The following is a 137396-nucleotide window of genomic DNA, read 5'->3' as shown; positions in this document are numbered from 1 at the left end:
CGACAAGACATGGCCAGAGTTCGAGCGTAAGTCTCGGGAGGACGTTCAACCTTACCTCGGCAGGGAGACCAAGCTTCCTAAGCCTAGTAGGAGTCAGGCGAGGGGACTTGGCCGGACTTCGAGTCTAAGGCTCGGGAGGACGTTTGACCTAACCTTGGCAGGGAGACCAAGCATCGTAAGCCTAGTAGAAGAGTTAGGCGAGGGGACTTGGCCAGAGTTCGAGTGTAACGCTCGGTAGGACGTTCGACCTTACCTCGGCACGGAGACCAAGCTTCCTAAGCCTAGTAGGAGAGTTAGGCAAGGGGACTTGGCCGAAGTTCGAGTGTAAGGCTCGGTAGGACGTTCGACCTTACCTCGGCAGGGAGACCAAGCTTCCTAAGCCTAGTAGGAGTGTTAGGCGAGTGGACTTGGCCGGAGTTCGAGTGTAAGGCTCGGCAGGATGTTCGACCTTACCTCGGCAGGGAGACCAAGCTTCCTAAACCTAGTAGGAGAGTTAGGCGAGGGGACTTGGCCGGAGTTCGAGTGTAAGGCTCGGCAGGACTTCTGACCTTACCTCGGCAGGAAGACCAGGCTTCCTAAGCCTAGTAGGAGAGTTAGGCGAGGGGACTGGGCCGGAGTTCGAGTGTAAGGCTCGGCAGGACGTTCGACCTCACATCGGCAGGGAGACCAAGCTCCCTAAACGTAGTAGGAGAGTTAGGCAAAAGGACTTGGCCGGAGTTCGAGTGTAAGGCTCGGCAGGACGTTCGACCTTACCTCGGCAGGGAGACCAAGCTTCCTAAGCCTTGTAGGAGAGTTAGGCGAGGGGACATGGCCAGAGTTAGAGCGTAAGGCTCGGGAGGACGTTTGACCTAACCTTGGCAGGGAGACCAAGCTTCCTAAACCTAGTAGGAGAGTTAGGCGAGGGGACTTGGCCGGAGTTCAAGTGTAAGGCTCGGCAGGACGTTCGACCTTACCTCGGCAGGGAGGCCAAACACCCTAAGCCTAGTAGGAGAGTTAGGCGAGGGGACTTGGCCGGAGTTCAAGTGTAAGGCTCGGCAGGACGTTCGACCTTACATGGGCAGGGAGACCAAGCTCCCTAAGCCTAGTAGAAGAGTTAGGCGAGGGGACTTGGCTGGAGTTCGAGTGTAAGGCTCGGCAGGATGTTCGACCTTACCTCGGCAGCGAGACCAAGCTTCCTAAGTCTAGTAGGAGAGTTAGGCAAGGGGACTTGGCCGAAGTTCGAGTGTAAGGCTCGGTAGGACGTTCGACCTTACCTCGGCAGGGAGACGAAGCTTCCTAAGCCTAGTAGGAGAGTTAGGCGAGGGGACTTGGCCGGAGTTCGAATGTAAGGCTCGGCAGGACGTTCGACCTTACCTCGGCAGGGAGGCCAAACACCCTAAGCCTAGTAGGAGAGTTAGGCGAGGGGACTTGGCCGGAGTTCAAGTGTAAGGCTCGGCAGGACGTTCGACCTTACATGGGCAGGGAGACCAAGCTCCCTAAGCGTAGTAGGAGAGTTAGGCGAGGGGACTTGGCCGGAGTTCAAGTGTAAGGCTCGGCAGGACGTTCGACCTTACCTCGGCAGGGAGGCCAAACACCCTAAGCCTAGTAGGAGAGTTAGGCGAGGGGACTTGGCCGGAGTTCGAGTGTAAGGCTCGGCAGGACACTCGACCTTACATGGGCAGGGAGACCAAGCTCCCTAAGCGTAGTAGGAGAGTTAGGCGAGGGGACTTGGCTGGAGTTCGAGTGTAAGGCTCGGCAGGATGTTCGACCGTACCTCGGCAGGGAGACCAAGCTTCCTAAGCCTAGTAGGAGAGTTAGGCGAGGGGACTTGGCCACAGTTCGAGTGTAAGGCTCGGCAGGATGTTCGACCTTACATTGGAAGGGAGACCAAGCTCCCTAAGCGTAGTAGGAGAGTTAGGCGAAGGGACTTGGCCGGAGTTCGAGTGTACGGCTCGGCAGGACGTTCGACCTTACCTCGTCAAGGAGACCAAGCTTCCTAAGCCTAGTAGGAGATTTAGGCGAGGGGACTTGTCCGGAGTATGAGTGTAGAGCTCGGCAGGACATTCGACCTAACCTTGGCAGGGAGACCAAGCTTCCTAAGCATAGTAAAAGAGTTAGGAGAGGGGACTTGGCCGGAGTTCGAGTGTACGGCTCGGCAGGACGTTCGACCTTACCTCGGCAGGGAGACCAAGCTCCCTAAGCCTAGTAGGAGATTTAGGCATGAGGACGTGGCCGGAGTTCGAGTGTAAGGCTCGGCAGGACGTTCGACCTTACTTCGACAGGGAGACCAAGCTTCCTAAGCCTTGTAGGAGAGTTAGGCGAGGGGACATGGCCAGAGTTCGAGCGTAAGGCTCGGTAGGACGTTCGACCTTACCTCGGCAGGGAGACCAAGCTTCCTAAGCCTAGTAGGAGTCAGGCGAGGGGACTTGGCCGGACTTCGAGTCTAAGGCTCGGCAGGACGTTTGACCTAACCTTGGCAGGGAGACCAAGCTCCCTAAGCCTAGTAGAAGAGTTAGGCGAGGGGACTTGGCTGGAGTTCGAGTGTTAGACTCGGCAGGATGTTCGACCTTACCTCGGCAGGGAGACCAAGCTTCCTAAGTCTAGTAGGAGAGTTAGGCAAGGGGACTTGGCCGAAGTTCGAGTGTAAGGCTCGGTAGGACGTTCGACCTTACCTCGGCAGGGAGACGAATCTTCCTAAGCCTAGTAGGAGAGTTAGGCGAGGGGACTTGGCCGGAGTTCGAATGTAAGGCTCGGCAGGACGTTTGACCTTACCTCGGCAGGGAGGCCAAACACCCTAAGCCTAGTAGGAGAGTTAGGCGAGGGGACTTGGCCGGAGTTCAAGTGTAAGGCTCGGCAGGACGTTCGACCTTACATGGGCAGGGAGACCAAGCTCCCTAAGCGTAGTAGGAGAGTTAGGCGAGGGGACTTGGCCACAGTTCGAGTGTAAGGCTCGGCAGGATGTTCGACCTTACATTGGAAGGGAGACCAAGCTCCCTAAGCGTAGTAGGAGAGTTAGGCGAAGGGACTTGGCCGGAGTTCGAGTGTAAGGCTCGGCAGGACGTTCGACCTTACCTCGGCAGGGAGACCAAGCTTCCTAAGCCTAGTAGGAGAGTTAGACGAGGGGACTTGGCAGGAGTTAGAGTGTAAGGCTCGGCAGTGCGTTCGACCTTACCTCGTCAAGGAGACCAAGCTTCCTAAGCCTAGTAGGAGATTTAGGAGAGGGGACTTGTCCGGAGTATGAGTGTAGAGCTCGGCAGGACATTCGACCTAACCTTGGCAGGGAGACCAAGCTTCCTAAGCCTAGTAAAAGAGTTAGGAGAGGGGACTTGGCCGGAGTTCGAGTGTACGGCTCGGCAGGACGTTCGACCTTACCTCGGCAGGGAGACCAAGCTTCCTAAACCTAGTAGGAGCGTTAGGCAAGGGGACTTGGCCGGAGTTCGAGTGTAAGGCTCGGCAGGACGTTCGACCTTACCTCGGCAGGGAGACCAAGCTTCCTAAGCCTTGTAGGAGAGTTAGGCGACAAGACATGGCCAGAGTTCGAGCGTAAGTCTCGGGAGGACGTTCAACCTTACCTCGGCAGGGAGACCAAGCTTCCTAAGCCTAGTAGGAGTCAGGCGAGGGGACTTGGCCGGACTTCGAGTCTAAGGCTCGGGAGGACGTTTGACCTAACCTTGGCAGGGAGACCAAGCATCGTAAGCCTAGTAGAAGAGTTAGGCGAGGGGACTTGGCCAGAGTTCGAGTGTAACGCTCGGTAGGACGTTCGACCTTACCTCGGCACGGAGACCAAGCTTCCTAAGCCTAGTAGGAGAGTTAGGCAAGGGGACTTGGCCGAAGTTCCAGTGTAAGGCTCGGTAGGACGTTCGACCTTACCTCGGCAGGGAGACCAAGCTTCCTAAGCCTAGTAGGAGTGTTAGGCGAGTGGACTTGGCCGGAGTTCGAGTGTAAGGCTCGGCAGGATGTTCGACCTTACCTCGGCAGGGAGACCAAGCTTCCTAAACCTAGTAGGAGAGTTAGGCGAGGGGACTTGGCCGGAGTTCGAGTGTAAGGCTCGGCAGGACTTCTGACCTTACCTCGGCAGGAAGACCAGGCTTCCTAAGCCTAGTAGGAGAGTTAGGCGAGGGGACTGGGCCGGAGTTCGAGTGTAAGGCTCGGCAGGACGTTCGACCTCACATCGGCAGGGAGACCAAGCTCCCTAAACGTAGTAGGAGAGTTAGGCAAAAGGACTTGGCCGGAGTTCGAGTGTAAGGCTCGGCAGGACGTTCGACCTTACCTCGGCAGGGAGACCAAGCTTCCTAAGCCTTGTAGGAGAGTTAGGCGAGGGGACATGGCCAGAGTTCGAGCGTAAGGCTCGGGAGGACGTTTGACCTAACCTTGGCAGGGAGACCAAGCTTCCTAAACCTAGTAGGAGAGTTAGGCGAGGGGACTTGGCCGGAGTTCAAGTGTAAGGCTCGGCAGGACGTTCGACCTTACCTCGGCAGGGAGGCCAAACACCCTAAGCCTAGTAGGAGAGTTAGGCGAGGGGACTTGGCCGGAGTTCAAGTGTAAGGCTCGGCAGGACGTTCGACCTTACATGGGCAGGGAGACCAAGCTCCCTAAGCCTAGTAGAAGAGTTAGGCGAGGGGACTTGGCTGGAGTTCGAGTGTAAGGCTCGGCAGGATGTTCGACCTTACCTCGGCAGCGAGACCAAGCTTCCTAAGTCTAGTAGGAGAGTTAGGCAAGGGGACTTGGCCGAAGTTCGAGTGTAAGGCTCGGTAGGACGTTCGACCTTACCTCGGCAGGGAGACGAAGCTTCCTAAGCCTAGTAGGAGAGTTAGGCGAGGGGACTTGGCCGGAGTTCGAATGTAAGGCTCGGCAGGACGTTCGACCTTACCTCGGCAGGGAGGCCAAACACCCTAAGCCTAGTAGGAGAGTTAGGCGAGGGGACTTGGCCGGAGTTCAAGTGTAAGGCTCGGCAGGACGTTCGACCTTACATGGGCAGGGAGACCAAGCTCCCTAAGCGTAGTAGGAGAGTTAGGCGAGGGGACTTGGCCGGAGTTCAAGTGTAAGGCTCGGCAGGACGTTCGACCTTACCTCGGCAGGGAGGCCAAACACCCTAAGCCTAGTAGGAGAGTTAGGCGAGGGGACTTGGCCGGAGTTCGAGTGTAAGGCTCGGCAGGACACTCGACCTTACATGGGCAGGGAGACCAAGCTCCCTAAGCGTAGTAGGAGAGTTAGGCGAGGGGACTTGGCTGGAGTTCGAGTGTAAGGCTCGGCAGGATGTTCGACCGTACCTCGGCAGGGAGACCAAGCTTCCTAAGCCTAGTAGGAGAGTTAGGCGAGGGGACTTGGCCACAGTTCGAGTGTAAGGCTCGGCAGGATGTTCGACCTTACATTGGAAGGGAGACCAAGCTCCCTAAGCGTAGTAGGAGAGTTAGGCGAAGGGACTTGGCCGGAGTTCGAGTGTACGGCTCGGCAGGACGTTCGACCTTACCTCGTCAAGGAGACCAAGCTTCCTAAGCCTAGTAGGAGATTTAGGCGAGGGGACTTGTCCGGAGTATGAGTGTAGAGCTCGGCAGGACATTCGACCTAACCTTGGCAGGGAGACCAAGCTTCCTAAGCATAGTAAAAGAGTTAGGAGAGGGGACTTGGCCGGAGTTCGAGTGTACGGCTCGGCAGGACGTTCGACCTTACCTCGGCAGGGAGACCAAGCTCCCTAAGCCTAGTAGGAGATTTAGGCATGAGGACGTGGCCGGAGTTCGAGTGTAAGGCTCGGCAGGACGTTCGACCTTACTTCGACAGGGAGACCAAGCTTCCTAAGCCTTGTAGGAGAGTTAGGCGAGGGGACATGGCCAGAGTTCGAGCGTAAGGCTCGGTAGGACGTTCGACCTTACCTCGGCAGGGAGACCAAGCTTCCTAAGCCTAGTAGGAGTCAGGCGAGGGGACTTGGCCGGACTTCGAGTCTAAGGCTCGGCAGGACGTTTGACCTAACCTTGGCAGGGAGACCAAGCTCCCTAAGCCTAGTAGAAGAGTTAGGCGAGGGGACTTGGCTGGAGTTCGAGTGTTAGACTCGGCAGGATGTTCGACCTTACCTCGGCAGCGAGACCAAGCTTCCTAAGTCTAGTAGGAGAGTTTGGCAAGGGGACTTGGCCGAAGTTCGAGTGTAAGGCTCGGTAGGACGTTCGACCTTACCTCGGCAGGGAGACGAAGCTTCCTAAGCCTAGTAGGAGAGTTAGGCGAGGGGACTTGGCCGGACGTCGAATGTAAGGCTCGGCAGGACGTTCGACCTTACCTCGGCAGGGAGGCCAAACACCCTAAGCCTAGTAGGAGAGTTAGGCGAGGGGACTTGGCCGGAGTTCAAGTGTAAGGCTCGGCAGGACGTTCGACCTTACATGGGCAGGGAGACCAAGCTCCCTAAGCGTAGTAGGAGAGTTAGGCGAGGGGACTTGGCCGGAGTTCGAATGTAAGGCTCGGCAGGACGTTCGACCTTACCTCGGCAGGGAGGCCAAACACCCTAAGCCTAGTAGGAGAGTTAGGCGAGGGGACTTGGCCGGAGTTCAAGTGTAAGGCTCGGCAGGACGTTCGACCTTACATGGGCAGGGAGACCAAGCTCCCTAAGCGTAGTAGGAGAGTTAGGCGAGGGGACTTGGCTGGAGTTCGAGTGTAAGGCTCGGCAGGATGTTCGACCGTACCTCGGCAGGGAGACCAAGCTTCCTAAGCCTAGTAGGAGAGTTAGGCGAGGGGACTTGGCCACAGTTCGAGTGTAAGGCTCGGCAGGATGTTCGACCTTACGTTGGAAGGGAGACCAAGCTCCCTAAGCGTAGTAGGAGAGTTAGGCGAAGGGACTTGGCCGGAGTTCGAGTGTACGGCTCGGCAGGACGTTCGACCTTACCTCGTCAAGGAGACCAAGCTTCCTAAGCCTAGTAGGAGATTTAGGCGAGGGGACTTGTCCGGAGTATGAGTGTAGAGCTCGGCAGGACATTCGACCTAACCTTGGCAGGGAGACCAAGCTTCCTAAGCATAGTAAAAGAGTTAGGAGAGGGGACTTGGCCGGAGTTCGAGTGTACGGCTCGGCAGGACGTTCGACCTTACCTCGGCAGGGAGACCAAGCTTCCTAAACCTAGTAGGAGCGTTAGGCAAGGGGACTTGGCCGGAGTTCGAGTCTAAGGCTCGGGAGAACGTTTGACCTAACCTTGGCAGGGAGACCAAGCTTCGTAAGCCTAGTAGAAGAGTTAGGCGAGGGGACTTGGCCAGAGTTCGAGTGTAACGCTCGGTAGGACGTTCGACCTTACCTCGTCAAGGAGACCAAGCTTCCTAAGCCTAGTAGGAGATTTAGGAGAGGGGACTTGTCCGGAGTATGAGTGTAGAGCTCGGCAGGACATTCGACCTAACCTTGGCAGGGAGACCAAGCTTCCTAAGCCTAGTAAAAGAGTTAGGAGAGGGGACTTGGCCGGAGTTCGAGTGTACGGCTCGGCAGGACGTTCGACCTTACCTCGGCAGGGAGACCAAGCTTCCTAAACCTAGTAGGAGCGTTAGGCAAGGGGACTTGGCCGGAGTTCGAGTGTAAGGCTCGGCAGGACGTTCGACCTTACCTCGGCAGGGAGACCAAGCTTCCTAAGCCTTGTAGGAGAGTTAGGCGACAAGACATGGCCAGAGTTCGAGCGTAAGTCTCGGGAGGACGTTCAACCTTACCTCGGCAGGGAGACCAAGCTTCCTAAGCCTAGTAGGAGTCAGGCGAGGGGACTTGGCCGGACTTCGAGTCTAAGGCTCGGGAGGACGTTTGACCTAACCTTGGCAGGGAGACCAAGCATCGTAAGCCTAGTAGAAGAGTTAGGCGAGGGGACTTGGCCAGAGTTCGAGTGTAACGCTCGGTAGGACGTTCGACCTTACCTCGGCAGGGAGGCCAAACACCCTAAGCCTAGTAGGAGAGTTAGGCGAGGGGACTTGGCCGGAGTTCAAGTGTAAGGCTCGGCAGGACGTTCGACCTTACATGGGCAGGGAGACCAAGCTCCCTAAGCGTAGTAGGAGAGTTAGGCGAGGGGACTTGGCCGGAGTTCAAGTGTAAGGCTCGGCAGGACGTTCGACCTTACCTCGGCAGGGAGGCCAAACACCCTAAGCCTAGTAGGAGAGTTAGGCGAGGGGACTTGGCTGGAGTTCGAGTGTAAGGCTCGGCAGGATGTTCGACCGTACCTCGGCAGGGAGACCAAGCTTCCTAAGCCTAGTAGGAGAGTTAGGCGAGGGGACTTGGCCACAGTTCGAGTGTAAGGCTCGGCAGGATGTTCGACCTTACATTGGAAGGGAGACCAAGCTCCCTAAGCGTAGTAGGAGAGTTAGGCGAAGGGACTTGGCCGGAGTTCGAGTGTACGGCTCGGCAGGACGTTCGACCTTACCTCGTCAAGGAGACCAAGCTTCCTAAGCCTAGTAGGAGATTTAGGCGAGGGGACTTGTCCGGAGTATGAGTGTAGAGCTCCGCAGGACATTCGACCTAACCTTGGCAGGGAGACCAAGCTTCCTAAGCATAGTAAAAGAGTTAGGAGAGGGGACTTGGCCGGAGTTCGAGTGTACGGCTCGGCAGGACGTTCGACCTTACCTCGGCAGGGAGACCAAGCTCCCTAAGCCTAGTAGGAGATTTAGGCATGAGGACGTGGCCGGAGTTCGAGTGTAAGGCTCGGCAGGACGTTCGACCTTACTTCGACAGGGAGACCAAGCTTCCTAAGCCTTGTAGGAGAGTTAGGCGAGGGGACATGGCCAGAGTTCGAGCGTAAGGCTCGGTAGGACGTTCGACCTTACCTCGGCAGGGAGACCAAGCTTCCTAAGCCTAGTAGGAGTCAGGCGAGGGGACTTGGCCGGACTTCGAGTCTAAGGCTCGGCAGGACGTTTGACCTAACCTTGGCAGGGAGACCAAGCTCCCTAAGCCTAGTAGAAGAGTTAGGCGAGGGGACTTGGCTGGAGTTCGAGTGTTAGACTCGGCAGGATGTTCGACCTTACCTCGGCAGCGAGACCAAGCTTCCTAAGTCTAGTAGGAGAGTTAGGCAAGGGGACTTGGCCGAAGTTCGAGTGTAAGGCTCGGTAGGACGTTCGACCTTACCTCGGCAGGGAGACGAAGCTTCCTAAGCCTAGTAGGAGAGTTAGGCGAGGGGACTTGGCCGGACGTCGAATGTAAGGCTCGGCAGGACGTTCGACCTTACCTCGGCAGGGAGGCCAAACACCCTAAGCCTAGTAGGAGAGTTAGGCGAGGGGACTTGGCCGGAGTTCAAGTGTAAGGCTCGGCAGGACGTTCGACCTTACATGGGCAGGGAGACCAAGCTCCCTAAGCGTAGTAGGAGAGTTAGGCGAGGGGACTTGGCCGGAGTTCGAATGTAAGGCTCGGCAGGACGTTCGACCTTACCTCGGCAGGGAGGCCAAACACCCTAAGCCTAGTAGGAGAGTTAGGCGAGGGGACTTGGCCGGAGTTCAAGTGTAAGGCTCGGCAGGACGTTCGACCTTACATGGGCAGGGAGACCAAGCTCCCTAAGCGTAGTAGGAGAGTTAGGCGAGGGGACTTGGCTGGAGTTCGAGTGTAAGGCTCGGCAGGATGTTCGACCGTACCTCGGCAGGGAGACCAAGCTTCCTAAGCCTAGTAGGAGAGTTAGGCGAGGGGACTTGGCTGGAGTTCGAGTGTAAGGCTCGGCAGGATGTTCGACCTTACGTTGGAAGGGAGACCAAGCTCCCTAAGCGTAGTAGGAGAGTTAGGCGAAGGGACTTGGCCGGAGTTCGAGTGTACGGCTCGGCAGGACGTTCGACCTTACCTCGTCAAGGAGACCAAGCTTCCTAAGCCTAGTAGGAGATTTAGGCGAGGGGACTTGTCCGGAGTATGAGTGTAGAGCTCGGCAGGACATTCGACCTAACCTTGGCAGGGAGACCAAGCTTCCTAAGCATAGTAAAAGAGTTAGGAGAGGGGACTTGGCCGGAGTTCGAGTGTACGGCTCGGCAGGACGTTCGACCTTACCTCGGCAGGGAGACCAAGCTTCCTAAACCTAGTAGGAGCGTTAGGCAAGGGGACTTGGCCGGAGTTCGAGTCTAAGGCTCGGGAGAACGTTTGACCTAACCTTGGCAGGGAGACCAAGCTTCGTAAGCCTAGTAGAAGAGTTAGGCGAGGGGACTTGGCCAGAGTTCGAGTGTAACGCTCGGTAGGACGTTCGACCTTACCTCGTCAAGGAGACCAAGCTTCCTAAGCCTAGTAGGAGATTTAGGAGAGGGGACTTGTCCGGAGTATGAGTGTAGAGCTCGGCAGGACATTCGACCTAACCTTGGCAGGGAGACCAAGCTTCCTAAGCCTAGTAAAAGAGTTAGGAGAGGGGACTTGGCCGGAGTTCGAGTGTACGGCTCGGCAGGACGTTCGACCTTACCTCGGCAGGGAGACCAAGCTTCCTAAACCTAGTAGGAGCGTTAGGCAAGGGGACTTGGCCGGAGTTCGAGTGTAAGGCTCGGCAGGACGTTCGACCTTACCTCGGCAGGGAGACCAAGCTTCCTAAGCCTTGTAGGAGAGTTAGGCGACAAGACATGGCCAGAGTTCGAGCGTAAGTCTCGGGAGGACGTTCAACCTTACCTCGGCAGGGAGACCAAGCTTCCTAAGCCTAGTAGGAGTCAGGCGAGGGGACTTGGCCGGACTTCGAGTCTAAGGCTCGGGAGGACGTTTGACCTAACCTTGGCAGGGAGACCAAGCATCGTAAGCCTAGTAGAAGAGTTAGGCGAGGGGACTTGGCCAGAGTTCGAGTGTAACGCTCGGTAGGACGTTCGACCTTACCTCGGCACGGAGACCAAGCTTCCTAAGCCTAGTAGGAGAGTTAGGCAAGGGGACTTGGCCGAAGTTCGAGTGTAAGGCTCGGTAGGACGTTCGACCTTACCTCGGCAGGGAGACCAAGCTTCCTAAGCCTAGTAGGAGTGTTAGGCGAGTGGACTTGGCCGGAGTTCGAGTGTAAGGCTCGGCAGGATGTTCGACCTTACCTCGGCAGGGAGACCAAGCTTCCTAAACCTAGTAGGAGAGTTAGGCGAGGGGACTTGGCCGGAGTTCGAGTGTAAGGCTCGGCAGGACTTCTGACCTTACCTCGGCAGGAAGACCAGGCTTCCTAAGCCTAGTAGGAGAGTTAGGCGAGGGGACTGGGCCGGAGTTCGAGTGTAAGGCTCGGCAGGACGTTCGACCTCACATCGGCAGGGAGACCAAGCTCCCTAAACGTAGTAGGAGAGTTAGGCAAAAGGACTTGGCCGGAGTTCGAGTGTAAGGCTCGGCAGGACGTTCGACCTTACCTCGGCAGGGAGACCAAGCTTCCTAAGCCTTGTAGGAGAGTTAGGCGAGGGGACATGGCCAGAGTTCGAGCGTAAGGCTCGGGAGGACGTTTGACCTAACCTTGGCAGGGAGACCAAGCTTCCTAAACCTAGTAGGAGAGTTAGGCGAGGGGACTTGGCCGGAGTTCAAGTGTAAGGCTCGGCAGGACGTTCGACCTTACCTCGGCAGGGAGGCCAAACACCCTAAGCCTAGTAGGAGAGTTAGGCGAGGGGACTTGGCCGGAGTTCAAGTGTAAGGCTCGGCAGGACGTTCGACCTTACATGGGCAGGGAGACCAAGCTCCCTAAGCCTAGTAGAAGAGTTAGGCGAGGGGACTTGGCTGGAGTTCGAGTGTAAGGCTCGGCAGGATGTTCGACCTTACCTCGGCAGCGAGACCAAGCTTCCTAAGTCTAGTAGGAGAGTTAGGCAAGGGGACTTGGCCGAAGTTCGAGTGTAAGGCTCGGTAGGACGTTCGACCTTACCTCGGCAGGGAGACGAAGCTTCCTAAGCCTAGTAGGAGAGTTAGGCGAGGGGACTTGGCCGGAGTTCGAATGTAAGGCTCGGCAGGACGTTCGACCTTACCTCGGCAGGGAGGCCAAACACCCTAAGCCTAGTAGGAGAGTTAGGCGAGGGGACTTGGCCGGAGTTCAAGTGTAAGGCTCGGCAGGACGTTCGACCTTACATGGGCAGGGAGACCAAGCTCCCTAAGCGTAGTAGGAGAGTTAGGCGAGGGGACTTGGCCGGAGTTCAAGTGTAAGGCTCGGCAGGACGTTCGACCTTACCTCGGCAGGGAGGCCAAACACCCTAAGCCTAGTAGGAGAGTTAGGCGAGGGGACTTGGCCGGAGTTCGAGTGTAAGGCTCGGCAGGACGTTCGACCTTACATGGGCAGGGAGACCAAGCTCCCTAAGCGTAGTAGGAGAGTTAGGCGAGGGGACTTGGCTGGAGTTCGAGTGTAAGGCTCGGCAGGATGTTCGACCGTACCTCGGCAGGGAGACCAAGCTTCCTAAGCCTAGTAGGAGAGTTAGGCGAGGGGACTTGGCCACAGTTCGAGTGTAAGGCTCGGCAGGATGTTCGACCTAACATTGGAAGGGAGACCAAGCTCCCTAAGCGTAGTAGGAGAGTTAGGCGAAGGGACTTGGCCGGAGTTCGAGTGTACGGCTCGGCAGGACGTTCGACCTTACCTCGTCAAGGAGACCAAGCTTCCTAAGCCTAGTAGGAGATTTAGGCGAGGGGACTTGTCCGGAGTATGAGTGTAGAGCTCGGCAGGACATTCGACCTAACCTTGGCAGGGAGACCAAGCTTCCTAAGCATAGTAAAAGAGTTAGGAGAGGGGACTTGGCCGGAGTTCGAGTGTACGGCTCGGCAGGACGTTCGACCTTACCTCGGCAGGGAGACCAAGCTCCCTAAGCCTAGTAGGAGATTTAGGCATGAGGACGTGGCCGGAGTTCGAGTGTAAGGCTCGGCAGGACGTTCGACCTTACTTCGACAGGGAGACCAAGCTTCCTAAGCCTTGTAGGAGAGTTAGGCGAGGGGACATGGCCAGAGTTCGAGCGTAAGGCTCGGTAGGACGTTCGACCTTACCTCGGCAGGGAGACCAAGCTTCCTAAGCCTAGTAGGAGTCAGGCGAGGGGACTTGGCCGGACTTCGAGTCTAAGGCTCGGCAGGACGTTTGACCTAACCTTGGCAGGGAGACCAAGCTCCCTAAGCCTAGTAGAAAAGTTAGGCGAGGGGACTTGGCCGGAGTTCGAGTCTAAGGCTCGGGAGAACGTTTGACCTAACCTTGGCAGGGAGACCAAGCTTCGTAAGCCTAGTAGAAGAGTTAGGCGAGGGGACTTGGCCAGAGTTCGAGTGTAACGCTCGGTAGGACGTTCGACCTTACCTCGGCACGGAGACCAAGCTTCCTAAGCCTAGTAGGAGAGTTAGGCGAGGGGACTTGGCCGAAGTTCGAGTGTAAGGCTCGGTAGGACGTTCGACCTTACCTCGGCAGGGAGACCAAGCTTCCTAAGCCTAGTAGGAGTGTTAGGCGAGTGGACTTGGCCGGAGTTTGAGTGTAAGGCTCGGCAGGATGTTCGACCTTACCTCGGCAGGGAGACCAAGCTTCCTAAGTCTAGTAGGAGAGTCAGGCGAGGGGACTTGGCCGGACTTCGAGTGTAAGGCTCGGTAGGACGTTCGACCTTACCTCGGCAGAGAGGCCAAGCACCCTAAGCCTAGTAGGAGAGTTAGGCGAGGGGACTTGGCCGGAGTTCGAGTGTAAGGCTCGGCAGGACATTCGACCTTACATGGGCAGGGAGACCAAGCTCCCTAAGCGTAGTAGAAGAGTTAGGCGACAGGACTTGGCTGCAGTTCGAGTGTAAGGCTCGGCAGGACGTTCGACCTTACATGGGCAGGGAGACCAAGCTCCCTAAGCGTAGTAGGAGAGTTAGGCGAGGGGACTTGGCCAAAGTTCGAGTGTACGGCTCAGCAGGACGTTCGACCTTACTTCGGCAGGGAGACCAAGCTTCCTAAGCCTAGTAGGAGAGTTAGGCGAGGGGTCTTGGCAGGAGTTCGAGTGTAAGGCTCGGCAGGATGTTCGACCTTTCATTGGAAGGGAGACCAAGCTCCCTAAGCGTAGTAGGAGAGTTAGGCGAAGGGACTTGGCCGGAGTTCGAGTGTACGGCTCGGCAGGACGTTCGACCTTACCTCGGCAGGGAGACCAAGCTTCCTAAGCCTAGTAGGAGAGTTAGGCGAGGGGTCTTGGCAGGAGTTCGAGTGTAAGGCTCGGCAGGACGTTAGACCTTACCTCGGCAAGGAGACCAAGCTTCCTAAGCCTAGTAAAAGAGTTAGGGGAGGGGACTTGGCCGGAGTTCGAGTGTAAGGCTCGGCAGGACTTTTGACCTTACCTCGGCAGGAAGACCAAGCTTCCTAAGCCTAGTAGGAGAGTTTGGCGAGGGGACTGGGCCGGAGTTCGAGTGTAAGGCTCGGCAGGACGTTCGACCTCACATTGGCAGGGAGACCAAGCTCCCTAAACGTAGTAGGAGAGTTAGGCAAAAGGACTTGGCCGGAGTTCGAGTGTAAGGCTCGGCAGGACGTTCGACCTTACCTCGGCAGGGAGACCAAGCTTCCTAAGCCTTCTAGGAGAGTTAGGCGAGGGGACATGGCGAGAGTTCGAGCGTAAGGCTCGGGAGGACGTTCGACCTTACCTCGGCAGGGAGACCAAGCTTCCTAAGCCTAGTAGGAGTCAGGCGAGGGGACTTGGCCGGACTTCGAGTCTAAGGCTCGGCAGGACGTTTGACCTAACCTTGGCAGGGAGACCAAGCTTCCTAAACCTAGTAGGAGAGTTAGGCGTGGGGACTTGGCCGGAGTTCGAGTGTAAGGCTCGGCAGGACTTTTGACCTTACCTCGGCAGGAAGACCAAGCTTCCTAAGCCTAGTAGGAGAGTTCGGCGAGGGGACTTGGCCGGAGTTCGAGTGTAAGGCTCGGCAGGACGTTCGACCTTACCTCGGCAGGGAGGCCAAGCTTCCTAAGCCTAGTAGGAGAGTTAGGCGAGTGGACTTGGCCGGAGTTCAAGTGTAAGGCTCGGCAGGACGTTCGACCTTACATGGGCAGGGAGACCAAGCTCCCTAAGCGTAGTAGGAGAGTTAGGCGAGGGGACTTGGCTGGAGTTCGAGTGTAAGGCTCGGCAGGATGTTCGACCTTACCTCGGCAGGGAGACCAAGTTTCCCAAGCCTAGTAGGAGAGTTAGGAGAGGGGACTTGGCCAAAGTTCGAGTGTAAAGCTCGGCAGAATGTTCGACCTTACATTGGAAGGGAGACCAAGCTCCCTAAGCGTTGTAGGAGAGTTACGCGAAGGGACTTGGCCGGAGTTCGAGTGTACGGCTCGGTAGGACGTTCGACTACCTTGGCAGGGAGACCAAGCTTCCTAAGCCTAGTAGGAGAGTTGGGCGAGGGGTCTTGGCAGGAGTTCGAGTGTAAGGCTCGGCAGGACGTTCGACCTTACCTCGGCAGGAAAACCAAGCTTCCTAAGCCTAGTAGGAGGTTTAGGCGAGGGGACTTGTCCGGAGTACGAGTGTTGAGCTCGGCAAAACATTCGACCTAACCTTGGCAGGGTGACCAAGCTTCCTAAGCCTAGAAAAAGAGTTAGGCGAGGGGACATGGCCGGAGTTCAAGTGTAAGGCACGGCAGGACGTTCGACCTTACCTCGGCAGGGAGACCAAGCTTTCTAAACCTAGTAGGAGAGTTAGGCGAGGGGACTTGGCCGGAGTTCGAGTGTAAGGCTCGGCAGGACTTTTGACCGTACCTCGGCAGGAAGACCAAGCTTCCTAAACCTATTAGGAGAGTTAAGCGAGGGGACATGGCCGGAGTTCGAGTGTAAGGCTCGGCAGGACTTTTGACCGTACCTCGGCAGGAAGACCAAGCTTCCTAAACCTATTAGGAGAGTTAAGCGAGGGGACATGGCCGGAGTTCAAGTGTAAGGCTCGGCAGGACGTTCGACCTCACATTGGCATGGAGACTAAGCTCCCTAAGCCTAGTAGGAGATTTAGGCAAGAGGACGTGGCCGGAGTTCGAGTGTAAGGCTCGGCAGGACGTTCGACCTTACCTCGGCAGGGAGACCAAGCTTCCTAAGCCTTGTAGGAGAGTTAGGCGAGGGGACATGGCCAGAGTTCGAGCGTAAGGCTCGGTAGGACGTTCGACCTAACCTCGGCAGGGAGACCAAGCTTCCTAAGCCTAGTAGGAGTCAGGCGAGGGGACTTGGCCGGACTTCGAGTCTAAGGCTCGGCAGGACGTTTGACCTAACCTTGGCAGGGAGACCAAGCTCCCTAAGCCTAGTAGAAGAGTTAGGCGAGGGGACTAGGCTGGAGTTCGAGTGTAAGGCTCGGCAGGATGTTCGACCTTACCTCGGCAGGGAGACCAAGCTTCCTAAGCCTAGTAGGAGAGTTAGGCGAGGGGACTTGGCCGGAGTTCGAATGTAAGGCTCGGCAGGACGTTCGACCTTACATGGGCAGGGAGACCAAGCTCCCTAAGCGTAGTAGGAGAGTTAGGCGAGGGGACTTGGCTGGAGTTCGAGTGTAACGCTCGGCAGGATGTTCGACCGTACCTCGGCAGGGAGACCAAGCTTACTAAGCCTAGTAGGAGAGTTAGGCGAGGGGACTTGGCCACAGTTCGCGTGTAAGGCTCGGCAGGATGTTCGACCTTACATTGGAAGGGAGGCCAAGCTCCCTAAGCGTAGTAGGAGAGTTAGGCGAAGGGACTTGGCCGGAGTTCGAGTGTACGGCTCGGCAGGACGTTCGACCTTACCTCGTCAAGGAGACCAAGCTTCCTAAGCCTAGTAGGAGATTTAGGCGAGGGGACTTGTCTGGAGTATGAGTGTAGAGCTCGGCAGGACATTCGACCTAACCTTGGCAGGGAGACCAAGCTTCCTAAGCCTAGTAAAAGAGTTAGGCGAGGGGACTTGGCCGGAGTTCGAGTGTACGGCTCGGCAGGACGTTCGACCTTACCTCGGCAGGGAGACCAAGCTTCCTAAACCTAGTAGGAGTGTTAGGCAAGGGGACTTGGCCGGAGTTCGAGTGTAAGGCTCGGCAGGACGTTCGACCTTACCTCGGCAGGGAGACCAAGCTTCCTAAGCCTTGTAGGAGAGTTAGGCGACAAGACATGGCCAGAGTTCGAGCGTAAGTCTGAGGACGTTCAACCTTACCTCGGCAGGGAGACCAAGCTTCCTAAGCCTAGTAGGAGTCAGGCGAGGGGACTTGGCCGGACTTCGAGTCTAAGGCTCGGGAGGACGTTTGACCTAACCTTGGCAGGGAGACCAAGCTTCCTAAGCCTAGTAGGAGAGTTGGGCGAGGGGTCTTGGCAGGAGTTCGAGTGTAAGGCTCGGCAGGACGTTCGACCTTACCTCGGCAGGAAAACCAAGCTTCCTAAGCCTAGTAGGAGATTTAGGCGAGGGGACTTGTCCGGAGTACGAGTGTTGAGCTCGGCAAAACATTCGACCTAACCTTGGCAGGGTGACCAAGCTTCCTAAGCCTAGAAAAAGAGTTAGGCGAGGGGACATGGCCGGAGTTCAAGTGTAAGGCTCGGCAGGACGTTCGACCTTACCTCGGCAGGGAGACCAAGCTTACTAAACCTAGTAGGAGAGTTAGGCGAGGGGACTTGGCCGGAGTTCGAGTGTAAGGCTCGGCAGGACTTTTGACCGTACCTCGGCAGGAAGACCAAGCTTCCTAAACCTATTAGGAGAGTTAAGCGAGGGGACATGGCCGGAGTTCGAGTGTAAGGCTCGGCAGGACTTTTGACCGTACCTCGGCAGGAAGACCAAGCTTCCTAAACCTATTAGGAGAGTTAAGCGAGGGGACATGGCCGGAGTTCAAGTGTAAGGCTCGGCAGGACGTTCGACCTCACATTGGCATGGAGACTAAGCTCCCTAAGCCTAGTAGGAGATTTAGGCAAGAGGACGTGGCCGGAGTTCGAGTGTAAGGCTCGGCAGGACGTTCGACCTTACCTCGGCAGGGAGACCAAGCTTCCTAAGCCTTGTAGGAGAGTTAGGCGAGGGGACATGGCCAGAGTTCGAGCGTAAGGCTCGGTAGGACGTTCGACCTTACCTCGGCAGGGAGACCAAGCTTCCTAAGCCTAGTAGGAGTCAGGCGAGGGGACTTGGCCGGACTTCGAGTCTAAGGCTCGGCAGGACGTTTGACCTAACCTTGGCAGGGAGACCAAGCTCCCTAAGCCTAGTAGAAGAGTTAGGCGAGGGGACTAGGCTGGAGTTCGAGTGTAAGGCTCGGCAGGATGTTCGACCTTACCTCGGCAGGGAGACCAAGCTTCCTAAGCCTAGTAGGAGAGTTAGGCGAGGGGACTTGGCCACAGTTCGAGTGTAAGGCTCGGCAGGATGTTCGACCTTACATTGGAAGGGAGACCAAGCTCCCTAAGCGTAGTAGGAGAGTTAGGCGAAGGGACTTGGCCGGAGTTCGAGTGTACGGCTCGGCAGGACGTTCGACCTTACCTCGTCAAGGAGACCAAGCTTCCTAAGCCTAGTAGGAGATTTAGGCGAGGGGACTTGTCCGGAGTATGAGTGTAGAGCTCGGCAGGACATTCGACCTAACCTTGGCAGGGAGACCAAGCTTCCTAAGCATAGTAAAAGAGTTAGGAGAGGGGACTTGGCCGGAGTTCGAGTGTACGGCTCGGCAGGACGTTCGACCTTACCTCGGCAGGGAGACCAAGCTCCCTAAGCCTAGTAGGAGATTTAGGCATGAGGACGTGGCCGGAGTTCGAGTGTAAGGCTCGGCAGGACGTTCGACCTTACTTCGACAGGGAGACCAAGCTTCCTAAGCCTTGTAGGAGAGTTAGGCGAGGGGACATGGCCAGAGTTCGAGCGTAAGGCTCGGTAGGACGTTCGACCTTACCTCGGCAGGGAGACCAAGCTTCCTAAGCCTAGTAGGAGTCAGGCGAGGGGACTTGGCCGGACTTCGAGTCTAAGGCTCGGCAGGACGTTTGACCTAACCTTGGCAGGGAGACCAAGCTCCCTAAGCCTAGTAGAAGAGTTAGGCGAGGGGACTTGGCTGGAGTTCGAGTGTTAGACTCGGCAGGATGTTCGACCTTACCTCGGCAGCGAGACCAAGCTTCCTAAGTCTAGTAGGAGAGTTAGGCAAGGGGACTTGGCCGAAGTTCGAGTGTAAGGCTCGGTAGGACGTTCGACCTTACCTCGGCAGGGAGACGAAGCTTCCTAAGCCTAGTAGGAGAGTTAGGCGAGGGGACTTGGCCGGACGTCGAATGTAAGGCTCGGCAGGACGTTCGACCTTACATTGGAAGGGAGGCCAAGCTCCCTAAGCGTAGTAGGAGAGTTAGGCGAAGGGACTTGGCCGGAGTTCGAGTGTACGGCTCGGCAGGACGTTCGACCTTACCTCGTCAAGGAGACCAAGCTTCCTAAGCCTAGTAGGAGATTTAGGCGAGGGGACTTGTCTGGAGTATGAGTGTAGAGCTCGGCAGGACATTCGACCTAACCTTGGCAGGGAGACCAAGCTTCCTAAGCCTAGTAAAAGAGTTAGGCGAGGGGACTTGGCCGGAGTTCGAGTGTACGGCTCGGCAGGACGTTCGACCTTACCTCGGCAGGGAGACCAAGCTTCCTAAACCTAGTAGGAGTGTTAGGCAAGGGGACTTGGCCGGAGTTCGAGTGTAAGGCTCGGCAGGACGTTCGACCTTACCTCGGCAGGGAGACCAAGCTTCCTAAGCCTTGTAGGAGAGTTAGGCGACAAGACATGGCCAGAGTTCGAGCGTAAGTCTGAGGACGTTCAACCTTACCTCGGCAGGGAGACCAAGCTTCCTAAGCCTAGTAGGAGTCAGGCGAGGGGACTTGGCCGGACTTCGAGTCTAAGGCTCGGGAGGACGTTTGACCTAACCTTGGCAGGGAGACCAAGCTTCCTAAGCCTAGTAGGAGAGTTGGGCGAGGGGTCTTGGCAGGAGTTCGAGTGTAAGGCTCGGCAGGACGTTCGACCTTACCTCGGCAGGAAAACCAAGCTTCCTAAGCCTAGTAGGAGATTTAGGCGAGGGGACTTGTCCGGAGTACGAGTGTTGAGCTCGGCAAAACATTCGACCTAACCTTGGCAGGGTGACCAAGCTTCCTAAGCCTAGAAAAAGAGTTAGGCGAGGGGACATGGCCGGAGTTCAAGTGTAAGGCTCGGCAGGACGTTCGACCTTACCTCGGCAGGGAGACCAAGCTTACTAAACCTAGTAGGAGAGTTAGGCGAGGGGACTTGGCCGGAGTTCGAGTGTAAGGCTCGGCAGGACTTTTGACCGTACCTCGGCAGGAAGACCAAGCTTCCTAAACCTATTAGGAGAGTTAAGCGAGGGGACATGGCCGGAGTTCAAGTGTAAGGCTCGGCAGGACGTTCGACCTCACATTGGCATGGAGACTAAGCTCCCTAAGCCTAGTAGGAGATTTAGGCAAGAGGACGTGGCCGGAGTTCGAGTGTAAGGCTCGGCAGGACGTTCGACCTTACCTCGGCAGGGAGACCAAGCTTCCTAAGCCTTGTAGGAGAGTTAGGCGAGGGGACATGGCCAGAGTTCGAGCGTAAGGCTCGGTAGGACGTTCGACCTTACCTCGGCAGGGAGACCAAGCTTCCTAAGCCTAGTAGGAGTCAGGCGAGGGGACTTGGCCGGACTTCGAGTCTAAGGCTCGGCAGGACGTTTGACCTAACCTTGGCAGGGAGACCAAGCTCCCTAAGCCTAGTAGAAGTGTTAGGCGAGGGGACTAGGCTGGAGTTCGAGTGTAAGGCTCGGCAGGATGTTCGACCTTACCTCGGCAGGGAGACCAAGCTTCCTAAGCCTAGTAGGAGAGTTAGGCGAGGGGACTTGGCCACAGTTCGAGTGTAAGGCTCGGCAGGATGTTCGACCTTACATTGGAAGGGAGACCAAGCTCCCTAAGCGTAGTAGGAGAGTTAGGCGAAGGGACTTGGCCGGAGTTCGAGTGTACGGCTCGGCAGGACGTTCGACCTTACCTCGTCAAGGAGACCAAGCTTCCTAAGCCTAGTAGGAGATTTAGGCGAGGGGACTTGTCCGGAGTATGAGTGTAGAGCTCGGCAGGACATTCGACCTAACCTTGGCAGGGAGACCAAGCTTCCTAAGCATAGTAAAAGAGTTAGGAGAGGGGACTTGGCCGGAGTTCGAGTGTACGGCTCGGCAGGACGTTCGACCTTACCTCGGCAGGGAGACCAAGCTCCCTAAGCCTAGTAGGAGATTTAGGCATGAGGACGTGGCCGGAGTTCGAGTGTAAGGCTCGGCAGGACGTTCGACCTTACTTCGACAGGGAGACCAAGCTTCCTAAGCCTTGTAGGAGAGTTAGGCGAGGGGACATGGCCAGAGTTCGAGCGTAAGGCTCGGTAGGACGTTCGACCTTACCTCGGCAGGGAGACCAAGCTTCCTAAGCCTAGTAGGAGTCAGGCGAGGGGACTTGGCCGGACTTCGAGTCTAAGGCTCGGCAGGACGTTTGACCTAACCTTGGCAGGGAGACCAAGCTCCCTAAGCCTAGTAGAAGAGTTAGGCGAGGGGACTTGGCTGGAGTTCGAGTGTTAGACTCGGCAGGATGTTCGACCTTACCTCGGCAGCGAGACCAAGCTTCCTAAGTCTAGTAGGAGAGTTAGGCAAGGGGACTTGGCCGAAGTTCGAGTGTAAGGCTCGGTAGGACGTTCGACCTTACCTCGGCAGGGAGACGAAGCTTCCTAAGCCTAGTAGGAGAGTTAGGCGAGGGGACTTGGCCGGACGTCGAATGTAAGGCTCGGCAGGACGTTCGACCTTACCTCGTCAAGGAGACCAAGCTTCCTAAGCCTAGTAGGAGATTTAGGCGAGGGGACTTGTCCGGAGTATGAGTGTAGAGCTCGGCAGGACATTCGACCTAACCTTGGCAGGGAGACCAAGCTTCCTAAGCATAGTAAAAGAGTTAGGAGAGGGGACTTGGCCGGAGTTCGAGTGTACGGCTCGGCAGGACGTTCGACCTTACCTCGGCAGGGAGACCAAGCTTCCTAAACCTAGTAGGAGCGTTAGGCAAGGGGACTTGGCCGGAGTTCGAGTCTAAGGCTCGGGAGAACGTTTGACCTAACCTTGGCAGGGAGACCAAGCTTCGTAAGCCTAGTAGAAGAGTTAGGCGAGGGGACTTGGCCAGAGTTCGAGTGTAACGCTCGGTAGGACGTTCGACCTTACCTCGGCACGGAGACCAAGCTTCCTAAGCCTAGTAGGAGAGTTAGGCGAGGGGACTTGGCCGAAGTTCGAGTGTAAGGCTCGGTAGGACGTTCGACCTTACCTCGGCAGGGAGACCAAGCTTCCTAAGCCTAGTAGGAGTGTTAGGCGAGTGGACTTGGCCGGAGTTCGAGTGTAAGGCTCGGCAGGATGTTCGACCTTACCTCGGCAGGGAGACCAAGCTTCCTAAGTCTAGTAGGAGAGTCAGGCGAGGGGACTTGGCCGGACTTCGAGTGTAAGGCTCGGTAGGACGTTCGACCTTACCTCGGCAGAGAGGCCAAGCACCCTAAGCCTAGTAGGAGAGTTAGGCGAGGGGACTTGGCCGGAGTTCGAGTGTAAGGCTCGGCAGGACATTCGACCTTACATGGGCAGGGAGACCAAGCTCCCTAAGCGTAGTAGAAGAGTTAGGCGACAGGACTTGGCTGCAGTTCGAGTGTAAGGCTCGGCAGGACGTTCGACCTTACATGGGCAGGGAGACCAAGCTCCCTAAGCGTAGTAGGAGAGTTAGGCGAGGGGACTTGGCCAAAGTTCGAGTGTACGGCTCAGCAGGACGTTCGACCTTACTTCGGCAGGGAGACCAAGCTTCCTAAGCCTAGTAGGAGAGTTAGGCGAGGGGTCTTGGCAGGAGTTCGAGTGTAAGGCTCGGCAGGATGTTCGACCTTTCATTGGAAGGGAGACCAAGCTCCCTAAGCGTAGTAGGAGAGTTAGGCGAAGGGACTTGGCCGGAGTTCGAGTGTACGGCTCGGCAGGACGTTCGACCTTACCTCGGCAGGGAGACCAAGCTTCCTAAGCCTAGTAGGAGAGTTAGGCGAGGGGTCTTGGCAGGAGTTCGAGTGTAAGGCTCGGCAGGACGTTAGACCTTACCTCGGCAAGGAGACCAAGCTTCCTAAGCCTAGTAAAAGAGTTAGGGGAGGGGACTTGGCCGGAGTTCGAGTGTAAGGCTCGGCAGGACTTTTGACCTTACCTCGGCAGGAAGACCAAGCTTCCTAAGCCTAGTAGGAGAGTTTGGCGAGGGGACTGGGCCGGAGTTCGAGTGTAAGGCTCGGCAGGACGTTCGACCTCACATTGGCAGGGAGACCAAGCTCCCTAAACGTAGTAGGAGAGTTAGGCAAAAGGACTTGGCCGGAGTTCGAGTGTAAGGCTCGGCAGGACGTTCGACCTTACCTCGGCAGGGAGACCAAGCTTCCTAAGCCTTCTAGGAGAGTTAGGCGAGGGGACATGGCCAGAGTTCGAGCGTAAGGCTCGGGAGGACGTTCGACCTTACCTCGGCAGGGAGACCAAGCTTCCTAAGCCTAGTAGGAGTCAGGCGAGGGGACTTGGCCGGACTTCGAGTGTAAGGCTCGGCAGGACGTTTGACCTAACCTTGGCAGGGAGACCAAGCTTCCTAAACCTAGTAGGAGAGTTAGGCGTGGGGACTTGGCCGGAGTTCGAGTGTAAGGCTCGGCAGGACTTTTGACCTTACCTCGGCAGGAAGACCAAGCTTCCTAAGCCTAGTAGGAGAGTTCGGCGAGGGGACTTGGCCGGAGTTCGAGTGTAAGGCTCGGCAGGACGTTCGACCTTACCTCGGCAGGGAGGCCAAGCTTCCTAAGCCTAGTAGGAGAGTTAGGCGAGTGGACTTGGCCGGAGTTCAAGTGTAAGGCTCGGCAGGACGTTCGACCTTACCTCGGCAGGGAGACCAAGCTTCCTAAGCGTAGTAGGAGAGTTAGGCGAGGGGACTTGGCTGGAGTTCGAGTGTAAGGCTCGGCAGGATGTTCGACCTTACCTCGGCAGGGAGACCAAGTTTCCCAAGCCTAGTAGGAGAGTTAGGAGAGGGGACTTGGCCAAAGTTCGAGTGTAAAGCTCGGCAGAATGTTCGACCTTACATTGGAAGGGAGACCAAGCTCCCTAAGCGTTGTAGGAGAGTTACGCGAAGGGACTTGGCCGGAGTTCGAGTGTACGGCTCGGTAGGACGTTCGACTACCTTGGCAGGGAGACCAAGCTTCCTAAGCCTAGTAGGAGAGTTGGGCGAGGGGTCTTGGCAGGAGTTCGAGTGTAAGGCTCGGCAGGACGTTCGACCTTACCTCGGCAGGAAAACCAAGCTTCCTAAGCCTAGTAGGAGGTTTAGGCGAGGGGACTTGTCCGGAGTACGAGTGTTGAGCTCGGCAAAACATTCGACCTAACCTTGGCAGGGTGACCAAGCTTCCTAAGCCTAGAAAAAGAGTTAGGCGAGGGGACATGGCCGGAGTTCAAGTGTAAGGCACGGCAGGACGTTCGACCTTACCTCGGCAGGGAGACCAAGCTTTCTAAACCTAGTAGGAGAGTTAGGCGAGGGGACTTGGCCGGAGTTCGAGTGTAAGGCTCGGCAGGACTTTTGACCGTACCTCGGCAGGAAGACCAAGCTTCCTAAACCTATTAGGAGAGTTAAGCGAGGGGACATGGCCGGAGTTCGAGTGTAAGGCTCGGCAGGACTTTTGACCGTACCTCGGCAGGAAGACCAAGCTTCCTAAACCTATTAGGAGAGTTAAGCGAGGGGACATGGCCGGAGTTCAAGTGTAAGGCTCGGCAGGACGTTCGACCTCACATTGGCATGGAGACTAAGCTCCCTAAGCCTAGTAGGAGATTTAGGCAAGAGGACGTGGCCGGAGTTCGAGTGTAAGGCTCGGCAGGACGTTCGACCTTACCTCGGCAGGGAGACCAAGCTTCCTAAGCCTTGTAGGAGAGTTAGGCGAGGGGACATGGCCAGAGTTCGAGCGTAAGGCTCGGTAGGACGTTCGACCTTACCTCGGCAGGGAGACCAAGCTTCCTAAGCCTAGTAGGAGTCAGGCGAGGGGACTTGGCCGGACTTCGAGTCTAAGGCTCGGCAGGACGTTTGACCTAACCTTGGCAGGGAGACCAAGCTCCCTAAGCCTAGTAGGAGTCAGGCGAGGGGACTTGGCCGGACTTCGAGTCTAAGGCTCGGCAGGACGTTTGACCTAACCTTGGCAGGGAGACCAAGCTCCCTAAGCCTAGTAGAAGAGTTAGGCGAGGGGACTAGGCTGGAGTTCGAGTGTAAGGCTCGGCAGGATGTTCGACCTTACCTCGGCAGGGAGACCAAGCTTCCTAAGCCTAGTAGGAGAGTTAGGCGAGGGGACTTGGCCGGAGTTCGAATGTAAGGCTCGGCAGGACGTTCGACCTTACATGGGCAGGGAGACCAAGCTCCCTAAGCGTAGTAGGAGAGTTAGGCGAGGGGACTTGGCTGGAGTTCGAGTGTAACGCTCGGCAGGATGTTCGACCGTACCTCGGCAGGGAGACCAAGCTTACTAAGCCTAGTAGGAGAGTTAGGCGAGGGGACTTGGCCACAGTTCGCGTGTAAGGCTCGGCAGGATGTTCGACCTTACATTGGAAGGGAGGCCAAGCTCCCTAAGCGTAGTAGGAGAGTTAGGCGAAGGGACTTGGCCGGAGTTCGAGTGTACGGCTCGGCAGGACGTTCGACCTTACCTCGTCAAGGAGACCAAGCTTCCTAAGCCTAGTAGGAGATTTAGGCAAGGGGACTTGTCTGGAGTATGAGTGTAGAGCTCGGCAGGACATTCGACCTAACCTTGGCAGGGAGACCAAGCTTCCTAAGCCTAGTAAAAGAGTTAGGCGAGGGGACTTGGCCGGAGTTCGAGTGTACGGCTCGGCAGGACGTTCGACCTTACCTCGGCAGGGAGACCAAGCTTCCTAAACCTAGTAGGAGTGTTAGGCAAGGGGACTTGGCCGGAGTTCGAGTGTAAGGCTCGGCAGGACGTTCGACCTTACCTCGGCAGGGAGACCAAGCTTCCTAAGCCTTGTAGGAGAGTTAGGCGACAAGACATGGCCAGAGTTCGAGCGTAAGTCTGAGGACGTTCAACCTTACCTCGGCAGGGAGACCAAGCTTCCTAAGCCTAGTAGGAGTCAGGCGAGGGGACTTGGCCGGACTTCGAGTCTAAGGCTCGGGAGGACGTTTGACCTAACCTTGGCAGGGAGACCAAGCTTCCTAAGCCTAGTAGGAGAGTTGGGCGAGGGGTCTTGGCAGGAGTTCGAGTGTAAGGCTCGGCAGGACATTCGACCTTACCTCGGCAGGAAAACCAAGCTTCCTAAGCCTAGTAGGAGATTTAGGCGAGGGGACTTGTCCGGAGTACGAGTGTTGAGCTCGGCAAAACATTCGACCTAACCTTGGCAGGGTGACCAAGCTTCCTAAGCCTAGAAAAAGAGTTAGGCGAGGGGACATGGCCGGAGTTCAAGTGTAAGGCTCGGCAGGACGTTCGACCTTACCTCGGCAGGGAGACCAAGCTTACTAAACCTAGTAGGAGAGTTAGGCGAGGGGACTTGGCCGGAGTTCGAGTGTAAGGCTCGGCAGGACTTTTGACCGTACCTCGGCAGGAAGACCAAGCTTCCTAAACCTATTAGGAGAGTTAAGCGAGGGGACATGGCCGGAGTTCGAGTGTAAGGCTCGGCAGGACTTTTGACCGTACCTCGGCAGGAAGACCAAGCTTCCTAAACCTATTAGGAGAGTTAAGCGAGGGGACATGGCCGGAGTTCAAGTGTAAGGCTCGGCAGGACGTTCGACCTCACATTGGCATGGAGACTAAGCTCCCTAAGCCTAGTAGGAGATTTAGGCAAGAGGACGTGGCCGGAGTTCGAGTGTAAGGCTCGGCAGGACGTTCGACCTTACCTCGGCAGGGAGACCAAGCTTCCTAAGCCTTGTAGGAGAGTTAGGCGAGGGGACATGGCCAGAGTTCGAGCGTAAGGCTCGGTAGGACGTTCGACCTTACCTCGGCAGGGAGACCAAGCTTCCTAAGCCTAGTAGGAGTCAGGCGAGGGGACTTGGCCGGACTTCGAGTCTAAGGCTCGGCAGGACGTTTGACCTAACCTTGGCAGGGAGACCAAGCTCCCTAAGCCTAGTAGAAGAGTTAGGCGAGGGGACTAGGCTGGAGTTCGAGTGTAAGGCTCGGCAGGATGTTCGACCTTACCTCGGCAGGGAGACCAAGCTTCCTAAGTCTAGTAGGAGAGTTAGGCGAGGGGACTTGGCCGAAGTTCGAGTGTAAGGCTCGGTAGGACGTTCGACCTTACCTCGGCAGGGAGACCAAGCTTCCTAAGCCTAGTAGGAGAGTTAGGCGAGGGGACTTGGCCGGAGTTCGAATGTAAGGCTCGGCAGGACGTTCGACCTTACATGGGCAGGGAGACCAAGCTCCCTAAGCGTAGTAGGAGAGTTAGGCGAGGGGACTTGGCTGGAGTTCGAGTGTAACGCTCGGCAGGATGTTCGACCGTACCTCGACAGGGAGACCAAGCTTCCTAAGCCTAGTAGGAGAGTTAGGCGAGGGGACTTGGCCACAGTTCGAGTGTAAGGCTCGGCAGGATGTTCGACCTTACATTGGAAGGGAGGCCAAGCTCCCTAAGCGTAGTAGGAGAGTTAGGCGAAGGGACTTGGCCGGAGTTCGAGTGTACGGCTCGGCAGGACGTTCGACCTTACCTCGTCAAGGAGACCAAGCTTCCTAAGCCTAGTAGGAGATTTAGGCGAGGGGACTTGTCTGGAGTATGAGTGTAGAGCTCGGCAGGACAGTCGACCTAACCTTGGCAGGGAGACCAAGCTTCCTAAGCCTAGTAAAAGAGTTAGGCGAGGGGACTTGGCCGGAGTTCGAGTGTACGGCTCGGCAGGACGTTCGACCTTACCTCGGCAGGGAGACCAAGCTTCCTAAACCTAGTAGGAGTGTTAGGCAAGGGGACTTGGCCGGAGTTCGAGTGTAAGGCTCGGCAGGACGTTCGACCTTACCTCGGCAGGGAGACCAAGCTTCCTAGGCCTTGTAGGAGAGTTAGGCGACAAGACATGGCCAGAGTTCGAGCGTAAGTCTGAGGACGTTCAACCTTACCTCGGCAGGGAGACCAAGCTTCCTAAGCCTAGTAGGAGTCAGGCGAGGGGACTTGGCCGGACTTCGAGTCTAAGGCTCGGGAGGACGTTTGACCTAACCTTGGCAGGGAGACCAAGCTTCGTAAGCCTAGTAGAAGAGTTAGGCGAGGGGACTTGGCCAGAGTTCGAGTGTAACGCTCGGTAGGACGTTCGACCTTACCTCGGCACGGAGACCAAGCTTCCTAAGCCTAGTAGGAGAGTTAGGCGAGGGGACTTGGCCGAAGTTCGAGTGTAAGGCTCGGTAGGACGTTCGACCTTACCTCGGCAGGGAGACCAAGCTTCCTAAGCCTAGTAGGAGAGTCAGGCGAGTGGACTTGGCCGGAGTTCGAGTGTAAGGCTCGGCAGGACTTTCGACCTTACCTCGGCAGGGAGGCCAAGCACCCTAAGCCTAGTAGGAGAGTTAGGCGAGGGGACTTGGCCGGAGTTCAAGTGTAAGGCTCGGCAGGACGTTCGACCTTACATGGGCAGGGAGACCAAGCTCCCTAAGCGTAGTAGGAGAGTTAGGTGAGGGGACTTGGCTGGAGTTCGAGTGTAAGGCTCGGCAGGATGTTCGACCTTACCTCGGCAGGGAGACCAAGCTTCCTAAGCCTAGTAGGAAAGTTAGGCGAGGGGACATGGCCAGAGGTGGAGTGCAAGACTCGGTAGGACGTTCGACCTAACCTTGGCAGGGAGACCAAGCTTCCTAAGGCTAGTAGGGGAGTTCGGCGAGGGGACTTGGCCGGAGTTCGAGTGTAAGGCTCGGCAGTACGTTCGACCTTACTTCGGCAGGGAGACCAAGCTTCCTAAGTCTAGTAGGAGAGTTAGGCGAGGGGACTTGGCCGGAGTTCGAGTGTACGGCTCGGCAGGACGTTCGACCTTACCTCGGCAGGGAGACCAAGCTTCCTAAGCCTAGTAGGAGAGTTAGGCAAGGGGACTTGGCCGGAGTTCGAGTGTAAGGGTCGGCAGGACTTTCGACCTTACCTAGGAAGGGAGACCAAGCTTCCTAAGCCTAGTAGGAGGCAGGGGAGGGGACTTGGCCGGACTTCGAGTGTTAGGCTCGGCAGGACGTTTGACCTTACCTCGGCAAGGAGACCAAGCTCCCTAAACCTAGTAGGAGAGTTAGGCGAAAGGACTTGGCCGGAGTTCGAGTGTAAGTCTCGGCAGGACGTTCGACCTTACCTTGGCAGGGAGACCAAGCTTCCTAGGCATAGTAGGAGTCAGGCGAAGGGACTTGGCCGGAGTTCGAGTGTAAGGCTCAGCAGGATTTTTGACCTTACCTTGGCAGGGAGACCAAGCTTCTTAAGCCTAGTAGGAGAGTTAGGTGAGGGGAATTGCCCGGACTTCGAGTGTAAGGCTCGGCAGAACGTTCAACCTTACCTTGGCAGGGAGACCAAGCTCCCTAAGCGTAGTAGGAGAGTAGGGCGAGGGGACTTGGCCGGAGTTCGAGTGTAAGGCTCGGTAGGACGTTCGACCTTACCTCAGCAGGGAGACCAAGCTTCCTAAGCCTAGTAGGAGAGTTAGGCGAGGGGACTTGGCAAAAGTTCGAGTGTAAGGCTCGGCAGGATGTTCGACCTTACATTGGAAGGGAGACCAAGCTCCCTAAGCGTAGTAGGAGAGTTAGGCGAAGGGACTTGGCCGGAGTTCGAGTGTACGGCTCGGCAGGACGTTCGACCTTACCTCGGCAGGGAGACCAAGCTTCCTAAACCTAGTAGGAGACTTAGGCGAGGGGACTTGGCCAGAGTTCGAGTGTAAGGCTCGGCAGGATGTTCGACCTTACATTGGAAGTGAGACCAAGCTTCCTAAGCCTTGTAGGAGAGTTAGGCTACGGGACATGGCCAGAGTTCGAGCGTAAGGCTCGGGAGGACGTTCGACCTTACCTCGGCAGGGAGAACAAACTTCCTAAGCCTAGTAGGAGTCAGGCGAGGGGACTTGGCTGGACTTCGAGTCTAAGGCTCGGGAGGACGTTTGACCTAACCTTGGCAGGGAGACCAAGCTTCGTAAGCCTAGTAGAAGAGTTAGGCGAGGGGACTTGGCCAGAGTTCGAGTGTAACGCTCGGTAGGACGTTCGACCTTACCTCGGCACGGAGACCAAGCTTCCTAAGCCTAGTAGGAGAGTTAGGCGAGGGGACTTGGCCGGAGTTCGAGTGTAAGGCTCGGCAGGATGTTCGACCGTACCTCGGCAGGGAGACCAAGCTTCCTAAGCCTAGTAGGAGAGTTAGGCGAGGGGACTTGGCCAAAGTTCGAGTGTAAGGCTCGGCAGGATGTTCGACCTTACATTGGAAGTGAGACCAAACTCCCTAAGCGTAGTAGGAGAGTTAGGCGAAGGGACTTGGCCGGAGTTCGAGTGTACGGCTCGGCAGGACGTTCGACCTTACCTCGGCAGTGAGACCAAGCTTCCTAAGCCTAGTAGGCGAGTTAGGCGAGGGGACTTGGCCAGAGTTCGAGTGTAAGGCTCGGCAAGACGTTCGACCTTACCTCGGCAAGGAGACCAAGCTTCCTAAGCCTAGTAGGAGATTTAGGTGTGGGGACTTATCAGGAGTACGAGTGTAGAGCTCGGCAGGACATTCGACCTAACCTTGGCAGGGAGACCAAGCTTCCTAAGCCTAGTAAAAGAGTTAGGCGAGGGGACTTGGCCGGAGTTCGAGTGTACGGCTCGGAAGGACGTTCGACCTTACCTCGGCAGGGAGACCAAGCTTCCTAAACCTAGTAGGAGAGTTAGGAGAGGGGACTTGGCCGGAGTTCGAGTGTAAGGCTCGGCAGGACTTTTGACCTCACATTGGCAGGGAGACCAAGCTCCCAAAGCCTAGTAGGAGGCAGGGGAGGGGACTTGGCCGGACTTCGAGTGTTAGGCTCGGCAGGACGTTTGACCTTACCTCGGCAAGGAGACCAAGCTCCCTAAACCTAGTAGGAGAGTTAGGCGAAAGGACTTGGCCGGAGTTCGAGTGTAAGTCTCGGCAGGACGTTCGACCTTACCTTGGCAGGGAGACCAAGCTTCCTAGGCATAGTAGGAGTCAGGCGAAGGGACTTGGCCGGAGTTCGAGTGTAAGGCTCAGCAGGATTTTTGACCTTACCTTGGCAGGGAGACCAAGCTTCTTAAGCCTAGTAGGAGAGTTAGGTGAGGGGAATTGCCCGGACTTCGAGTGTAAGGCTCGGCAGAACGTTCAACCTTACCTTGGCAGGGAGACCAAGCTCCCTAAGCGTAGTAGGAGAGTAGGGCGAGGGGACTTGGCCGGAGTTCGAGTGTAAGGCTCGGTAGGACGTTCGACCTTACCTCAGCAGGGAGACCAAGCTTCCTAAGCCTAGTAGGAGAGTTAGGCGAGGGGACTTGGCAAAAGTTCGAGTGTAAGGCTCGGCAGGATGTTCGACCTTACATTGGAAGGGAGACCAAGCTCCCTAAGCGTAGTAGGAGAGTTAGGCGAAGGGACTTGGCCGGAGTTCGAGTGTACGGCTCGGCAGGACGTTCGACCTTACCTCGGCAGGGAGACCAAGCTTCCTAAACCTAGTAGGAGACTTAGGCGAGGGGACTTGGCCAGAGTTCGAGTGTAAGGCTCGGCAGGATGTTCGACCTTACATTGGAAGTGAGACCAAGCTTCCTAAGCCTTGTAGGAGAGTTAGGCTACGGGACATGGCCAGAGTTCGAGCGTAAGGCTCGGGAGGACGTTCGACCTTACCTCGGCAGGGAGAACAAACTTCCTAAGCCTAGTAGGAGTCAGGCGAGGGGACTTGGCTGGACTTCGAGTCTAAGGCTCGGGAGGACGTTTGACCTAACCTTGGCAGGGAGACCAAGCTTCGTAAGCCTAGTAGAAGAGTTAGGCGAGGGGACTTGGCCGGAGTTCGAGTGTAAGGCTCGGCAGGATGTTCGACCTTACCTCGGCACGGAGACCAAGCTTCCTAAGCCTAATAGGACAGTTAGGCGAGGGGACTTGGCCGGAGTTCGAGTGTACGGCTCGGAAGGACGTTCGACCTTACCTCGGCAGGGAGACCAAGCTTCCTAAACCTAGTAGGAGAGTTAGGAGAGGGGACTTGGCCGGAGTTCGAGCGTAAGGCTCGGTAAGACGTTCGACCTTACCTCGGCAGGGAGACCAAGCTTCCTAAGCCTAGTAGGTGAGTTAGGCGAGGGGTCTTGGCCGGAGTTCGAGTGTAAGGCTCGGCAGGACATTCGACCTTACCTCGGCAAGGAGACCAAGCTTCCTAAGGCTAGTAGGAGATTTAGGCGAGGGGACTTGTCCGGAGTACGAGTGTAGAGCTCGGCAGGACATTCGACCTAACCTTGGCAGGGAGACCAAGCTTCCTAAGCCTAGTAAAAGAGTTAGGCGAGGGGACTTGGCCGGAGTTCAAGTGTAAGGCTCGGCAGGACGTTCGACCTTATTTCGGCAGGGAGACCAAGCTTCCTAAACCTAGTAGGAGAGTTAGGCGAGGGGACTTGGCCGGAGTTCGAGTGTAAGGCTCGGCAGGACTTTTGACCTTACCTCGGCAGGAAGACCAAGCTTCCTAAGCCTAGTAGGAGAGTTAGGCGAGGGGACTTGGCCGGAGTTCGAGTGTAAGGCTCGGCAGGATGTTCGACCTTACATTGGAAGGGATACCAAGCTCCCTAAGCGTAGTAGGAGAGTTAGGCGAAGGGACTTGGCCGGAGTTCGAGTGTACGGCTCGGCAGGACGTTCGACCTTACCTCGGCAGGGAGACTAAGCTTCCTAAGCCTAGTAGGAGAGTTAGGCGAGGGGACTTGGCAGTATTTCGAGTGTAAGGCTCGGCAGGACGTTCGACCTTACCTCGGCAAGGAGACCAAGCTTCCTAAGCCTAGTAGGAGATTTAGGTAAGGGGACTTGTCCGGAGTACGAGTGTAGAGCTCGGCAGGACATTCGACCTAACCTTGGCAGGGAGACCAAGCTTCCTAAGCCTAGTAAAAGAGTTAGGCGAGGGGACTTGGCCGGAGTTCGAGTGTAAGGCTCGGCAGTACGTTCGACCTTACTTCGGCAGGGAGACCAAGCTTCCTAAGTCTAGTAGGAGAGTTAGGCGAGGGGACTTGGCCGGAGTTCGAGTGTAAGGCTCGGTAGGACGTTCGACCTTACCTCAGCAGGGAGACCAAGCTTCCTAAGCCTAGTAGGAGAGTTAGGCGAGGGGACTTGGCAAAAGTTCGAGTGTAAGGCTCGGCAGGATGTTCGACCTTACATTGGAAGGGAGACCAAGCTCCCTAAGCGTAGTAGGAGAGTTAGGCGAAGGGACTTGGCCGGAGTTCGAGTGTACGGCTCGGCAGGACGTTCGACCTTACCTCGGCAGGGAGACCAAGCTTCCTAAACCTAGTAGGAGACTTAGGCGAGGGGACTTGGCCAGAGTTCGAGTGTAAGGCTCGGCAGGATGTTCGACCTTACATTGGAAGTGAGACCAAGCTTCCTAAGCCTTGTAGGAGAGTTAGGCTACGGGACATGGCCAGAGTTCGAGCGTAAGGCTCGGGAGGACGTTCGACCTTACCTCGGCAGGGAGAACAAACTTCCTAAGCCTAGTAGGAGTCAGGCGAGGGGACTTGGCTGGACTTCGAGTCTAAGGCTCGGGAGGACGTTTGACCTAACCTTGGCAGGGAGACCAAGCTTCGTAAGCCTAGTAGAAGAGTTAGGCGAGGGGACTTGGCCGGAGTTCGAGTGTAAGGCTCGGCAGGACGTTCGACCTTACCTCGGCAGGGAGACCAAGCTTCCTAGGCCTTGTAGGAGAGTTAGGCGACAAGACATGGCCAGAGTTCGAGCGTAAGTCTGAGGACGTTCAACCTTACCTCGGCAGGGAGACCAAGCTTCCTAAGCCTAGTAGGAGTCAGGCGAGGGGACTTGGCCGGACTTCGAGTCTAAGGCTCGGGAGGACGTTTGACCTAACCTTGGCAGGGAGACCAAGCTTCGTAAGCCTAGTAGAAGAGTTAGGCGAGGGGACTTGGCCAGAGTTCGAGTGTAACGCTCGGTAGGACGTTCGACCTTACCTCGGCACGGAGACCAAGCTTCCTAAGCCTAGTAGGAGAGTTAGGCGAGGGGACTTGGCCGAAGTTCGAGTGTAAGGCTCGGTAGGACGTTCGACCTTACCTCGGCAGGGAGACCAAGCTTCCTAAGCCTAGTAGGAGAGTCAGGCGAGTGGACTTGGCCGGAGTTCGAGTGTAAGGCTCGGCAGGACTTTCGACCTTACCTCGGCAGGGAGGCCAAGCACCCTAAGCCTAGTAGGAGAGTTAGGCGAGGGGACTTGGCCGGAGTTCAAGTGTAAGGCTCGGCAGGACGTTCGACCTTACATGGGCAGGGAGACCAAGCTCCCTAAGCGTAGTAGGAGAGTTAGGTGAGGGGACTTGGCTGGAGTTCGAGTGTAAGGCTCGGCAGGATGTTCGACCTTACCTCGGCAGGGAGACCAAGCTTCCTAAGCCTAGTAGGAAAGTTAGGCGAGGGGACATGGCCAGAGGTGGAGTGCAAGACTCGGTAGGACGTTCGACCTAACCTTGGCAGGGAGACCAAGCTTCCTAAGGCTAGTAGGGGAGTTCGGCGAGGGGACTTGGCCGGAGTTCGAGTGTAAGGCTCGGCAGTACGTTCGACCTTACTTCGGCAGGGAGACCAAGCTTCCTAAGTCTAGTAGGAGAGTTAGGCGAGGGGACTTGGCCGGAGTTCGAGTGTACGGCTCGGCAGGACGTTCGACCTTACCTCGGCAGGGAGACCAAGCTTCCTAAGCCTAGTAGGAGAGTTAGGCAAGGGGACTTGGCCGGAGTTCGAGTGTAAGGGTCGGCAGGACTTTCGACCTTACCTAGGAAGGGAGACCAAGCTTCCTAAGCCTAGTAGGAGGCAGGGGAGGGGACTTGGCCGGACTTCGAGTGTTAGGCTCGGCAGGACGTTTGACCTTACCTCGGCAAGGAGACCAAGCTCCCTAAACCTAGTAGGAGAGTTAGGCGAAAGGACTTGGCCGGAGTTCGAGTGTAAGTCTCGGCAGGACGTTCGACCTTACCTTGGCAGGGAGACCAAGCTTCCTAGGCATAGTAGGAGTCAGGCGAAGGGACTTGGCCGGAGTTCGAGTGTAAGGCTCAGCAGGATTTTTGACCTTACCTTGGCAGGGAGACCAAGCTTCTTAAGCCTAGTAGGAGAGTTAGGTGAGGGGAATTGCCCGGACTTCGAGTGTAAGGCTCGGCAGAACGTTCAACCTTACCTTGGCAGGGAGACCAAGCTCCCTAAGCGTAGTAGGAGAGTAGGGCGAGGGGACTTGGCCGGAGTTCGAGTGTAAGGCTCGGTAGGACGTTCGACCTTACCTCAGCAGGGAGACCAAGCTTCCTAAGCCTAGTAGGAGAGTTAGGCGAGGGGACTTGGCAAAAGTTCGAGTGTAAGGCTCGGCAGGATGTTCGACCTTACATTGGAAGGGAGACCAAGCTCCCTAAGCGTAGTAGGAGAGTTAGGCGAAGGGACTTGGCCGGAGTTCGAGTGTACGGCTCGGCAGGACGTTCGACCTTACCTCGGCAGGGAGACCAAGCTTCCTAAACCTAGTAGGAGACTTAGGCGAGGGGACTTGGCCAGAGTTCGAGTGTAAGGCTCGGCAGGATGTTCGACCTTACATTGGAAGTGAGACCAAGCTTCCTAAGCCTTGTAGGAGAGTTAGGCTACGGGACATGGCCAGAGTTCGAGCGTAAGGCTCGGGAGGACGTTCGACCTTACCTCGGCAGGGAGAACAAACTTCCTAAGCCTAGTAGGAGTCAGGCGAGGGGACTTGGCTGGACTTCGAGTCTAAGGCTCGGGAGGACGTTTGACCTAACCTTGGCAGGGAGACCAAGCTTCGTAAGCCTAGTAGAAGAGTTAGGCGAGGGGACTTGGCCAGAGTTCGAGTGTAACGCTCGGTAGGACGTTCGACCTTACCTCGGCACGGAGACCAAGCTTCCTAAGCCTAGTAGGAGAGTTAGGCGAGGGGACTTGGCCGGAGTTCGAGTGTAAGGCTCGGCAGGATGTTCGACCGTACCTCGGCAGGGAGACCAAGCTTCCTAAGCCTAGTAGGAGAGTTAGGCGAGGGGACTTGGCCAAAGTTCGAGTGTAAGGCTCGGCAGGATGTTCGACCTTACATTGGAAGTGAGACCAAACTCCCTAAGCGTAGTAGGAGAGTTAGGCGAAGGGACTTGGCCGGAGTTCGAGTGTACGGCTCGGCAGGACGTTCGACCTTACCTCGGCAGTGAGACCAAGCTTCCTAAGCCTAGTAGGCGAGTTAGGCGAGGGGACTTGGCCAGAGTTCGAGTGTAAGGCTCGGCAAGACGTTCGACCTTACCTCGGCAAGGAGACCAAGCTTCCTAAGCCTAGTAGGAGATTTAGGTGTGGGGACTTATCAGGAGTACGAGTGTAGAGCTCGGCAGGACATTCGACCTAACCTTGGCAGGGAGACCAAGCTTCCTAAGCCTAGTAAAAGAGTTAGGCGAGGGGACTTGGCCGGAGTTCGAGTGTACGGCTCGGAAGGACGTTCGACCTTACCTCGGCAGGGAGACCAAGCTTCCTAAACCTAGTAGGAGAGTTAGGAGAGGGGACTTGGCCGGAGTTCGAGTGTAAGGCTCGGCAGGACTTTTGACCTCACATTGGCAGGGAGACCAAGCTCCCAAAGCCTAGTAGGAGGCAGGGGAGGGGACTTGGCCGGACTTCGAGTGTTAGGCTCGGCAGGACGTTTGACCTTACCTCGGCAAGGAGACCAAGCTCCCTAAACCTAGTAGGAGAGTTAGGCGAAAGGACTTGGCCGGAGTTCGAGTGTAAGTCTCGGCAGGACGTTCGACCTTACCTTGGCAGGGAGACCAAGCTTCCTAGGCATAGTAGGAGTCAGGCGAAGGGACTTGGCCGGAGTTCGAGTGTAAGGCTCAGCAGGATTTTTGACCTTACCTTGGCAGGGAGACCAAGCTTCTTAAGCCTAGTAGGAGAGTTAGGTGAGGGGAATTGCCCGGACTTCGAGTGTAAGGCTCGGCAGAACGTTCAACCTTACCTTGGCAGGGAGACCAAGCTCCCTAAGCGTAGTAGGAGAGTAGGGCGAGGGGACTTGGCCGGAGTTCGAGTGTAAGGCTCGGTAGGACGTTCGACCTTACCTCAGCAGGGAGACCAAGCTTCCTAAGCCTAGTAGGAGAGTTAGGCGAGGGGACTTGGCAAAAGTTCGAGTGTAAGGCTCGGCAGGATGTTCGACCTTACATTGGAAGGGAGACCAAGCTCCCTAAGCGTAGTAGGAGAGTTAGGCGAAGGGACTTGGCCGGAGTTCGAGTGTACGGCTCGGCAGGACGTTCGACCTTACCTCGGCAGGGAGACCAAGCTTCCTAAACCTAGTAGGAGACTTAGGCGAGGGGACTTGGCCAGAGTTCGAGTGTAAGGCTCGGCAGGATGTTCGACCTTACATTGGAAGTGAGACCAAGCTTCCTAAGCCTTGTAGGAGAGTTAGGCTACGGGACATGGCCAGAGTTCGAGCGTAAGGCTCGGGAGGACGTTCGACCTTACCTCGGCAGGGAGAACAAACTTCCTAAGCCTAGTAGGAGTCAGGCGAGGGGACTTGGCTGGACTTCGAGTCTAAGGCTCGGGAGGACGTTTGACCTAACCTTGGCAGGGAGACCAAGCTTCGTAAGCCTAGTAGAAGAGTTAGGCGAGGGGACTTGGCCGGAGTTCGAGTGTAAGGCTCGGCAGGATGTTCGACCTTACCTCGGCACGGAGACCAAGCTTCCTAAGCCTAATAGGACAGTTAGGCGAGGGGACTTGGCCGGAGTTCGAGTGTACGGCTCGGAAGGACGTTCGACCTTACCTCGGCAGGGAGACCAAGCTTCCTAAACCTAGTAGGAGAGTTAGGAGAGGGGACTTGGCCGGAGTTCGAGCGTAAGGCTCGGTAAGACGTTCGACCTTACCTCGGCAGGGAGACCAAGCTTCCTAAGCCTAGTAGGTGAGTTAGGCGAGGGGTCTTGGCCGGAGTTCGAGTGTAAGGCTCGGCAGGACATTCGACCTTACCTCGGCAAGGAGACCAAGCTTCCTAAGGCTAGTAGGAGATTTAGGCGAGGGGACTTGTCCGGAGTACGAGTGTAGAGCTCGGCAGGACATTCGACCTAACCTTGGCAGGGAGACCAAGCTTCCTAAGCCTAGTAAAAGAGTTAGGCGAGGGGACTTGGCCGGAGTTCAAGTGTAAGGCTCGGCAGGACGTTCGACCTTATTTCGGCAGGGAGACCAAGCTTCCTAAACCTAGTAGGAGAGTTAGGCGAGGGGACTTGGCCGGAGTTCGAGTGTAAGGCTCGGCAGGACTTTTGACCTTACCTCGGCAGGAAGACCAAGCTTCCTAAGCCTAGTAGGAGAGTTAGGCGAGGGGACTTGGCCGGAGTTCGAGTGTAAGGCTCGGCAGGATGTTCGACCTTACATTGGAAGGGATACCAAGCTCCCTAAGCGTAGTAGGAGAGTTAGGCGAAGGGACTTGGCCGGAGTTCGAGTGTACGGCTCGGCAGGACGTTCGACCTTACCTCGGCAGGGAGACTAAGCTTCCTAAGCCTAGTAGGAGAGTTAGGCGAGGGGACTTGGCAGTATTTCGAGTGTAAGGCTCGGCAGGACGTTCGACCTTACCTCGGCAAGGAGACCAAGCTTCCTAAGCCTAGTAGGAGATTTAGGTAAGGGGACTTGTCCGGAGTACGAGTGTAGAGCTCGGCAGGACATTCGACCTAACCTTGGCAGGGAGACCAAGCTTCCTAAGCCTAGTAAAAGAGTTAGGCGAGGGGACTTGGCCGGAGTTCGAGTGTAAGGCTCGGCAGTACGTTCGACCTTACTTCGGCAGGGAGACCAAGCTTCCTAAGTCTAGTAGGAGAGTTAGGCGAGGGGACTTGGCCGGAGTTCGAGTGTAAGGCTCGGTAGGACGTTCGACCTTACCTCAGCAGGGAGACCAAGCTTCCTAAGCCTAGTAGGAGAGTTAGGCGAGGGGACTTGGCAAAAGTTCGAGTGTAAGGCTCGGCAGGATGTTCGACCTTACATTGGAAGGGAGACCAAGCTCCCTAAGCGTAGTAGGAGAGTTAGGCGAAGGGACTTGGCCGGAGTTCGAGTGTACGGCTCGGCAGGACGTTCGACCTTACCTCGGCAGGGAGACCAAGCTTCCTAAACCTAGTAGGAGACTTAGGCGAGGGGACTTGGCCAGAGTTCGAGTGTAAGGCTCGGCAGGATGTTCGACCTTACATTGGAAGTGAGACCAAGCTTCCTAAGCCTTGTAGGAGAGTTAGGCTACGGGACATGGCCAGAGTTCGAGCGTAAGGCTCGGGAGGACGTTCGACCTTACCTCGGCAGGGAGAACAAACTTCCTAAGCCTAGTAGGAGTCAGGCGAGGGGACTTGGCTGGACTTCGAGTCTAAGGCTCGGGAGGACGTTTGACCTAACCTTGGCAGGGAGACCAAGCTTCGTAAGCCTAGTAGAAGAGTTAGGCGAGGGGACTTGGCCGGAGTTCGAGTGTAAGGCTCGGCAGGATGTTCGACCTTACCTCAGCACGGAGACCAAGCTTCCTAAGCCTAATAGGACAGTTAGGCGAGGGGACTTGGCCGGAGTTCGAGTGTACGGCTCGGAAGGACGTTCGACCTTACCTCGGCAGGGAGACCAAGCTTCCTAAACCTAGTAGGAGAGTTAGGAGAGGGGACTTGGCCGGAGTTCGAGCGTAAGGCTCGGTAAGACGTTCGACCTTACCTCGGCAGGGAGACCAAGCTTCCTAAGCCTAGTAGGTGAGTTAGGCGAGGGGTCTTGGCCGGAGTTCGAGTGTAAGGCTCGGCAGGACATTCGACCTTACCTCGGCAAGGAGACCAAGCTTCCTAAGGCTAGTAGGAGATTTAGGCGAGGGGACTTGTCCGGAGTACGAGTGTAGAGCTCGGCAGGACATTCGACCTAACCTTGGCAGGGAGACCAAGCTTCCTAAGCCTAGTAAAAGAGTTAGGCGAGGGGACTTGGCCGGAGTTCAAGTGTAAGGCTCGGCAGGACGTTCGACCTTATTTCGGCAGGGAGACCAAGCTTCCTAAACCTAGTAGGAGAGTTAGGCGAGGGGACTTGGCCGGAGTTCGAGTGTAAGGCTCGGCAGGACTTTTGACCTTACCTCGGCAGGAAGACCAAGCTTCCTAAGCCTAGTAGGAGAGTTAGGCGAGGGGACTTGGCCGGAGTTCGAGTGTAAGGCTCGGCAGGATGTTCGACCTTACATTGGAAGGGATACCAAGCTCCCTAAGCGTAGTAGGAGAGTTAGGCGAAGGGACTTGGCCGGAGTTCGAGTGTACGGCTCGGCAGGACGTTCGACCTTACCTCGGCAGGGAGACTAAGCTTCCTAAGCCTAGTAGGAGAGTTAGGCGAGGGGACTTGGCAGTATTTCGAGTGTAAGGCTCGGCAGGACGTTCGACCTTACCTCGGCAAGGAGACCAAGCTTCCTAAGCCTAGTAGGAGATTTAGGTAAGGGGACTTGTCCGGAGTACGAGTGTAGAGCTCGGCAGGACATTCGACCTAACCTTGGCAGGGAGACCAAGCTTCCTAAGCCTAGTAAAAGAGTTAGGCGAGGGGACTTGGCCGGAGTTCGAGTGTAAGGCTCGGCAGTACGTTCGACCTTACTTCGGCAGGGAGACCAAGCTTCCTAAGTCTAGTAGGAGAGTTAGGCGAGGGGACTTGGCCGGAGTTCGAGTGTACGGCTCGGCAGGACGTTCGACCTTACCTCGGCAGGGAGACCAAGCTTCCTAAGCCTAGTAGGAGAGTTAGGCGAGGGGACTTGGCCGGAGTTCGAGTGTAAGGGTCGGCAGGACTTTCGACCTTACCTAGGAAGGGAGACCAAGCTTCCTAAGCCTAGTAGGAGGCAGGGGAGGGGACTTGGCCGGACTTCGAGTGTTAGGCTCGGCAGGACGTTTGACCTTACCTCGGCAAGGAGACCAAGCTCCCTAAACCTAGTAGGAGAGTTAGGCGAAAGGACTTGGCCGGAGTTCGAGTGTAAGTCTCGGCAGGACGTTCGACCTTACCTTGGCAGGGAGACCAAGCTTCCTAGGCATAGTAGGAGTCAGGCGAAGGGACTTGGCCGGAGTTCGAGTGTAAGGCTCAGCAGGATTTTTGACCTTACCTTGGCAGGGAGACCAAGCTTCTTAAGCCTAGTAGGAGAGTTAGGTGAGGGGAATTGCCCGGACTTCGAGTGTAAGGCTCGGCAGAACGTTCAACCTTACCTTGGCAGGGAGACCAAGCTCCCTAAGCGTAGTAGGAGAGTAGGGCGAGGGGACTTGGCCGGAGTTCGAGTGTAAGGCTCGGTAGGACGTTCGACCTTACCTCAGCAGGGAGACCAAGCTTCCTAAGCCTAGTAGGAGAGTTAGGCGAGGGGACTTGGCAAAAGTTCGAGTGTAAGGCTCGGCAGGATGTTCGACCTTACATTGGAAGGGAGACCAAGCTCCCTAAGCGTAGTAGGAGAGTTAGGCGAAGGGACTTGGCCGGAGTTCGAGTGTACGGCTCGGCAGGACGTTCGACCTTACCTCGGCAGGGAGACCAAGCTTCCTAAACCTAGTAGGAGACTTAGGCGAGGGGACTTGGCCAGAGTTCGAGTGTAAGGCTCGGCAGGATGTTCGACCTTACATTGGAAGTGAGACCAAGCTTCCTAAGCCTTGTAGGAGAGTTAGGCTACGGGACATGGCCAGAGTTCGAGCGTAAGGCTCGGGAGGACGTTCGACCTTACCTCGGCAGGGAGAACAAACTTCCTAAGCCTAGTAGGAGTCAGGCGAGGGGACTTGGCTGGACTTCGAGTCTAAGGCTCGGGAGGACGTTTGACCTAACCTTGGCAGGGAGACCAAGCTTCGTAAGCCTAGTAGAAGAGTTAGGCGAGGGGACTTGGCCAGAGTTCGAGTGTAACGCTCGGTAGGACGTTCGACCTTACCTCGGCACGGAGACCAAGCTTCCTAAGCCTAGTAGGAGAGTTAGGCGAGGGGACTTGGCCGGAGTTCGAGTGTAAGGCTCGGCAGGATGTTCGACCGTACCTCGGCAGGGAGACCAAGCTTCCTAAGCCTAGTAGGAGAGTTAGGCGAGGGGACTTGGCCAAAGTTCGAGTGTAAGGCTCGGCAGGATGTTCGACCTTACATTGGAAGTGAGACCAAACTCCCTAAGCGTAGTAGGAGAGTTAGGCGAAGGGACTTGGCCGGAGTTCGAGTGTACGGCTCGGCAGGACGTTCGACCTTACCTCGGCAGTGAGACCAAGCTTCCTAAGCCTAGTAGGCGAGTTAGGCGAGGGGACTTGGCCAGAGTTCGAGTGTAAGGCTCGGCAAGACGTTCGACCTTACCTCGGCAAGGAGACCAAGCTTCCTAAGCCTAGTAGGAGATTTAGGTGTGGGGACTTATCAGGAGTACGAGTGTAGAGCTCGGCAGGACATTCGACCTAACCTTGGCAGGGAGACCAAGCTTCCTAAGCCTAGTAAAAGAGTTAGGCGAGGGGACTTGGCCGGAGTTCGAGTGTACGGCTCGGAAGGACGTTCGACCTTACCTCGGCAGGGAGACCAAGCTTCCTAAACCTAGTAGGAGAGTTAGGAGAGGGGACTTGGCCGGAGTTCGAGTGTAAGGCTCGGCAGGACTTTTGACCTCACATTGGCAGGGAGACCAAGCTCCCAAAGCCTAGTAGGAGGCAGGGGAGGGGACTTGGCCGGACTTCGAGTGTTAGGCTCGGCAGGACGTTTGACCTTACCTCGGCAAGGAGACCAAGCTCCCTAAACCTAGTAGGAGAGTTAGGCGAAAGGACTTGGCCGGAGTTCGAGTGTAAGTCTCGGCAGGACGTTCGACCTTACCTTGGCAGGGAGACCAAGCTTCCTAGGCATAGTAGGAGTCAGGCGAAGGGACTTGGCCGGAGTTCGAGTGTAAGGCTCAGCAGGATTTTTGACCTTACCTTGGCAGGGAGACCAAGCTTCTTAAGCCTAGTAGGAGAGTTAGGTGAGGGGAATTGCCCGGACTTCGAGTGTAAGGCTCGGCAGAACGTTCAACCTTACCTTGGCAGGGAGACCAAGCTCCCTAAGCGTAGTAGGAGAGTAGGGCGAGGGGACTTGGCCGGAGTTCGAGTGTAAGGCTCGGTAGGACGTTCGACCTTACCTCAGCAGGGAGACCAAGCTTCCTAAGCCTAGTAGGAGAGTTAGGCGAGGGGACTTGGCAAAAGTTCGAGTGTAAGGCTCGGCAGGATGTTCGACCTTACATTGGAAGGGAGACCAAGCTCCCTAAGCGTAGTAGGAGAGTTAGGCGAAGGGACTTGGCCGGAGTTCGAGTGTACGGCTCGGCAGGACGTTCGACCTTACCTCGGCAGGGAGACCAAGCTTCCTAAACCTAGTAGGAGACTTAGGCGAGGGGACTTGGCCAGAGTTCGAGTGTAAGGCTCGGCAGGATGTTCGACCTTACATTGGAAGTGAGACCAAGCTTCCTAAGCCTTGTAGGAGAGTTAGGCTACGGGACATGGCCAGAGTTCGAGCGTAAGGCTCGGGAGGACGTTCGACCTTACCTCGGCAGGGAGAACAAACTTCCTAAGCCTAGTAGGAGTCAGGCGAGGGGACTTGGCTGGACTTCGAGTCTAAGGCTCGGGAGGACGTTTGACCTAACCTTGGCAGGGAGACCAAGCTTCGTAAGCCTAGTAGAAGAGTTAGGCGAGGGGACTTGGCCGGAGTTCGAGTGTAAGGCTCGGCAGGATGTTCGACCTTACCTCGGCACGGAGACCAAGCTTCCTAAGCCTAATAGGAGAGTTAGGCGAGGGGACTTGGCCGGAGTTCGAGTGTACGGCTCGGAAGGACGTTCGTCCTTACCTCGGCAGGGAGACCAAGCTTCCTAAACCTAGTAGGAGAGTTAGGAGAGGGGACTTGGCCGGAGTTCGAGCGTAAGGCTCGGTAAGACGTTCGACCTTACCTCGGCAGGGAGACCAAGCTTCCTAAGCCTAGTAGGTGAGTTAGGCGAGGGGTCTTGGCCGGAGTTCGAGTGTAAGGCTCGGCAGGACATTCGACCTTACCTCGGCAAGGAGACCAAGCTTCCTAAGGCTAGTAGGAGATTTAGGCGAGGGGACTTGTCCGGAGTACGAGTGTAGAGCTCGGCAGGACATTCGACCTAACCTTGGCAGGGAGACCAAGCTTCCTAAGCCTAGTAAAAGAGTTAGGCGAGGGGACTTGGCCGGAGTTCAAGTGTAAGGCTCGGCAGGACGTTCGACCTTATTTCGGCAGGGAGACCAAGCTTCCTAAACCTAGTAGGAGAGTTAGGCGAGGGGACTTGGCCGGAGTTCGAGTGTAAGGCTCGGCAGGACTTTTGACCTTACCTCGGCAGGAAGACCAAGCTTCCTAAGCCTAGTAGGAGAGTTAGGCGAGGGGACTTGGCCGGAGTTCGAGTGTAAGGCTCGGCAGGATGTTCGACCTTACATTGGAAGGGATACCAAGCTCCCTAAGCGTAGTAGGAGAGTTAGGCGAAGGGACTTGGCCGGAGTTCGAGTGTACGGCTCGGCAGGACGTTCGACCTTACCTCGGCAGGGAGACTAAGCTTCCTAAGCCTAGTAGGAGAGTTAGGCGAGGGGACTTGGCAGTATTTCGAGTGTAAGGCTCGGCAGGACGTTCGACCTTACCTCGGCAAGGAGACCAAGCTTCCTAAGCCTAGTAGGAGATTTAGGTAAGGGGACTTGTCCGGAGTACGAGTGTAGAGCTCGGCAGGACATTCGACCTAACCTTGGCAGGGAGACCAAGCTTCCTAAGCCTAGTAAAAGAGTTAGGCGAGGGGACTTGGCCGGAGTTCGAGTGTACGGCTCGGCAGGACGTTCGACCTTACCTCGGCAGGGAGACCAAGCTTCCTAAACCTAGTAGGAGAGTTAGGCAAAGGGGACTTGGCCAGAGTTCGAGTGTAAGGCTCGGCAGGATGTTCGACCTTACATTGGAAGTGAGACCAAGCTTCCTAATCCTTGTAGGAGAGTTAGGCTACGGGACATGGCCAGAGTTCGAGCGTAAGGCTCGGGAGGACGTTCGACCTTACCTCGGCAGGGAGAACAAACTTCCTAAGCCTTGTAGGAGTCAGGCGAGGGGACTTGGCTGGACTTCGAGTCTAAGGCTCGGCAGGACGTTTGACCCAACCTTGGCAGGGAGAACAAGCTTCGTAAGCCTAGTTGAAGAGTTAGGCGAGGGGACTTGGCCGGAGTTCGAGTGTAACGCTCGGTAGGACGTTCGACCTTACCTCGGCACGGAGACCAAGCTTCCTAAGCCTAGTAGGAGAGTTAGGCGAGGGGACTTGGCCAGAGTTCGAGTGTAAGGCTCGGCAGGATGTTCGACCGTACCTCGGCAGGGAGACCAAGCTTCCTAAGCCTAGTAGGAGAGTTAGGCGAGGGGACTTGGCCAAAGTTCGAGTGTAAGGCCCGGCAGGATGTTCGACCTTACATTGGAAGTGAGACCAAGCTCCCTAAGCGTAGTAGGAGAGTTAGGCGAAGGGACTTGGCCGGAGTTCGAGTATACGGCTCGGCAGGACGTTCGACCTTACCTCGGCAGGGAGACCAAGCTTCCTAAGCCTAGTAGGAGATTTAGGTGTGGGGACTTATCAGGAGTACGAGTGTAGAGCTCGGCAGGACATTCGACCTAACCTTGGCAGGGAGACCAAGCTTCCTAAGCCTAGTAAAAGAGTTAGGCGAGGGGACTTGGCCGGAGTTCGAGTGTACGGCTCGGAAGGACGTTCGACCTTACCTCGGCAGGGAGACCAAGCTTCCTAAACCTAGTAGGAGAGTTAGGAGAGGGGACTTGGCCGGAGTTCGAGTGTAAGGCTCGGCAGGACTTTTGACCTCACATTGGCAGGGAGACCAAGCTCCCAAAGCCTAGTAGGAGAGTTAGGCAAGAGGACTTGGCCGGAGTTCGAGTGTAAGGCTCGGCAAGACGTTCGACCTTACCTCGGCAGGGAGACCAAGCTTCCTAAGCCTTGTAGGAGAGTTAGGCGAGGGGACATGGCCGGAGTTCGAGCGTAAGGCTCGGTAGGACGTTCGACCTTACCTCGGCAGGGAGACCAAGCTTCCTAAGCCTAGTAGGTGAGTTAGGCGAGGGGTCTTGGACGGAGTTCGAGTGTAAGGCTCGGCAGGACGTTCGACCTTACCTCGGCAAGGAGACCAAGCTTCCTAAGGCTAGTAGGAGATTTAGGCGAGGGGACTTGTCCGGAGTACGAGTGTAGAGCTCGGCAGGACATTCGACCTAACCTTGGCAGGGAGACCAAGCTTCCTAAGCCTAGTAAAAGAGTTAGGCGAGGGGACTTGGCCGGAGTTCAAGTGTAAGGCTCGGCAGGACGTTCGACCTTATTTCGGCAGGGAGACCAAGCTTCCTAAACCTAGTAGGAGAGTTAGGCGAGGGGACTTGGCCGGAGTTCGAGTGTAAGGCTCGGCAGGACTTTTGACCTTACCTCGGCAGGAAGACCAAGCTTCCTAAGCCTAGTAGGAGAGTTAGGCGAGGGGACTTGGCCGGAGTTCGAGTGTAAGGCTCGGCAGGACTTTTGGCCTTACCTCGGCAGGAAGACCAAGCTTCCTAAGCCTAGTAGGAGAGTTAGGCGAGGGGACTTGGCCGGAGTTCGAGTGTAAGGCTCGGCAGGACGTTCGACCTTACCTCGGCAAGGAGACCAAGCTTCCTAAGCCTAGTAGGAGATTTAGGTGAGGGGACTTGTCCGGAGTACGAGTGTAGAGCTCGGCAGGACATTCGACCTAACCTTGGCAGGGAGACCAAGCTTCCTAAGCCTAGTAAAAGAGTTAGGCGAGGGGACTTGGCCGGAGTTCGAGTGTACGGCTCGGCAGGACGTTCGACCTTACCTCGGCAGGGAGACCAAGCTTCCTAAACCTAGTAGGAGAGTTAGGCAAAGGGGACTTGGCCAGAGTTCGAGTGTAAGGCTCGGCAGGATGTTCGACCTTACATTGGAAGTGAGACCAAGCTTCCTAATCCTTGTAGGAGTGTTAGGCTACAGGACATGGCCAGAGTTCGAGTGTACGGCTCGGAAGGACGTTCGACCTTACCTCGGCAGGGAGACCAAGCTTCCTAAACCTAGTAGGAGAGTTAGGAGAGGGGACTTGGCCGGAGTTCGAGTGTAAGGCTCGGCAGGACTTTTGACCTCACATTGGCAGGGAGACCAAGCTCCCAAAGCCTAGTAGGAGAGTTAGGCAAGAGGACTTGGCCGGAGTTCGAGTGTAAGGCTCGGCAAGACGTTCGACCTTACCTCGGCAGGGAGACCAAGCTTCCTAAGCCTTGTAGGAGAGTTAGGCGAGGGGACATGGCCGGAGTTCGAGCGTAAGGCTCGGTAGGACGTTCGACCTTACCTCGGCAGGGAGACCAAGCTTCCTAAGCCTAGTAGGTGAGTTAGGCGAGGGGTCTTGGACGGAGTTCGAGTGTAAGGCTCGGCAGGACGTTCGACCTTACCTCGGCAAGGAGACCAAGCTTCCTAAGGCTAGTAGGAGATTTAGGCGAGGGGACTTGTCCGGAGTACGAGTGTAGAGCTCGGCAGGACATTCGACCTAACCTTGGCAGGGAGACCAAGCTTCCTAAGCCTAGTAAAAGAGTTAGGCGAGGGGACTTGGCCGGAGTTCAAGTGTAAGGCTCGGCAGGACGTTCGACCTTATTTCGGCAGGGAGACCAAGCTTCCTAAACCTAGTAGGAGAGTTAGGCGAGGGGACTTGGCCGGAGTTCGAGTGTAAGGCTCGGCAGGACTTTTGACCTTACCTCGGCAGGAAGACCAAGCTTCCTAAGCCTAGTAGGAGAGTTAGGCGAGGGGACTTGGCCGGAGTTCGAGTGTAAGGCTCGGCAGGACTTTTGGCCTTACCTCGGCAGGAAGACCAAGCTTCCTAAGCCTAGTAGGAGAGTTAGGCGAGGGGACTTGGCCGGAGTTCGAGTGTAAGGCTCGGCAGGACGTTCGACCTTACCTCGGCAAGGAGACCAAGCTTCCTAAGCCTAGTAGGAGATTTAGGTGAGGGGACTTGTCCGGAGTACGAGTGTAGAGCTCGGCAGGACATTCGACCTAACCTTGGCAGGGAGACCAAGCTTCCTAAGCCTAGTAAAAGAGTTAGGCGAGGGGACTTGGCCGGAGTTCGAGTGTACGGCTCGGCAGGACGTTCGACCTTACCTCGGCAGGGAGACCAAGCTTCCTAAACCTAGTAGGAGAGTTAGGCAAAGGGGACTTGGCCAGAGTTCGAGTGTAAGGCTCGGCAGGATGTTCGACCTTACATTGGAAGTGAGACCAAGCTTCCTAATCCTTGTAGGAGTGTTAGGCTACAGGACATGGCCAGAGTTCGAGCGTAAGGCTCGGGAGGACGTTCGACCTTACCTCGGCAGGGAGAACAAACTTCCTAAGCCTTGTAGGAGTCAGGCGAGGGGACTTGGCTGGACTTCGAGTCTAAGGCTCGGCAGGACGTTTGACCTAACCTTGGCAGGGAGACCAAGCTTCGTAAGCCTAGTTGAAGAGTTAGGCGAGGGGACTTGGCCGGAGTTCGAGTGTAACGCTCGGTAGGACGTTCGACCTTACCTCGGCACGGAGACCAAGCTTCCTAAGCCTAGTAGGAGAGTTAGGCGAGGGGACTTGGCCAGAGTTCGAGTGTAAGGCTCGGCAGGATGTTCAACCGTACCTCGGCAGGGAGACCAAGCTTCCTAAGCCTAGTAGGAGAGTTGGGCGAGGGGTCTTGGCCGGAGTTCGAGTGTAAGGCTCGGCAGGACGTTCGACCTTACCTCGGCAGGGAGACCAAGCTTCCTAAGCCTAGTAGGAGAGTTAGGTGAGGGGACTTGGTAGGAGTTCGAGTGTAAGGCTCGGCAGGACGTTCGACCTTACCTCGGCAAGGAGACCAAGCTTCCTAAGCCTAGTAGGAGATTTAGGTGAGGGGACTTGTCAGGAGTACGAGTGTAGAGCTCGGCAGGACATTCGACCTAACCTTGGCAGGGAGACCAAGCTTCCTAAGCCTAGTAAAAGAGTTAGGCGAGGGGACTTCGCCAGAGTTCGAGTGTACGGCTCGGAAGGACGTTCGACCTTACCTCGGCAGGGAGACCAAGCTTCCTAAACCAAGTAGGAGAGTTAGGCGAGAGGCCTTGGCCTAAGTTCGAGTGTAAGGCTCGGCAGGACGTTCGACCTTACATGGGCAGGGAGACCAAGCTCCCTAAGCGTAGTAGGAAAGTTAGGCGAGGGGACATGTCCAGAGTTCGAGTTCAAGACTCGGCAGGACGTTCGACCTAACCTTGGCAGGGAGACCAAGCTTCCTAAGCCTAGTAGGAGATTTAGGCGAGGGGACTTGCCCGGAGTACAAGTGTAGAGCTCGGCAGGACCTTCGACCTAACCTTGGCAGGGAGACCAAGCTTCGTAAGCCTAGTAAAAGAGTTAGGTGAGGGGACTTGGCCGGAGTTCAAGTGTAAGGCTCGGCAGGACGTTCGACCTTACCTCGGCAAGGAGACCAAGCTTCCTAAACCTAGTAGGAGAGTTAGGAGAGGGGACTTGGCCGGAGTTCGAGTGTAAGGCTCGGCAGGACATTTGACCTCACATTGGCAGGGAGACCAAGCTCCCAAAGCCTAGTAGGAGAGTTAGGCAAGAGGACTTGGCCGGAGTTCGAGTGTAAGGCTCGGCAAGACGTTCGACCTTACCTCGGCAGGGAGACCAAGCTTCCTAAGCCTTGTAGGAGAGTTAGGCGAGGGGACATGGCCGGAGTTCGAGCGTAAGGCTCGGCAGGACGTTCGACCTTACCTCGGCAGGGAGACCAAGCTTCCTAAGCCTAGTAGGAGAGTTAGGCGAGGGGTCTTGGCCGGAGTTCGAGTGTAAGGCTCGGCAGGACGTTCGACCTTACCTCGGCAAGGAGACCAAGCTTCCTAAGGCTAGTGGGAGATTTAGGCGAGGGGACTTGTCCGGAGTACGAGTGTAGAGCTCGGCAGGACATTCGACCTAACCTTGGCAGGGAGACCAAGCTTCCTAAGCCTAGTAAAAGAGTTAGGCGAGGGGACTTGGCCGGAGTTCAAGTGTAAGGCTCGGCAGGACGTTCGACCTTATTTCGGCAGGGAGACCAAGCTTCCTAAACCTAGTAGGAGAGTTAGGCGAGGGGACTTGGCCGGAGTTCGAGTGTAAGGCTCGGCAGGACTTTTGACCTTACCTCGGCAGGAAGACCAAGCTTCCTAAGCCTAGTAGGAGAGTTAGGCGAGGGGACTTGGCCGGAGTTCGAGTGTACGGCTCGGCAGGACGTTCGACCTTACCTCGGCTAGGAGACCAAGCTTCCTAAACCTAGTAGGAGAGTTAGGCAAAGGGGACTTGGCCAGAGTTCGAGTGTAAGGCTCGGCAGGATGTTCGACCTTACATTGGAAGTGAGACCAAGCTTCCTAAGCCTTGTAGGAGAGTTAGGCTACGGGACATGGCCAGAGTTCGAGCGTAAGGCTCGGGAGGACGATCGACCTTACCTCGGCAGGGAGAACAAACTTCCTAAGCCTAGTAGGAGTCAGGCGAGGGGACTTGGCTGGACTTCGAGTCTAAGGCTCGGCAGGACGTTTGACCTAACCTTGGCAGGGAGACCAAGCTTCGTAAGCCTAGTTGAAGAGTTAGGCGAGGGGACTTGGCCGGAGTTCGAGTGTAACGCTCGGTAGGACGTTCGACCTTACCTCGGCACGGAGACCAAGCTTCCTAAGCCTAGTAGGAGAGTTAGGCGAGGGGACTTGGCCAAAGTTCCAGTGTAAGGCTCGGCAGGATGTTCGACCTTACATTGGAAGTGAGACCAAGCTCCCTAAGCGTAGTAGGAGAGTTAGGCGAAGGGACTTGGCCGGAGTTCGAGTGTACGGCTCGGCAGGACGTTCGACCTTACCTCGGCAGGGAGACCAAGCTTCCTAAGCCTAGTAGGAGAGTTAGGCGAGGGGACTTGGTAGGAGTTCGAGTGTAAGGCTCGGCAGGACGTTCGACCTTACCTAGGCAAGGAGACCAAGCTTCCTAAGCCTAGTAGGAGATTTAGGTGAGGGGACTTGTCAGGAGTACGAGTGTAGAGCTCGGCAGGACATTCGACCTAACCTTGGGAGGGAGACCAAGCTTCCTAAGCCTAGTAAAAGAGTTAGGCTAGGGGACTTCACCAGAGTTCGAGTGTACGGCTCGGCAGGACATTCGACCTTACCTCGGCAGGGAGACCAAGCTTCCTAAACCTAGTAGGAGAGTTAGGCGAGAGGACTTGGCCGGAGTTCGAGTGTAAGGCTCGGCAGGACTTTTGATCTTACCTCGGCAGGGAGACCAAGCTTCCTAAGCCTAGTAGGAGAGTTAGGCGAGGGGACTTGGCCGAAGTTCAAGTGTAAGGCTCGGCAGGACGTTCGATCTCACATCGGCAGGGAGACCAAGCTCCCTAAGCGTAGTAGGAGAGTTAGGCAAGAGGACTTGGCAGGAGTTCGAGTGTAAGGCTCGGCAGGACGTTCGACCTTACCTCGGCAGGGAGACCAAGCTTCCTAAGCCTTGTAGGAGACTTAGGCGACGGGACATGGCCAGAGTTCGAGCGTAAGGCTCGGGAGGACGTTCGACCTTACCTCGGCAGGGAGACCAAGCTTCCTAAGCCTAGTAGGAGTCAGGCGAGGGGACTTGGCTAGACTTCGAGTCTAAGGCTCGGGAGGACGTTTGACCTAACCTTGGCAGGGAGACCAAGCTTCGTAAGCCTAGTAGAAGATTTAGGCGAGGGGACTTGGCCAGAGTTCGAGTGTAACGCTCGGTACGACGTTCGACCTTACCTCGGCACGGAGACCAAGCTTCCTAAGCCTAGTAAGAGAGTTAGGCGAGGGGACTTGGCCGAAGTTCAAGTGTAAGTCTCGGCAGGACTTTTGACCTTACCTCGGCAGGGAGACCAAGCTTCCTAAGCCTAGTAGGAGAGTTAGGCGAGGGGACTTTCCCGGACTTCGAGTGTAAGGCTCGGCAGGACGTTCGACCTTACCTCGGCAGGGAGGCCAAGCTTCCTAAGCCTAGTAGGAGAGTTAGGCGAGGGGTCTTGGCCGGAGTTCGAGTGTAAGGCTCGGCAGGACGTTCGACCTTACCTCGGCAATGAGACCAAGCTTCCTAAGGCTAGTAGGAGATTTAGGCGAGGGGACTTGTCCGGAGTACGAGTGTAGAGCTCGGCAGGACATTCGACCTAACCTTGGCAGGGAGACCAAGCTTCCTAAGCCTAGTAAAAGAGTTAGGCGAGAGGACTTGGCCGGAGTTCAAGTGTAAGGCTCGGCAGGACGTTCGACCTTATTTCGGCAGGGAGACCAAGCTTCCTAAACCTAGTAGGAGAGTTAGGCGAGGGGACTTATCCGGAGTTCGAGTGTAAGGCTCGGCAGGACTTTTGACCTTACCTCGGCAGGAAGACCAAGCTTCCTAAGCCTAGTAGGAGAGTTAGGCGAGGGGACTTGGCCGGAGTTCAAGTGTAAGGCTCGGCAGGACGTTCGACCTCACATTGGCAGGGAGACCAAGCTCCCTAAGCCTAGTAGGAGAGTTAGGCAAGAGGACTTGGCCGGACTTCGAGTGTAAGGCTCGGCAAGACGTTCGACCTTACCTCGGCAGGGAGACAAAGCTTCCTAAGCCTTGTAGGAGAGTTAGGCGAGGGGACATGGCCAGAGTTCGAGCGTAAGGCTCGGCAGGATGTTCGACCTTACCTCGGCAGGGAGACCAAGCATCCTAAGCCTAGTAGGAGTCAGGCGAGGGGACTTGGCCGGACTTCGAGTGTAACGCTCGGTAGGACGTTCGACCTTACCTCGGCAGGGAGACCAAGCTTCCTAAGCCTAGTAGGAGAGTTAGGCGAGGGGACTTGGCCGGAGTTCAAGTGTAAGGCTCGGCAGGACGTTCGACCTTACATGGGCAGGGAGACCAAGCTCCCTAAGCGTAGTAGGAGAGTTAGGCGAGGGGACTTGGCTGGAGTTCGAGTGTAAGGCTCGGCAGGATGTTCGACCTTACCTCGGAAGGGAGACCAAGCTTCCTAAGTCTAGTAGGAAAGTTAGGCGAGGGGACATGGCCAGAGTTCGAGTGCAAGACTCGGTAGGACGTTCGACCTAACCTTGGCAGGGAGACCAAGCTTCCTAAGCCTAGTAGGGGAGTTCGGCGAGAGGACTTGGCCGGAGTTCGAGTGTAAGGCTCGGCAGGATGTTCCACCTTACATTGGCAGGGAGACCAAGCTCACTAAGCCTAGTAAGAGAGTTAGGCGAGGGGACTTGGCCGGAGTTCGAGTGTAAGGCTCGGCAGGACGTTCGACCTTACATTGGCAGGGAGACCAAGCTCCCTAAGCGTAGAAGGAGAGTTAGGAAAGGGGACTTGGCCGGAGTTCGAGTGTAAGGCTCGGCAGTACGTTCGACCTTACTTCGGCAGAGAGACCAAGCTTCCTAAGTCTAGTAGGAGAGTTAGGCGAGGGGACTTGGCCGGAGTTCGAGTGTAAGGCTCGGCAGTACGTTCGACCTTACTTCGGCAGGGAGACTAAGCTCCCTAAGCCTAGTAGGAGTCAGGCGAAGGGACTTGGCCGGAGTTCGAGTGTAAGGCTCAGCAGGACTTTTGACCTTACCTCGGCAGGGAGACCAAGCTTCCTAAGCATAGTAGGAGAGTTAGGCGAGGGGAATTGCCCGGACTTCGAGTGTAAGGCTCGGCAGGAGGTTCAACCTACCTTGGCAGGGAGACCAAGCTCCCTAAGCGTAGTAGGAGAGTTAGGCGAGGGGACTTGGCCGGAGTTCGAGTGTAAGGCTCGGCAGGATGTTTGACCTTACTTCGGCAGGGAGAACAAGATTCCTAAGCCTAGTAGGAGAGTAGGGCGAGGGGACTTGGCCACAGTTCGAGTGTAAGGCTCGGCAGGATGTTCGACCTTACATTGGAAGGGAGACCAAGCTCCCTAAGCGTAGTAGGAGAGTTAGGCGAAGGGACTTGGCCGGAGTTCGAGTGTACGGCTCGGCAGGACGTTCGACCTTACCTCGGCAGGGAGACCAAGCTTCCTAAGCCTAGTAGGAGAGTTAGGCGAGGGGTCTTGGCCGGAGTTCGAGTGTAAGGCTCGGCAGGACGTTCGACCTTACTTCGGCAAGGAGACCAAGCTTCCTAAGCCTAGTAGGAGATTTAGGCGAGGGGACTTGCCCGGACTTAGAGTGTAAGGCTCGGCAGGACATTCAACCTAACCTTGGCAGGGAGACCAAGCTTCCTAAGCCTAGTAAAAGAGTTAGGCGAGGGGACTTGGCCGGAGTTCAAGTGTAAGGCTCGGCAGGACGTTCGACCTTACCTCGGCAGGGAGACCAAGCTTCCTAAACCTAGTAGGAGAGTTAGGCGAGGGGACTTGGCCGGAGTTCGAGTGTAAGGCTCGGCAGGACTTTTGACCTCACATTGGCAGGGAGACCAAGCTCCCTAAGCCTAGTAGGAGAGTTAGGCAAGAGGACTTGGCCGGAGTTCGAGTGTAAGGCTCGGCAAGACGTTCGACCTCTCCTCGGCAGGGAGACCAAGCTTCCTAAGCCTTGTAGGAGAGTTAGGCGAGGGGACATGGCCAGAGTTCGAGCGTAAGGCTCGGTAGGACGTTCGACCTTACCTCGGCAGGGAGACCAAGCTTCCTAAGCCTAGTAGGAGAGTTAGGCGAGGGGTCTTGGCCGGAGTTCGAGTGTAAGGCTCGGCAGGACGTTAGACCTTACCTCGGCAAGGAGACCAAGCTTCCTAAGGCTAGTAGGAGATTTAGGCGAGGGGACTTGTCCGGAGTACGAGTGTAGAGCTCGGCAGGACATTCGACCTAACCTTGGCAGGGAGACCAAGCTTCCTAAGCCTAGTAAAAGAGTTAGGCGAGGGGACTTGGCCGGAGTTCAAGTGTAAGGCTCGGCAGGACGTTCGACCTTATTTCGGCAGGGAGACCAAGCTTGCTAAACCTAGTAGGAGAGTTAGGCGAGGGGACTTGGCCGGACTTCGAGTGTAACGCTCGGTAGGACGTTCGACCTTACCTCGGCAGGGAGACCAAGCTTCCTAAACCTAGTAGGAGAGTTAGGCGAGGGGACTTGGCCGGAGTTCGAGTGTAAGGCTCGGCTGGATGTTCGACCATACCTCGGCAGGGAGACCACGCTTCCTAAGTCTAGTGGGAAAGTTAGGCAAGGGGACATGGCCAGAGTTCGAGTGCAAGACTCGGTAGGACGTTCGACCTAACCTTGGCAGGGAGACCAAGCTTCCTAAGCCTAGTAGGGGAGTTCGTTGAGGGGACTTGGCCGGAGTTCGAGTGTAAGGCTCGGCAGGACGTTCGACCTTACATTGGCAGGGAGACCAAGCTCCCTAAGTGTAGAAAGAGAGTTAGGAAAGGGGACTTGGCCGGAGTTCGAGTGTAAGGCTCGGCAGTACGTTCGACCTTACTTCGGCAGGGAGACCAAGCTTCCTAAGTCTAGTAGGAGAGTTAGGCGAGGGGACTTGGCCGGAGTTCGAGTGTAAGGCTCGGCAGGACGTTCGACCTTACCTCGGCAGGGAGACCAGGCTTCCTAAGCCTAGTAGGAGGCAGGCGAGGGGACTTGGCCGGAGTTCGAGTGTAAGGCTCAGCAGGACGTTCGACCTTACCTCGGCAGGGAGGCCAAGCTCCCGAAGCCTAGAAGGAGAGTTAGGCGAGGGGACTTTCCCGGACTTCGAGTGTAAGGCTCGGCAGGACGTTCGACCTTACCTCGGCAGGGAGGCCAAGCACCCTAAGCCTAGTAGGAGAGTTAGGCGAGGGGACTTGGCCGGAGTTCAAGTGTAAGGCTTGGCAGGACGTTCGACCTTACATGGGCAGGGAGACCAAGCTCCCTAAGCGTAGTAGGAGAGTTAGGCGAGGGGACTTGGCTGGAGTTCGAGTGTAAGGCTCGGCAGGGTGTTATACCTTACCTCGGCAGGGAGACCAAGCTTCCTAATCCTAGTAGGAAAGTTAGGCGAGGGGACATGTCCAGAGTTCGAGTGCAAGACTCAGTAGGACGTTCGACCTAACCTTGGCAGGGAGACCAAGCTTCCTAAGCCTAGTAGGAGATTTAGGCGAGGGGACTTGCCCGGAGTACGAGTGTAGAGCTCGGCAGGACCTTCGACCTAACCTTGGCAGGGAGACCAAGCTTCCTAAGCCTAGTAAAAGAGTTAGGCGAGGGGACTTGGCCGGAGTTCAAGTGTAAGGCTCGGCAGGACGTTCGACCTTACATGGGCAGGGAGACCAACTTCCTAAACCTAGTAGGAGAGTTAGGAGAGGGGACTTGGCCGGAGTTCGAGTGTAAGGCTCGGCAGGACTTTTGACCTCACATTGGCAGGGAGACCAAGCTTCCTAAGCCTAGTAGGAGAGTTAGGCGGGGGTCTTGGCCGGAGTTCGAGTGTAAGGCTCGGCAGGACGTTCGACCTTACCTCGGCAACGAGACCAAGCTTCCTAAGGCTAGTAGGAGATTTAGGCGAGGGGACTTGTCCGGAGTACGAGTGTAGAGCTCGGCAGGACATTCGACCTAACCTTGGCAGGGAGACCAAGCTTCCTAAGCCTAGTAAAAGAGTTAGGCGAGGGGACTTGGCCGGAGTTCAAGTGTAAGGCTCGGCAGGACGTTCGACCTTATTTCGGCAGGGAGACCAAGCTTCCTAAGTCTAGTAGGAGAGTTAGGCGAGGGGACTTGGCCGGAGTTCGAGTGTAAGGCTCGGCAGTGTGTTCGACCTTACTTCGGCAGGGAGACTAAGCTCCCTAGGCCTAGTAGGAGTCAGGCGAAGGGACTTGGCCGGAGTTCGAGTGTAAGGCTCAGCAGGACTTTTGACCTTACCTCGGCAGGGAGACCAAGCTTCCTAAGCATAGTAGGAGAGTTAGGCGAGGGGAATTGCCCGGACTTCGAGTGTAAGGCTCGGCAGGACGTTCAACCTTACCTTGGCAGGGAGACCAAGCTCCCTAAGCGTAGTAGGAGAGTTAGGCGAGGGGACTTGGCCGGAGTTCGAGTGTAAGGCTCGGCAGGATGTTTGACCTTACTTCGGCAGGGAGAACAAGATTCCTAAGCCTAGTAGGAGAGTAGGGCGAGGGGACTTGGCCACAGTTCGAGTGTAAGGCTCGGCAGGATGTTCGACCTTACATTGGAAGGGAGACCAAGCTCCCTAAGCGTAGTAGGAGAGTTAGGCGAAGGGACTTGGCCGGAGTTCGAGTGTACGGCTCGGCAGGACGTTCGACCTTACCTCGGCAGGGAGACCAAGCTTCCTAAGCCTAGTAGGAGAGTTAGGCGAGGGGTCTTGGCCGGAGTTCGAGTGTAAGGCTCGGCAGGACGTTCGACCTTACTTCGGCAAGGAGACCAAGCTTCCTAAGCCTAGTAGGAGATTTAGGCGAGGGGACTTGCCCGGACTTAGAGTGTAAGGCTCGGCAGGACATTCAACCTAACCTTGGCAGGGAGACCAAGCTTCCTAAGCCTAGTAAAAGAGTTAGGCGAGGGGACTTGGCCAAAGTTCAAGTGTAAGGCTCGGCAGGACGTTCGACCTTACCTCGGCAGGGAGACCAAGCTTCCTAAACCTAGTAGGAGAGTTAGGCGAGGGGACTTGGCCGGAGTTCGAGTGTAAGGCTCGGCAGGACTTTTGACCTCACATTGGCAGGGAGACCAAGCTCCCTAAGCCTAGTAGGAGAGTTAGGCAAGAGGACTTGGCCGGAGTTCGAGTGTAAGGCTCGGCAAGACGTTCGACCTCTCCTCGGCAGGGAGACCAAGCTTCCTAAGCCTTGTAGGAGAGTTAGGCGAGGGGACATGGCCAGAGTTCGAGCGTAAGGCTCGGTAGGACGTTCGACCTTACCTCGGCAGGGAGACCAAGCTTCCTAAGGCTAGTAGGAGATTTAGGCGAGTGGACTTGTCCGGAGTACGAGTGTAGAGCTCGGCAGGACATTCGACCTAACCTTGGCAGGGAGACCAAGCTTCCTAAGCCTAGTAAAAGAGTTAGGCGAGGGGACTTGGCCGGAGTTCAAGTGTAAGGCTCGGCAGGACGTTCGACCTTATTTCGGCAGGGAGACCAAGCTTCCTAAACCTAGTAGGAGAGTTAGGCGAGGGGACTTGGCCGGACTTCGAGTGTAACGCTCGGTAGGACGTTCGACCTTACCTCGGCAGGGAGACCAAGCTTCCTAAACCTAGTAGGAGAGTTAGGCGAGGGGACTTGGCCGGAGTTCGAGTGTAAGGCTCGGCAGGACGTTCGACTTTACCTCGGCAGGGAGGCCAAGCACCCTAAGCCTAGTAGGAGAGTTAGGCGAGGGGACTTGGCCGGAGTTCAAGTGTAAGGCTCGGCAGGACGTTCGACCTTACATGGGCAGGGAGACCAAGCTCCCTAAGCGTAGTAGGAGAGTTAGGCGAGGGGACTTGGCTGGAGTTCGAGTGTAAGGCTCGGCTGGATGTTCGACCATACCTCGGCAGGGAGACCACGCTTCCTAAGTCTAGTGGGAAAGTTAGGCGAGGGGACATGGCCAGAGTTCGAGTGCAAGACTCGGTAGGACGTTCGACCTAACCTTGGCAGGGAGACCAAGCTTCCTAAGCCTAGTAGGGGAGTTCGGTGAGGGGACTTGGCCGGAGTTCGAGTGTAAGGCTCGGCAGGGCGTTCGACCTTACATTGGCAGGGAGACCAAGCTCCCTAAGCCTAGTAGGAGAGTTAGGCGAAAGGACTTGGCTGGAGTTCGAGTGTAAGGCTCGGCTGGATGTTCGACCTTACCTCGGCAGGGAGGCCAAGCTCCCGAAGCCTAGAAGGAGAGTTAGGCGAGGGGACTTTCCCGGACTTCGAGTGTAAGGCTCGGCAGGACGTTCGACCTTACCTCGGCAGGGAGGCCAAGCACCCTAAGCCTAGTAGGAGAGTTAGGCGAGGGGACTTGGCCGGAGTTCAAGTGTAAGGCTCGGCAGGACGTTCGACCTTACATGGGCAGGGAGACCAAGCTCCCTAAGCGTAGTAGGAGAGTTAGGCGAGGGGACTTGGCTGGAGTTCGAGTGTAAGGCTCGGCAGGGTGTTAGACCTTACCTCGGCAGGGAGACCAAGCTTCCTAAGCATTGTAGGAGAGTTAGGCGAGGGGACATGGCCAGAGTTCGAGCGTAAGGCTCGGTAGGACGTTCGACCTTACCTCGGCAGGGAGACCAAGCTTCCTAAGCCTAGTAGGAGAGTTAGGCGAGGGGTCTTGGCCGGAGTTCGAGTGTAAGGCTCGGCAGGACGTTCGACCTTACCTCGGCAACGAGACCAAGCTTCCTAAGGCTAGTAGGAGATTTAGGCGAGGGGACTTGTCCGGAGTACGAGTGTAGAGCTCGGCAGGACATTCGACCTAACCTTGGCAGGGAGACCAAGCTTCCTAAGCCTAGTAGGAGTCAGGCGAGGGGACTTGGCCGGACTTCGAGTGTAAGGCTCGGCAGGATGTTCCACCTTACCTCGGCAGGGAGACCAAGCTCACTAAGCCTAGTAAGAGAGTTAGGCGAGGGGACATGGCCGGAGTTAGAGTGTAAGGCTCGGCAGGACGTTCGACCTTACATTGGCAGGGAGACCAAGCTCCCTAAGCGTAGAAGGAGAGTTAGGCGAAGGGACTTAGCCGGAGTTCGAGTGTACGGCTCGGCAGTACGTTCGACCTTACTTCGGCAGAGAGACCAAGCTCCCTAAGTCTAGTAGGAGAGTTAGGCGAGGGGACTTGGCCGGAGTTCGAGTGTAAGGCTCGGAAGTACGTTCGACCTTACTTCGGCAGGGAGACCAAGCTCCCTAGGCCTAGTAGGAGTCAGGCGAAGGGACTTGGCCGGAGTTCGAGTGTAAGGCTCAGCAGGACTTTTGACCTTACCTCGGCAGGGAGACCAAGCTTCCTAAGCCTAGTAGGAGAGTTAGGCGAGGGAAATTGCCCGGACTTCGAGTGTAAGGCTCGGCAGGACGTTCGACCTTACTTCGGCAGGGAGACCAAGCTCCCTAGGCCTAGTAGGAGTCAGGCGAAGGGACTTGGCCGGAGTTCGAGTGTAAGGCTCAGCAGGACTTTTGACCTTACCTCGGCAGGGAGACCAAGCTTCCTAAGCCTAGTAGGAGAGTTAGGCGAGGGGAATTGCCCGGACTTCGAGTGTAAGGCTCGGCAGGATGTTTGACCTTACTTCGGCAGGGAGAACAAGATTCCTAAGCCTAGTAGGAGAGTAGGGCGAGGGGACTTGGCCACAGTTCGAGTGTAAGGCTCGGCAGGATGTTCGACCTTACATTGGAAGGGAGACCAAGCTCCCTAAGCGTAGTAGGAGAGTTAGGCGAAGGGACTTGGCCGGAGTTCGAGTCTAAGGCTCGGCAGGACGTTCGACCTTACCTCGGCAGGGAGACCAAGCTTCCTAAGCCTAGTAGGAGAGTTAAGCGAGGGGTCTTGGCCGGAGTTCGAGTGTAAGGCTCGGCAGGACGTTCGACCTTACCTCGGCAAGGAGACCAAGCTTCCTAAGCCTAGTAAAAGAGTTAGGCGAGGGGACTTGGCCGGAGTTCAAGTGTAAGGCTCGGCAGGACGTTCGACCTTACCTCGGCAGGGAGACCAAGCTTCCTAAACCTAGTAGGAGAGTTAGGCGAGGGGACTTGGCCGGAGTTCGAGTGTAAGGCTCGGCAGGACTTTTGACCTCACATTGGCAGGGAGACCAAGCTCCCAAAGCCTAGTAGGAGAGTTAGGCAAGAGGACTTGGCCGGAGTTCGAGTGTAAGGCTCGGCAAGACGTTCGACCTCTCCTCGGCAGGGAGACCAAGCTTCCTAAGGCTAGTAGGAGATTAAGGCGAGGGGACTTGTCCGGAGTACGAGTGTAGAGCTCGGCAGGACATTCGACCTAACCTTGGCAGGGAGACCAAGCTTCCTAAGCCTAGTAAAAGAGTTAGGCGAGAGGACTTGGCCGGAGTTCAAGTGTAAGGCTCGGCAGGACGTTCGACCTTATTTCGGCAGGGAGACCAAGCTTCCTAAACCTAGTAGGAGAGTTAGGCGAGGGGATTTGGCCGGACTTCGAGTGTAACGCTCGGTAGGACTTTCGACCTTACCTCGGCAGGGAGACCAAGCTTCCTAAGCCTAGTAGGAGAGTTAGACGAGGGGACTTGGCCGGAGTTCGAGTGTAAGGCTTGGCAGGACGTTCGCCCTTACCTCGGCAGGGAGGCCAAGCTCCCTAAGCCTAGTAGGAGAGTTAGGCGAGGGGACTTGGCCGGAGTTCAAGTGTAAGGCTCGGCAGGATGTTCGACCTTACCTCGGCAGGGAGACCAAGCTTCCTAAGTCTAGTAGGAAAGTTAGGCGAGGGGACATGGCCAGTGTTCGAGTGCAAGACTCGGTAGGACGTTCGACCTAACCTTGGCAGGGAGACCAAGCTTCCTAAGCCTAGTAGGGGAGTTCGGCGAGGGGACTTGGCCGGAGTTCGAGTGTAAGGCTCGGCAGGACGTTCGACCTTACATTGGCAGGGAGACCAAGCTCCCTAAGTGTAGAAGGAGAGTTAGGAAAGGGGATTTGGCCAGAGTTCGAGTGTAAGGCTTGGCAGTACGTTCGACCTTACTTCGGCAGGGAGACCAAGCTTCCGAAGTCTAGTAGGAGAGTTAGGCGAGGGGACTTGGCCGGAGTTCGAGTGTAAGGCTCGGCAGGACGTTCGACCTTACCTCGGCAGGGAGACCAAGCTTCCTAAGCCTAGTAGGAGGCAGGCGAGGGGACTTGGCCGGAGTTCGAGTGTAAGGCTCGGCAGGACGTTCGACCTTACCTCGGCAGGGAGGCCAAGCTCCCGAAGCCTAGAAGGAGAGTTAGGCGAGGGGACTTTCCCGGACTTCGAGTGTAATGCTCGGCAGGACGTTCGACCTTACCTCGGCAGGGAGGCCAAGCACCCTAAGCCTAGTAGGAGAGTTAGGCGAGGGGACTTGGCCGGAGTTCAAGTGTAAGGCTCGGCAGGACGTTCGACCTTACATGGGCAGGGAGACCAAGCTCCCTAAGCGTAGTAGGAGAGTTAGGCGAGGGGACTTGGCTGGAGTTCGAGTGTAAGGCTCGGCAGGGTGTTAGACCTTACCTCGGCAGGGAGACCAAGCTTCCTAAGCCTAGTAGGAAGGTTAGGCGAGGGGACATGTCCAGAGTTCGAGTGCAAGACTCGGTAGGACGTTCGACCTAACCTTGGCAGGGAGACCAAGCTTCCTAAGCCTAGTAGGAGATTTAGGCGAGGGGACTTGCCCGGAGTACGAGTGTAGAGCTCGGCAGGACCTTCGACCTAACCTTGGCAGGGAGACCAAGCTTCCTAAGCCTAGTAAAAGAGTTAGGCGAGGGGACTTGGCCGGAGTTCAAGTGTAAGGCTCGCCAGGACGTTCGACCTTACATGGGCAGGGAGACCAAGCTTCCTAAACCTAGTAGGAGAGTTAGGAGAGGGGACTTGGCCGGAGTTCGAGTGTAAGGCTCGGCAGGACTTTTGACCTCACATTGGCAGGGAGACCAAGCTCCCAAAGCCTAGTAGGAGAGTTAGGCGAGGGGTCTTGGCCGGAGTTCAAGTGTAAGGCTCGGCAAGACGTTCGAACTTACCTCGGCAGGGAGACCAAGCTTCCTAAGCCTTGTAGGAGAGTTAGGCGAGGGGACATGGCCAGAGTTCGAGCGTAAGGCTCGGTAGGACGTTCGACCTTACCTCGGCAGGGAGACCAAGCTTCCTAAGCCTAGTAGGAGAGTTAGGCGAGGGGTCTTGGCCGGAGTTCGAGTGTAAGGCTCGGCAGGACGTTCGACCTTACCTCGGCAGGGAGGCCAAGCTCCCTAAGCCTAGTAGGAGAGTTAGGCGAGGGGACTTGGCCGGAGTTCAAGTGTAAGGCTCGGCAGGATGTTCGACCTTACCTCGGCAGGGAGACCAAGCTTCCTAAGTCTAGTAGGAAAGTTAGGCGAGGGGACATGGCCAGTGTTCGAGTGCAAGACTCGGTAGGACGTTCGACCTAACCTTGGCAGGGAGACCAAGCTTCCTAAGCCTAGTAGGGGAGTTTGGCGAGGGGACTTGTCCGGAGTTCGAGTGTAAGGCTCGGCAGGACGTTCGACCTTACATTGGCAGGGAGACCAAGCTCCCTAAGTGTAGAAGGAGAGTTAGGAAAGGGGATTTGGCCGGAGTTCGAGTGTAAGGCTCGGCAGTACGTTCGACCTTACTTCGGCAGGGAGACCAAGCTTCCTAAGTCTAGTAGGAGAGTTAGGCGAGGGGACTTGGCCGGAGTTCGAGTTTAAGGCTCGGCAGGACGTTCGACCTTACCTCGGCAGGGAGACCAAGCTTCCTAAGCCTAGTAGGAGGCAGGCGAGGGGACTTGGCCGAAGTTCGAGTGTAAGGCTCGGCAGGATGTTCGACCTTACCTTGGCAGGGAGGCCAAGCTCCCGAAGCCTAGAAGGAGAGTTAGGCGAGGGGACTTTCCCGGACTTCGAGTGTAAGGTTCGGCAGGACGTTCGACCTTACCTCGGCAGGGAGGCCAAGCACCCTAAGCCTAGTAGGAGAGTTAGGCGAGGGGACTTGGCCGGAGTTCAAGTGTAAGGCTCGGCAGGACGTTCGACCTTACATGGGCAGGGAGACCAAGCTCCCTAAGCGTAGTAGGAGAGTTAGGCGAGGGGACTTGGCTGGAGTTCGAGTGTAAGGCTCGGCAGGGTGTTAGACCTTACCTCGGCAGGGAGACCAAGCTTCCTAAGCCTAGTAGGAAAGTTAGGCGAGGGGACATGTCCAGAGTTCGAGTGCAAGACTCGGTAGGACGTTCGACCTAACCTTGGCAGGGAGACCAAGCTTCCTAAGCCTAGTAGGAGATTTAGGCGAGGGGACTTGCCCGGAGTACGAGTGTAGAGCTCGGCAGGACCTTCGACCTAACCTTGGCAGGGAGACCAAGCTTCCTAAGCCTAGTAAAAGAGTTAGGCGAGGGGACTTGGCTGGAGTTCAAGTGTAAGGCTCGGCAGGACGTTCGACCTTACATGGGCAGGGAGAGCAAGCTTCCTAAACCTAGTAGGAGAGTTAGGAGAGGGGACTTGGCCGGAGTTCGAGTGTAAGGCTCGGCAGGACTTTTGACCTCACATTGGCAGGGAGACCAAGCTCCCAAAGCCTAGTAGGAGAGTTAGGCGAGGGGTCTTGGCCGGAGTTCAAGTGTAAGGCTCGGCAAGACGTTCGAACTTACCTTGGCAGGGAGACCAAGCTTCCTAAGCCTTGTAGGAGAGTTAGGCGAGGGGACATGGCCAGAGTTCGAGCGTAAGGCTCGGTAGGACGTTCGACCTTACCTCGGCAGGGAGACCAAGCTTCCTAAGCCTAGTAGGAGAGTTAGGCGAGGGGTCTTGGCCGGAGTTCGAGTGTAAGGCTCGGCAGGACGTTCGACCTTACCTCGGCAAGGAGACCAAGCTTCCGAAGGCTAGTAGGAGATTTAGGCGAGGGGACTTGTCCGGAGTACGAGTGTAGAGCTCAGCAGGACATTCGACCTAACCTTGGCAGGGAGACCAAGATTCCTAAGCCTAGTAAAAGAGTTAGGGGAGGGGACTTGGCCGGAGTTCAAGTGTAAGGCTCGGCAGGACGTTCGACCTTACCTCGGCAGGGAGACCAAGCTTCCTAAGCCTAGTAGGAGTCAGGCGAGGGGACTTGGCCGGACTTCGAGTGTAAGGCTCGGTAGGACGTTCGACCTTACCTCGGCAGGGAGACCAAGCTTCCTAAGCCTAGTAGGAGAGTTAGGCGAGGGGACTTGGCCGGAGTTCGAGTGTAAGGCTCGGCAGGATGTTCCACCTTACCTCGGCAGGGAGACCAAGCTCACTAAGCCTAGTAAGAGAGTTAGGCGAGGGGACATGGCCGGAGTTCGAGTGTAAGGCTCGGCAGGACGTTCGACCTTACATTGGCAGGGAGACCAAGCTCCCTAAGCGTAGAAGGAGAGTTAGGAAAGGGGACTTGGCCGGAGTTCGAGTGTAAGGCTCGGCAGTACGTTCGACCTTACTTCGGTAGGGAGACCAAGCTCCCTAGGCCTAGTAGGAGTCAGGCAAAGGGACGTGGCCGGAGTTCGAGTGTAAGGCTCGGAAGGACGTTCGACCTTACCTCCGCAGGGAGACCAATCTTCCTAAGCCTAGTAGGAGAGTCAAGTGAAAGGACTTGGCCGGAGTTCGAGTGTAAGGCTCGGCAGGACGTTCGACCTTACCTCAGCAGAGAGACCAAGCTTCCTAAGCCTAGTAGGAGTCAGGCAAAGGGATTTGACCGGAGTTTGAGTGTATGGCTCGGCAGGACGTTCGACCTTACCTCGGCAGGGAGACCAGGATTCCTAAGCCGTGTAGGAGAGTTAGGCGTGGGGACTTGTTCGGAGTTCGAGTGTAAGACTCGGCAGGACGTTCGACCTTACCTCGGCAGGGAGGCCAAGCACCCTAAGCCTAGTAGGAGAGTTAGGCGAGGGGACTTGGCCGGAGTTCAAGTGTAAGGCTCGGCAGGATGTTCGACCTTACCTCGGCAGGGAGACCAAGCTTCCTAAGTCTAGTAGGAAAGTTAGGCGAGGGGACATGGCCAGAGTTCGAGTGCAAGACTCGGTAGGACGTTCGACCTAACCTTGGCAGGGAGACCAAGCTTCCTAAGCCTAGTAGGGGAGTTCGGCGAGGGGACTTGGCCGGAGTTCGAGTGTAAGGCTCGGCAGGACGTTCGACCTTACATTGGCAGGGAGACCAAGCTCCCTAAGTGTAGAAGGAAAGTTAGGCGAGGGGACATGGCCAGAGTTCGAGTGCAAGACTCGGTAGGACGTTCGACCTAACCTTGGCAGGGAGACCAAGCTTCCTAAGCCTAGTAGGGGAGTTCGGCGAGGGGACTTGGCCGGAGTTCGAGTGTAAGGCTCGGCGGGATGTTCCACCTTACCTCGGCAGGGAGACCAAGCTCACTAAGCCTAGTAAGAGAGTTAGGCGAGGGGACATGGCCGGAGTTCGAGTGTAAGGCTCGGCAGGACGTTCGACCTTACATTGGCAGGGAGACCAAGCTCCCTAAGCGTAGAAGGAGAGTTAGGAAAGGGGACTTGGCCGGAGTTCGAGTGTATGGCTCGGCAGTACGTTCGACCTTACTTCGGCAGAGAGACCAAGCTTCCTAAGTCTAGTAGGAGAGTTAGGCGAGGGGACTTGGCCGGAGTTCGAGTGTAAGGCTCGGAAGTACGTTCGACCTTACTTCGGCAGGGAGACCAAGCTCCCTAGGCCTAGTAGGAGTCAGGCGAAGGGACTTGGCCGGAGTTCGAGTGTAAGGCTCAGCAGGACTTTTCACCTTACCTCGGCAGGGAGACCAAGCTTCCGAAGCCTAGTAGGAGAGTTAGGCGAGGGGAATTGCCCGGACTTCGAGTGTAAGGCTCGGCAGGACGTTCGACCTTACTTCGGCAGGGTGACCAAGCTCCCTAGGCCTAGTAGGAGTCAGGCGAAGGGACTTGGCCGGAGTTCGAGTGTAAGGCTCAGCAGGACTTTTGACCTTACCTCGGCAGGGAGACCAAGCTTCCTAAGCCTAGTAGGAGAGTTAGGCGAGGGGAATTGCCCGGAGTTCGAGTGTAAGGCTCGGCAGGACGTTCAACCTTACCTTGGCAGGGAGACCAAGCTCCCTAAGCGTAGTAGGAGAGTTAGGCGAGGGGACTTGGCCGGAGTTCGAGTGTAAGGCTCGGCAGGATGTTTGACCTTACTTCGGCAGGGAGAACAAGATTCCTAAGCCTAGTAGGAGAGTAGGGCGAGGGGACTTGACCACAGTTCGAGTGTAAGGCTCGGCAGGATGTTCGACCTTACATTGGAAGGGAGACCAAGCTCCCTAAGCGTAGTAGGAGAGTTAGGCGAAGGGACTTGGCAGGAGTTCGAGTGTACGGCTCGGCAGGACGTTCGACCTTACCTCGGCAGGGAGACCAAGCTTCCTAAGCCTAGTAGGAGAGTTAGGCGAGGGGTCTTGGCCGGAGTTCGAGTGTAAGGCTCGGCAGGACGTTCGACCTTACCTCGGCAAGGAGACCAAGCTTCCTAAGCCTAGTAGGAGATTTAGGCGAGGGGACTTACCCGGACTTAGAGTGTAAGGCTCGGCAGGACATTCAACCTAACCTTGGCAGGGAGACCAAGCTTCCTAAGCCTAGTAAAAGAGTTAGGCGAGGGGACTTGGCCGGAGTTCAAGTGTAAGGCTCGGCAGGACGTTCGACCTTACCTCGGCAGGGAGACCAAGCTTCCTAAACCTAGTAGGAGAGTTAGGCGAGGGGACTTGGCCGGAGTTCGAGTGTAAGGCTCTGCAGGACTTTTGACCTCACATTGGCAGGGAGACCAAGCTCCCTAAGCCTAGTAGGAGAGTTAGGCAAGAGGACTTGGCCGGAGTTCAAGTGTAAGGCTCGGCAGGACGTTCGACCTTACCTCAGCAGGGAGACCAAGCTTCCTAAGCCTTGTAGGAGAGTTAGGCGAGGGGACATGGCCAGAGTTCGAGCATAAGGCTCGGTAGGACGTTCGACCTTACCTCGGCAGGGAGACCAAGCTTCCTAAGCCTAGTAGGAGAGTTAGGCGAGGGGTCTTGGCCGGAGTTCGAGTGTAAGGCTCGGCAGGACGTTAGACCTTACCTCGGCAAGGAGACCAAGCTTCCTAAGGCTAGTAGGAGATTTAGGCGAGGGGACTTGTCCGGAGTACGAGTGTAGAACTCGGCAGGACGTTCGACCTAACCTTGGCAGGGAGACCAAGCTTCGTAAGCCTAGTAAAAGAGTTAGGCGAGGGGACTTGGCCGGAGTTCAAGTGTAAGGCTCGGCAGGACGTTCGACCTTATTTCGGCAGGGAGACCAAGCTTCCTAAACCTAGTAGGAGAGTTAGGCGAGGGGACTTGGCCGGACTTCGAGTGTAATGCTCGGTAGGACGTTCGACCTTACCTCGGCAGGGAGACGAAGCTTCCTAAGCCTAGTAGGAGAGTTAGGCGAGGGGACTTGGCCGGAGTTCGAGTGTAAGGCTCGGCAGGACGTTCGACCTTACCTCGGCAGGGAGGCCAAGCACCCTAAGCCTAGTAGGAGAGTTAGGCGAGGGGACTTGGCCGGAGTTCAAGTGTAAGGCTCGGCAGGACGTTCGACCTTACATGGGCAGGGAGACCAAGCTTCCTAAGCGTAGTAGAAGTGTTAGGCGAGGGGACTTGGCTGGAGTTCGAGTGTAAGGCTCGGCAGGATGTTCGACCTTACCTCGGCAGGGAGACCAAGCTTCCTAAGTCTAGTAGGAAAGTTAGGCGAGGGGACATGGCCAGTGTTCGAGTGCAAGACTCGGTAGGACGTTCGACCTAACCTTGGCAGGGAGACCAAGCTTCCTAAGCCTAGTAGGGGAGTTCGGCGAGGGGACTTGGCCGGAGTTCGAGTGTAAGGCTCGGCAGGACGTTCGACCTTACATTGGCAGGGAGACCAAGCTCCCTAAGTGTAGAAGGAGAGTTAGGAAAGGGGACTTGGCCGGAGTTCGAGTGTAAGGCTCGGCAGGACGTTCGACCTTACCTCGGCAGGGAGGCCAAGCTCCCGAAGCCTAGAAGGAGAGTTAGGCGAGGGGACTTTCCCGGACTTCGAGTGTAAGGCTCGGCAGGACGTTCGACCTTACCTCGGCAGGGAGGCCAAGCACCCTAAGCCTAGTAGGAGAGTTAGGCGAGGGGACTTGGCCGGAGTTCAAGTGTAAGGCTCGGCAGGACGTTCGACCTTACATGGGCAGGGAGACCAAGCTCCCTAAGCGTAGTAGGAGAGTTAGGCGAGGGGACTTGGCTGGAGTTCGAGTGTAAGGCTCGGCAGGGTGTTAGACCTTACCTCGGCAGGGAGACCAAGCTTCCTAAGCCTAGTAGGAAAGTTAGGCGAGGGGACATGTCCAGAGTTCGAGTGCAAGACTCGGTAGGACGTTCGACCTAACCTTGGCAGGGAGACCAAGCTTCCTAAGCCTAGTAGGAGATTTAGGCGAGGGGACTTGCCCGGAGTACGAGTGTAGAGCTCGGCAGGACCTTCGACCTAACCTTGGCAGGGAGACCAAGCTTCCTAAGCCTATTAAAAGAGTTAGGCGAGGGGACTTGGCCGGAGTTCAAGTGTAAGGCTCGGCAGGACGTTCGACCTTACATGGGCAGGGAGACCAAGCTTCCTAAACCTAGTAGGAGAGTTAGGAGAGGGGACTTGGCCGGAGTTCGAGTGTAAGGCTCGGCAGGACTTTTGACCTCACATTGGCAGGGAGACCAAGCTCCCAAAGCCTAGTAGGAGAGTTAGGCGAGGGGTCTTGGCCGGAGTTCAAGTGTAAGGCTCGGCAAGACGTTCGACCTTACCTCGGCAGGGAGACCAAGCTTCCTAAGCCTTGTAGGAGAGTTACGCGAGGGGACATGGCCAGAGTTCGAGCGTAAGGCTCTGTAGGACGTTCGACCTTACCTCGGCAGGGAGACCAAGCTTCCTATGCCTAGTAGGAGAGTTAGGCGAGGGGTCTTGGCCAGAGTTCGAGTGTAAGGCTCGGCAGGACGTTCGACCTTACCTCGGCAAGGAGACCAAGCTTCCTAAGGCTAGTAAAAGATTTAGGTGAGGGGACTTGTCCGGAGTACGAGTGTAGAGCTCGGCAGGACATTCGACCTAACCTTGGCAGGGAGACCAAGCTTCCTAAGCCTAGTAAAAGAGTTAGGCGAGGGGACTTGGCCGGAGTTCAAGTGTAAGGCTCGGCAGGACGTTCGACCTTACCTCGGCAGGGAGACCAAGCTTCCTAAGCCTAGTAGGAGTCAGGCGAGGGGACTTGGCCGGACTTCGAGTGTAAGTCTCGGTAGGACGTTCGACCTTACCTCGGCAGGGAGACCAAGCTTCCTAAGCCTAGTAGGAGAGTTAGGCGAGGGGACTTGTCCGGAGTTCAAGTGTAAGGCTCGGCAGGACGTTCGACCTTACATGGGCAGGGAGACCAAGCTCCCTAAGCGTAGTAGGAGAGTTAGGCGAGGGGACTTGGCTGGAGTTCGAGTGTAAGGCTCGGCAGGATGTTCGACCTTACCTCGGCAGGGAGACCAAGCTTCCTAAGTCTAGTAGGAAAGTTAGGCGAGGGGACATGGCCAGAGTTCGAGTGCAAGACTCGGTAGGACGTTCGACCTAACCTTGGCAGGGAGACCAAGCTTCCTAAGCCTAGTAGGGGAGTTCGGCGAGGGGACTTGGCCGGAGTTCGAGTGTAAGGCTCGGCAGGATGTTCCACCTTACCTCGGCAGGGAGACCAAGCTCACTAAGCCTAGTGAGAGAGTTAGGCGAGGGGACATGGCCGGAGTTCGAGTGTAAGGCTCGGCAGGACGTTCGACCTTACATTGGCAGGGAGACCAAGCTCCCTAAGCGTAGAAGGAGAGTTAGGAAAGGGGACTTGGCCGGAGTTCGAGTGTAAGGCTCGGCAGTACGTTCGACCTTACTTCGGCAGAGAGACCAAGCTTCCTAAGTCTAGTAGGAGAGTTAGGCGAGGGGACTTGGCCGGACTTCGAGTGTAAGGCTCGGAAGTACGTTCGACCTTACTTCGGCAGGGAGACCAAGCTCCCTAGGCCTAGTAGGAGTCAGGCGAAGGGACTTGGCCGGAGTTCGAGTGTAAGGCTCAGCAGGACTTTTGACCTTACCTCGGCAGGGAGACCAAGCTTCCTAAGCCTAGTAGGTGAGTTAGGCGAGGGGAATTGCCCGGACTTCGAGTGTAAGGCTCGGCAGGACGTTCAACCTTACCTTGGCAGGGAGACCAAGCTCCCTAAGCGTAGTAGGAGAGTTAGGCGAGGGGACTTGGCCGGAGTTCGACTGTAAGGCTCGGCAGGATGTTTGACCTTACTTCGGCAGGGAGAACAAGATTCCTAAGCCTAGTAGGAGAGTAGGGCGAGGGGACTTGGCAACAGTTCGAGTGTAAGGCTCGGCAGGATGTTCGACCTTACATTGGAAGGGAGACCAAGCTCCCTAAGCGTAGTAGGAGAGTTAGGCGAAGGGACTTGGCCGGAGTTCGAGTGTAAGGCTCGGCAGGACTTTTGACCTCCCATTGGCAGGGAGACCAAGCTCCCTAAGCCTAGTAGGAGAGTTAGGCGAGGGGACATGGCCAGAGTTCGAGCGTAAGGCTCGGTAGGACGTTCGACCTTACCTCGGCAGGGAGACCAAGCTTCCTAAGCCTTGTAGGAGAGTTAGGCGAGGGGACATGGCCAGAGTTCGAGCGTAAGGCTCGGTAGGACGTTCGACCTTACCTCGGCAGGGAGACCAAGCTTCCTAAGCCTAGTAGGAGAGTTAGGCGAGGGGTCTTGGCCGGAGTTCGAGTGTAAGGCTCGGCAGGACGTTAGACCTTACCTCGGCAAGGAGACCAAGCTTCCTAAGGCTAGTAGGAGATTTAGGCGAGGGGACTTGTCCGGAGTACGAGTGTAGAGCTCGGCAGGACATTCGACCTAACCTTGGCAGGGAGACCAAGCTTCCTAAGCCTAGTAAAAGAGTTAGGCGAGGGGACTTGGCCGGAGTTCAAGTGTAAGGCTCGGCAGGACGTTCGACCTTATTTCGGCAGGGAGACCAAGCTTCCTAAACCTAGTAGGAGAGTTAGGCGAGGGGACTTGGCCGGACTTCGAGTGTAACGCTCGGTAGGACGTTCGACCTTACCTCGGCAGGGAGACCAAGCTTCCTAAGCCCACTAGGAGAGTTAGGCGAGGGGACTTGGCCGAAGTTCGAGTGTAAGGCTCGGTAGGACGTTCGACCTTACCTCGGCAGGGAGACCAAGTTTCCTAAGCCTAGTAGGAGAGTTAGGCGAGGGGACTTGGCCGGAGTTCGAGTGTAAGGCTCGGCAGGACGTTCGACCTTACCTCGGCAGGGAGGCCAAGCACCCTAAGCCTAGTAGGAGAGTTAGGCGAGGGGACTTGGCCGGAGTTCAAGTGTAAGGCTCGGCAGGACGTTCGACCTTACATGGGCAGGGAGACCAAGCTCCCTAAGCGTAGTAGGAGAGTTAGGCGAGGGGACTTGGCTGGAGTTCGAGTGTAAGGCTCGGCAGGATGTTCGACCTTACCTCGGCAGGGAGACCAAGCTTCCTAAGTCTAGTAGGAAAGTTAGGCGAGGGGACATGGCCAGAGTTCGAGTGCAAGAATCGGTAGGACGTTCGACCTAACCTTGGCAGGGAGACCAAGCTTCCTAAGCCTAGTAGGGGAGTTCGGCGAGGGGACTTGGCCGGAGTTCGAGTGTAAGGCTCGGCAGGATGTTCCACCTTACCTCGGCAGGGAGACCAAGCTCACTAAGCCTAGTAAGAGAGTTAGACGAGGGGACTTGGCCGGAGTTCGAGTGTAAGGCTCGGCAGGACGTTCGACCTTACTTCGGCAGGGAGACCAAGCTTCCTAAGTCTAGTAGGAGAGTTAGGCGAGGGGACTTGGCCGGAGTTCGAGTGTAAGGCTCTGCAGGACGTTCGACCTTACCTCGGCAGGGAGACCAAGCTTCCTAAGCCTAGTAGGAGGCAGGCGAGGGGACTTGGCCGGAGTTCGAGTGTAAGGCTCGGCAGGACGTTCGACCTTACCTCGGCAGGGAGGCCAAGCTCCCTAAGCCTAGAAGGAGAGTTAGGCGAGGGGACTTGGCCAGAGTTCGAGTGTAAGGCTCGGCAGGATTTTTGACCTCACCTCGGCAGGGAGACCAAGCTTCCTAAGCCTAGTAGGAGGCAGGGGAGGGGACTTGTCCGGACTTCGAGTGTTAGGCTCGGCAAGACTTTTGACCTTACCTCGGCAAGGAGACCAAGCTCCCTAAACCTAGTAGGAGAGTTAGGCGAGGGGACTTGGCCGGAGTTCAAGTGTAAGGCTCGGCAGGACGTTCGACCTCACATTGGCAGGGAGACCAAGCTCCCTAAGCGTAGTAGGAGAGTTAGGCAAGAAGACTTGGCAGGAGTTCGAGTGTAAGGCTCGGCAGGACGTTCGACCTTACCTCGGCAGGGAGACCAAGCTTCCTAAGCCTTGTAGGAGAGTTAGGCGAAGGGACATGGCCAGAGTTCGAGCGTAAGGCTCGGGAGGACGTTCGACCTTACCTCGGCAGGGAGACCAAGCTTCCTAAGCCTAGTAGGAGTCAGGCGAGGGGAATTGGCCGGACTTCGAGTCTAAGGCTCGGGAGGACGTTTGACCTAACCTTGGCAGGGAGACCAAGCTTCGTAAGCCTCGTGGAAGAGTTAGGCGAGGGGACTTGGCCAGAGTTCGAGTGTAACGCTCGGTCGGACGTTCGACCTTACATTGGAAGGGAGACCAAGCTTCCTAAGCCTAGTAGGAGAGTTAGGCGAGGGGACTTGGCCGAAGTTCGAGTGTAAGGCTCGGCAGGACGTTCGACCTTACCTCGGCAGGGAGACCAAGCTTCCTAAGCCTAGTAGGAGAGTTAGGCGAGGGGACTGGGACGGAGTTCGAGTGTAAGGCTCGGCAGGATTTTTGACCTCACCTCGGCAGGGAGACCAAGCTTCCTAAGCCTAGTAGGAGGCAGGGGAGGGGACTTGTCCGGACTTCGAGTGTTAGGCTCGGCAAGACTTTTGACCTTACCTCGGCAAGGAGACCAAGCTCCCTAAACCTAGTAGGAGAGTTAGGCGAGGGGACTTGGCCGGAGTTCAAGTGTAAGGCTCGGCAGGACGTTCGACCTCACATTGGCAGGGAGACCAAGCTCCCTAAGCGTAGTAGGAGAGTTAGGCAAGAAGACTTGGCAGGAGTTCGAGTGTAAGGCTCGGCAGGACGTTCGACCTTACCTCGGCAGGGAGACCAAGCTTCCTAAGCCTTGTAGGAGAGTTAGGCGAAGGGACATGGCCAGAGCTCGAGCGTAAGGCTCGGGAGGACGATCGACCTTACCTCGGCAGGGAGACCAAGCTTCCTAAGCCTAGTAGGAGTCAGGCGAGGGGAATTGGCCGGACTTCGAGTCTAAGGCTCGGGAGGACGTTTGACCTAACCTTGGCAGGGAGACCAAGCTTCGTAAGCCTCGTGGAAGAGTTAGGCGAGGGGACTTGGCCAGAGTTCGAGTGTAACGCTCGGTCGGACGTTCGACCTTACATTGGAAGGGAGACCAAGCTTCCTAAGCCTAGTAGGAGAGTTAGGCGAGGGGACTTGGCCGAAGTTCGAGTGTAAGGCTCGGCAGGACGTTCGACCTTACCTCGGCAGGGAAACCAAGCTTCCTAAGCCTAGTAGGAGAGTTAGGCGAGGGGACTTGGACGGAGTTCGAGTGTAAGGCTCGGCAGGACGTTCGACCTTACCTCGGCAGGGAGACCAAGCTTTCTAAGCCTAGTAGGAAAGTTAGGCGAGGGGACATGTCCAGAGTTCGAGTGCAAGACTCGGTAGGACGTTCGACCTAACCTTGGCAGGGAGACCAAGCTTCCTAAGCCTAGTAGGGGAGTTAGGCGAGGGGACTTGGCCGGAGTTCGAGTGTAAGGCTCGGCAGTACGTTCGACCTTATTTCGGAAGGGAGACCAAGCTCCCTAAGTGTAGAAGGAGAGTTAGGCGAAGGGACTTGGCCGGAGTTCGAGTGTACGGCTCGGGAGGACGTTCGACCTTACCTCGGCAGGGATACCAAGCTTCCTAAGCCTAGTAGGAGAGTTAGGCGAGGGGACTTGGCCGAAGTTCGAGTGTAAGGCTCGGCAGGACGTTCGACCTTAGCTCGGCAGGGAGACCAAGCTTCCTAAGCCTCGTAGGAGGCAGGCGAGGGGACTTGGCCGGAGTTCGAGTGTAAGGCTCGGCAGGACGTTCGACCTTACCTCGGCAGGGAGGCCAAGCTCCCGAAGCCTAGAAGGAGAGTTAGGCGAGGGGACTTTCCCGGACTTCGAGTGTAAGGCTCGGCAGGACGTTCGACCTTACCTCGGCAGGGAGGCCAAGCACCCTAAGCCTAGTAGGAGAGTTAGGCGAGGGGACTTGGCCGGAGTTCAAGTGTAAGGCTCGGCAGGACGTTCGACCTTACATGGGCAGGGAGACCAAGCTCCCTAAGCGTAGTAGGAGAGTTAGGCGAGGGGACTTGGCTGGAGTTCGAGTGTAAGGCTCGGCAGGGTGTTAGACCTTACCTCGGCAGGGAGACCAAGCTTCCTAAGCCTAGTAGGAAAGTTAGGCGAGGGGACATGTCCAGAGTTCGAGTGCAAGACTCGGTAGGACGTTCGACCTAACCTTGGCAGGGAGACCAAGCTTCCTAAGCCTAGTAGGAGATTTAGGCGAGGGGACTTGGCCGGAGTACGAGTGTAGAGCTCGGCAGGACCTTCGACCTAACCTTGGCAGGGAGACCAAGCTTCCTAAGCCTAGTAAAAGAGTTAGGCGAGGGGACTTGGCCGGAGTTCAAGTGTAAGGCTCGGCAGGACGTTCGACCTTACATGGGCAGGGAGACCAAGCTTCCTAAACCTTGTAGGAGAGTTAGGAGAGGGGACTTGGCCGGAGTTCGAGTGTAAGGCTCGGCAGGACTTTTGACCTCACATTGGCAGGGAGACCAAGCTCCCAAAGCCTAGTAGGAGAGTTAGGCGAGGGGTCTTGGCCGGAGTTCAAGTGTAAGGCTCGGCAAGACGTTCGACCTTACCTCGGCAGGGAGACCAAGCTTCCTAAGCCTTGTAGGAGAGTTACGCGAGGGGACATGGCCAGAGTTCGAGCGTAAGGCTCTGTAGGACGTTCGACCTTACCTCGGCAGGGAGACCAAGCTTCCTATGCCTAGCAGGAGAGTTAGGCGAGGGGTCTTGGCCAGAGTTCGAGTGTAAGGCTCGGCAGGACGTTCGACCTTACCTCGGCAAGGAGACCAAGCTTCCTAAGGCTAGTAAAAGATTTAGGTGAGGGGACTTGTCCGGAGTACGAGTGTAGAGCTCGGCAGGACATTCGACCTAACCTTGGCAGGGAGACCAAGCTTCCTAAGCCTAGTAAAAGAGTTAGGCGAGGGGACTTGGCCGGAGTTCAAGTGTAAGGCTCGGCAGGACGTTCGACCTTACCTCGGCAGGGAGACCAAGCTTCCTAAGCCTAGTAGGAGTCAGGCGAGGGGACTTGGCCGGACTTCGAGTGTAAGGCTCGGTAGGACGTTCGACCTTACCTCGGCAGGGAGACCAAGCTTCCTAAGCCTAGTAGGAGAGTTAGGCGAGGGGACTTGGCCGGAGTTCAAGTGTAAGGCTCGGCAGGACGTTCGACCTTACATGGGCAGGGAGACCAAGCTCCCTAAGCGTAGTAGGAGAGTTAGGCGAGGGGACTTGGCTGGAGTTCGAGTGTAAGGCTCGGCAGGATGTTCGACCTTACCTCGGCAGGGAGACCAAGCTTCCTAAGTCTAGTAGGAAAGTTAGGCGAGGGGACATGGCCAGAGTTCGAGTGCAAGACTCGGTAGGACGTTCGACCTAACCTTGGCAGGGAGACCAAGCTTCCTAAGCCTAGTAGGGGAGTTCGGCGAGGGGACTTGGCCGGAGTTCGAGTGTAAGGCTCGGCAGGATGTTCCACCTTACCTCGGCAGGGAGACCAAGCTCACTAAGCCTAGTAAGAGAGTTAGGCGAGGGGACATGGCCGGAGTTCGAGTGTAAGGCTCGGCAGGACGTTCGACCTTACATTGGCAGGGAGACCAAGCTCCCTAAGCGTAGAAGGAGAGTTAGGAAAGGGGACTTGGCCGGAGTTCGAGTGTAAGGCTCGGCAGTACGTTCGACCTTACTTCGGCAGAGAGACCAAGCTTCCTAAGCCTAGTAGGAGAGTTAGGCGAGGGGACTTGGCCGGACTTCGAGTGTAAGGCTGGGAAGTACGTTCGACCTTACTTCGGCAGGGAGACCAAGCTCCCTAGGCCTAGTAGGAGTCAGGCGAAGGGACTTGGCCGGAGTTCGAGTGTAAGGCTCAGCAGGACTTTTGACCTTACCTCGGCAGGGAGACCAAGCTTCCTAAGCCTAGTAGGTGAGTTAGGCGAGGGGAATTGCCCGGACTTCGAGTGTAAGGCGCGGCAGGACGTTCGACCTTACCTTGGCAGGGAGACCAAGCTCCCTAAGCGTAGTAGGAGAGTTAGGCGAGGGGACTTGGCCGGAGTTCGACTGTAAGGCTCGGCAGGATGTTTGACCTTACTTCGGCAGGGAGAACAAGATTCCTAAGCCTAGTAGGAGAGTAGGGCGAGGGGACTTGGCAACAGTTCGAGTGTAAGGCTCGGCAGGATGTTCGACCTTACATTGGAAGGGAGACCAAGCTCCCTAAGCGTAGTAGGAGAGTTAGGCGAAGGGACTTGGCCGGAGTTCGAGTGTAAGGCTCGGCAGGACTTTTGACCTCCCATTGGCAGGGAGACCAAGCTCCCTAAGCCTAGTAGGAGAGTTAGGCGAGGGGACATGGCCAGAGTTCGAGCGTAAGGCTCGGTAGGACGTTCGACCTTACCTCGGCAGGGAGACCAAGCTTCCTAAGCCTTGTAGGAGAGTTAGGCGAGGGGACATGGCCAGAGTTCGAGCGTAAGGCTCGGTAGGACGTTCGACCTTACCTCGGCAGGGAGACCAAGCTTCCTAAGCCTAGTAGGAGAGTTAGGCGAGGGGTCTTGTCCGGAGTACGAGTGTAGAGCTCGGCGGGACATTCGACCTAACCTTGGCAGGGAGACCAAGCTTCCTAAGCCTAGTAAAAGAGTTAGGCGAGGGGACTTGGCCGGAGTTCAAGTGTAAGGCTCGGCAGGACGTTCGACCTTATTTCGGCAGGGAGACCAAGCTTCCTAAACCTAGTAGGAGAGTTAGGCGAGGGGACTTGGCCGGACTTCGAGTGTAACGCTCGGTAGGACGTTCGACCTTACCTCGGCAGGGAGACCAAGCTTCCTAAGCCCACTAGGAGAGTTAGGCGAGGGGACTTGGCCGAAGTTCGAGTGTAAGGCTCGGTAGGACGTTCGACCTTACCTCGGCAGGGAGACCAAGTTTCCTAAGCCTAGTAGGAGAGTTAGGCGAGGGGACTTGGCCGGAGTTCGAGTGTAAGGCTCGGCAGGACGTTCGACCTTACCTCGGCAGGGAGGCCAAGCACCCTAAGCCTAGTAGGAGAGTTAGGCGAGGGGACTTGGCCGGAGTTCAAGTGTAAGGCTCGGCAGGACGTTCGACCTTACATGGGCAGGGAGACCAAGCTCCCTAAGCGTAGTAGGAGAGTTAGGCGAGGGGACTTGGCTGGAGTTCGAGTGTAAGGCTCGGCAGGATGTTCGACCTTACCTCGGCAGGGAGACCAAGCTTCCTAAGTCTAGTAGGAAAGTTAGGCGAGGGGACATGGCCAGAGTTCGAGTGCAAGAATCGGTAGGACGTTCGACCTAACCTTGGCAGAGAGACCAAGCTTCCTAAGCCTAGTAGGGGAGTTCGGCGAGGGGACTTGGCCGGAGTTCGAGTGTAAGGCTCGGCAGGATTTTTGACCTCACCTCGGCAGGGAGACCAAGCTTCCTAAGCCTAGTAGGAGGCAGGGGAGGGGACTTGTCCGGACTTCGAGTGTTAGGCTCGGCAAGACTTTTGACCTTACCTCGGCAAGGAGACCAAGCTCCCTAAACCTAGTAGGAGAATTAGGCGAGGGGACTTGGCCAGAGTTCAAGTGTAAGGCTCGGCAGGACGTTCGACCTCACATTGGCAGGGAGACCAAGCTCCCTAAGCGTAGTAGGAGAGTTAGGCAAGAAGACTTGGCAGGAGTTCGAGTGTAAGGCTCGGCAGGACGTTCGACCTTACCTCGGCAGGGAGACCAATCTTCCTAAGCCTTGTAGGAGAGTTAGGCGAAGGGACATGGCCAGAGCTCGAGCGTAAGGCTCGGGAGGACGTTCGACCTTACCTCGGCAGGGAGACCAAGCTTCCTAAGCCTAGTAGGAGTCAGGCGAGGGGAATTGGCCGGACTTCGAGTCTAAGGCTCGGGAGGACGTTTGACCTAACCTTGGCAGGGAGACCAAGCTTCGTAAGCCTCGTGGAAGAGTTAGGCGAGGGGACTTGGCCAGAGTTCGAGTGTAACGCTCGGTCGGACGTTCGACCTTACATTGGAAGGGAGACCAAGCTTCCTAAGCCTAGTAGGAGAGTTAGGCGAGGGGACTTGGCCGAAGTTCGAGTGTAAGGCTCGGCAGGACGTTCGACCTTACCTCGGCAGGGAGACCAAGCTTCCTAAGCCTAGTAGGAGAGTTAGGCGAGGGGACTTGGACGGAGTTCGAGTGTAAGGCTCGGCAGGACGTTCGACCTTACCTCGGCAGGGAGGCCAAGCACCCTAAGCCTAGTAGGAGAGTTAGGCGAGGGGACTTGGCTGGAGTTTGAGTGTAAGGCTCAGCAGGATGTTCGACCTTACCTCGGCAGGGAGACCAAGCTTTCTAAGCCTAGTAGGAAAGTTAGGCGAGGGGACATGTCCAGAGTTCGAGTGCAAGACTCGGTAGGACGTTCGACCTAACCTTGGCAGGGAGACCAAGCTTCCTAAGCCTAGTAGGGGAGTTAGGCGAGGGGACTTGGCCGGAGTTCGAGTAAAAGGCTCGGCAGTACGTTCGACCTTACTTCGGCAGGGAGACCAAGCTTCCTAAGTCTAGTAGGAGAGTTAGGCGAGGGGACTTGGCCGGAGTTCGAGTGTAAGGCTCGGCAGGACGTTCGACCTTACCTCGGCAGGGAGACCAAGATTCCTAAGCCTAGTAGGAGAGTTAGGCAAGGGGCCTTGGCCGGAGTTCGAGTGTAAGGCTCGGCAGGACTTTCGACCTTACCTAGGCAGGGAGACCAAGCTTCCTAAGCCTAGTAGGAGGCAGGCGAGGGGACTTGGCCGGACTTCGAGTGTTAGGCTCGGCAGGACGTTCGACCTTACCTCGGCAGGGCGACCAAGCTCCCTAAACCTAGTAGGAGAGTTAGGCGAAAGGACTTGGCCGGAGTTCGAGTGTAAGGCTCGGCAGGACGTTCGACCTTACCTTGGCAGGGAGACCAAGCTCCCTAGGCCTAGTAGGAGTCAGGCGAAGGGACTTGGCCGGAGTTCGAGTGTAAGGCTCAGCAGGACTTTTGACCTTACCTCGGCAGGGAGACCAAGCTTCCTAAGCCTAGTAGGAGAGTTAGGGGAGGGGAATTGCCCCGACTTCGAGTGTAAGGCTCGGCAGGACGTTCGACCTTACCTCGGCAGGGATACCAAGCTTCCTAAGCCTAGTAGGAGAGTTAGGCGAGGGGACTTGGCCGAAGTTCGAGTGTAAGGCTCGGCAGGATGTTTGACCTTAGTTCGGCAGGGAGACGAAGATACCTAAGCCTAGTAGGAGAGTAGGGCGAGGGGACTTGGCCACAGTTCGAGTGTAAGGCTCGGCAGGATGTTCGACCTTATTTCGGAAGGGAGACCAAGCTCCCTAAGCGTAGTAGGAGAGTTAGGCGAAGGGACTTGGCCGGAGTTCGAGTGTACGGCTCGGGAGGACGTTCGACCTTACCTCGGCAGGGATACCAAGCTTCCTAAGCCTAGTAGGAGAGTTAGGCGAGGGGACTTGGCCGAAGTTCGAGTGTAAGGCTCGGCAGGACGTTCGACCTTATTTCGGAAGGGAGACCAAGCTCCCTAAGCGTAGTAGGAGGCAGGCGAGGGGACTTGGCCGGAGTTCGAGTGTAAGGCTCGGCAGGACGTTCGACCTTACCTCGGCAGGGAGGCCAAGCTCCCGAAGCCTAGTAGGAGAGTTAGGCGAGGGGACTTGGCCGAAGTTCGAGTGTAAGGCTCGGCAGGATGTTTGACCTTACTTCGGCAGGGAGACGAAGATACCTAAGCCTAGTAGGAGGCAGGGGAGGGGACTTGGCCGGACTTCGAGTGTTAGGCTCGGCAAGACTTTTGACCTTACCTCGGCAAGGAGACCAAGCTCCCTAAACCTAGTAGGAGAGTTAGGCGAGGGGACTTGGCCGGAGTTCAAGTGTAAGGCTCGGCAGGACGTTCGACCTCACATTGGCAGGGAGACCAAGCTCCCTAAGCGTAGTAGGAGAGTTAGGCAAGAAGACTTGGCAGGAGTTCGAGTCTAAGGCTCGGCAGGACGTTCGACCTTACCTCGGCAGGGAGACCAAGCTTCCTAAGCCTTGTAGGAGAGTTAGGCGAGGGGACATGGCCAGAGCTCGAGCGTAAGGCTCGGGAGGACGATCGACCTTACCTCGGCAGGGAGACCAAGCTTCCTAAGCCTAGTAGGAGTCAGGCGAGGGGAATTGGCCGGACTTCGAGTCTAAGGCTCGGGAGGACGTTTGACCTAACCTTGGCAGGGAGACCAAGCTTCGTAAGCCTCGTGGAAGAGTTAGGCGAGGGGACTTGGCCAGAGTTCGAGTGTAACGCTCGGTCGGACGTTCGACCTTACATTGGAAGGGAGACCAAGCTTCCTAAGCCTAGTAGGAGAGTTAGGCGAGGGGACTTGGCCGAAGTTCGAGTGTAAGGCTCGGCAGGACGTTCGACCTTACCTCGGCAGGGAGACCAAGCTTCCTAAGCCTAGTAGGAGAGTTAGGCGAGGGGACTTGGACGGAGTTCGAGTGTAAGGCTCGGCAGGACGTTCGACCTTACCTCGGCAGGGAGGCCAAGCACCCTAAGCCTAGTAGGAGAGTTAGGCGAGGGGACTTGGCTGGAGTTTGAGTGTAAGGCTCAGCAGGATGTTCGACCTTACCTCGGCAGGGAGACCAAGCTTTCTAAGCCTAGTAGGAAAGTTAGGCGAGGGGACATGTCCAGAGTTCGAGTGCAAGACTCGGTAGGACGTTCGACCTAACCTTGGCAGGGAGACCAAGCTTCCTAAGCCTAGTAGGGGAGTTAGGCGAGGGGACTTGGCCGGAGTTCGAGTGTAAGGCTCGGCAGTACGTTCGACCTTACTTCGGCAGGGAGACCGAGCTTCCTAAGTCTAGTAGGAGAGTTAGGCGAGGGGACTTGGCCGGAGTTCGAGTGTAAGGCTCGGCAGGACGTTCGACCTTACCTCGGCAGGGAGACCAAGATTCCTAAGCCTAGTAGGAGAGTTAGGCAAGGGGACTTGGCCAGAGTTCGAGTGTAAGGCTCGGCAGGACTTTCGACCTTACCTAGGCAGGGAGACCAAGCTTCCTAAGCCTAGTAGGAGGCAGGCGAGGGGACTTGGCCGGACTTCGAGTGTTAGGCTCGGCAGGACGTTCGACCTTACCTCGGCAGGGCGACCAAGCTCCCTAAACCTAGTAGGAGAGTTAGGCGAAAGGACTTGGCCGGAGTTCGAGTGTAAGGCTCGGCAGGACGTTCGACCTTACCTTGGCAGGGAGACCAAGCTCCCTAGGCCTAGTAGGAGTCAGGCGAAGGGACTTGGCCGGAGTTCGAGTGTAAGGCTCAGCAGGACTTTTGACCTTACCTCGGCAGGGAGACCAAGCTTCCTAAGCCTAGTAGGAGAGTTAGGGGAGGGGAATTGCCCCGACTTCGAGTGTAAGGCTCGGCAGGACGTTCAACCTTACCTTGGCAGGGAGACCAAGTTCCCTAAGCGTAGTAGGAGAGTTAGGCGAGGGGACTTGGCCGGAGTTAGAGTGTAAGGCTCGGCAGGATGTTTGACCTTACTTCGGCAGGGAGACGAAGATACCTAAGCCTAGTAGGAGAGTAGGGCGAGGGGACTTGGCCACAGTTCGAGTGTAAGGCTCGGCAGGATGTTCGACCTTACCTCGGCAGGGATACCAAGCTTCCTAAGCCTAGTAGGAGTGTTAGGCGAGGGGACTTGGCCGAAGTTCGAGTGTAAGGCTCGGCAGGACGTTCGACCTTACCTCGGCAGGGAGGCCAAGCACCCTAAGCCTAGTAGGAGAGTTAGGCGAGGGGAATTGCCCGGACTTCGAGTGTAAGGCTCGGCAGGACGTTCAACCTTACCTTGGCAGGGAGACCAAGCTCCCTAAGCGTAGTAGGAGAGTTAGGCGAGGGGACTTGGCCGGAGTTCGAGTGTAAGGCTTGGCAGGATGTTTGACCTTACTTCGGCAGGGAGAACAAGATTCCTAAGCCTAGTAGGAGAGTAGGGCGAGGGGACTTGGCCACAGTTCGAGTGTAAGGCTCGGCAGGATGTTCGACCTTACATTGGAAGGGAGACCAAGCTCCCTAAGCGTAGTAGGAGAGTTAGGCAAGGGGACTTGGCCGGAGTTCGAGTGTAAGGCTCGGCAGGACGTTCGACCTTACCTCGGCAGGGAGACCAAGCTTCCTAAACCTAGTAGGAGAGTTAGGCGAGGGGACTTGTCCGGAGTTCGAGTGTAAGGCTCAGCAGGACTTTTGACCTCACATTGGCAGGGAGACCAAGCTCCCTAAGCCTAGTAAGAGAGTTAGGCAAGAGGACTTGGCCGAAGTTCGAGTGTAAGGCTCGGCAAGACGTTCGACCTTACCTCGGCAGGGAGACCAAGCTTCCTAAGCCTAGTAGGAGAGTTAGGCGAGGGGACATGGCCAGAGTTCGAGCGTAAGGCTCGGTAGGACGTTCGACCTTACCTCGGCAGGGAGACCAAGCTTCCTAAGCCTTGTAGGAGAGTTAGGCGAGGGGACATGGCCAGAGTTCGAGCGTAAGGCTCGGTAGGACGTTCGACCTTACCTCGGCAGGGAGACCAAGCTTCCTAAGCCTAGTAGGAGAGTTAGGCGAGGGGTCTTGGCCGGAGTTCGAGTGTAAGGCTCGGCAGGACGTTAGACCTTACCTCGGCAAGGAGACCAAGCTTCCTAAGGCTAGTAGGAGATTTAGGCGAGGGGACTTGTCCGGAGTACGAGTGTAGAGCTCGGCAGGACATTCGACCTAACCTTGGCAGGGAGACCAAGCTTCCTAAGCCTAGTAAAAGAGTTAGGCGAGGGGACTTGGCCGGAGTTCAAGTGTAAGGCTCGGCAGGACGTTCGACCTTATTTCGGCAGGGAGACCAAGCTTCCTAAACCTAGTAGGAGAGTTAGGCGAGGGGACTTGGCCGGACTTCGAGTGTAACGCTCGGTAGGACGTTCGACCTTACCTCGGCAGGGAGACCAAGCTTCCTAAGCCCACTAGGAGAGTTAGGCGAGGGGACTTGGCCGAAGTTCGAGTGTAAGGCTCGGTAGGACGTTCGACCTTACCTCGGCAGGGAGACCAAGTTTTCTAAGCCTAGTAGGAGATTTAGGCGAGGGGACTTGGCGGGAGTTCGAGTGTAAGGCTCGGCAGGACGTTCGACCTTACCTCGGCAGGGAGGCCAAGCACCCTAAGCCTAGTAGGAGAGTTAGGCGAGGGGACATGGCCGGAGTTCAAGTGTAAGGCTCGGCAGGACGTTCGACCTTACATGGGCAGGGAGACCAAGCTCCCTAAGCGTAGTAGGAGAGTTAGGCGAGGGGACTTGGCTGGAGTTCGAGTGTAAGGCTCGGCAGGATGTTCGACCTTACCTCGGCAGGGAGACCAAGCTTCCTAAGTCTAGTAGGAAAATTAGGCGAGGGGACATGGCCAGAGTTCGAGTGCAAGAATCGGTAGGACGTTCGACCTAACCTTGGCAGGGAGACCAAGCTTCCTAAGCCTAGTAGGAGATTTAGGCGAGCGGTCTTGGCCGGAGTTCGAGTGTAAGGCTCGGCAGGACTTTCGACCTTACCTAGGCAGGGAGACCAAGCTTCCTAAGCCTAGTAGGAGGCAGGGGAGGGGACTTGGCCGGACTTCGAGTGTTAGGCTCGGCAAGACGTTTGACCTTACCTCGGCAACTAGACCAAGCTCCCTAAACCTAGTAGGAGAGTTAGGCGAAGGGAATTGGCCGGAGTTCGAGTGTAAGGCTCGGCAGGACGTTCGACCTTACCTCGGCAGGGAGACCAAGCTCCCTAAGCCTAGTAGGAGTCAGGCGAAGGGTCTTGGCCGGAGTTCGAGTGTAAGGCTCAGCAGGACTTTTGACCTTACCTTGGCAGGGAGACCAAGCTTCCTAAGCCTAGTAGGAGAGTTAGGCGAGGGGACTTGCCCGGACTTCGAGTGTAAGGCTCGGCAGGACGTTCGACCTTACCTCGGCAGGGAGACCAAGCTTCCTAAGCCTTGTAGGAGAGTTAGGCGGGGGGACATGGCCAGAGTTCGAGCGTAAGGCTCGGTAGGACGTTCGACCTTACCTCGGCAGGGAGACCAAGCTTCCTAAGCCTAGTAGGAGTCAGGCGAGGGGGCTTGGCCGGACTTCGAGTCTAAGGCTCGGCAGGACGTTTGACCGAACCTTGGCAGGGAGGCCAAGCACCCTAAGCCTAGTAGGAGAGTTAGGCGAGTGGACTTGGCCGGAGTTCAAGTGTAAGGCTCGTCAGGACGTTCGACCTTACATGGGCAGGGAGACCAAGCTCCCTAAGCGTAGTAGGAGAGTTAGGCGAGGGGACTTGGCTGGAGTTCGACGGTAAGGCTCGGCAGGATGTTCGACCTTACCTCGGCAGGGAGACCAAGCTTCCTAAGCCTAGTAGGAGAGTTAGGCGAGGGGACTTGGCCAAAGTTCGAGTGTAAAGCTCAGCAGGATGTTCGACCTTACATTGGAAGGGAGACCAAGCTCCCTAAGCGTTTTAGGAGAGTTAGGCAACGGGACTTGGCCGGAGTTCGAGTGTACGGCTCGGTAGGACGTTCGACCTTACCTCGGCAGGGAGACCAAGCTTCCTAAGCCTAGTAAGAGAGTTAGGCGAGGGGTCTTGGCAGGAGTTCGAGTGTAAGGCTAAGCAGGACGTTCGACCTTACCTCGGCAAGGAGACCAAGCTTCCTAAGCCTAGTAGGAGATTTAGGCGAGGGGACTTGTCCGGAGTACGAGTGTAGAGCTCGGCAGGACATTCGACCTAACCTTGGCAGGGAGACCAAGCTTCCTAAGCCTAGTAAAAGAGTTAGGCGAGGGGACTTGGCCGGAGTACGAGTGTAAGGCTCGGCAGGGTGTTTGACCTTACTTCGGCAGGGAGACCAAGATTCCTAAGCCTAGTAGGAGAGTAGGGCGAGGGGACTTGGCCACAGTTCGAGTGTAAGGCTCGGCAGGACGTTCGACCTTACCTCGGCAAGGAGACCAAGCTTCCTAAGCCTAGTAGGAGATTTAGGCGAGGGGACTTGTCCGGAATACGAATGTAGAGCTCGGCAGGACATTCGACATAACCTTGGCAGGGAGACCAAGCTCCCTAAACCTAGTAGGAGAGTTAGGCGAGGGGTCTTGGCCGGAGTTCGAGTGTAAGGCTCGGCAGGACTTTCGACCTTACCTAGGCAGGGAGACCAAGCTTCCTAAGCCTAGTAGGAGGCAGGGGAAGGGGACTTGGCCGGACTTCGAGTGTTAGGCTCGGCAAGACGTTTGACCTTACCTCGGCAAGGAGACCAAGCTTCCTAAGCCTTGTAGGAGAGTTAGGCGAGGGGACATGGCCAGAGTTCGAGCGTAAGGCTCGGCAACACGTTCGACCTTACCTCGGCATGGAGACCAAGCTTCCTAAGCCTAGTAGGAGTCAGGCGAGGGGACTTGGCCGGACTTTGAGTCTAAGGCTCGGGAGGACGTTTGACCTAACCTTGGCAGGGAGACCAAGCTTCGTAAGCCTCGTAGAAGAGGTAGGCGAGGGGACTTGGCCAGAGTTCGAGTGTAACGCTCGGTAGGACGTTCGACCTTACCTCGGCAGGGAGACCAAGCTTCCTAATCCTAGTAGGAGAGTTAGGCGAGGGGACTTGGCCGAAGTTCGAGTGTAAGGCTCGGTAGGACGTTCGACCTTACCTCGGCAGGGAGACCAAGCTTCCTAAGCCTAGTAGGAGAGTTAGGCGAGGGGACTTGCCCGGAGTTCGAGTGTAAGGCTCGGCAGGACGTTCGACCTTACCTCGGCAGGGAGGCCAAGCTTCCTAAGCCTTGTAGGAGAGTTAGGCGAGGGGACTTGGCCAAAGTTCAAGTGTAAGGCTCGGCAGGACGTTCGACCTTACATGGGCAGGGAGACCAAGCTCCCTAAGCGTAGTAGGAGAGTTAGGCGAGGGGACTTGGCTGGAGTTCGAGTGTAAGGCTCGGCAGGATGTTCGACCTTACCTCGGCAGGGAGACCAAGCTTCCTAAGTCTAGTAGGAAAATTAGGCGAGGGGACATGGCCAGAGTTCGAGTGCAAGAATCGGTAGGACGTTCGACCTAACCTTGGCAGGGAGACCAAGCTTCCTAAGCCTAGTAGGAGATTTAGGCGAGCGGTCTTGGCCGGAGTTCGAGTGTAAGGCTCGGCAGGACTTTCGACCTTACCTAGGCAGGGAGACCAAGCTTCCTAAGCCTAGTAGGAGGCAGGGGAGGGGACTTGGCCGGACTTCGAGTGTTAGGCTCGGCAAGACGTTTGACCTTACCTCGGCAACTAGACCAAGCTCCCTAAACCTAGTAGGAGAGTTAGGCGAAGGGAATTGGCCGGAGTTCGAGTGTAAGGCTCGGCAGGACGTTCGACCTTACCTCGGCAGGGAGACCAAGCTCCCTAGGCCTAGTAGGAGTCAGGCGAAGGGTCTTGGCCGGAGTTCGAGTGTAAGGCTCAGCAGGACTTTTGACCTTACCTTGGCAGGGAGACCAAGCTTCCTAAGCCTAGTAGGAGAGTTAGGCGAGGGGACTTGCCCGGACTTCGAGTGTAAGGCTCGGCAGGACGTTCGACCTTACCTCGGCAGGGAGACCAAGCTTCCTAAGCCTTGTAGGAGAGTTAGGCGGGGGGACATGGCCAGAGTTCGAGCGTAAGGCTCGGTAGGACGTTCGACCTTACCTCGGCAGGGAGACCAAGCTTCCTAAGCCTAGTAGGAGTCTGGCGAGGGGACTTGGCCGGACTTCGAGTCTAAGGCTCGGCAGGACGTTTGACCGAACCTTGGCAGGGAGGCCAAGCACCCTAAGCCTAGTAGGAGAGTTAGGCGAGTGGACTTGGCCGGAGTTCAAGTGTAAGGCTCGTCAGGACGTTCGACCTTACATGGGCAGGGAGACCAAGCTCCCTAAGCGTAGTAGGAGAGTTAGGCGAGGGGACTTGGCTGGAGTTCGACGGTAAGGCTCGGCAGGATGTTCGACCTTACCTCGGCAGGGAGACCAAGCTTCCTAAGCCTAGTAGGAGAGTTAGGCGAGGGGACTTGGCCAAAGTTCGAGTGTAAAGCTCAGCAGGATGTTCGACCTTACATTGGAAGGGAGACCAAGCTCCCTAAGCGTTTTAGGAGAGTTAGGCAACGGGACTTGGCCGGAGTTCGAGTGTACGGCTCGGTAGGACGTTCGACCTTACCTCGGCAGGGAGACCAAGCTTCCTAAGCCTAGTAAGAGAGTTAGGCGAGGGGTCTTGGCAGGAGTTCGAGTGTAAGGCTAAGCAGGACGTTCGACCTTACCTCGGCAAGGAGACCAAGCTTCCTAAGCCTAGTAGGAGATTTAGGCGAGGGGACTTGTCCGGAGTACGAGTGTAGAGCTCGGCAGGACATTCGACCTAACCTTGGCAGGGAGACCAAGCTTCCTAAGCCTAGTAAAAGAGTTAGGCGAGGGGACTTGGCCGGAGTACGAGTGTAAGGCTCGGCAGGGTGTTTGACCTTACTTCGGCAGGGAGACCAAGATTCCTAAGCCTAGTAGGAGAGTAGGGCGAGGGGACTTGGCCACAGTTCGAGTGTAAGGCTCGGCAGGACGTTCGACCTTACCTCGGCAAGGAGACCAAGCTTCCTAAGCCTAGTAGGAGATTTAGGCGAGGGGACTTGTCCGGAATACGAATGTAGAGCTCGGCAGGACATTCGACATAACCTTGGCAGGGAGACCAAGCTCCCTAAACCTAGTAGGAGAGTTAGGCGAGGGGTCTTGGCCGGAGTTCGAGTGTAAGGCTCGGCAGGACTTTCGACCTTACCTAGGCAGGGAGACCAAGCTTCCTAAGCCTAGTAGGAGGCAGGGGAAGGGGACTTGGCCGGACTTCGAGTGTTAGGCTCGGCAAGACGTTTGACCTTACCTCGGCAAGGAGACCAAGCTTCCTAAGCCTTGTAGGAGAGTTAGGCGAGGGGACATGGCCAGAGTTCGAGCGTAAGGCTCGGCAGGACGTTCGACCTTACCTCGGCATGGAGACCAAGCTTCCTAAGCCTAGTAGGAGTCAGGCGAGGGGACTTGGCCGGACTTTGAGTCTAAGGCTCGGGAGGACGTTTGACCTAACCTTGGCAGGGAGACCAAGCTTCGTAAGCCTCGTAGAAGAGGTAGGCGAGGGGACTTGGCCAGAGTTCGAGTGTAACGCTCGGTAGGACGTTCGACCTTACCTCGGCAGGGAGACCAAGCTTCCTAATCCTAGTAGGAGAGTTAGGCGAGGGGACTTGGCCGAAGTTCGAGTGTAAGGCTCGGTAGGACGTTCGACCTTACCTCGGCAGGGAGACCAAGCTTCCTAAGCCTAGTAGGAGAGTTAGGCGAGGGGACTTGCCCGGAGTTCGAGTGTAAGGCTCGGCAGGACGTTCGACCTTACCTCGGCAGGGAGGCCAAGCTTCCTAAGCCTTGTAGGAGAGTTAGGCGAGGGGACTTGGCCAAAGTTCAAGTGTAGAGCTCGGCAGGACGTTCGACCTCACATTGGCAGGGAGACCAAGCTCCCTAAGCGTAGTAGGAGAGTTAGGCAAGAACACTTGGCAGGAGTTCGAGTGTAAGGCTCGGCAGGACGTTCGACCTTACCTCGGCAGGGAGACCAAGATTCTTAAGCCTTGTAGGAGAGTTAGGCGAGGGGACATGGCCAGAGTTCGAGCGTAAGGCTCGGGAGGACGTTCGACCTTACCTCGGCAGGGAGACCAAGCTTCCTAAGCCTAGTAGGAGTCAGGCGAGGGGACTTAGCCGGACTTCGAGTCTAAGGCTCGGGAGGACGTTTGACCTAACCTTGGCAGGGAGACCAAGCTTCGTAAGCCTCGTAGAAGAGTTAGGCGAGGGGACTTGGCCGGAGTTCGAGAGTAACGCTCGGTCGGACGTTCGACCTTACCTCGGCAGGGAGACCAAGCTTCCTAAGCCTAGTAGGAGAGTTAGGCGAGGGGACTTGGCCGAAGTTCGAGTGTAAGGCTCAATAGGACGTTCGACCTTACCTCGGCAGGGAGACCAAGCTTCCTAAGCCTAGTAGGAGAGTTAGGCGAGGGGACTTGGCCGGAGTTCGAGTGTAAGGCTCGGCAGGACGTTCGACCTTACCTCGGCAGGGAGGCCAAGCATCCTAAGCCTAGTAGGAGAGTTAGGCGAGGGGACTTGGCTGGAATTTGAGTGTAAGGCTCAGCAGGATGTTCCACCTTACCTCGGCAGGGAGACCAAGATTCCTAAGCCTAGTAGGAGAGTTAGGCAAGGGGACTTGGCCGGAGTTCGAGTGTAAGGCTCGGCAGGACTTTCGACCTTACCTAGGCAGGGAGACCAAGCTTCCTAAGCCTAGTAGGAGGCAGGCGAGGGGACTTGGCTGGACTTCGAGTGTTAGGCTCGGCAGGACGTTCGACCTTACCTCGGCAGGGTGACCAAGCTCCCTAAACCTAGTAGGAGAGTTAGGCGAAAGGACTTGGCCGGAGTTCGAGTGTAAGGCTCGGCAGGACGTTCGACCTTACCTTGGCAGGGAGACCAAGCTCCCTAGGCCTAGTAGGAGTCAGGCGAAGGGACTTGGCCGGAGTTCGAGTGTAAGGCTCAGCAGGACTTTTGACCTTACCTCGGCAGGGAGACCAAGCTTCCTAAGCCTAGTAGGAGAGTTAGGCGAGGGGACTTGGCCGAAATTCGAGTGTAAGGCTCGGCAGGACGTTCGACCTTACCTCGGCAGGGAGGCCAAGCACCCTAAGCCTAGTAGGAGAGTTAGGCGAGGGGAATTGCCCGGACTTCGAGTGTATAGCTCGGCAGGACGTTCAACCTTACCTTGGCAGGGAGACCAAGCTCCCTAAGCGTAGTAGGAGAGTTAGGCGAGGGGACTTGGCCGGAGTTCGAGTGTAAGGCTCGGCAGGATGTTTGACCTTACTTCGGCAGGGAGAACAAGATTCCTAAGCCTAGTAGGAGAGTAGGGCGAGGGGACTTGGCCACAGTTCGAGTGTAAGGCTCGGCAGGATGTTCGACCTTACATTGGAAGGGAGACCAAGCTCCCTAAGCGTAGTAGGAGAGTTAGGCGAAGGGACTTGGCCGGAGTTCGAGTGTACGGCTCGGCAGGACGTTCGACCTTACCTCGGCAGGGAGACCAAGCTTCCTAAGCCTAGTAGGAGATTTAGGCGAGGGGACTTGCCCGGACTTCGAGTGTAAGGCTCGGCAGGACGTTCGACCTAACCTTGGCAGGGAGACCAAGCTTCCTAAGCCTAGTAAAAGAGTTAGGCAAGGGGACTTGGCCGGAGTTCAAGTGTAAGGCTCGGCAGGACGTTCGACCTTACCTCGGCAGGGAGACCAAGCTTCCTAAACCTAGTAGGAGAGTTAGGCGAGGGGACTTGGCCGGAGTTCGAGTGTAAGGCTCGGCAGGACTTTTGACCTCACATTGGCAGGGAGACCAAGCTCCCTAAGCCTAGTAGGAGAGTTAGGCGAGGGGACTTGGCCGGAGTTCGAGTGTACGGCTCGGCAGGACTTTTGACCTCACATTGGCAGGGAGACCAAGCTCCCTAAGCGTAGTAGGAGAGTTAGGCGAAGGGACTTGGCCGGAGTTCGAGTGTAAGGCTGGGAAGGACGTTCGACCTTACCTCGGCAAGGAGACCAAGCTTCCTAAGCCTAGTAGGAGATTTAGGCGAGGGGACTTGCCCGGACTTCGAGTGTAAGGCTCGGCAGGACTTTTGACCTCACATTGGCAGGGAGACCAAGCTCCCTAAGCCTAGTAGGAGAGTTAGGCAAGAGGACTTGGCCGGAGTTCGAGTGTAAGGCTCGGCAAGACGTTCGACCTTACCTCGGCAGGGAGACCAAGCTTCCTAAGCCTAGTAGGAGAGTTAGGCGAGGGGACATGGCCAGAGTTCGAGCGTAAGGCTCGGTAGGACGTTCGACCTTACATGGGCAGGGAGACCAAGCTTCCTAAGCCTTGTAGGAGAGTTAGGCGAGGGGACATGGCCAGAGTTCGAGCGTAAGGCTCGGTAGGACGTTCGACCTTACCTCGGCAGGGAGACCAAGCTTCCTAAGCCTAGTAGGAGAGTTAGGCGAGGGGTCTCAGCCGGAGTTCGAGTGTAAGGCTCGGCAGGACGTTAGACCTTACCTCGGCAAGGAGACCAAGCTTCCTAAGGCTAGTAGGAGATTTAGGCGAGGGGACTTGTCCGGAGTACGAGTGTAGAGCTCGGCAGGACATTCGACCTAACCTTGGCAGGGAGACCAAGCTTCCTAAGCCTAGTAAAAGAGTTAGGCGAGGGGACTTGGCGGGAGTTCAAGTGTAAGGCTCGGCAGGACGTTCGACCTTATTTCGGCAGGGAGACCAAGCTTCCTAAACCTAGTAGGAGAGTTAGGCGAGGGGACTTGGCCGGACTTCGAGTGTAACGCTCGGTAGGACGTTCGACCTTACCTCGGCAGGGAGACCAAGCTTCCTAAGCCCACTAGGAGAGTTAGGCGAGGGGACTTGGCCGAAGTTCGAGTGTAAGGCTCGGTAGGACGTTCGACTTTACCTCGGCAGGGAGACCAAGTTTCCTAAGCCTAGTAGGAGAGTTAGGCGAGGGGACTTGGCCGGAGTTCGAGTGTAAGGCTCGGCAGGACGTTCGACCTTACCTCGGCAGGGAGGCCAAGCACCCTAAGCCTAGTAGGAGAGTTAGGCGAGGGGACTTGGCCGGAGTTCGAGTGTAAGGCTCGGCAGGACGTTCGACCTTACATGGGCAGGGAGACCAAGCTCCCTAAGCGTAGTAGGAGAGTTAGGCGAGGGGACTTGGCTGGAATTCGAGTGTAAGGCTCGGCAGGATGTTCGACCTTACCTCGGCAGGGAGACCAAGCTTCCTAAGTCTAGTAGGAAAGTTAGGCGAGGGGACATGGCCAGAGTTCGAGTGCAAGAATCGGTAGGACGTTCGACCTAACCTTGGCAGGGAGACCAAGCTTCCTAAGCCTAGTAGGGGAGTTCGGCGAGGGGACTTGGCCGGAGTTCGAGTGTAAGGCTCGGCAGGATGTTCCACCTTACCTCGGCAAGGAGACCAAGCTTCCTAAGCCTAGTAGGAGATTTAGGCGAGCGGTCTTGGCCGGAGTTCGAGTGTAAGGCTCGGCAGGACTTTCGACCTTACCTAGGCAGGGAGACCAAGCTTCCTAAGCCTAGTAGGAGGCAGGGGAGGGGACTTGGCCGGACTTCGAGTGTTAGGCTCGGCAAGACGTTTGACCTTACCTCGGCAAGGAGACCAAGCTCCCTAAGCCTAGTAGGAGAGTTAGGCAAGAGGACTTGGCCGGAGTTCGAGTGTAAGGCTCGGCAAGACGTTCGACCTTACCTCGGCAGGGAGACCAAGCTTCCTAAGCCTTGTAGGAGAGTTAGGCGAGGGGACATGGCCAGAGTTCGAGCGTAAGGCTCGGTAGGACGTTCGACCTTACCTCGGCAGGGAGACCAAGCTTCCTAAGCCTAGTAGGAGAGTTAGGCGAGGGGTCTTGGCCGGAGTTCGAGTGTAAGGCTCGGCAGGACGTTAGACCTTACCTCGGCAAGGAGACCAAGCTTCCTAAGGCTAGTAGGAGATTTAGGCGAGGGGACTTGTCCGGAGTACGAGTGTAGAGCTCGGCAGGACATTCGACCTAACCTTGGCAGGGAGACCAAGCTTCCTAAGCCTAGTAAAAGAGTTAGGCGAGGGGACTTGGCCGGAGTTCAAGTGTAAGGCTCGGCAGGACGTTCGACCTTATTTCGGCAGGGAGACCAAGCTTCCTAAACCTAGTAGGAGAGTTAGGCGAGGGGACTTGGCCGGACTTCGAGTGTAACGCTCGGTAGGACGTTCGACCTTACCTCGGCAGGGAGACCAAGCTTCCTAAGCCCACTAGGAGAGTTAGGCGAGGGGACTTGGCCGAAGTTCGAGTGTAAGGCTCGGTAGGACGTTCGACCTTACCTCGGCAGGGTGACCAAGTTTCCTAAGCCTAGTAGGAGAGTTAGGCGAGGGGACTTGGCCGGAGTTCGAGTGTAAGGCTCGGCAGGACGTTCGACCTTACCTCGGCAGGGAGGCCAAGCACCCTAAGCCTAGTAGGAGAGTTAGGCGAGGGGACTTGGCCGGAGTTCAAGTGTAAGGCTCGGCAGGACGTTCGACCTTACATGGGCAGGGAGACCAAGCTCCCTAAGCGTAGTAGGAGAGTTAGGCGAGGGGACTTGGCTGGAGTTCGAGTGTAAGGCTCGGCAGGATGTTCGACCTTACCTCGGCAGGGAGACCAAGCTTCCTAAGTCTAGTAGGAAAGTTAGGCGAGGGGACATGGCCAGAGTTCGAGTGCAAGAATCGGTAGGACGTTCGACCTAACCTTGGCAGGGAGACCAAGCTTCCTAAGCCTAGTAGGGGAGTTCGGCGAGGGGACTTGGCCGGAGTTCGAGTGTAAGGCTCGGCAGGATGTTCCACCTTACCTCGGCAAGGAGACCAAGCTTCCTAAGCCTAGTAGGAGATTTAGGCGAGCGGTCTTGGCCGGAGTTCGAGTGTAAGGCTCGGCAGGACTTTCGACCTTACCTAGGCAGGGAGACCAAGCTTCCTAAGCCTAGTAGGAGGCAGGGGAGGGGACTTGGCCGGACTTCGAGTGTTAGGCGCGGCAAGACGTTTGACCTTACCTCGGCAAGGAGACCAAGCTCCCTAAACCTAGTAGGAGAGTTAGGCGAAGGGAATTGGCCGGAGTTCGAGTGTAAGGCTCGGCAGGACGTTCGACCTTACCTCGGCAGGGAGACCAAGCTCCCTAGGCCTAGTAGGAGTCAGGCGAAGGGTCTTGGCCGGAGTTCGAGTGTAAGGCTCAGCAGGACTTTTGACCTTACCTTGGCAGGGAGACCAAGCTTCCTAAGCCTAGTAGGAGAGTTAGGCGAGGGGACTTGCCCGGACTTCGAGTGTAAGGCTCGGCAGGACGTTCGACCTTACCTCGGCAGGGAGACCAAGCTTCCTAAGCCTTGTAGGAGAGTTAGGCGAGGGGACATTGCCAGAGTTCGAGCGTAAGGCTCGGTAGGACGTTCGACCTTACCTCGGCAGGGAGACCAAGCTTCCTAAGCCTAGTAGGAGTCAGGCGAGGGGACTTGGCCGGACTTCGAGTCTAAGGCTCGGCAGGACGTTTGACCCAACCTTGGCAGGGAGACCAAGCTTCGTAAGCCTTGTAGGAGAGTTAGGCGAGGCGACTTGGTCAGAGTTCGAGTGTAACGCTCGGTAGGACCTTCGACCTTACCTCGGCAGGGAGACCAAGCTTCCTAAGCCTAGTAGGAGAGTTAGGCGAGGGAACTTGGCCGAAGTTCGAGTGTAAGGCTCGGTAGGACGTTCGACCTTACCTCGGCAGGGAGACCAAGCTTCCTAAGCCTGGTAGGAAAGTTAGGCGAGGGGACTTGGCCGGAGTTCGAGTGTAAGGCTCGGCAGGACGTTCGACCTTACCTCGGCAGGGAGGCCAAGCACCCTAAGCCTAGTAGGAGAGTTAGGCGAGTGGACTTGGCCGGAGTTCAAGTGTAAGGCTCGTCAGGACGTTCGACCTTACATGGGCAGGGAGACCAAGCTCCCTAAGCGTAGTAGGAGAGTTAGGCGAGGGGACTTGGCTGGAGTTCGACGGTAAGGCTCGGCAGGATGTTCGACCTTACCTCGGCAGGGAGACCAAGCTTCCTAAGCCTAGTAGGAGAGTTAGGCGAGGGGACTTGGCCAAAGTTCGAGTGTAAAGCTCAGCAGGATGTTCGACCTTACATTGGAAGGGAGACCAAGCTCCCTAAGCGTTTTAGGAGAGTTAGGCAACGGGACTTGGCCGGAGTTCGAGTGTACGGCTCGGTAGGACGTTCGACCTTACCTCGGCAGGGAGACCAAGCTTCCTAAGCCTAGTAAGAGAGTTAGGCGAGGGGTCTTGGCAGGAGTTCGAGTGTAAGGCTAAGCAGGACGTTCGACCTTACCTCGGCAAGGAGACCAAGATTCCTAAGCCTAGTAGGAGATTTAGGCGAGGGGACTTGTCCGGAGTACAAGTGTAGAGCTCGGCAGGACATTCGACCTAACCTTGGCAGGGAGACCAAGCTTCCTAAGCCTAGTAAAAGAGTTAGGCGAGGGGACTTGGCCGGAGTACGAGTGTAAGGCTCGGCAGGGTGTTTGACCTTACTTCGGCAGGGAGACCAAGATTCCTAAGCCTAGTAGGAGAGTAGGGCGAGGGGACTTGGCCACAGTTCGAGTGTAAGGCTCGGCAGGACGTTTGACCTTACCTCGGCAAGGAGACCAAGCTCCCTAAACCTAGTAGGAGAGTTAGGCGAGGGGACTTGGCCGGAGTTCAAGTGTAAGGCTCGGCAGGACGTTCGACCTCACATTGGCAGGGAGACCAAGCTCCCTAAGCGTAGTAGGACAGTTAGGCAAGAGGACTTGGCAGGAGTTCGAGTGTAAGGCTCGGCAGGACGTTCGACCTTACCTCGTCAGGGAGACCAAGCTTCCTAAGCCTTGTAGGAGAGTTAGGCGAGGGGACATGGCCAGAGTTCGAGCGTAAGGCTCGGCAGGGCGTTCGACCTTACCTCGGCATGGAGACCAAGCTTCCTAAGCCTAGTAGGAGTCAGGCGAGGGGACTTGGCCGGACTTTGAGTCTAAGGCTCGGGAGGACGTTTGACCTAACCTTGGCAGGGAGACCAAGCTTCGTAAGCCTCGTAGAAGAGGTAGGCGAGGGGACTTGGCCAGAGTTCGAGTGTAACGCTCGGTAGGACGTTCGACCTTACCTCGGCAGGGAGACCAAGCTTCCTAATCCTAGTAGGAGAGTTAGGCGAGGGGACTTGGCCGAAGTTCGAGTGTAAGGCTCGGTAGGACGTTCGACCTTACCTCGGCAGGGAGACCAAGCTTCCTAAGCCTAGTAGGAGAGTTAGGCGAGGGGACTTGCCCGGAGTTCGAGTGTAAGGCTCGGCAGGACGTTCGACCTTACCTCGGCAGGGAGGCCAAGCTTCCTAAGCCTTGTAGGAGAGTTAGGCGAGGGGACTTGGCCGGAGTTCAAGTGTAGAGCTCGGCAGGACGTTCGACCTCACATTGGCAGGGAGACCAAGCTCCCTAAGCGTAGTAGGAGAGTTAGGCAAGAACACTTGGCAGGAGTTCGAGTGTAAGGCTCGGCAGGACGTTCGACCTTACCTCGGCAGGGAGACCAAGATTCTTAAGCCTTGTAGGAGAGTTAGGCGAGGGGACATGGCCAGAGTTCGAGCGTAAGGCTCGGGAGGACGTTAGACCTTACCTCGGCAGGGAGACCAAGCTTCCTAAGCCTAGTAGGAGTCAGGCGAGGGGACTTGGCCGGACTTCGAGTCTAAGGCTCGGGAGGACGTTTGACCTAACCTTGGCAGGGAGACCAAGCTTCGTAAGCCTCGTAGAAGAGTTAGGCGAGGGGACTTGGCCGGAGTTCGAGTGTAACGCTCGGTCGGACGTTCGACCTTACCTCGGCAGGGAGACCAAGCTTCCTAAGCCTAGTAGGAGAGTTAGGCGAGGGGACTTGGCCGAAGTTCGAGTGTAAGGCTCAATAGGACGTTCGACCATACCTCGGCAGGGAGACCAAGCTTCCTAAGCCTAGTAGGAGAGTTAGGCGAGGGGACTTGGCCGGAGTTCGAGTGTAAGGCTCGGCAGGACGTTCGACCTTACCTCGGCAGGGAGGGCAAGCACCCTAAGCCTAGTAGGAGAGGTAGGCGAGGGGACTTGGCTGGAGTTTGAGTGTAAGGCTCAGCAGGATGTTCCACCTTACCTCGGCAGGGAGACCAAGATTCCTAAGCCTAGTAGGAGAGTTAGGCAAGGGGATTTGGCCGGAGTTCGAGTGTAAGGCTCGGCAGGACTTTCGACCTTACCTAGGCAGGGAGACCAAGCTTCCTAAGCCTAGTAGGAGGCAGGCGAGGGGACTTGGCTGGACTTCGAGTGTTAGGCTCGGCAGGACGTTCGACCTTACCTCGGCAGGGTGACCAAGCTCCCTAAACCTAGTAGGAGAGTTAGGCGAAAGGACTTGGCCGGAGTTCGAGTGTAAGGCTCGGCAGGACTTTCGACCTTACCTAGGCAGGGAGACCAAGCTTCCTAAGCCTAGTAGGAGGCAGGGGAAGGGGACTTGGCCGGACTTCGAGTGTTAGGCTCGGCAAGACGTTTGACCTTACCTCGGCAAGGAGACCAAGCTCCCTAAACCTAGTAGGAGAGTTAGGCGAGGGGACTTGGCCGGAGTTCAAGTGTAAGGCTCGGCAGGACGTTCGACCTCACATTGGCAGGGAGACCAAGCTCCCTAAGCGTAGTAGGAGAGTTAGGCAAGAGGACTTGGCAGGAGTTCGAGTGTAAGGCTCGGCAGGACGTTCGACCTTACCTCGTCAGGGAGACCAAGCTTCCTAAGCCTTGTAGGAGAGTTAGGCGAGGGGACATGGCCAGAGTTCGAGCGTAAGGCTCGGCAGGACGTTCGACCTTACCTCGGCATGGAGACCAAGCTTCCTAAGCCTAGTAGGAGTCAGGCGAGGGCACTTGGCCGGACTTTAAGTCTAAGGCTCGGGAGGACGTTTGACCTAACCTTGGCAGGGAGACCAAGCTTCGTAAGCCTCGTAGAAGAGGTAGGCGAGGGGATTTGGCCAGAGTTCGAGTGTAACGCTCGGTAGGACGTTCGACCTTACCTCGGCAGGGAGACCAAGCTTCCTAATCCTAGTAGGAGAGTTAGGCGAGGGGACTTGGCCGAAGTTCGAGTGTAAGGCTCGGTAGGACGTTCGACCTTACCTCGGCAGGGAGACCAAGCTTCCTAAGCCTAGTAGGAGAGTTAGGCGAGGGGACTTGCCCGGAGTTCGAGTGTAAGGCTCGGCAGGACGTTCGACCTCACCTCGGCAGGGAGGCCAAGCTTCCTAAGCCTTGTAGGAGAGTTAGGCGAGGGGACTTGGCCGGAGTTCAAGTGTAGAGCTCGGCAGGACGTTCGACCGTACATGGGCAGGGAGACCAAGCTCCCGAAGCGTAGTAGGAGAGTTAGGCGAGGGGACTCGGCTGGAGTTCGAGTGTAAGGCTCGGCAGGATGTTCGACCTTACCTCGGCAGGGAGACCAAGCTTCCTAAGTCTAGTAGGAAAGTTAGGCGAGGGGACATGGCCAGAGTTCGAGTGCAAGACTCGGTAGGACGTTCGACCTAACCTTGGCAGGGAGACCAAGCTTCCTAAGCCTCGTAGGTGAGTTCGGCGAGGGGACTTGGCCGGAGTTCGAGTGTAAGGCTCGGCAGGACGTTCGACCTTACCTCGGCAGGGAGACCAAGCTCACTAAGCTTAGTAGGAGAGTTAGGCGAGGGGACTTGGCCGGAGTTCGAGTGTAAGGCTCGGCAGGACGTTCGACCTTACATTGGCAGGGAGAGCAAGCTCCCTAAGCGTAGAAGGAGAGTTAGGAAAGGGGACTTGGCCGGAGTTCGAGTGTAAGGCTCGGCAGTACGTTTGACCTTACTTCGGCAGGGAGACCAAGCTTCCTAAGTCTAGTAGGAGAGTTAGGCGAGGGGACTTGGCCGGAGTTCGAGTGTAAGGCTCGGCAGGACGTTCGACCTTACCTCGGCAGGAAGACCAAGCACCCTTAGCCTAGTAGGAGAGTTAGGCGAGGGGACTTGGCCGGAGTTCAAGTGTAAGGCTCGGCAGGACGTTCGACCTTACATGGGCGGGGAGACCAAGCTCCCTAAGCGTAGTAGGAGAGTTAGGCGAGGGGACTTGGCTGGAGTTCGAGTTTAAGGGTCGGCAGGATGTTCGACCTTACCTCGGCAGGTAGACCAAGCTTCCTAAGTCTAGTAGGAAAGTTAGGCGAGGGGACATGGCCAGAGTTCGAGTGCAAGACTCGGTAGGACGTTCGACCTAACCTTGGAAGGGAGACCAAGCTTCCTAAGCCTAGTAGGGGAGTTTGGCGAGGGGACTTGGCCGGAGTTCGAGTGTAAGGCTCGGCAGGACATTCCACCTTACCTCGGCAGGGAGACCAAGCTCACTAAGCCTAGTAGGGGAGTTTGGCGAGGGGACTTGGCCGGAGTTCGAGTGTAAGGCTCGGCAGGACGTTCGACCTTACCTCGGCAGGGTGGCCAAGCTCCCTAAGCCTAGAAGGAGAGTTAGGCGAGGGGACCTGGCCAGAGTTCGAGTGTAGAGCTCGGCAGGACTTTTGACCTTACCTCGGCAGGGAGGCCAAGCTTCCTAAGCCTAGTTGGAGGCAGGCGAGGGGACTTGTCCGGAGTACGAGTGTAAGGCTCGGCAGGACGTTCGACATTACCTTGGCAGGGAGACCAAGTTCCCTAAGCGTAGTAGGAGAGTAGGGCGAGGGGACTTGGCCACAGTTCGAGTGTAAGGCTCGGCAGGATGTTCGACCGTACATTGGAAGGGAGACCAATCTCCCTAAGCGTAGTAGGAGAGTTAGGCGAAGGGACTTGGCCGGAGTTCGAGTGTACGGCTCGGCAGGACGTTCGACCTTACCTCGGCAAGGAGACCAAGCTTCCTAAGCCTAGTAGGAGATTTAGGCGAGGGGACTTGTCCGGAGTACGAGTGTAGAGCTCGGCAGCACATTCGACCTAACCTTGGCAGGGAGACCAATCTTCCTAAGCCTAGTAAAAGAGTTAGGCGAGGGGACTTGGCCGGAGTTCAAGTGTAAGGCTCGGCAGGACGTTCGACCTTACCTCGGCAGGGAGACCAAGCTTCCTAAACCTAGTAGGAGAGTTAGGCGAGGGGTCTTGGCCGGAGTTCGAGTGTAAGGCTCGGCAGGACTTTTGACCTTATCTCGGCAGGGAGACCAAGCTTCCTAAGCCTAGTAGGAGAGTTAGGCGAGGGGATTTGGCCGGAGTTCAAGTGTAAGCCTCGGCAGGACGTTCGACCTCACATTGGCAGGGAGACCAAGCTCCCTAAGCGTAGTAGGAGAGTTAGGCGAGGGGTCTTGGCCGGAGTTCGAGTGTAAGGCTCGGCAGGACGTTTGACCTTACATCGGCAGGGAGACCAAGCTTCCTAAGCCTTGTAGGAGAGTTAGGCGAGGGGACATGGCCAGAGTTCGAGCGTAAGGCTCGGTAGGACGTTCGACCTTACCTCGGCAGGGAGACCAAGCTTCCTAAGCCTAGTAGGAGTCAGGCGAGGGGACTTGGCCGGACTTCGAGTCGAAGGCTCGGCAGGACGTTCGACGTAACCTTGGCAGGGAGACCAAGATTCGTAAGCCTAGTAGAAGAGTTAGGCGAGGGGACTTGGCCAGAGTTCGAGTGTAACGCTCGGTAGGACGTTCGACCTTACCTCGGCAGGGAGACCAAGTCTCCTAAGCCTAGTAGGAGAGTTAGGCGAGGGGACTTGGCCGAAGTTCGAGTGTAAGGCTCGGTAGGACGTTCGACCTTACCTCGGCAGGGAGACCAAGCTTCCTAAGCCTAGTAGGAGAGTTAGGCGAGGGGACTTGGCAGAAGTTCGAGTGTAAGGCTCGGTAGGACGTTCGACCTTACCTCGGCAGGAAGACCAAGCTTCCTAAGCCTGGTAGGAGAGTTAGGCGAGGGGACTTGGCCGCAGTTCGAGTGTAAGGCTCGGCAGGACGTTCGACCTTACCTCGGCAGGGAGGCCAAGCTCACTAAGCCTAGTAGGAGAGTTAGGCGAGTGGACTTGGCCGGAGTTCAAGTGTAAGGCTCGTCAGGACGTTCGACCTTACATGGGCAGGGAGACCAAGCTCCCTAAGCGTAGTAGGAGAGTTAGGCGAGGGGACTTGGCCGGAGTTCAAGTGTAAGGCTCGGCAGGACGTTCGACCTTACCTCGGCAGGGAGACCAAGCTTCCTAAACCTAGTAGGAGAGTTAGGCGAGGGGACTTGGGCGGAGTTCGAGTGTAAGGCTCGGCAGGACGTTCGACCTTACCTCGGCAGGGAGACCAAGCTCACTAAGCCTAGTAGGAGAGTTAGGCGAGGGGACTTGGCCGGAGTTCGAGTGTAAGGCTCGGCAGGACGTTCGACCTTACATTGGCAGGGAGACCAAGCTCCCTAAGCGTAGAAGGAGAGTTAGGAAAGGGGACTTGGCCGGAGTTCGAGTGTAAGGCTCGGCAGTACGTTTGACCTTACTTCGGCAGGGAGACCAAGCTTCCTAAGTCTAGTAGGAGGCAGGCGAGGGGACTTGGCCGGAGTTCGAGTGTAAGGCTCGGCAGGACGTTCGACCTTACCTCGGCAGGGAGACCAAGCTTCCTAAGCCTAGTTGGAGGCAGGCGAGGGGACTTGCCCGGAGTTCGAGTGTAAGGCTCGGCAGGACGTTTGACCTTACATCGGCAGGGAGGCCAAGCTCCCTAAGCTTGAAGGAGAGTTAGGCGAGGGGACTTGTCCGGAGTTCGAGTGTAAGGCTCGGCAGGATGTTTGACCTTACTTCGGCAGGGAGACCAAGATTCCTAAGTCTAGTAGGAGACTAGGGCGTGGGGACTTGGCCACTGTTCGAGTGTAAGGCTCGGCAGGATGTTCGACCTTACATTAGAAGGGAGACCAAGCTCCCTAAGCGTAGTAGGAGAGTTAGGCGAGGGGACTTGGCCGGAGTTCGAGTGTAAGTTTTGGCAGGATGTTTGACCTTACTTCGTCAGGGAGACGAAGATTCCTAAGCCTAGTAGGAGAGTAGGGCGAGTGGACTTGGCCACAGTTCGAGTGTAAGGCTCGGCAGGATGTTCGACCTTACATTGGAAGGGAGACCAAGCTTCCTAAGTCTAGTAGGAGATTTAGGCGAGGGGACTTGTCCGGAGTACGAGTGTAGAGCTCGGCAGGACATTCGACCTAACCTTGGCAGGGAGACCAAGCTTCCTAAGCCTAGTAAAAGAGTTAGGCGAGGGGACTTTGCCGGAGTTCAAGTGTAAGGCTCGGCAGGACGTTCGACCTTACCTCGGCAGGGAGACCAAGCTTCCTAAGCCTAGTAGGAGAGTTAGGCGAGGGGACTTGGGCGGAGTTCGAGTGTAAGGCTCGGCAGGACGTTCGACCTTACCTCGGCAGGGAGACCAAGCTGACTAAGCCTAGTAGGAGAGTTAGGCGAGGGGACTTGGCCGGAGTTCGAGTGTAAGGCTCGGCAGGACGTTCGACCTTACATTGGCAGGGAGACCAAGCTCCCTAAGCCTAGTAGGAGAGTTAGGAAAGGGGACTTGGCCGGAGTTCGAGTGTAAGGCTCGGCAGTACGTTTGACCTTACTTCGGCAGGGAGACCAAGCTTCCTAAGTCTAGTAGGAGAGTTAGGCGAGGGGACTTGGCCGGAGTTCGAGTGTAAGGCTCGGCAGGACGTTCGACCTTACCTCGGCAGGGAGACCAAGCTTCCTAAGCCTAGTTGGAGGCAGGCGAGGGGACTTGCCCGGAGTTCGAGTGTAAGGCTCGGCAGGACGTTTGACCTTACATCGGCAGGGAGGCCAAGCTCCCTAAGCCTAGAAGGAGAGTTAGGCGAGGGGACTTGTCCGGAGTTCGAGTGTAAGGCTCGGCAGGATGTTGGACCTTACTTCGGCAGGGAGACCAAGATTCCTAAGTCTAGTAGGAGACTAGGGCGTGGGGACTTGGCCACTGTTCGAGTGTAAGGCTCGGCAGGATGTTCGACCTTACATTGGAAGGGAGACCAAGCTCCCTAAGCGTAGTAGGACAGTTAGGCGAAGGGACTTGGCCGGAGTTCGAGTGTAAGGCTCGGCAGGACGTTCGACCTTACCTCGGCAAGAAGGCCAAGCTTCCTAAGCCTAGTAGGAGATTTAGGCGAGGGGACTTGTCCGGAGTACGAGTGTAGAGCTCGGCAGGACATTTGACCTAACCTTGGCAGAGAGACCAAGCTTCCTAAGCCTAGTAGGAGAGTTAGGCGAGGGGACTTGGCCGAAGTTCGAGTGTAAGGCTCGGTAGGACGTTCGACCTTACCTCGGCAGGGAGACCAAGCTTCCTAAGCCTAGTAGGAGAGTTAGGCGAGGGGACTTGGCCAGAGTTCGAGTGTAAGGCTGGGCAGGACGTTCGACCTTACCTCGGCAGGGAGGCCAAGCACCCTAAGCCTAGTAGGAAAGTTAGGCGAGGGGACATGGCCGGAGTTCGAGTGCAAGACTCGGTAGGACGTTCGACCTAACCTTGGAAGGGAGACCAAGCTTCCTAAGCCTAGTAGGGGAGTTTGGCGAGGGGACTTGGCCGGAGTTCGAGTGTAAGGCTCGGCAGGACGTTCGACCTTACCTTGGCAGGGAGACCAAGCTTCCTAAGCCTAGTAGGAGGCAGGCGAGGGGACTTGGCCGGAGTTCGAGTGTAAGGCTCGGCAGGACGTTCAACCTTACCTCGGCAGGGAGTCCAAGCTCCCTAAGCCTAGAAGGAGAGTTAGGCGAGGGGACTTGGCCAGAGTTCGAGTGTAGAGCTCGGCAGGACTTTTGACCTTACCTCGGCAGGGAGACCAAGCTTCCTAAGCCTAGTTGGAGGCAGGCGAGGGGACTTGTCCGGAGTACGAGTGTAAGGCTCGGCAGGATGTTCGACCTTACATTGGAAGGGAGACCAATCTCCCTAAGCGTAGTAGGAGAGTTAGGCGAAGGGACTTGGCCGGAGTTCGAGTGTACGGCTCGGCAGGACGTTCGACCTTACCTCGGCAAGGAGACCAAGCTTCCTAAGCCTAGTAAAAGAGTTAGGCGAGGGGACTTGGCCGGAGTTCACGTGTAAGGCTCGGCAGGACGTTCGACCTTACCTCGGCAGGGAGACCAAGCTTCCTAAACCTAGTAGGAGAGTTAGGCGAGGGGTCTTGGCCGGAGTTCGAGTGTAAGGCTCGGCAGGGCTTTTGACCTTATCTCGGCAGGGAGACCAAGCTTCCTAAGCCTAGTAGGAGAGTTAGGCGAGGGGATTTGGCCGGAGTTCAAGTGTAAGGCTCGGCAGGACGTTCGACCTCACATTGGCCGGGAGACCAAGCTCCCTAAGCGTAGTAGGAGAGTTAGGCGAGGGGACTTGGCCGGAGTTCAAGTGTAAGGCTCGGCAGGACGTTCGACCTCACATTGGCAGGGAGACCAAGCTCCCTAAGCCTAGTAGGAGAGTTAGGCAAGAGGACTTGGCCGGAGTTCGAGTGTTAGGCTCGGCAGGACGTTCGACCTTACCTCGGCAGGGAGACCAAGCTTCCTAAGCCTTGTAGGAGAGTTAGGCGAGGGGACATGGCCAGAGTTCGAGCGTAAGGCTCGGTAGGACGTTCGACCTTACCTCGGCAGGGAGACCAAGCTTCCTAAGCCTAGTAGCAGTCAGGCAAGGGGACTTGGCCGGACTTCGAGTCTAACGCTCGGTAGGACGTTCGACCTTACCTCGGCAGGGAGACCAAGCTTCCTAAGCCTAGTAGGAGAGTTAGGCGAGGGGACTTGGCCGAAGTTCGAGTGTAAGGCTCAGTAGGACGTTCGACCTTACCTCGGCAGGGAGACCAAGCTTCCTAAGCCTAGTAGGAGAGTTAGGCGAGGGGACTTGGCCAGAGTTCGAGTGTAAGGCTGGGCAGGACATTCGACCTTACCTCGGCAGGGAGGCCAAGCACCCTAAACCTAGTAGGAGAGTTAGGCGAAGGGACTTGGCCGGAGTTCAAGTGTAAGGCTCGGCAGGACGTTCGACCTTTCATGGGCGGGGAGACCAAGCTCCCTAAGCGTAGTAGGAGAGTTAGGCGAGGGGTCTTGGCCGGAGTTCGAGTGTAAGGCTCGGCAGGGCTTTTGACCTTATCTCGGCAGGGAGACCAAGCTTCCTAAGTCTAGTAGGAGAGTTAGGCGAGGGGATTTGGCCGGAGTTCAAGTGTAAGGCTCGGCAGGACGTTCGACCTCACATTGGCAGGGAGACCAAGCTCCCTAAGCGTAGTAGGAGAGTTAGGCGAGGGGACTTGGCCGGAGTTCAAGTGTAAGGCTCGGCAGGACGTTCGACCTCACATTGGCAGGGAGACCAAGCTCCCTAAGCCTAGTAGGAGAGTTAGGCAAGAGGACTTGGCCGGAGTTCGAGTGTTAGGCTCGGCAGGACGTTCGACCTTACCTCGGCAGGGAGAACAAGCTTCCTAAGCCTTGTAGGAGAGTTAGGCGAGGGGACATGGCCAGAGTTCGAGCGTAAGGCTCGGTAGGACGTTCGACCTTACCTCGGCAGGGAGACCAAGCTTCCTAAGCCTAGTAGCAGTCAGGCAAGGGGACTTGGCCGGACTTCGAGTCTAACGCTCGGTAGGACGTTCGACCTTACCTCGGCAGGGAGACCAAGCTTCCTAAGCCTAGTAGGAGAGTTAGGCGAGGGGACTTGGCCGAAGTTCGAGTGTAAGGCTCAGTAGGACGTTCGACCTTACCTCGGCAGGGAGACCAAGCTTCCTAAGCCTAGTAGGAGAGTTAGGCGAGGGGACTTGGCCAGAGTTCGAGTGTAAGGCTGGGCAGGACATTCGACCTTACCTCGGCAGGGAGGCCAAGCACCCTAAGCCTAGTAGGAGAGTTAGGCGAAGGGACTTGGCCGGAGTTCAAGTGTAAGGCTCGGCAGGACGTTCGACCTTACATGGGCGGGGAGACCAAGCTCCCTAAGCGTAGTAGGAGAGTTAGGCGAGGGGACTTGGCTGGAGTTCGAGTGTAAGGCTCGGCAGGATGTTCGACCTTACCTCGGCAGGTAGACCAAGCTTCCTAAGTCTAGTAGGAAAGTTAGGCGAGGGGACATGGCCGGAGTTCCAGTGCAAGACTCGGTAGGACGTTCGACCTAACCTTGGAAGGGAGACCAAGCTTCCTAAGCCTAGTAGGGGAGTTTGGCGAGGGGACTTGGCCGGAGTTCGAGTGTAAGGCTCGGCAGGACGTTCGACCTTACCTTGGCAGGGAGACCAAGCTTCCTAAGCCTAGTAGGCGGCAGGCGAGGGGACTTGGCCGGAGTTCGAGTGTAAGGCTCGGCAGGACGTTCGACCTTACCTCGGCAGGGAGTCCAAGCTCCCTAAGCCTAGAAGGAGAGTTAGGCGAGGGGACTTGGCCAGAGTTCGAGTGTAGAGCTCGGCAGGACTTTTGACCTTACCTCGGCAAGGAGACCAAGCTTCCTAAGCCTAGTTGGAGGCAGGCGAGGGGACTTGTCCGGAGTACGAGTGTAAGGCTCGGCAGGACGTTCGACATTACCTTGGCAGGGAGACCAAGCTCCCTAAGCGTAGTAGGAGAGTTAGGCGAGGGGACTTGGCCGGAGTTCGAGTGTAAGGCTCGGCAGGATGTTCGACCTTACATTGGAAGGGAGACCAATCTCCCTAAGCGTAGTAGGAGAGTTAGGCGAAGGGACTTGGCTGGAGTTCGAGTGTAAGGCTCGGCAGGATGTTCGACCTTACCTCGGCAGGTAGACCAAGCTTCCTAAGTCTAGTAGGAAAGTTAGGCGAGGGGACATGGCCGGAGTTCGAGTGCAAGACTCGGTAGGACGTTCGACCTAACCTTGGAAGGGAGACCAAGCTTCCTAAGCCTAGTAGGGGAGTTTGGCGAGGGGACTTGGCCGGAGTTCGAGTGTAAGGCTCGGCAGGACGTTCGACCTTACCTCGGCAGGGAGGCCAAGCTTCCTAAGCCTAGTAGGAGAGTTAGGCGAGGGGACTTGGCCGGAGTTCAAGTTTTAGGTTCGGCAGGACGTTCGACCTCACATTGGCAGGGAGACCAAGCTCCCTAAGCCTAGTAGGAGAGTTAGGCAAGAGGACTTGGCCGGAGTTCGAGTGTAAGGCTCGGCAGGACGTTCGACCTTACCTCGGCAGGGAGACCAAGCTTCCTAAGCCTTGTAGGAGAGTTAGGCGAGGGGACATGGCCAGAGTTCGAGCGTAAGGCTCGGTAGGACGTTCGACCTTACCTCGGCAGGGAGACCAAGCTTCCTAAGCCTAGTAGCAGTCAGGCAAGGGGACTTGGCCGGACTTCGAGTCTAACGCTCGGTAGGACGTTCGACCTTACCTCGGCAGGGAGACCAAGCTTCCTAAGCCTAGTAGGAGAGTTAGGCGAGGGGACTTGGCCGAAGTTCGAGTGTAAGGCTCGGTAGGACGTTCGCCCTTACCTCGGCAGGGAGACCAAGCTTCCTAAGCAGTGGTAGGAGAGTTAGGCGAGGGGACTTGGCCAGAGTTCGAGTGTAAGGCTCGGCAGGATGTTCGACCTTACCTCGGCAGGTAGACCAAGCTTCCTAAGTCTAGTAGGAAAGTTAGGCGAGGGGACATGGCCGGAGTTCGAGTGCAAGACTCGGCAGGACGTTCGACCTAACCTTGGAAGGGAGACCAAGCTTCCTAAGCCTAGTAGGATAGTTTGGCGAGGGGACTTGGCCGGAGTTCGAGTGTAAGGCTCGGCAGGACGTTCGACCTTACCTTGGCAGGGAGACCAAGCTTCCTAAGCCTAGTAGGAGGCAGGCGAGGGGACTTGGCCGGAGTTCGAGTGTAAGGCTCGGCAGGACGTTCGACCTTACCTCGGCAGGGAGTCCAAGCTCCCTAAGCCTAGAAGGAGAGTTAGGCGAGGGGACTTGGCCAGAGTTCGAGTGTAGAGCTCGGCAGGACTTTTGACCTTACCTCGGCAGGGAGACCAAGCTCCCTAAGCGTAGTAGGAGAGTTAGGCGAGGGGACTTGGCCGGAGTTCGAGTGTAAGGCTCGGCAGGATGTTCGACCTTACATTGGAAGGGAGACCAATCTCCCTAAGCGTAGTAGGAGAGTTAGGCGAAGGGACTTGGCCGGAGTTCGAGTGTACGGCTCGGCAGGACGTTCGACCTTACCTCGGCAAGGAGGCCAAGCACCCTAAGCCTAGTAGGAGAGTTAGGCGAAGGGACTTGGCCGGAGTTCAAGTGTAAGGCTCGGCAGGACGTTCGACCTTACATGGGCGGGGAGACCAAGCTCCCTAAGCGTAGTAGGAGAGTTAGGCGAGGGGACTTGGCTGGAGTTCGAGTGTAAGGCTCGGCAGGATGTTCGACCTTACCTCGGCAGGTAGACCAAGCTTCCTAACTCTAGTAGGAAAGTTAGGCGAGGGGACAAGGCCAGAGTTCGAGTGCAAGACTCGGTAGGACGTTCGACCTAACCTTGGAAGGGAGACCAAGCTTCCTAAGCCTAGTTGGAGGCAGGCGAGGGGACTTGTCCGGAGTACGAGTGTAAGGCTCGGCAGGACGTTCGACATTACCTTGGCAGGGAGACCAAGCTCCCTAAGCGTAGTAGGAGAGTTAGGCGAGGGGACTTGGCCGGAGTTCGAGTGTAAGGCTCGGCAGGATGTTCGACCTTACATTGGAAGGGAGACCAATCTCCCTAAGCGTAGTAGGAGAGTTAGGCGAAGGGACTTGGCCGGAGTTCGAGTGTACGGCTCGGCAGGACGTTCGACCTTACCTTGGCAAGGAGACCAAGCTTCCTAAGCCTAGTAAAAGAGTTAGGCGAGGGGACTTGGCCGGAGTTCAAGTGTAAGGCTCGGCAGGACGTTCGACGTTACCTCGGCGGGGAGACCAAGCTTCCTAAACCTAGTAGGAGAGTTAGGCGAGGGGTCTTGGCCGGAGTTCGAGTGTAAGGCTCGGCAGGACTTTTGACCTTATCTCGGCAGGGAGACCAAGCTTCCTAAGCCTAGTAGGAGAGTTAGGCGAGGGGATTTGGCCGGAGTTCAAGTGTAAGGCTCGGCAGGACGTTCGACCTCACATTGGCAGGGAGACCAAGCTCCCTAAGCGTAGTAGGAGAGTTAGGCGAGGGGACTTGGCCGGAGTTCAAGTGTAAGGCTCGGCAGGACGTTCGACCTTACCTTGGCAGGGAGACCAAGCTCCCTAAGCCTAGTAGGAGAGTTAGGCAAGAGGACTTGGCCGGAGTTCGAGTGTAAGGCTCGGCAGGACGTTCGACCTTACCTCGGCAGGGAGACCAAGCTTCCTAAGCCTTGTAGGAGAGTTAGGCGAGGGGACATGGCCAGAGTTCGAGCGTAAGGCTCGGTAGGACGTTCGACCTTACCTCGGCAGGGAGACCAAGCTTCCTAAGCCTAGTAGCAGTCAGGCAAGGGGACTTGGCCGGACTTCGAGTCTAACGCTCGGTAGGACGTTCGACCTTACCTCGGCAGGGAGACCAAGCTTCCTAAGCCTAGTAGGAGAGTTAGGCGAGGGGACTTGGCCGAAGTTCGAGTGTAAGGCTCGGTAGGACTTTCGACCTTACCTCGGCAGGGAGACCAAGATTCCTAAGCCTAGTAGGAGAGTTAGGCGAGGGGACTTGGCCAGAGTTCGAGTGTAAGGCTCGGCAAGACGTTTGACCTAACCTCGGCAGGGAGGCCAAGCACCCTAAGCCTAGTAGGAGAGTTAGGCGAGGGGACTTGGCCGGAGTTCAAGTGTAAGGCTCGGCAGGACGTTCGACCTTACATGGGCAGGGAGACCAAGCTCCCTAAGCGTAGTAGGACAGTTGGGCGAGGGGACTTGGCTGGAGTTCGAGTGTAAGGCTAGGCAGGATGTTCGACCTTACCTCGGCAGGGAGACCAAGCTTCCTAAGTCTAGTAGGAAAGTTAGGCGAGGGGACATGGCCAGAGTTCGAGTGCAAGACTCGGTAGGACGTTCGACCTAACCTTGGCAGAGAGACCAAGCTTCCTAAGCCTAGTAGGGGAGTTCGGCGAGGGGACTTGGCCGGAGTTCGAGTGTAAGGCTCGGCAGGACGTTCCACCTTACCTCGGCAGGGAGACCAAGCTCACTAAGCCTAGTAGGAGAGTTAGGCGAGGGGACTTGGCCGGAGTTCGAGTGTAAGGCTCAGCAGGACGTTCGACCTTACATTGGCAGGGAGACCAAGCTTCCTAAGCCTAGTAGGGGAGTTCGGCGAGGGGACTTGGCCGGACTTCGAGTCTAAGGCTCGGCAGTTCGTTCGACCTTACTTCGGCAAGGAGGCCAAGCTTCCTAAGTCTAGTAGGAGAGTTAGGCGAGGGGACTTGGCCGGAGTTCGAGTGTAAGGCTCGGCAGGACGTTCGACCTTACCTCGGCAGGGAGATCAAGCTTCCTAAGCCTAGTAGGAGGCAGGCGAGGGGACTTGGCCGGAGTTCGAGTGTAAGGCTCGGCAGGACGTTCGACCTTACCTCGGCAGGGAGGCCAAGCTCCCTAAGCCTAGAAGGAGAGTTAGGCGAGGGGACTTGGCCGGAGTTCGAGTGTAAGGCTCGGCAGGATGTTCGACCTTACATTGGAAGGGAGACCAACCTCCCTAAGCGTAGTAGGAGAGTTAGGCGAAGGGACTTGGCCGGAGTTCGAGTGTACGGCTCGGCAGGACGTTCGACCTTACCTCGGCAAGGAGACCAAGCTTCCTAAGCCTAGTAGGAGATTTAGGCGAGGGGACTTGTCCGGAGTACGAGTGTAGAGCTCGGCAGGACATTCAACCTAACCTTGGCAGGGAGACCAAGCTTCCTAAGCCTAGTAAAAGAGTTAGGCGAGGGGACTTGGCCGGAGTACAAGTGTAAGGCTCGGCAGGACGTTCGACCTTACCTCGGCAGGGAGACCAAGCTTCCTAAGCCTAGTAGGAGAGTTAGGCGAGGGGATTTGGCCGGAGTTCGAGTGTAAGGCTCGGCAGGACGTTCGACCTCACATTGGCAGGGAGACCAAGCTCCCTAAGCGTAGTAGGAGAGTTAGGCGAGGGGTCTTGGCCGGAGTTCGAGTGTAAGGCTCGGCAGGACTTTCGACCTTACCAAGGCAGGGAGACCAAGCTTCCTAAGCCCAGTAGGAGGCAGGGGAGGGGACTTGGCCGGACTTCGAGTGTTAGGCTCGGCAGGACGTTCAACCTTACCTTGGCAGGGAGACCAAGCTCCCTAAGCGTAGTAGGAGAGTTAGGCGAGGGGACTTGGCCGGAGTTCGAGTGTAAGGCTCGGCAGGATGTTTGACCTTACTTCGGCAGGGAGACCAAGATTCCTAAGCCTAGTAGGAGAGTAGGGCGAGGGGACTTGGCCACAGTTCGAGTGTATGGCTCGGCAGGATGTTCGATGTTACATTGGAAGGGAGACCGAGCTCCCTAAGCGTAGTAGGAGAGTTAGGCGAAGGGACTTGGCCAGAGTTCGAGTGTACGGCTCGGCAGGACGTTCGACCTTACCTCGGCAGGGAGACCAAGCTTCCTAAGCCTAGTAGGAGAGTTAGGTGAGGGGACTTGGCCGAAGTTCGAGTGTAAGGCTCGGTAGGACGTTCGACCTTACCTCGGCAGGGAGACCAAGCTTCCTAAGCCTAGTAGGAGAGTTAGGCGAGGGGACTTGGCCGGAGTTCAAGTGTAAGGCTCGGCAGGACGTTCGACCTCACCTCGGCAGGGAGGCCAAGCACCCTAAGCCTAGTAGGAGAGTTCGGCGAGGGGACTTGGCCGGAGTTCAAGTGTAAGGCTCGGCAGGACGTTCGACCTTACATGGGCAGGGAGACCAAGCTCCCTAAGCGTAGTAGGAGAGTTAGGCGAGGGGACTTGGCTGGAGTTCGAGTGTAAGGCTCGGCAGGATGTTCGACCTTACCTCGGCAGGGAGACCAAGCTTCCTAAGCCTTGTAGAAGAGTTAGGCGAGGGGACATGTCCAGAGTTCGAGCGTAAGGCTCGGTAGGACGTTCGACCTTATCTCGGCAGGGAGACCAAGCTTCCAAAGCCTAGTAGGAGTCAGGCGAGGGGACTTGGCCGGACTTCGAGTCTAAGGCTCGGCAGGACGTTTGACCTAACCTTGGCAGGGAGACCAAGCTTCGTAAGCCTAGTAGAAGAGTTAGGCGAGGGGACTTGGCCAGAGTTCGAGTGTAACGCTCGGTAGGACGTTCGACCTTACCTCGGCAGGGAGACCAAGCTTCCTAAGCCTAGTAGGAGAGTTAGGCGAAGGGACTTGGCCGGAGTTCGAGTGTAAGGCTCGGGAGGACGTTCGACCTTACCTCGGCAGGGAGACCAAGCTTCCTAAGCCTTGTAGGAGAGTTAGGCGAGGGGACATGTCCAGAGTTCGAGCGTAAGGCTCGGTAGGACGTTCGACCTTATCTCGGCAGGGAGACCAAGCTTCCTAAGCCTAGTAGGAGTCAGGCGAGGGGACTTGGCCGGACTTCGAGTCTAAGGCTCGGCAGGACGTTTGACCTAACCTTGGCAGGGAGACCAAGCTTCGTAAGCCTAGTAGAAGAGTTAGGCGAGGGGACTTGGCCAGAGTTCGAGTGTAACGCTCGGTAGGACGTTCGACCTTACCTCGGCAGGGAGACCAAGCTTCCTAAGCCTAGTAGGAGAGTTAGGCGAAGGGACTTGGCCGGAGTTCGAGTGTAAGGCTCGGGAGGACGTTCGACCTTACCTCGGCAGGGAGACCAAGCTTCCTAAGCCTTGTAGGAGAGTTAGGCGAGGGGACATGTCCAGAGTTCGAGCGTAAGGCTCGGTAGGACGTTCGACCTTATCTCGGCAGGGAGACCAAGCTTCCTAAGCCTAGTAGGAGTCAGGCGAGGGGACTTGGCCGGACTTCGAGTCTAAGGCTCGGCAGGACGTTTGACCTAACCTTGGCAGGGAGACCAAGGTTCGTAAGCCTAGTAGAAGAGTTAGGCGAGGGGACTTGGCCAAAGTTCGAGTGTAACGCTCGGTAGGACGTTCGACCTTACCTCGGCAGGGAGACCAAGCTTCCTAAGCCTACTAGGAGAGTTAGGTGAGGGGACTTGGCCGAAGTTCGAGTGTAAGGCTCGGTAGGACGTTCGACCTTACCTCGGCAGGGAGACCAAGCTTCCTAAGCCTAGTAGGAGAGTTAGGCGAGGGGACTTGGCCGGAGTTCAAGTGTAAGGCTCGGCAGGACGTTCGACCTCACCTCGGCAGGGAGGCCAAGCACCCTAAGCCTAGTAGGAGAGTTCGGCGAGGGGACTTGGCCGGAGTTCAAGTGTAAGGCTCGGCAGGACGTTCGACCTTACATGGGCAGGGAGACCAAGCTCCCTAAGCGTAGTAGGAGAGTTAGGCGAGGGGACTTGGCTGGAGTTCGAGTGTAAGGCTCGGCAGGATGTTCGACCTTACCTCGGCAGGGAGACCAAGCTTCCTAAGCCTTGTAGAAGAGTTAGGCGAGGGGACATGTCCAGAGTTCGAGCGTAAGGCTCGGTAGGACATTCGACCTTATCTCGGCAGGGAGACCAAGCTTCCTAAGCCTAGTAGGAGTCAGGCGAGGGGTCTTGGCCGGACTTCGAGTCTAAGGCTCGGCAGGACGTTTGACCTAACCTTGGCAGGGAGACCAAGCTTCGTAAGCCTAGTAGAAGAGTTAGGCGAGGGGACTTGGCCAGAGTTCGAGTGTAACGCTCGGTAGGACGTTCGACCTTACCTCGGCAGGGAGACCAAGCTTCCTAAGCCTAGTAGGAGAGTTAGGCGAGGGGACTTGGCTGGAGTTCGAGTGTAAGGCTCGGCAGGATGTTCGACCTTACCTCGGCAGGGAGACAAAGCTTCCTAAGCCTTGTAGGAGAGTTAGGCGAGGGGACATGTCCAGAGTTCGAGCGTAAGGCTCGGTAGGACGTTCGACCTTATCTCGGCAGGGAGACCAAGCTTCCTAAGCCTAGTAGGAGTCAGGCGAGGGGACTTGGCCGGACTTCGTGTCTAAGGCTCGGCAGGACGTTTGACCTTACCTCGGCAGGGAGACCAAGCTTCCTAAGCCTTGTAGGAGAGTTAGGTGAGGGGACATGTCCAGAGTTCGAGCGTAAGGCTCGGTAGGACGTTCGACCTTACCTCGGCAGGGAGACCAAGCTTCCTAAGCCTAGTAGGAGTCAGGCGAGGGGACTTGGCCGGACTTCGAGTCTAAGGCTCGGCAGGACGTTTGACCTAACCTTGGCAGGGAGACCAAGCTTCCTAAGCCTAGTAGAAGAGTTAGGCGAGGGGACTTGGCCAGAGTTCGAGTGTAACGCTCGGTAGGACGTTCGACCTTACCTCGGCAGGGAGACCAAGCTTCCTAAGCCTAGTAGGAGAGTTAGGCGAAGGGACTTGGCCGGAGTTCGAGTGTAAGGCTCGGGAGGACGTTCGACCTTACCTCGGCAGGGAGACCAAGCTTCCTAAGCCTTGTAGGAGAGTTAGGCGAGGGGACATGCCCAGAGTTCGAGCGTAAGGCTCGGTAGGACGTTCGACCTTATCTCGGCAGGGAGACCAAGCTTCCTAAGCCTAGTAGGAGGCAGGCGAGGGGACTTGGCCGGAGTTCGAGTGTAAGGCTCGGCAGGACGTTCGACCTTACCTCGGCAGGGAGGCCAAGCTCCCTAAGCCTAGAAGGAGAGTTAGGCGAGGGGACTTGGCCGGAGTTCGAGTGTAAGGCTCGGCAGGATGTTCGACCTTACATTGGAAGGGAGACCAACCTCCCTAAGCGTAGTAGGAGAGTTAGGCGAAGGGACTTGGCCGGAGTTCGAGTGTACGGCTCGGCAGGACGTTCGACCTTACCTCGGCAAGGAGACCAAGCTTCCTAAGCCTAGTAGGAGATTTAGGCGAGGGGACTTGTCCGGAGTACGAGTGTAGAGCTCGGCAGGACATTCAACCTAACCTTGGCAGGGAGACCAAGCTTCCTAAGCCTAGTAAAAGAGTTAGGCGAGGGGACTTGGCCGGAGTACAAGTGTAAGGCTCGGCAGGACGTTCGACCTTACCTCGGCAGGGAGACCAAGCTTCCTAAGCCTAGTAGGGGAGTTCGGCGAGGGGATTTGGCCGGAGTTCGAGTGTAAGGCTCGGCAGGACGTTCCACCTTACCTCGGCAGGGAGACCAAGCTCACTAAGCCTAGTAGGAGAGTTAGGCGAGGGGACTTGGCCGGAGTTCGAGTGTAAGGCTCAGCAGGACGTTCGACCTTACATTGGCAGGGAGACCAAGCTTCCTAAGCCTAGTAGGGGAGTTCGGCGAGGGGACTTGGCCGGACTTCGAGTCTAAGGCTCGGCAGTTCGTTCGACCTTACTTCGGCAAGGAGGCCAAGCTTCCTAAGTCTAGTAGGAGAGTTAGGCGAGGGGACTTGGCCGGAGTTCGAGTGTAAGGCTCGGCAGGACGTTCGACCTTACCTCGGCAGGGAGATCAAGCTTCCTAAGCCTAGTAGGAGGCAGGCGAGGGGACTTGGCCGGAGTTCGAGTGTAAGGCTCGGCAGGACGTTCGACCTTACCTCGGCAGGGAGGCCAAGCTCCCTAAGCCTAGAAGGAGAGTTAGGCGAGGGGACTTGGCCGGAGTTCGAGTGTAAGGCTCGGCAGGATGTTCGACCTTACATTGGAAGGGAGACCAACCTCCCTAAGCGTAGTAGGAGAGTTAGGCGAAGGGACTTGGCCGGAGTTCGAGTGTACGGCTCGGCAGGACGTTCGACCTTACCTCGGCAAGGAGACCAAGCTTCCTAAGCCTAGTAGGAGATTTAGGCGAGGGGACTTGTCCGGAGTACGAGTGTAGAGCTCGGCAGGACATTCAACCTAACCTTGGCAGGGAGACCAAGCTTCCTAAGCCTAGTAAAAGAGTTAGGCGAGGGGACTTGGCCGGAGTACAAGTGTAAGGCTCGGCAGGACGTTCGACCTTACCTCGGCAGGGAGACCAAGCTTCCTAAGCCTAGTAGGAGAGTTAGGCGAGGGGATTTGGCCGGAGTTCGAGTGTAAGGCTCGGCAGGACGTTCGACCTCACATTGGCAGGGAGACCAAGCTCCCTAAGCGTAGTAGGAGAGTTAGGCGAGGGGTCTTGGCCGGAGTTCGAGTGTAAGGCTCGGCAGGACTTTCGACCTTACCAAGGCAGGGAGACCAAGCTTCCTAAGCCCAGTAGGAGGCAGGGGAGGGGACTTGGCCGGACTTCGAGTGTTAGGCTCGGCAGGACGTTCAACCTTACCTTGGCAGGGAGACCAAGCTCCCTAAGCGTAGTAGGAGAGTTAGGCGAGGGGACTTGGCCGGAGTTCGAGTGTAAGGCTCGGCAGGATGTTTGACCTTACTTCGGCAGGGAGACCAAGATTCCTAAGCCTAGTAGGAGAGTAGGGCGAGGGGACTTGGCCACAGTTCGAGTGTATGGCTCGGCAGGATGTTCGATGTTACATTGGAAGGGAGACCGAGCTCCCTAAGCGTAGTAGGAGAGTTAGGCGAAGGGACTTGGCCAGAGTTCGAGTGTACGGCTCGGCAGGACGTTCGACCTTACCTCGGCAGGGAGACCAAGCTTCCTAAGCCTAGTAGGAGAGTTAGGTGAGGGGACTTGGCCGAAGTTCGAGTGTAAGGCTCGGTAGGACGTTCGACCTTACCTCGGCAGGGAGACCAAGCTTCCTAAGCCTAGTAGGAGAGTTAGGCGAGGGGACTTGGCCGGAGTTCAAGTGTAAGGCTCGGCAGGACGTTCGACCTCACCTCGGCAGGGAGGCCAAGCACCCTAAGCCTAGTAGGAGAGTTCGGCGAGGGGACTTGGCCGGAGTTCAAGTGTAAGGCTCGGCAGGACGTTCGACCTAACCTTGGCAGGGAGACCAAGCTCCCTAAGCCTAGTAGGAGAGTTAGGCAAGAGGACTTGGCTGGAGTTCGAGTGTAAGGCTCGGCAGGACGTTCGACCTTACCTCGGCAGTGAGACCAAGCTTCCTAAGCCTTGTAGGAGAGTTAGGCGGGGGGACATGGACAGAGTTCGAGTGTTAGGCTCGGTAGGACGTTCGACCTTACCTCGGCAGGGAGACCAAGCTTCCTCAGCCTAGTAGGAGTCAGGTGAGGGGACTTGGCCGGACTTCGAGTCTAAGGCTCGGCAGGACGTTTGACCTAACCTTGGCAGGGAGGCCAAGCTTCGTAAGCCTAGTAGAAGAGTTAGGCGAGGGGACTTGGCCAGAGTTCGAGTGTAACGCTCGGTAGGACGTTCGACCTTACCTCGGCAGGGAGACCAAGCTTCCTAAGCCTAGTAGGAGAGTTAGGCGAAGGGACTTGGCCGGAGTTCGAGTGTAAGGCTCGGGAGGACGTTCGACCTTACCTCGGCAGGGAGACCAAGCTTCCTAAGCCTTGTAGGAGAGTTAGGCGAGGGGACATGTCCAGAGTTCGAGCGTAAGGCTCGGTAGGACGTTCGACCTTATCTCGGCAGGGAGACCAAGCTTCCTAAGCCTAGTAGGAGTCAGGCGAGGGGACTTGGCCGGACTTCGAGTCTAAGGCTCGGCAGGACGTTTGACCTAACCTTGGCAGGGAGACCAAGCTTCGTAAGCCTAGTAGAAGAGTTAGGCGAGGGGACTTGGCCAGAGTTCGAGTGTAACGCTCGGTAGGACGTTCGACCTTACCTCGGCAGGGAGACCAAGCTTCCTAAGCCTAGTAGGAGAGTTAGGCGAAGGGACTTGGCCGGAGTTCGAGTGTAAGGCTCGGGAGGACGTTCGACCTTACCTCGGCAGGGAGACCAAGCTTCCTAAGCCTTGTAGGAGAGTTAGGCGAGGGGACATGTCCAGAGTTCGAGCGTAAGGCTCGGTAGGACGTTCGACCTTATCTCGGCAGGGAGACCAAGCTTCCTAAGCCTAGTAGGAGTCAGGCGAGGGGACTTGGCCGGACTTCGAGTCTAAGGCTCGGCAGGACGTTTGACCTAACCTTGGCAGGGAGACCAAGGTTCGTAAGCCTAGTAGAAGAGTTAGGCGAGGGGACTTGGCCAAAGTTCGAGTGTAACGCTCGGTAGGACGTTCGACCTTACCTCGGCAGGGAGACCAAGCTTCCTAAGCCTAGTAGGAGAGTTAGGTGAGGGGACTTGGCCGAAGTTCGAGTGTAAGGCTCGGTAGGACGTTCGACCTTACCTCGGCAGGGAGACCAAGCTTCCTAAGCCTAGTAGGAGAGTTAGGCGAGGGGACTTGGCCAGAGTTCAAGTGTAAGGCTCGGCAGGACGTTCGACCTCACCTCGGCAGGGAGGCCAAGCACCCTAAGCCTAGTAGGAGAGTTCGGCGAGGGGACTTGGCCGGAGTTCAAGTGTAAGGCTCGGCAGGACGTTCGACCTTACATGGGCAGGGAGACCAAGCTCCCTAAGCGTAGTAGGAGACTTAGGCGAGGGGTCTTGGCAGGAATTCGAGTGTAAGGCTCGGCAGGACGTTCGACCTTACCTCGGCAAGGAGACCAAGCTTCCTAAGCCTAGTAGGAGATTTAGGCGAGGGGACTTGTCCGGAGTACGAGTGTAGAGCTCGGCAGGACATTCGACCTAACCTTGGCAGGGAGACCAAGCTCCCTAAGCCTAGTAGGAGAGTTAGGCAAGAGGATTTGGCCGGAGTTCGAGTGTAAGGTTCGGCAGGACGTTCGACCTTACCTCGGCAGTGAGACCAAGCTTCCTAAGCCTTGTAGGAGAGTTAGGCGGGGGGACATGGACAGAGTTCGAGTGTTAGGCTCGGTAGGACGTTCGACCTTACCTCGGCAGGGAGACCAAGCTTCCTCAGCCTAGTAGGAGTCAGGTGAGGGGACTTGGCCGGACTTCGAGTCTAAGGCTCGGCAGGACGTTTGACCTAACCTTGGCAGGGAGGCCGAGCTTCGTAAGCCTAGTAGAAGAGTTAGGCGAGGGGACTTGGCCAGAGTTCGAGTGTAACGCTCGGTAGGACGTTCGACCTTACCTCGGCAGGGAGACCAAGCTTCCTAAGCCTAGTAGGAGAGTTAGGCGAAGGGACTTGGCCGGAGTTCGAGTGTAAGGCTCGGCAGGACGTTCGACCTTACCTCGGCAGGGAGACCAAGCTTCCTAAGCCTTGTAGGAGAGTTAGGCGAGGGGACATGTCCAGAGTTCGAGCGTAAGGCTCGGTAGGACGTTCGACCTTATCTCGGCAGGGAGACCAAGCTTCCTAAGCCTAGTAGGAGTCAGGCGAGGGGACTTGGCCGGACTTCGAGTCTAAGGCTCGGCAGGACGTTTGACCTAACCTTGGCAGGGAGACCAAGCTTCGTAAGCCTAGTAGAAGAGTTAGGCGAGGGGACTTGGCCAGAGTTTGAGTGTAACGCTCGGTAGGACGTTCGACCTTACCTCGGCAGGGAGACCAAGCTTCCTAAGCCTAGTAGGAGAGTTAGGCGAAGGGACTTGGCCGGAGTTCGAGTGTAAGGCTCGGGAGGACGTTCGACCTTACCTCGGCAGGGAGACCAAGCTTCCTAAGCCTTGTAGGAGAGTTAGGCGAGGGGACATGTCCAGAGTTCGAGCGTAAGGCTCGGTAGGACGTTCGACCTTATCTCGGCAGGGAGACCAAGCTTCCTAAGCCTAGTAGGAGTCAGGCGAGGGGACTTGGCCGGACTTCGAGTCTAAGGCTCGGCAGGACGTTTGACCTAACCTTGGCAGGGAGACCAAGGTTCGTAAGCCTAGTAGAAGAGTTAGGCGAGGGGACTTGGCCAAAGTTCGAGTGTAACGCTCGGTAGGACGTTCGACCTTACCTCGGCAGGGAGACCAAGCTTCCTAAGCCTAGTAGGAGAGTTAGGCGAAGGGACTTGGCCGGAGTTCGAGTGTAAGGCTTGGGAGGACGTTCGACCTTACCTCGGCAGGGAGACCAAGCTTCCTAAGCCTTGTAGGAGAGTTAGGCGAGGGGACATGTCCAGAGTTCGAGCGTAAGGCTCGGTAGGACGTTCGACCTTATCTCGGCAGGGAGACCAAGCTTCCTAAGCCTAGTAGGAGTCAGGCGAGGGGACTTGGCCGGACTTCGAGTCTAAGGCTCGGCAGGACGTTTGACCTTACCTCGGCAGGGAGACCAAGCTTCCTAAGCCTTGTAGGAGAGTTAGGTGAGGGGACATGTCCAGAGTTCGAGCGTAAGGCTCGGTAGGACGTTCGACCTTACCTCGGCAGGGAGACCAAGCTTCCTAAGCCTAGTAGGAGTCAGGCGAGGGGACTTGGCCGGACTTCGAGTCTAAGGCTCGGCAGGACGTTTGACCTAACCTTGGCAGGGAGACCAAGCTTCCTAAGCCTAGTAGAAGAGTTAGGCGAGGGGACTTGGCCAGAGTTCGAGTGTAACGCTCGGTAGGACGTTCGACCTTACCTCGGCAGGGAGACCAAGCTTCCTAAGCCTAGTAGGAGAGTTAGGCGAAGGGACTTGGCCGGAGTTCGAGTGTAAGGCTCGGGAGGACGTTCGACCTTACCTCGGCAGGGAGACCAAGCTTCCTAAGCCTTGTAGGAGAGTTAGGCGAGGGGACATGTCCAGAGTTCGAGCGTAAGGCTCGGTAGGACGTTCGACCTTATCTCGGCAGGGAGACCAAGCTTCCTAAGCCTAGTAGGAGTCAGGCGAGGGGACTTGGCCGGACTTCGAGTCTAAGGCTCGGCAGGACGTTCGACCTTACCTCGGCAGGGAGACCAAGCTTCCTAAGCCTAGTAGGAGAGTTAGGCGAGGGGACTTGGCCGGAGTTCAAGTGTAAGGCTCGGCAGGACGTTCGACCTCACCTCGGCAGGGAGGCCAAGCACCCTAAGCCTAGTAGGAGAGTTCGGCGAGGGGACTAGGCCGGAGTTCAAGTGTAAGGCTCGGCAGGACGTTCGACCTTACATGGGCAGGGAGACCAAGCTCCCTAAGCGTAGTAGGAGAGTTAGGCGAGGGGACTTGGCTGGAGTTCGAGTGTAAGGCTCGGCAGGATGTTCGACCTTACCTCGGCAGGGAGACCAAGCTTCCTAAGTCTAGTAGGAAAGTTAGGCGAGGGGACATGGCCAGAGTTCGAGTGCAAGACGCGGTAGGACGTTCGACCTAACCTTGGCAGGGAGACCAAGCTTCCTAAGCCTAGTAGGGGAGTTCGGCGAGGGGACTTGGCCGGACTTCGAGTGTAAGGCTCGGCAGGACGTTCCACCTTACCTCGGCAGGGAGACCAAGCTCACTAAGCTAAGTAGGAGAGTTAGGCGAGGGGACTTGGCCGGAGTTCGAGTGTAAGGCTCGGCAGGACGGTCGACCTTACATTGGCAGGGAGACCAAGCTCCCTAAGTGTAGTAGGAGAGTTAGGCGAGGGGTCTTGGCCGGAGTTCGAGTGTAAGGCTCGGCAGGACTTTCGACCTTACCAAGGCAGGGAGACCAAGCTTCCTAAGCCCAGTAGGAGGCAGGGGAGGGGACTTGGCCGGACTTCGAGTGTTAGGCTCGGCAGGACGTTCAACCTTACCTTGGCAGGGAGACCAAGCTCCCTAAGCGTAGTAGGAGAGTTAGGCGAGGGGACTTGGCCGGAGTTCGAGTGTAAGGCTCGGCAGGATGTTTGACCTTACTTCGGCAGGGAGACCAAGATTCCTAAGCCTAGTAGGAGAGTAGGGCGAGGGGACTTGGCCACAGTTCGAGTGTATGGCTCGGCAGGATGTTCGATGTTACATTGGAAGGGAGACCGAGCTCCCTAAGCGTAGTAGGAGAGTTAGGTGAAGGGACTTGGCCGGAGTTCGAGTGTACGGCTCGGCAGGACGTTCGACCTTACCTCGGCAGGGAGACCAAGCTCCCTAAGCCTAGTAGGAGAGTTAGGCAAGAGGATTTGGCCGGAGTTCAAGTGTAAGGCTCGGCAGGACGTTCGACCTAACCTTGGCAGGGAGACCAAGCTCCCTAAGCCTAGTAGGAGAGTTAGGCAAGAGGATTTGGCCGGAGTTCAAGTGTAAGGCTCGGCAGGACGTTCGACCTTACCTCGGCAGGGAGACCAAGCTTCCTAAGCCTTGTAGGAGAGTTAGGCGGGGGGACATGGACAGAGTTCGAGCGTAAGGCTCGGTAGGACGTTCGACCTTATCTCGGCAGGGAGACCAAGCTTCCTCAGCCTAGTAGGAGTCAGGTGAGGGGACTTGGCCGGACTTCGAGTCTAAGGCTCGGCAGGACGTTTGACCTAACCTTGGCAGGGAGACCAAGCTTCGTAAGCCTAGTAGAAGAGTTAGGCGAGGGGACTTGGCCAGAGTTCGAGTGTAACGCTCGGTAGGACGTTCGACCTTACCTCGGCAGGGAGACCAAGCTTCCTAAGCCTAGTAGGAGAGTTAGGCGAAGGGACTTGGCCGGAGTTCGAATGTAAGGCTCGGGAGGACGTTCGACCTTACCTCGGCAGGGAGACCAAGCTTCCTAAGCCTTGTAGGAGAGTTAGGCGAGGGGACATGTCCAGAGTTCGAGCGTAAGGCTTGGTAGGACGTTCGACCTTATCTCGGCAGGGAGACCAAGCTTCCTAAGCCTAGTAGGAGTCAGGCGAGGGGACTTGGCCGGACTTCGAGTCTAAGGCTCGGCAGGACGTTTGACCTAACCTTGGCAGGGAGACCAAGGTTCGTAAGCCTAGTAGAAGAGTTAGGCGAGGGGACTTGGCCAAAGTTCGAGTGTAACGCTCGGTAGGATGTTCGACCTTACCTCGGCAGGGAGACCAAGCTTCCTAAGCCCAGTAGGAGGCAGGGGAGGGGACTTGGCCGGACTTCGAGTGTTAGGCTCGGCAGGACGTTCAACCTTACCTTGGCAGGGAGACCAAGCTCCCTAAGCGTAGTAGGAGAGTTAGGCGAGGGGACTTGGCCGGAGTTCGAGTGTAAGGCTCGGCAGGATGTTTGACCTTACTTCGGCAGGGAGACCAAGATTCCTAAGCCTAGTAGGAGAGTAGGGCGAGGGGACTTGGCCACAGTTCGAGTGTATGGCTCGGCAGGATGTTCGATGTTACATTGGAAGGGAGACCGAGCTCCCTAAGCGTAGTAGGAGAGTTAGGCGAAGGGACTTGGCCGGAGTTCGAGTGTATGGCTCGGCAGGACGTTCGACCTTACCTCGGCAGGGAGACCAAGCTTCCTAAGCCTAGTAGGAGACTTAGGCGAGGGGTCTTGGCAGGAATTCGAGTGTAAGGCTCGGCAGGACGTTCGACCTTACCTCGGCAGGGAGACCAAGCTTCCTAAGCCTTGTAGGAGAGTTAGGCGGGGGGACATGGACAGAGTTCGAGTGTAAGGCTCGGTAGGACGTTCGACCTTACCTCGGCAGGGAGACCAAGCTTCCTCAGCCTAGTAGGAGTCAGGTGAGGGGACTTGGCCGGACTTCGAGTCTAAGGCTCGGCAGGACGTTTGACCTAACCTTGGCAGGGAGACCAAGCTTCGTAAGCCTAGTAGAAGAGTTAGGCGAGGGGACTTGGCCAGAGTTCGAGTGTAACGCTCGGTAGGACGTTCGACCTTACCTCGGCAGGGAGACCAAGCTTCCTAAGCCTAGTAGGAGAGTTAGGCGAAGGGACTTGGCCGGAGTTCGAGTGTAAGGCTCGGGAGGACGTTCGACCTTACCTCGGCAGGGAGACCAAGCTTCCTAAGCCTTGTAGGAGAGTTAGGCGAGGGGACATGTCCAGAGTTCGAGCGTAAGGCTCGGTAGGACGTTCGACCTTACCTCGGCAGGGAGACCAAGCTTCCTAAGCCTAGTAGGAGTCAGGCGAGGGGACTTGGCCGGACTTCGAGTCTAAGGCTCGGCAGGACGTTTGACCTAACCTTGGCAGGGAGACCAAGCTTCGTAAGCCTAGTAGAAGAGTTAGGCGAGGGGACTTGGCCAGAGTTCGAGTGTAACGCTCGGTAGGACGTTCGACCTTACCTCGGCAGGGAGACCAAGCTTCCTAAGCCTAGTAGAAGAGTTAGGCGAAGGGACTTGGCCGGAGTTCGAGTGTAAGGCTCGGGAGGACGTTCGACCTTACCTCGGCAGGGAGACCAAGCTTCCTAAGCCTTGTAGGAGAGTTAGGCGAGGGGACATGTCCAGAGTTCGAGCGTAAGGCTCGGCAGGACGTTCGACCTCACCTCGGCAGGGAGGCCAAGCACCCTAAGCCTAGTAGGAGAGTTCGGCGAGCGGACTTGGCCGGAGTTCAAGTGTAAGGCTCGGCAGGACGTTCGACCTTACATGGGCAGGGAGACCAAGCTCCCTAAGCGTAGTAGGAGAGTTAGGCGAGGGGACTTGGCTGGAGTTCGAGTGTAAGGCTCGGCAGGATGTTCGACCTTACCTCGGCAGGGAGACCAAGCTTCCTAAGTCTAGTAGGAAAGTTAGGCGAGGGGACATGGCCAGAGTTCGAGTGCAAGACTCGGTAGGACGTTCGACCTAACCTTGGCAGGGAGACCAAGCTCCCTAAGCGTAGTAGGAGAGTTAGGCGAGGGGACTTGGCCGGAGTTCGAGTGTAAGGCTCGGCAGGATGTTTGACCTTACTTCGGCAGGGAGACCAAGATTCCTAAGCCTAGTAGGAGAGTAGGGCGAGGGGACTTGGCCACAGTTCGAGTGTATGGCTCGGCAGGATGTTCGATGTTACATTGGAAGGGAGACCGAGCTCCCTAAGCGTAGTAGGAGAGTTAGGCGAAGGGACTTGGCCGGAGTTCGAGTGTACGGCTCGGCAGGACGTTCGACCTTACCTCGGCAGGGAGACCAAGCTTCCTAAGCCTAGTAGGAGACTTAGGCGAGGGGTCTTGGCAGGAATTCTAGTGTAAGGCTCGGCAGGACGTTCGACCTTACCTCGGCAAGGAGACCAAGCTTCCTAAGCCTAGTAGGAGATTAGGGCGAGGGGACTTGTCCGGAGTACGAGTGTAGAGCTCGGCAGGACATTCGACCTAACCTTGGCAGGGAGACCAAGCTCCCTAAGCCTAGTAGGAGAGTTAGGCGAGGGGACTTGGCCGGAGTTCAAGTGTAAGGCTCGGCAGGACGTTCGACCTCACCTCGGCAGGGAGGCCAAGCACCCTAAGCCTAGTAGGAGAGTTCGGCGAGGGGACTTGGCCGGAGTTCAAGTGTAAGGCTCGGCAGGATGTTTGACCTTACTTCGGCAGGGAGACCAAGATTCCTAAGCCTAGTAGGAGTGTAGGGCGAGGGGACTTGGCCACAGTTCGAGTGTATGGCTCGGCAGGATGTTCGATCTTACATTGGAAGGGAGACCAAGCTCCCTAAGCGTAGTAGGAGAGTTAGGCGAAGGGACTTGTCCGGAGTTCGAGTGTACGGCTCGGCAGGACGTTCGACCTTACCTCGGCAAGGAGACAAAGCTTCCTAAGCCTAATAGGAGATTTAGGCGAAGGGACTTGGCAGAAGTTCGAGTGTACGGCTCGGCAGGACATTCGACCTTACCTTGGCAGGGAGACCAAGCTTCCTAAGCCTAGTAGGAGAGTTAGGCGAGGGGACTTGGCCGGAGTTCAAGTGTAAGGCTCAGCAGGACGTTCGACCTTACCTCGGCAGGGAGACCAAGCTTCCTAAACCTAGTAGGAGAGTTAGGCGAGGGGACTTGGCTGGAGTTCGAGTGTAAGGCTCGGCAGGACTTTTGACCTTACCTCGGCAGGAAGACCAAGCTTCCTAAGCCTAGTAGGAGAGTTAGGCGAGGGGACTTGGCCGGAGTTCAAGTGTAAGGCTCGGCAGGACGTTCGACCTCACATCGGCAGGGAGACCAAGCTCCCTAAGCCTAGTAGGAGAGTTAGGCAAGAGAACTAGGCCGGAGTTCGAGTCTAAGGCTCGGCAGGACGTTCGACCTTACCTCGGCAGGGAGACCAAGCTTCCTAAGCCTTGTAGGAGAGTTAGGGGAGGGGACATGGCCAGAGTTCGAGCGTAAGGCTCGGTACGACGTTCGACCTTACCTCGGCAGGGAGACCAAGCTTCCTAAGCCTAGTAGGAGAGTAAGGCGAGGGGACTTGGCCGAAGTTCGAGTGTAAGGCTCGGTAGGACGTTCGACCTTACCTCGGCAGGGAGACCAAGCTTCCTAAGCCTAGTAGGAGAGTTAGGCGAGGGGACTTGGCCGGAGTTCGAGTGTAAGGCTCGGCAGGACGTTCCACCTTACCTCGGCAGGGAGACCAAGCTCACTAAGCCTAGTAGGAGAGTTAGGCGAGGGGACTTGGCCGGAGTTCGAGTGTAAGGCTCGGCAGGACGTTCGACCTTACATTGGCAGGGAGACCAAGCTCCCTAAGCGTAGAAGGAGAGTTAGGAAAGGGGACTTGGCCGGAGTTTGAGTGTAAGGCTCGGCAGTACGTTCGACCTTACTTCTGCAGGGAGACCAAGCTTCCTAAGTCTAGTAGGAGAGTTAGGCGAGGGGACTTGGCCGGAGTTCGAGTGTAAGGCTCGGCAGGACGTTCGACCTTACCTCGGCAGGGAGACCAATCTAACTAAGCCTAGTAGGAGGCAGGCGAGGGGACTTGGCCGGAGTTCGAGTGTAAGGCTCGGCAGGACGTACGACCTTACCTCGGCAAGGAGACAAAGCTTCCTAAGCCTAATAGGAGATTTAGGCGAAGGGACTTGGCAGAAGTTCGAGTGTACGGCTCGGCAGGACATTCGACCTTACCTTGGCAGGGAGACCAAGCTTCCTAAGCCTAGTAAAAGAGTTAGGCGAGGGGACTTGGCCGGAGTTCAAGTGTAAGGCTCAGCAGGACGTTCGACCTTACCTCGGCAGGGAGACCAAGCTTCCTAAACCTAGTAGGAGAGTTAGGCGAGGGGACTTGGCTGGAGTTCGAGTGTAAGGCTCGGCAGGACTTTTGACCTTACCTCGGCAGGAAGACCAAGCTTCCTAAGCCTAGTAGGAGAGTTAGGCGAGGGGACTTGGCCGGAGTTCAAGTGTAAGGCTCGGCAGGACGTTCGACCTCACATCGGCAGGGAGACCAAGCTCCCTAAGCCTAGTAGGAGAGTTAGGCAAGAGGACTAGGCCGGAGTTCGAGTCTAAGGCTCGGCAGGACGTTCGACCTTACCTCGGCAGGGAGACCAAGCTTCCTAAGCCTTGTAGGAGAGTTAGGCGAGGGGACTTGGCCAGAGTTCGAGCGTAAGGCTCGGTAGGACGTTCGACCTTACCTCGGCAGGGAGACCAAGCTTCCTAAGCCTAGTAGCAGAGTTAGGCGAGGGGACTTGGCCGGAGTTCGAGTGTAAGGCTCGGCAGGACGTTCGACCTCACCTCGGCAGGGAGGCCCAGCACCCTAAGCCTAGTAGGAGAGTTCGGCGAGGGGACTCGGACGGAGTTCGAGTGTAAGGCTCGGCAGGACATTCCACCTTACCTCGGCAGGGAGACCAAGCTCACTAAGCCTAGTAGGAGAGTTAGGCGAGGGGACTTGGCCGGAGTTCGAGTGTAAGGCTCGGCAGGACGTTCGACCTTACATTGGCAGGGAGACCAAGCTCCCTAAGCGTAGAAGGAGAGTTAGGAAAGGGGACTTGGCCGGAGTTCGAGTGTAAGGCTCGGCAGTACGTTCGACCTTACTTCGGCAGGGAGACCAAGCTTCCTAAGTCTAGTAGGAGAGTTAGGCGAGGGGACTTGGCCGGAGTTCGAGTGTAAGGCTCGGCAGGACGTTCGACCTTACCTCGGCAGGGAGGCCAAGCTCCCTAAGCCTAGAAGGAGAGTTAGGCGAGGGGACTTGGCCAGAGTTCGAGTGTAAGGCTCGGCAGGACTTTTGACCTTACCTCGGCAGGGAGACCAAGCTTCCTAAGCCTAGTTGGAGGCAGGCGAGGGGACTTGTCCGGAGTACGAGTGTAAGGCTCGGCAGGACGTTCGACCTTACCTTGGCAGGGAGACCAAGCTCCCTAAGCGTAGTAGGAGAGTTAGGCGAGGGGACTTGGCCGGAGTTCGAGTGTAAGGCTCGGCAGGATGTTTGACCTTACTTCGGCAGGGAGGCCAAGCTTCCTAAGCCTAGTAGGAGAGTTAGGCGAGGGGACTTGGCCGGAGTTCGAGCGTAAGGCTCGGTACGACGTTCGACCTTACCTCGGCAGGGAGACCAAGCTTCCTAAGCCTAGTAGGAGAGTAAGGCGAGGGGACTTGGCCGAAGTTCGAGTGTAAGGCTCGGTAGGACGTTCGACCTTACCTCGGCAGGGAGACCAAGCTTCCTAAGCCTAGTAGGAGAGTTAGGCGAGGGGACTTGGCCGGAGTTCGAGTGTAAGGCTCGGCAGGACGTTCCACCTTACCTCGGCAGGGAGACCAAGCTCACTAAGCCTAGTAGGAGAGTTAGGCGAGGGGACTTGGCCGGAGTTCGAGTGTAAGGCTCGGCAGGACGTTCGACCTTACATTGGCAGGGAGACCAAGCTCCCTAAGCGTAGAAGGAGAGTTAGGAAAGGGGACTTGGCCGGAGTTTGAGTGTAAGGCTCGGCAGTACGTTCGACCTTACTTCTGCAGGGAGACCAAGCTTCCTAAGTCTAGTAGGAGAGTTAGGCGAGGGGACTTGGCCGGAGTTCGAGTGTAAGGCTCGGCAGGACGTTCGACCTTACCTCGGCAGGGAGACCAATCTAACTAAGCCTAGTAGGAGGCAGGCGAGGGGACTTGGCCGGAGTTCGAGTGTAAGGCTCGGCAGGACGTTCGACCTTACCTCGGCAAGGAGACAAAGCTTCCTAAGCCTAATAGGAGATTTAGGCGAAGGGACTTGGCAGAAGTTCGAGTGTACGGCTCGGCAGGACATTCGACCTTACCTTGGCAGGGAGACCAAGCTTCCTAAACCTAGTAGGAGAGTTAGGCGAGGGGACTTGGCTGGAGTTCGAGTGTAAGGCTCGGCAGGACTTTTGACCTTACCTCGGCAGGAAGACCAAGCTTCCTAAGCCTAGTAGGAGAGTTAGGCGAGGGGACTTGGCCGGAGTTCAAGTGTAAGGCTCGGCAGGACGTTCGACCTCACATCGGCAGGGAGACCAAGCTCCCTAAGCCTAGTAGGAGAGTTAGGCAAGAGGACTAGGCCGGAGTTCGAGTCTAAGGCTCGGCAGGACGTTCGACCTTACCTCGGCAGGGAGACCAAGCTTCCTAAGCCTTGTAGGAGAGTTAGGCGAGGGGACATGGCCAGAGTTCGAGCGTAAGGCTCGGTAGGACGTTCGACCTTACCTCGGCAGGGAGACCAAGCTTCCTAAGCCTAGTAGGAGAGTTAGGCGAGGGGACTTGGCCGGAGTTCGAGTGTAAGGCTCGGCAGGACGTTCGACCTCACCTCGGCAGGGAGGCCCAGCACCCTAAGCCTAGTAGGAGAGTTCGGCGAGGGGACTCGGACGGAGTTCGAGTCTAAGGCTCGGCAGGACGTTCGACCTTACCTCGGCAGGGAGACCAAGCTTCCTAAGCCTAGTAGGAGAGTTAGGCGAGGGGACTTGGCCGGAGTTCGAGTGTAAGGCTCGGCAGGACGTTCGACCTCACCTCGGCAGGGAGGCCCAGCACCCTAAGCCTAGTAGGAGAGTTCGGCGAGGGGACTCGGACGGAGTTCGAGTGTAAGGCTCGGCAGGACGTTCCACCTTACCTCGGCAGGGAGACCAAGCTCACTAAGCCTAGTAGGAGAGTTAGGCGAGGGGACTTGGCCGGAGTTCGAGTGTAAGGCTCGGCAGGACGTTCGACCTTACATTGGCAGGGAGACCAAGCTCCCTAAGCGTAGAAGGAGAGTTAGGAAAGGGGACTTGGCCGGAGTTCGAGTGTAAGGCTCGGCAGTACGTTCGACCTTACTTCGGCAGGGAGACCAAGCTTCCTAAGTCTAGTAGGAGAGTTAGGCGAGGGGACTTGGCCGGAGTTCGAGTGTAAGGCTCGGCAGGACGTTCGACCTTACCTCGGCAGGGAGGCCAAGCTCCCTAAGCCTAGAAGGAGAGTTAGGCGAGGGGACTTGGCCAGAGTTCGAGTGTAAGGCTCGGCAGGACTTTTGACCTTACCTCGGCAGGGAGACCAAGCTTCCTAAGCCTAGTTGGAGGCAGGCGAGGGGACTTGTCCGGAGTACGAGTGTAAGGCTCGGCAGGACGTTCGACCTTACCTTGGCAGGGAGACCAAGCTCCCTAAGCGTAGTAGGAGAGTTAGTCGAGGGGACTTGGCCGGAGTTCGAGTGTAAGGCTCGGCAGGATGTTTGACCTTACTTCGGCAGGGAGGCCAAGCTTCCTAAGCCTAGTAGGAGAGTTAGGCGAGGGGACTTGGCCGGAGTTCGAGCGTAAGGCTCGGTACGACGTTCGACCTTACCTCGGCAGGGAGACCAAGCTTCCTAAGCCTAGTAGGAGAGTAAGGCGAGGGGACTTGGCCGAAGTTCGAGTGTAAGGCTCGGTAGGACGTTCGACCTTACCTCGGCAGGGAGACCAAGCTTCCTAAGCCTAGTAGGAGAGTTAGGCGAGGGGACTTGGCCGGAGTTCGAGTGTAAGGCTCGGCAGGACGTTCCACCTTACCTCGGCAGGGAGACCAAGCTCACTAAGCCTAGTAGGAGAGTTAGGCGAGGGGACTTGGCCGGAGTTCGAGTGTAAGGCTCGGCAGGACGTTCGACCTTACATTGGCAGGGAGACCAAGCTCCCTAAGCGTAGAAGGAGAGTTAGGAAAGGGGACTTGGCCGGAGTTTGAGTGTAAGGCTCGGCAGTACGTTCGACCTTACTTCTGCAGGGAGACCAAGCTTCCTAAGTCTAGTAGGAGAGTTAGGCGAGGGGACTTGGCCGGAGTTCGAGTGTAAGGCTCGGCAGGACGTTCGACCTTACCTCGGCAGGGAGACCAATCTAACTAAGCCTAGTAGGAGGCAGGCGAGGGGACTTGGCCGGAGTTCGAGTGTAAGGCTCGGCAGGACGTTCGACCTTACCTCGGCAAGGAGACAAAGCTTCCTAAGCCTAATAGGAGATTTAGGCGAAGGGACTTGGCAGAAGTTCGAGTGTACGGCTCGGCAGGACATTCGACCTTACCTTGGCAGGGAGACCAAGCTTCCTAAACCTAGTAGGAGAGTTAGGCGAGGGGACTTGGCTGGAGTTCGAGTGTAAGGCTCGGCAGGACTTTTGACCTTACCTCGGCAGGAAGACCAAGCTTCCTAAGCCTAGTAGGAGAGTTAGGCGAGGGGACTTGGCCGGAGTTCAAGTGTAAGGCTCGGCAGGACGTTCGACCTCACATCGGCAGGGAGACCAAGCTCCCTAAGCCTAGTAGGAGAGTTAGGCAAGAGGACTAGGCCGGAGTTCGAGTCTAAGGCTCGGCAGGACGTTCGACCTTACCTCGGCAGGGAGACCAAGCTTCCTAAGCCTTGTAGGAGAGTTAGGCGAGGGGACATGGCCAGAGTTCGAGCGTAAGGCTCGGTAGGACGTTCGACCTTACCTCGGCAGGGAGACCAAGCTTCCTAAGCCTAGTAGGAGAGTTAGGCGAGGGGACTTGGCCGGAGTTCGAGTGTAAGGCTCGGCAGGACGTTCGACCTCACCTCGGCAGGGAGGCCCAGCACCCTAAGCCTAGTAGGAGAGTTCGGCGAGGGGACTCGGACGGAGTTCGAGTGTAAGGCTCGGCAGGACGTTCCACCTTACCTCGGCAGGGAGACCAAGCTCACTAAGCCTAGTAGGAGAGTTAGGCGAGGGGACTTGGCCGGAGTTCGAGTGTAAGGCTCGGCAGGACGTTCGACCTTACATTGGCAGGGAGACCAAGCTCCCTAAGCGTAGAAGGAGAGTTAGGAAAGGGGACTTGGCCGGAGTTCGAGTGTAAGGCTCGGCAGTACGTTCGACCTTACTTCGGCAGGGAGACCAAGCTTCCTAAGTCTAGTAGGAGAGTTAGGCGAGGGGACTTGGCCGGAGTTCGAGTGTAAGGCTCGGCAGGACGTTCGACCTTACCTCGGCAGGGAGGCCAAGCTCCCTAAGCCTAGAAGGAGAGTTAGGCGAGGGGACTTGGCCAGAGTTCGAGTGTAAGGCTCGGCAGGACTTTTGACCTTACCTCGGCAGGGAGACCAAGCTTCCTAAGCCTAGTTGGAGGCAGGCGAGGGGACTTGTCCGGAGTACGAGTGTAAGGCTCGGCAGGACGTTCGACCTTACCTTGGCAGGGAGACCAAGCTCCCTAAGCGTAGTAGGAGAGTTAGGCGAGGGGACTTGGCCGGAGTTCGAGTGTAAGGCTCGGCAGGATGTTTGACCTTACTTCGGCAGGGAGGCCAAGCTTCCTAAGCCTAGTAGGAGATTTAGGCGAAGGGACTTGTCCGGAGTACGAGTGTAGATCTCGGCAGGACATTCGACCTAACCTTGGCAGGGAGACCAAGCTTCCTAAACCTAGTAGGAGAGTTAGGCGAGGGGTCTTGGCCAGAGTTCGAGTGTAAGGCTCGGCAGGGAGACCAAGTTTCCTAAGCCTAGTAGGAGAGTTAGGCGAGGGGACTTGGCCGGAGTTCGAGTGTAAGGCTCGGCAGGATGTTTGACCTTACTTCGGCAGGGAGACCAAGATTCCTAAGCCTAGTAGGAGAGTAGGGCGAGGGGACTTGGCCACAGTTCGAGTGTATGGCTCGGCAGGATGTTCGATGTTACATTGGAAGGGAGACCGAGCTCCCTAAGCGTAGTAGGAGAGTTAGGTGAAGGGACTTGGCCGGAGTTCGAGTGTACGGCTCGGCAGGACGTTCGACCTTACCTCGGCAGGGAGACCAAGCTTCCTAAGCCTAGTAGGAGAGTTAGGCGAGGGGTCTTGGCAGGAATTCGAGTGTAAGGCTCGGCAGGACGTTCGACCTTACCTCGGCAAGGAGACCAAGCTTCCTAAGCCTAGTAGGAGATTTAGGCGAGGGGACTTGTCCGGAGTACGAGTGTAGAGCTCGGCAGGACATTCGACCTAACCTTGGCAGGGAGACCAAGCTCCCTAAGCCTAGTAGGAGAGTTAGGCAAGAGGATTTGGCCGGAGTTCAAGTGTAAGGCTCGGGAGGACGTTCGACCTTACCTCGGCAGGGAGACCAAGCTTCCTAAGCCTTGTAGGAGTCAGGCGAGGGGACTTGGCCGGACTTCGAGTCTAAAGCTCGGCAGGACGTTTGACCTAACCTTGGCAGGGAGACCAAGCTTCGTAAGCCTAGTAGAAGAGTTAGGCGAGGGGACTTGGCCAGAGTTCGATTGTAACGCTCGGTAGGACGTTCGACCTTACCTCGGCAGGGAGACCAAGCTTCCTAAGCCTAGTAGGAGAGTTAGGCGAAGGGACTTGGCCGGAGTTCGAGTGTAAGGCTCGGGAGGACGTTCGACCTTACCTCGGCAGGGAGACCAAGCTTCCTAAGCCTTGTAGGAGAGTTAGGCGAGGGGACATGTCCAGAGTTCGAGCGTAAGGCTCGGTAGGACGTTCGACCTTATCTCGGCAGGGAGACCAAGCTTCCTAAGCCTAGTAGGAGTCAGGCGAGGGGACTTGGCCGGACTTCGAGTCTAAGGCTCGGCAGGACGTTTGACCTAACCTTGGCAGGGAGACCAAGGTTCGTAAGCCTAGTAGAAGAGTTAGGCGAGGGGACTTGGCCAAAGTTCGAGTGTAACGCTCGGTAGGACGTTCGACCTTACCTCGGCAGGGAGACCAAGCTTCCTAAGCCTAGTAGGAGAGTTAGGCGAGGGGACTTGGCCGAAGTTCGAGTGTAAGGCTCGGCAGGACGTTCGACCTTACCTCGGCAGGGAGACCAAGCTTCCTAAGCCTAGTAGGAGAGTTAGGCGAGGGGACTTGGCCGGAGTTCAAGTGTAAGGCTCGGCAGGACGTTCGACCTCACCTCGGCAGGGAGGCCAAGCACCCTAAGCCTAGTAGGAGAGTTCGGCGAGGGGACTTGGCCGGAGTTCAAGTGTAAGGCTCGGCAGGACGTTCGACCTTACCTCGGCAGGGAGACCAAGCTTCCTAAGTCTAGTAGGAAAGTTAGGCGAGGGGACATGGCCAGAGTTCGAGTGCAAGACGCGGTAGGACGTTCGACCTAACCTTGGCAGGGAGACCAAGCTTCCTAAGCCTAGTAGGGGAGTTCAGCGAGGGGACTTGGCCGGACTTCGAGTGTAAGGCTCGGCAGGACGTTCCACCTTACCTCGGCAGGGAGACCAAGCTCACTAAGCTAAGTAGGAGAGTTAGGCGAGGGGACTTGGCCGGAGTTCGAGTGTAAGGCTCGGCAGGACGGTCGACCTTACATTGGCAGGGAGACCAAGCTCCCTAAGTGTAGTAGGAGAGTTAGGCGAGGGGTCTTGGCCGGAGTTCGAGTGTAAGGCTCGGCAGCACTTTCGACCTTACCAAGGCAGGGAGACCAAGCTTCCTAAGCCCAGTAGGAGGCAGGGGAGGGGACTTGGCCGGACTTCGAGTGTTAGGCTCGGCAGGACGTTCAACCTTACCTTGGCAGGGAGACCAAGCTCCCTAAGCGTAGTAGGAGAGTTAGGCGAGGGGACTTGGCCGGAGTTCGAGTGTAAGGCTCGGCAGGATGTTTGACCTTACTTCGGCAGGGAGACCAAGATTCCTAAGCCTAGTAGGAGAGTAGGGCGAGGGGACTTGGCCACAGTTCGAGTGTATGGCTCGGCAGGATGTTCGATGTTACATTGGAAGGGAGACCGAGCTCCCTAAGCGTAGTAGGAGAGTTAGGTGAAGGGACTTGGCCGGAGTTCGAGTGTACGGCTCGGCAGGACGTTCGACCTTACCTCGGCAGGGAGACCAAGCTTCCTAAGCCTAGTAGGAGAGTTAGGCGAGGGGTCTTGGCAGGAATTCGAGTGTAAGGCTCGGCAGGACGTTCGACCTTACCTCGGCAAGGAGACCAAGCTTCCTAAGCCTAGTAGGAGATTTAGGCGAGGGGACTTGTCCGGAGTACGAGTGTAGAGCTCGGCAGGACATTCGACCTAACCTTGGCAGGTAGACCAAGCTCCCTAAGCCTAGTAGGAGAGTTAGGCGAGGGGACTTGGCCGGAGTTCGAGTGTAAGGCTCGGCAGGACGTTCGACCTTACCTCGGCAGGGAGGCCAAGCTCCCTAAGCCTAGAAGGAGAGTTAGGCGAGGGGACTTGGCCAGAGTTCGAGTGTAAGGCTCGGCAGGACTTTTGACCTTACCTCGGCAGGGAGACCAAGCTTCCTAAGCCTAGTTGGAGGCAGGCGAGGGGACTTGTCCGGAGTACGAGTGTAAGGCTCGGCAGGACGTTCGACCTTACCTTGGCAGGGAGACCAAGCTCCCTAAGCGTAGTAGGAGAGTTAGGCGAGGGGACTTGGCCGGAGTTCGAGTGTAAGGCTCGGCAGGATGTTTGACCTTACTTCGGCAGGGAGGCCAAGCTTCCTAAGCCTAGTAGGAGATTTAGGCGAAGGGACTTGTCCGGAGTACGAGTGTAGAGCTCGGCAGGACATTCGACCTAACCTTGGCAGGGAGACCAAGCTTCCTAAACCTAGTAGGAGAGTTAGGCGAGGGGTCTTGGCCAGAGTTCGAGTGTAAGGCTCGGCAGGGAGACCAAGTTTCCTAAGCCTAGTAGGAGAGTTAGGCGAGGGGACTTGGCCGGAGTTCGAGTGTAAGGCTCGGCAGGATGTTTGACCTTACTTCGGCAGGGAGACCAAGATTCCTAAGCCTAGTAGGAGAGTAGGGCGAGGGGACTTGGCCACAGTTCGAGTGTATGGCTCGGCAGGATGTTCGATGTTACATTGGAAGGGAGACCGAGCTCCCTAAGCGTAGTAGGAGAGTTAGGTGAAGGGACTTGGCCGGAGTTCGAGTGTACGGCTCGGCAGGACGTTCGACCTTACCTCGGCAGGGAGACCAAGCTTCCTAAGCCTAGTAGGAGAGTTAGGCGAGGGGTCTTGGCAGGAATTCGAGTGTAAGGCTCGGCAGGACGTTCGACCTTACCTCGGCAAGGAGACCAAGCTTCCTAAGCCTAGTAGGAGATTTAGGCGAGGGGACTTGTCCGGAGTACGAGTGTAGAGCTCGGCAGGACATTCGACCTAACCTTGGCAGGGAGACCAAGCTCCCTAAGCCTAGTAGGAGAGTTAGGCAAGAGGATTTGGCCGGAGTTCAAGTGTAAGGCTCGGGAGGACGTTCGACCTTACCTCGGCAGGGAGACCAAGCTTCCTAAGCCTTGTAGGAGTCAGGCGAGGGGACTTGGCCGGACTTCGAGTCTAAAGCTCGGCAGGACGTTTGACCTAACCTTGGCAGGGAGACCAAGCTTCGTAAGCCTAGTAGAAGAGTTAGGCGAGGGGACTTGGCCAGAGTTCGATTGTAACGCTCGGTAGGACGTTCGACCTTACCTCGGCAGGGAGACCAAGCTTCCTAAGCCTAGTAGGAGAGTTAGGCGAAGGGACTTGGCCGGAGTTCGAGTGTAAGGCTCGGGAGGACGTTCGACCTTACCTCGGCAGGGAGACCAAGCTTCCTAAGCCTTGTAGGAGAGTTAGGCGAGGGGACATGTCCAGAGTTCGAGCGTAAGGCTCGGTAGGACGTTCGACCTTATCTCGGCAGGGAGACCAAGCTTCCTAAGCCTAGTAGGAGTCAGGCGAGGGGACTTGGCCGGACTTCGAGTCTAAGGCTCGGCAGGACGTTTGACCTAACCTTGGCAGGGAGACCAAGGTTCGTAAGCCTAGTAGAAGAGTTAGGCGAGGGGACTTGGCCAAAGTTCGAGTGTAACGCTCGGTAGGACGTTCGACCTTACCTCGGCAGGGAGACCAAGCTTCCTAAGCCTAGTAGGAGAGTTAGGCGAGGGGACTTGGCCGAAGTTCGAGTGTAAGGCTCGGCAGGACGTTCGACCTTACCTCGGCAGGGAGACCAAGCTTCCTAAGCCTAGTAGGAGAGTTAGGCGAGGGGACTTGGCCGGAGTTCAAGTGTAAGGCTCGGCAGGACGTTCGACCTCACCTCGGCAGGGAGGCCAAGCACCCTAAGCCTAGTAGGAGAGTTCGGCGAGGGGACTTGGCCGGAGTTCAAGTGTAAGGCTCGGCAGGACGTTCGACCTTACCTCGGCAGGGAGACCAAGCTTCCTAAGTCTAGTAGGAAAGTTAGGCGAGGGGACATGGCCAGAGTTCGAGTGCAAGACGCGGTAGGACGTTCGACCTAACCTTGGCAGGGAGACCAAGCTTCCTAAGCCTAGTAGGGGAGTTCAGCGAGGGGACTTGGCCGGACTTCGAGTGTAAGGCTCGGCAGGACGTTCCACCTTACCTCGGCAGGGAGACCAAGCTCACTAAGCTAAGTAGGAGAGTTAGGCGAGGGGACTTGGCCGGAGTTCGAGTGTAAGGCTCGGCAGGACGGTCGACCTTACATTGGCAGGGAGACCAAGCTCCCTAAGTGTAGTAGGAGAGTTAGGCGAGGGGTCTTGGCCGGAGTTCGAGTGTAAGGCTCGGCAGGACTTTCGACCTTACCAAGGCAGGGAGACCAAGCTTCCTAAGCCCAGTAGGAGGCAGGGGAGGGGACTTGGCCGGACTTCGAGTGTTAGGCTCGGCAGGACGTTCAACCTTACCTTGGCAGGGAGACCAAGCTCCCTAAGCGTAGTAGGAGAGTTAGGCGAGGGGACTTGGCCGGAGTTCGAGTGTAAGGCTCGGCAGGATGTTTGACCTTACTTCGGCAGGGAGACCAAGATTCCTAAGCCTAGTAGGAGAGTAGGGCGAGGGGACTTGGCCACAGTTCGAGTGTATGGCTCGGCAGGATGTTCGATGTTACATTGGAAGGGAGACCGAGCTCCCTAAGCGTAGTAGGAGAGTTAGGTGAAGGGACTTGGCCGGAGTTCGAGTGTACGGCTCGGCAGGACGTTCGACCTTACCTCGGCAGGGAGACCAAGCTTCCTAAGCCTAGTAGGAGAGTTAGGCGAGGGGTCTTGGCAGGAATTCGAGTGTAAGGCTCGGCAGGACGTTCGACCTTACCTCGGCAAGGAGACCAAGCTTCCTAAGCCTAGTAGGAGATTTAGGCGAGGGGACTTGTCCGGAGTACGAGTGTAGAGCTCGGCAGGACATTCGACCTAACCTTGGCAGGTAGACCAAGCTCCCTAAGCCTAGTAGGAGAGTTAGGCAAGAGGATTTGGCCGGAGTTCAAGTGTAAGGCTCGGCAGGACGTTCGACCTTACCTCGGCAGGGAGAC

Source organism: Lonchura striata, chromosome W (genome assembly GCF_050655825.1).
Source record: "Lonchura striata isolate lonStrDom1 chromosome W, ASM5065582v1, whole genome shotgun sequence".
In the NCBI taxonomy this organism is placed as follows: Eukaryota; Metazoa; Chordata; class Aves; order Passeriformes; family Estrildidae; genus Lonchura; species Lonchura striata.
The sequence above is the reverse complement of the archived record's forward strand: the minus strand, read 5'-3'. Positions refer to the sequence as shown.